The sequence below is a fragment of the Mirounga leonina genome, unplaced genomic scaffold (genome assembly GCF_011800145.1).
Source record: "Mirounga leonina isolate KUSES-001 unplaced genomic scaffold, KU_Mleo_1.0 Mir_171, whole genome shotgun sequence".
In the NCBI taxonomy this organism is placed as follows: Eukaryota; Metazoa; Chordata; class Mammalia; order Carnivora; family Phocidae; genus Mirounga; species Mirounga leonina.
The window spans coordinates 19,618,943-19,758,669 of NW_023270436.1; the positions used below are offsets into that span (position 1 = coordinate 19,618,943).

A 139,727-nucleotide genomic window follows, 5' to 3' on the forward strand; every position below is an offset into this window, starting at 1 on the left:
TGTTCAAGTGCTGGACTCCGAGACAGTGGAGCTGTTGGCCCCGTGTCTTTGCCATTGCGCAGGGGTGCACGCCGGGTGACGGCGACCCAAGCCAGGGGTGTGAGCGAGGCCGTTGGGAAGACCTACAGACCCAAAAGACCCACAACGGCGGAGCTGGCTTTCTGGTCTCCTGTGGAGGACGTGGCCAGCTGGAGGCACAAATTCTGGAAACATTCTCCTGTGAGCTGAGGTGTGCAAGAGATGCCTTTTCTGAATCATGTATTATGGGCAGTGTCCAATTTATGAAGCCACGGAGCCGCGGGGGATGTACAGCTGGTCACACGTACAGGTCCAGAGTTCCGTCGGAACAGACGGGAGGAGCGGCCGTCACAAGTGACCATGACCTGAGACGCCCTAGGCAGTTACTGGCCAGTGAGCAAAGAAAACCTGTCTCCATTTGAGTAAAATCTCTGCACCGATCTTTTTCTGTGAGCAGAATGCGGGACAGGGCAGCAGTTTCCAACACACCTGAAATCTTTCTACTCATTAAGTATCTTGTCGAAGAATCACCGAGGTGCATGATTTCTATACATACTGACTGCTCGCCGTTTACAAAGCCCACAGCCCACACGGGTACCCGGCTACCTGAGCTCATGTGCCGTGCTTGGGGGAACAGGAGATAAATAAAGGACCTTGCTGAAAACCAGAGTGAACCAGTGCGCCAGTGGTCTCTTGGGGAAGAGGGGGCACGTGGCCGGAGCTGCTGGGAGTTTGGATCGCGTCGCAGAGACGGGCGGGGCCCCACGAGCGCTGATGTACACGGTGAGTGAGGCAGAAACGTGGGTCTCAGATAACCGGTGTGGGCTGACAGGAGCAGATCCGTGGCGCATTAAGGAACTCTAAGTGGCACACGGGGCAGAGAGCGAGGACCGTGGCTGCAGGAAAGCGGGTGGGGGGGCTCGGGACTCCGTGCCAGGAGCTGGCTCCCACCCAACCTTGGGCAAGTCACGGAGCCTCTGGGAGACTCTCTGTGCCCCACTGCAGAGATGGTGACTGGTACGTACAGCAGCAGCGAGGGTCCCCTTTCTGCCATAGTGGTTCTGAGCAGGTGAGGAGGCAGAGCGGGAAGGAGGAGGCGGGTCAGCCCATCTGAGCAGTGGTGGAGGGAGGTGGCCAGGGGAGCCGGCGGCTCCTTCCACTGCCTCACTGCAGGGGAAGAAGCAGGTGCCTCAGTAGGTACGTTTTGAAATTTTCCCTTTTAAAGAGAGGTAGGTGACATGGGTGGCCTGGAGACCCAGGAGCAGCCGGGCTGCCTGGTGTTTTCCCAGCAAGCCTGCTTCCAGCCGCAGTCCTGGCTGGGCTCCCTCAGCAAGCGGCAGGGAGGAGCACCACTTGCCCAGGGCTGAGATGTTTCTCACTCTCCTGAAGTGTGCATTGCCAACTAGGCAATTGCTAAAATAATTTACACGCTACAGCTAAGGATGCTTAAGGTGAGAAAGGGGAGCCAGCGTGCCCGCCCCGCTTCAGATGAGAAGCCCTGCTTCCATTCTGACACAGCCTGCGCCACCTTCACGCCCAGATTGTACAAGGTCACGTATCAGGGCTCCCAGGCACCTGCTCACTATCCCCCTGCATTCGCCCAGATTGGGTTCTGGGTTACCCTTGTAATGTTGAATGGCCTACGGCATATAGCCAGGGACGGGAAAGGTGACCTAATCCACCAGTTCTAGACTTTGCACAATACAGTCACCTGGGGTGTTCTAAGAACTACTGATGCCCACACCCCGCCCTCCCCCAAAGCATCTCATTTCTTTGTTCAGGGGGTGGGGCCCGGATCTCCGTATTTGTTTTAACTCATTTCCTGCCCTGATTCTAATGTGTAGCTGGGGACAAGAGTCACTGCCCACTCGAGTGACAAGGCCTTTGAAACCAGCCAGCTCCAGGTTAAAGTCTGGGCTGTGTTCCCGTGTGACACCCAGGCCACCTAACCTGGGTCTCTAGTGGATGGCCGCTATTTCTAACACTCTTCCTCCAACAGTACCCTGTTGAGCCTCTTGCAAGATGCAGCATCCCCATTCTTAGTTCTTGGGTTTCTAGGATCTGACCAGCCGCAGCAGCTGGGCTGGGCTCACCATCCAGACCCGACCAATTAGAGCCTTCCCAACTCCTGGCTTTCAGGGACTGGGTCAGGGCTGGGTTCACCATCCAGACCTGACCAATCAGAGCCTTCCAAACTCCTAGCACTCAGGGATTGGGTCAGGGCTGTGGACATGATCCGTTCTTTGGCAAAGATCAGTGAGAAAGGAAAGCTACTTTTCATGTGGAATAGGTGGGGATCTAGTGTAAAGAAAATCTGAGAGTGAAACCAACAGAGGGAAATGTGGAGGTCACCAGAGTCCCGAATCTAGCTTTGCCTGGAACCAGCGCTACTTGCCAGTTCCACGAGCCAATAAACTCCCTTTTTTATTCTGAAGCCAAATTTGAGTTGCGGTTGCTATCCCTCGCCACCAAAAAGTCCTGACCCACTCTGTGAGGTTCATCTATAAAATGGGCCTAATGCCTACCTTCACAGGCGTAAAGTGAGGTTCGAATAAGATAACAGTGTGTCTCATTCTGGGTGGATAGGAAGTGCTCCATACATATGTTTTATTTATTTATTTTTTTAAAAGATTTTATTTATTTATTTGAGAGAGAGCACATGAGAGCGGGGAGGGTCAGATGGAGAAGCAGGCTCCCCACGGAGCAGGGAGCCCGATGCGGGACTCGATCCCGGGACTCCAGGATCATGACCTGAGCCGAAGGCAGTCGCTTAACCAACTGAGCCACCCAGGCGCCCCCCCATACATATGTTTTAAATGTAAATAATCAAAGCAAAGGCTCAGTACAAAATGCGGTTTGTGAGGACCATCGGGCCCTGCTGCCAGCAACCTCCCCCTAAGATTTACCTCCTTGCTAAGTCTTGCTAACCAGATGTAAACACAGGCAACAGGACAGAATAAGGCCATATATTTTCAGGCTGCTGACAGATGGCAGTGGAAATGCTCAAGCAGATTGTAGCATTAGGTGGCAGGAGGCAACACACACAGAGATGGATTTATTTTCTGCCTCCTTCCCAGACACACGTCGGTCCTACCTTCTGATCACCTACCCTTCCCCACATTTCCCCACGTCCGATGCACCAGCCACCCCGGACCCAAGGCGAGAGTGCTTTCTTCCTTGGGTACAGAGAGCTCTGTGCACTCTAGAAAATTCCTCTGCCTATATTAGTATCCCACGAGCCCTTGGGGCCCACACTGGGGTAAGCAGAGACAGTGGTGTGCATGTAACACAGAGAACGCTGGCTCAGGGCGGCAGTCGTCGTGGACAAGGCCCTGTGGCCGGCTGGAGGCCGGGCTGGAATTAGAGGCCAGGCACCAAGCACTCGATCTGGCAGGCTCTTGAACTCCGGTCACACGTACAGGCCTCACCTCCATGGCTGGCACAGGGACCTCCAGGAGGGGCCATTTGTCCTCTTGGGACACTCACCGAACACCACATTCTGGGGGCCCCCACAATATGCCACGCCTTTACATAATTGCCTTTTCCTCTCCATGTCAAAGAAGACACTGAGGTTCCAAGAAGTAAAGTCCCCGGGCCCCGTTTCCACGGCAGTGAGTCAGAGAGGTGTGAGCCGAGCCCGGGGCCCATGTGCCCCCACTGCCACAGGAGCCCCTGCGGGCTGGTCGGAGGGAAGACACACACAGTGCCTTTTCACCCGCACATGGGAGGTGGGAACTGCTTGTCTCCCCTTCCCCCTGCCCAGGGGGCCTGGGATTTTATTCCCAGGAGAAAGCTCATTTCAGGTGCGGACGTTGCAAGTAAACAGAGAGGAAATGTGCTTTTTCAGTCTCGAAGCCCTGAGAACCTTTACCTTAAGCTTCCCAGATTCAACAAACGCATTAAGAAAAGATCCAGAGAATCTTCTTCCTCTTCAGCCCAGCTGACAAGTGTCGATCGTACACCCTGTCCTCCCCAGTCTCCTCACAAGGGCCCAGGGGTGGGGGGGACAGGGACATCCCCCTCCCGTTGCCCTGCTTCTCGTCCATTCAGGAGCCAGTGACCTTTCTCATGAGAGTCCGATCCAGTCACTCCCCTGCTTCAAAGCTCCCCTTTGCCCCAGGATGAATTCCCGGCACGCCTGCAAGCACGCAGGGCTTCTCGGGGGTGGCAGGGCCCCACCTGTGAGGGCCCCACCAGGACACACACATGGCTTGCGAGGCGGGTGTGTTGGTCTCCCGTGGCGACTCTAACAAGCTGCCACAGACTTGGTGTGATGGCTCGAAACAACAGAACTGCGTTCTCTCACACTCTGGATGCCCAAGTTGAAAATCAGCTTCACTGGACCCCTACCAGTGCGTCACCAGAGTGGTACTCCGTCCCGAGGCTCCAGGGCAGAACCCATCCCTCACCTCCTTAGGCATCTAGTGGCCCTAGCTTGTGGCCCTGTCACTCGTCTCCGCCTCCACGTCACCTCCTCTCAATGTGAATCATCTGCCTCTGCCTCTCTGATAAGCAGTCTTGTGATGGCACTGGGGTGATCCAGAATATTCTCTGCATCTCCAGATTCTTAATCACACCCGCAGGACCTTTAGCTTCTGAGGTAACACAGGTGCCCGGGATGAGGAGCGCTACCTTTGGGGGCCACCACTCACACGGTGCAAAGCTCTGCGGGGTGGGGTGTTAGGAAAGCAGTATTGGTGGGGGTGTGAAGGGCATGTCAGCCGCTTCGGAAAGGACCACCGTGGGGTTAACACTCGAGAGAGATACTGGAGCAGGTGAGGGCCGCCAGGCTCCACGTGCTACTGTGTCAAGGTGACAGCCAGTGAGCCCGGATGCTTCCCTCCAGTGGGGAGGCAGTTTGATTAGGCTCAACGGCCTCCCTAGGGACCAGAGGTCTTTCCCAGCAGGAATCTGAATGCCACTATTAATCACACCATGGGGACTTGATCCTGAAGATTCACAAGTAGTCGACAACGCTGGGCAGTTGGCATGGACTCACCCAAAACGGATCCCTTCTCTTCCTCTCCACCGTGTGTTCCCTGCTCGCATGAGGCTGTTGTCCAGGGACACGGGGGCACTCTGGTGTCACCTGTAAAACCAAGGCAGGGCAGCTTCCGTCCTGCAAACGCCACCTCCCTGGGGGAGTACCACCGTGGGGGCATGGGGCCCACTCCAGCAGGAGGGCCCCCGCTCTGGAGAGCCTCAAATCTAGATGCTAATTTTGAGGGTATGGGCCTGGGACTGTCAGGAAATGATGTCCTCACGGCCACCAGAACCTCTGCAGTACTGAACAGGAAGACGGGGGGTTGAGCATTGCATTTCCAGCAGCCTCTGGGCCCCAGTCACGGTCAAGGCTGCCGCTGAGGTCGCAGAGCTGAGCGCCACTGCAGAAAGTAAGCGGGACCAGAGGAGCAAAGGGAAGGGGGTGTGCCTGTGCATGTTTGCGGACTCCAGTTTTTCTGAATTAATCCAGGTGGATGAGACTTGGGTGGCGGGGGGTGTCCTTTTCCATACACAAGGAATAGGACTTGTGAAGTCCCATCTTGGTGGAGAGCAGAAGGTTCACAGCACAAATGACTTTTTGAAGCTGTCTTCTCTGGTCTGGTGCTGGGGGACACTGGCTGAGGGCAAGTTGGAGCCAGAGGGCAATGTGCCAAAGCAGCCACAGCTGAGAGCCCAGAGCACTGGGCTGGGGTGATGGTAGGCCTGTTCAAGGCTTCGGGAACAGTGGAAATGCACACCAGGGGAGGCCATTCTCCAGGCTGACCCCCAGCTCTTGCACATGCATCCTAGGATCGAGGAATGATCATCCAGAGGGACCTGCCCAGCTTCCCCCATGCTGCTGCCCATACCCCTCCTGCACCCGAGGAGTTTCCTCAAACTGCAGGGGAAAGCTTCACAGGGGCCCATGCACCTCCTCCATGGGCCTCCCAGAGAAGCAGGCCAGGGTGGGGCCGGGAAGGCTGGGGGCTTGGGGCCATTTGGGTGGCCATCCACTTTCAGAGGAGGGCGGCCTGCATGGAAGCACCTAGGAGGCTGGGGTAAGAAGAGGGGCCAGGGCAGGGCCCAGAGGAGAGGAAGGGGGGCCCAGCTGGCCATTAACGTCAGGCTCTGGGAGCCATAGGAAGAAAGCTGAGGGAGGACTCACAGTATCTTGTTGTCCAGCCCGGCCTTCTCTAGTGGGAAAGGGGGTAGCTGGGATCTGAGCCTGCAGCTTCATCCAGCATTTGGCTAAAGGGCCCCCTGTGCCAAAGCTGTAAGGAACCTAGTTTGGTGGATGGGATACTGGCATACAAGTGTCTTAATGAGTTCTCACTATATAACAAATGACCCCCAGACAGTGGCTCAGAACCACATGCGTTTATTATGTCACACACTTTTGGAAGACTGGGAATTCGGAAGCAACTTAGCTTGACAGTCCCGGTTCAGTTTCTCATAAGGCTGCACTCATCTGAAGGCTCGACCGGGGCTGGAGCAAGAAGGCTCCCTCACATGGCTGTGGGCAGGAGACCCTGACCACAAGGGCGTCTCCATGGGCTGCCTGAATGTCGGCTTCCCCCAAAGGAGGAGAACCGAGAGAGATGGAAGCCACCACGTGTGTTGTAACCTGCTCCCAGAAGTCATACTGTCGTTTTTACCATGTTCTATTTGTTAGAAACAAATCACTAAGTATAGCCCCCACTCAAGGGAGGAGGTAGGTCCCTAATTTGTAGTGAAGAGTTTGTGGATGTATTTTGAAATGACCATTGCGTGTGGGTCTTCGCATTCTGCTGTGTTGATCTCATGCTCTCCGGTGATTAAGACTTAATTTGGGGGTAAGGTCTAAAGAGGAAGCATGTGGCTGCCTAGAACGTGGATTCTCAGAAACAAAGGCATTTTGTGTTAAGAGTGTTTTTAGGCTCAGTGGCAGCTCTGAGAAAGTAGATGGGGAGAGAGGTTTCTGAAAGCAGACCCAGTAAGATGTCTGTAGATGGCATGACATCTAGGAAAGGGCCCAGTCACAGCCAAGCGATTTTCTCGTGAAACAGATCTGGTTTGAAAGAGTCCTTGAACCCAGGCAGTTAGCTGAGCTGGGAGCGGGCAGATGAAAATGGGTTCTGGGCTCCAAATTCTGTCCCCGTTTCAACACATGACAGGTTGTAATGTCACTGAGCTCAAATCTGGGGACTTCAGAATTCTGGAGCCCCGGTGAGCAAAAGGAAAAGTTTGGCTGCTTAAAAATAACCCCACAACTGAAAAGGGCCATGTTACGTGTCAGTCAGTCGTGGGAAGGTTCCTTGACCGGGTGGCACGGAGGCTGGTACTGAATTTTTTCTTGGAGAACTTGGCAGAGCATTAGGACAGTATGCATGTACCCTAGCTTAGGGTATGACCCTCCTCCATCTGGGAAGATGACCCTCTTAGGCCAGCCAGTGGCGGGAGGGACCCCAGGGAGGAAAGGGAACTGGGCCTGGTGTGCTGGGCCAGCCACGCTGAAGGCGGATCGGTGGCCGCAGCCTGTCATCCTCGCGGACACACCGGTCTATGGCACATCCCTCTTCACCTGCCCGCACCGGCTCGGGCATGGCGAAGAGAAAGGTGCCCAACACACACACACACACACACATAAAGTATCTTAACCCTTACCTTAACTTTGTCACTAGACACGTTAGCATTACTCACAACTCAACAGCATTTTTGGCTGTTTTATTTTTAGCCCTTGGCAACTTGTTTCACAGAAAAGACATTGTCGTCAACATGAGACACTGGTTCACCGTTAGGAAATTATTAACATTGCAGTTTTCAAATGGGGTCTCAGGTACTCCCGGTAAAAGTTACGCCTCTGGTGAGTATTTCGCACCGCGGTCCACAGCACACTACCATCCCCCGGCTGCCTCTGGCACGGGCAGGGGCATACAAGCACGCTGCGCCCTTTCACACGGCCGCCGCTGGGAAGCACAGCTTTGCTTTTGCCCCGGACACTGGGGAAACTCCCCGTTGAGGACACTCACTCAAGAGGGGCCAGCTGCACAGCCCACTCGGCACCCTGGGGCTCAGAGTTACCTCAAAGCCCCAGGTTCCCTTCCACATTACCAAGATCTGCCCCCCCCGCCCCCCGCCATGGGTGTTCCAAAGAACAGGCTCCTGGTTCTGAATATAGTTCCAGAAGAATGCAAACGAGGTGGTTTTGGCATCGCTGCCTGCCTCCCTGCATCGAGCGTCCAGACCTCCCGGGAGGACCGCTCTGAGGCACCCCCACTGGAGGTGTGGGAGCACCGGTCCACCTGCGGGTGACTCCCATCCCCCTGTGGATGGACGCAAACACCCAGCTGAACGCTCGAGGCACTAGTTAAGGCCCCGAAGGGAAGGGCAGCGAGAAACGCTGGGGGCGTCAGACGCAGAGCGACAGGCCCACAACCTGGCCCTGCCCGTCTTCGGTACGACGTGGCCAGTGGAATAAAGTCCTTTACTGCACAGCTCTGGGCCTCCTGACCTGAAGAACTACCCGCTCCAACCGCAGGCTACAAAAGGAGTTCACAAACACATACCGTCACGGTTCCTGACAGGGGGACCAGGCCAAGAAAGAGAGAACACAGGGACCTCTTCTGTTGCAGAAGGCAGGGCTCCCTTTGCTGGTGGTCAAGCTGCTAGTGCCCTCCCGGGGTGGGGGGGGGTGAGCCTCGCGCCGCGGCCCGGCTCACAGCAGGTTCACGCCGTGCTTCAGCAGCTTCTGCTTGGCTTTGCCCGGGAGGCTGAAGGCGCCGTCCTGCGGGCTGGGGAAGCCGGAGCTCTGCGCGGCCGCGGCCAGCTGCTGGAAGTAGGTCTCCTGGGCAGGGCTGCAACAGGCATACACCGCAGTGGAGGCGTTCCTGGGGGGGGGGGGAGAGAGGACCATGGTGGGGGGGGAGGACGGTGGCGGGGGGGTAGATGACCGTGGGGGGGAGATGACCGTCCCGTGCCGCCTGTGCAGGCCTCTGACCACGGGACCTCGAGAGGCACGCCACGGGGGCCCCACGACTCTAACTGCCCCGGGGTACGTCTGCCGTGGCTCAGGGTTCAGCATCTGCACTTGAGGTCTGGGCCTCGGCGCCCATCACCGTCTCTCTTTCCTTTCCACTCACTGGACCCTGGGACAGTGTGCAGTGGCCCCGGCACAGAGCCCGAGGTGGGAACAGCCGCACGGCCGCATGGATGGCCGCACGTTGTGCTGACGGAACAGCAGCTACGGCAAATGCTCTCACACGGCGGCGCTGTGACCCCAGGTGACAGGCGGGGCCCTAGGTGACAGGCGGGGCTGGGCAGTGCTGCCAGGCTATCGTGGGGGACAGGCTGGACGAGTGAAGGGAGTGCGGGCAGGGAGAGCGGGCTGTGACATAAAGCGACAGGAAACCAGTCACAGAAGCAGAGGGAAGGATGCGCGTCCCATGCAAAGGAGGACCCACTAGGGAGGAAGTGACCCCAGGGCCAGGCAACCAGCTGGTTCCTTGATCCTGCCTGCCTCTATTTCTCCACTGGGCCTCAGTTTCCCCAAATCTAGTAAGAGAGGGTGGAGTCAGGGACCACCAGGGCTCCCCTCGCTGGGATCTCTGCGTCCAGGCAAGGAGGGAGGAGATTCCCATCCACCTCTAGCGTCTCCCTCTGGGAGCGCAAGGGGCCAGAAGGGCCTCTCTGGCCGAGGTGTTTTGTGCCACTCCCCAGACTAGCAGGAAGTGTCACAGGCCAGTCATCCCAGCCATGGAGAGGGGGCGCCACAGCCTGGTGGTTACAAGCATGGAGCCAGGGTCCCACACCAGGGTGCAGATCCCAGCCCTGTGGCTTCCTAGCTGCGTGCCCCGGGCTAAGTGACGCATCCTTTCTCAGTCCCAGCTCTAAGTCCCACATCTGTAAAGTGAATAGGACAACAGTGAATCCCGTCCCTGAGATTTTTTAAGAGACTAGATAAGTCAAATACATATAAATTGCTTAGCATATGGTGAGGGGTTAAGAAATGGTGGCCGCTGTTTCTATTACTATTAAAATAAGTCATGTATCCCCACACTAGAATCCTCTCCGCCCCGAGGAAGGCGGAGTACCACAGGGCCACAAGGAGGTTGATGGATCACAGGCTGACATTTCACTTATTTCCATCCCTCCCAAAACAGACCCCCACGCACCCCAGTGCAACCGGTTCCCAAAGCCGTGACTGGACACGTTCATCTAGGTTGCCAGCCTGGGGCAGCTTGGACTTAAAGCCGGAGAAGGCACATTTTCGTGGAAAGATATATTGAAGTATTGGCTGGAGATGGTCCTGGGCGGCAGAGATGCCTGAAACCCCATGAACAGGGCATTGGCATGGCATCGCCGTGATGGTTGAAGCCCCAGTGCACGTCTGTGGGAGTCCAGAGCCCACACCCCTCCCTCTCGACCGTCCTACCCCACCCCCTTGAGCTGGAAACACGTGGACAGAATGTGCACTTCAGAGTCAGAGACATGGATTCAAATCCTGCCCCTTAATCAGACTGTGATCCTGGGACAAGCCACTTACCCTGTTTGTGCCTCAGTATCCTCATCTGTACCATGAGGACAAAAAATAATGCACTTGTCCAAATCATTCCAAGGACTGAGTGGAATAACGAACACAGAGCACACCCTCCCCTCCTGACCCTCTAACTTGCCTTATTTTCTCCTACCAGTTTCATAAGAGAAGCATGTAGGGAGAAAAAGTAGGATTCAGTTGGTTAAATACTATAAAGTACAATACTAATTTATAGATCTGTACCTACAGACATAGAGATGCTTAGGATATACAATAGAGTGAAAAAAGGGACTTGTAAAACAGTACATTAGCGTGATCCTGTTTTCTAGAAGAAAAACAATTAAAATAACTAAAATACTAACAATCTCTATTTGCTAAGAAAAGAAGAAAACCCCACAACAACAAAACCTGGAGTAAGAGACACCAGACTAACCCGTGGGTATCTTTTGGGTGTGTGACGGGTGAGGGGAGGCAAACATTTTACTTCCTCGATTCGGGCCACTCTGACCGTTTCTGTGAGCACGCGACCCACGTTAGCAGGCAGCAACGGCATTCAGGCATCGCTTCTGGCAATAGACAGAAGCCCTCTGTCCCATGAGAGGAGGTGATGGTGGGTGGGCAGGGGAATGGATAAAAGGAGGCCTTAAAGAGAATCACTGGAATGTTCTTCCATTTCATTATGAATAATGCTGTGGCCCAGACCCCTGGGAAGGCAGCTCTGGGTGCAGGACTTCAGGAGTAACCCGGGGGCGGGCGGGGGGGTGGGGGGGAACGACACTCACCTGACAGTCATCTCGTACAGTGCAGGCAGCTGGGCAAAGTCCGAGTGCATGAGGCTGACGGCCCGTAGGAAGCGGCGGTCCTGGGGGGTGGCCGCCTGTGGCAGGTTTGCTTCCGGAAGAGGACACAGAAGTTGTGGGTAGCGGACTCCTCCCCCGCCCTCCCCACCCCCAGCACTATAAGCAGGGCGAGCAGGGGGCTCAGGGCCATGAGAGCCAGCACCCAGGGTGCTGGGCCCCTTCAGGTTGCCACCATGAGACAGAGAATGAGCAGCACTGGTGTCTGCCCATGAATACCAAAATCTCAAGGCAGACCTTATCACAGATATTTGAACATGTGTGTGCTTCTCTCAAAATGTTGGAGAAACAACCAAAAAAAGACAAATGAGTAAGGAAGTGTTTGCCAGTCGAATTCTAAACTCAGTGGGAGCTGGCTCCCAAGCGAGAAAGCAGCATCCTAACTGCCGTCCACAACTCTGGGCACAGCACCAACCCTGGGGGCGCCGGCCCCGAGTCCTCACCCCCACCCCTGTCTACGAGGCACCCGGGCCCCATGCGCCTCTCCTTACCGGTCAGCACGTTCTGGATGCGGTCATAATGCGTGAAGCTGTACGTCCTGCTGGGGGAGGCAGCCACGTCTTTGGGCAGCGTCTCCTTCAGGTGGACCTCCAGCCCGTTCAGGGATGCCAGACTACTGTGGTACTGGAAAGGGGCGGCACGGTTAACCTCAGCAGGCCAGTGCTTAGGAAATAACGAGCCAAAGATTACCCGAGTGGCCACCTGATGTAGCAGAAAGGACTCTAACTGGTGTTTTTACCTGCTTTCAGAGAAGTAACTCCTGCCCTTACATTCTTTTTTTTTTAAGATTTACTTATTTGAGAGAGAGAAAGGGAGCGAACGTGAGGGGTGGAGAGGCAGAGGGAGAGAGAATCTTTTTTTTTTTTTTAAAGATTTTATTTATTTATTTGAGAGAGAGAGAATGACAGAGAGCATGAGAGGGAGGAGGGTCAGAGGGAGAAGCAGACTCCCCGCCGAGCAGGGAGCCCAATGTGGGACTCGATCCCGGGACCCCAGGATCATGACCTGAGCCAAAGGCAGTCGCTTAACCAACTGAGCCACCCAGGCGCCCAGGGAGAGAGAATCTTAAGCAGGCTCCACATCCAGTGTGGAGCCCCACATGGGGCTCGATTCCACAGCCCTGAGATCATGACCTGAGCCAAAACCAAGAGTCGGACACCTAACCAGCTGAGCCACCCAGGCACCGCCCTTATGTTCTGATGCTTTCTTAAATTGTAGAAAAATCAGGGCACCTGGGTGGCTCAGTTGGTTAAGCGACTGCCTTCGGCTCAGGTCATGATCCTGGAGTCCCTGGATTGAGTCCCGCGTCAGGCTCCCTGCTCGGCAGGGAGTCTGCTTTGTCCTCTGACCCTATCCCCTCTCATGTGTTCTCTCTCTCTCAAATAAATAAATAAATAAAATCTTAATAAAAAAAAATTGTAGAAAAATCAGAAAATAGAGGCGAACAGAAAAGCTAAGGAAGAAAGCGAAGTTTGGATTTCTGTATCCACAGGCGACGTGTTACTGGAACACAGCCACTCCGTTTATTTACATGTTGTCTACGGTGATTGCACTACAGCAGTGGAGCTGGGAAACTGTACAAGGCTGAACACACGCGCCAGGTGTTCCTTTACGTGAAACATTTGCCAACCCCTGAGACACACTAGCACACACATGACCCTCACAACAGCCCCAGGAGACACGAAGCCGGGCTAACTCCTGGATCCTCCAGCTTCTAGTCAGTAGTAAAGCAAGTGGCTTGAATGTCAGTGTGTGCCATGATGTGCGGAATAACACACCTTCTCCCAAAGCACCCGTTTCACGGGGGAGGGGTGCATTTTCATGAAGTATTTTACACTCATACCCTGGCACTAACCTCAGGCCTCATCTACTGTACACGGACAGCTCCAGGTCCCACTGTAGCAATGAATAACTGATCTGATCCCTGTATTTGAAGGTCAGTAAGATGATCTTGGGTTTCAAGCAGGAAACTATCAGTGGCTCTATGCTGCCCCCTGGTGTGAGCGTACTGTTTTCTCGGACCCACTGGCAACCTCTCCTGGCTGCTCCCCTCGCCCACCCCCTTCCACCAAGCTCCCCGTCCCCACCCGCAGCAAACATAAAGAGGTGGCAGTTCATCCACTGAAAGACAAGATGGCAAATGACACGAGGGTCCCTTGATGGTGTATAATATGATCATGGAGCCCTTTCAAAGTGGTGGGGGAGCTCACTGTCCTATCTGAACTGTGGTTTACCATGCTGCAGGGGACCTGCTTTTCTTGACAGCAGGAGAGGGGAAATCAGGTCAAGTATTTTGTATGCAGTTCCAGGACAAAAAGGCAATAAAAGATCTCTCCCAATTATAAAACAGACAGCCTTCAGGCCTGATCAATAAAGCCCGCTCTCAAACCAGCAAGCTGATCAAAGTTAGTTACTCCCTACTCTTTTTAGAAAAGAGGAGTTTTTCTTTTTCATTACACTGCATCTCTTTCCTGGGGCCCGTCCCACACCAAACCCTCCTTTGCACGAAAGCCCAGGGAGGCTGCTGTGTCAGGACAGGAGTCCTGCATGACAAACCAAGGCCAATCACTCCGGGGTCAGATCAGTGGGGGAGCAGATGGGAGGCGGCAGGGAGACAAGGAACACGCCAGGATTCTGGACCCTCCACTTTGTCTTCTTCCTGGTAAAATGGGAGTTACGGTGCCTGCCCCCAGTGCTGCGCTCAGGCTTGGCTGGAATAGCAGACGTCAAGGCTTTAGCATCCACTGAATGCAGACTACATTTTAATTTACTTCCTTCCTCAGGAGCAGCCTATGCTATTTTTTTTTTTCTTTTTCTTTCTTCTGGGCAGGGCGGGGGGAGGTAAAGATAGCATATCCAACTTCATTGCATCCAAACGCTGGGCCTTCAAAATAACCTGTCTGCAGCTTGGGGCAAAGCAGAAGAGGCCCCGAGTACCAAAGCATCGTCAGGGAGACAAGAGATGGAGCACCGCAACCCCGCGGGCCCTGGGGTGCTGGCAGAAGGGGGAGGGTAAGTCCCTCACGGCTGCGGGGAAAGAGGTGCAGGAAGCAACGCAACCACCACTGGGTGCTGTGCAGACTGTGGAAAGCGGAGATAAGCCAGCAGGCCGGGAGAGGGGCAGCCTCTCGCCTGGGGCTCGGCGCAGAGGAAGCTGCCTTCCCTCCTCTGCAAGCTCCAAGGTGACTGAGCCTGAGCCCTGCATGCTAATAAGATCGCCTCAGAATAATACAGATTTAAGAACAGAAACAAGGCAAGCCCCAGGACACCATTTGCCCTGCAGCTATTTCAACCTCCTGTTCTTCCTGCTACCACTTCCCTGCCAACCAGGCGAGGCTGTTACTATAGCAACTGGAGCTCCAGCGTGGGCCTAGGCTGCGAGAAGGCCAGTTCACGCTGGCCCGAGTGCGGAAGGGGCTGGAATGCTTTAAGAGGAGCCTTCTGGAGCCCGTTAGCATTTCAGATGTCCCAAACCCGCTAGGAAGGGGCCACAGATCACCACGGTTCAGTGGAGGGAAAGCACAGCCTTCTGCGATACTCCCCACCCGGGCTGTGACTCGGGCAGAGTACAGACTCCAGGCCACACACAACCTGCAGCCGCCCAGGCTGGGAAGGGAGGCCACCGGAGCTGGTGGCGGTGGCCGCGGCACCACCCTGGCCGTGCTCCCCATCTTCACCTGTGTGATGCTGCTTGCGCTGCACCTGAAGGGCAGGGCCCGTCAGCACCCCGACGCTGCTGCCGGGGAGGCCAGAGCATCCCTGCCCTGCGCTCTGGGAAAACGGAAGAAGTGGGAAAGGGCCAGGGACCTGACTTTGTGGGACACCTCTGCCCCCAGCACTGTGCGCTGCACTGGACTCACTCACCCCCAGCCAAGCCAGGCCGTAGGCACGACCGTCATCCGCACGTGGAAAGCACGTGGGAGGGCCTACAAGGTCCTGCAGCCCTGCGCGGTGCTGCCGGAGGGGAAAGCCTGCCCTGCTCGTCCCCGCTCCCGGGAGCCAGGCCTGCACACACTCACCACCTCCTCGATGGCAGCATCGTCACCCAGCAGCGGCTCCTCGGCCAGCAGGGACAACACCAGCCCGTTAACACTGTGGGTGTAGAGGTTCATTGGCACGAGGCCCACACAGGACGCTGGGGTTGACCTTGGGGCACTTCCGTGTGCGGAGGGACCGTAGTCGTCCTGAGACTCTGCCAAGTCTGAGCTGCCAGGTGCTGAGCAGCTGTCGTGCACCCCAACACGCTGCTCCACGCCCTGGTCCCCCACGGGCAGTGTGGTTCCTCTCTGCCTCAAGTCTGAGCAAGGCCGTGACTGAGGCCTGCTTGTCCTTCTGGGGAGGTGGTCTTCCCTGGGAAAGGGGGCTAGGCTGCTGTCCTCTGGGAGGTCGTCATGCTGTTCCAGGGCTCCGTTCTGACTGAGCATCTCAGGAGTGGACGGAGAGAGGAGGCTGCTGATGGCCACGGCCACGACCACGGGCGGGGCATCAGGTGGCTCGGGTTCCCGGTCACCAGAGTCCCTGACAAATTCCTCAAAGGCAGGACCACCACCATCTGGGGCGCCCATATTCGGGAGGGCAAAATAGCCTGAGGCTGTTGCTGTTTCCTGAGCTTTTGGAATGTGGATGGCAGACAAGTCTGGCTCCTCCCCCGCCAAGGGCAGACGAAGTTCCTTCACCAGGGAGTAGCCAAGACCGGGACCCTCGTCCCTGGCAGGGCTGTGCGGTTTTGCAGGCCTGACGTTCTCCAGATCACGGCCAGCCAAGAGCCCGTTCTCCGCCTTGCCATCTGGCCACGCTACGTCAGGACATGCAGACTTGGGAGTGGCTGCCAGCATCCAGGCCGTGGGCTCCACGTGGCCAGTGGCACCGTCTGTCGGGGCAGCGGTGCTCCGAGGCTGTGGGTGCTGCTGGGCTGAGCACTCCTGGAGTCCAGCCGGCGCTGTAGCAGGGCTGGCAAACAAGGCAGACGTGAGGGAGGGGCGCCCGGCCAAATGCAGGGCAGGTGCCCTTCCCTGGAGAACACTAAAGAACCGCTTCCCTAAAAAGCAGGGCCACTGGTGACAAGTGGGTGCCCGAGGCCACAGAGCTGAAGAGGCCTTGGTGGTCAAACCACAGGAGTGAAAGGAAGGCACTGTGCGGCCCTCAGGGCTTCACACGGTGCTACCAGATCACCTGCTGGAGACAGCAGGGCCCACTGCGTGAGAGCCAGCCCCACGTGCAAGTCTGCTCTGAGTCAGGGCCTGGACTGGATACCATACGTACACTATTTCCAATTTTAACACCGAGCCCATGGAGTAGGTTATCACTGGGTCTCTTTTACAGACGAAAACCCTAAGGCTCTGGCAGGGAATGGACTTGCCCAAGGTCACACAGCTGACAGGTGACAGATCTGGGACTTGAAACCCACAGCCGTCTCACGATGCCAGGTGCCTGTTCTACATGCTCGAGTCCCAGATGCTCCTTCCACGGCAGAGCGCGGGGAATATGGCATACGGAAGGCTAGGATGTCCAGGGGCTTGTGTGCATACACCCACTTGAGGGAGTCCCTCCAGCACGGTCTACCAGGAACCCCTGTGGCTCTAGTACCTCGTTGCCTGCTCCCTTGGGAACTCGTGGAGACTGGTGGCCTCCTCTTTGGTCAGGAACACAGGCATGATCCGGACATTCGGGGGGAGCGCCGCTCCTGGAATCACAAAGCAACACGGACAGGGCTCAGCCCTGGGCTGGGGAAGATGGAGGGGCAGTCACCGCACTTTGGGGGGATGCATCCAACCCACACGCCTGCTCAGAGAGGAGCGCTCTGACATGCTCCTCAGCCCAGAACAAAAGACACGAACCCATAGCTACCGTTCCCGTGCCCAGCAAGCAAGGAGCCCTCACGGGCAGCTTTACTCCTCGCTGTGGAGAAAAGTGACTTTTGGGGGGAAGAAAATGTAGTGGCACTTAAAAAAAGACAAAAACAAAAACAGATAAAAGCTGGAAAAAAGCACTTCCAACCGACAACAGGGATCTGCCCTAACTTGGGCTTCAAAATAAAACAAAATAACCGTCTCAGGGACACCTCCACATCCTGCAGAAGGTCTTTCTGGCCGCTGCCATTTATCTTAGCCCCTCCTGACCAGGATCCCCTGGACCTAGTTTGAGCAGCCTCGTAACAATGAGGGAGGGAGCATCTGAAAACAGGGATTTAGAAGGTACATCTAAAATCATGAGCCTTACGATCAGGATTCTGATGGCTAACTTTGTCCTTAAAGCTCTCGTCTGTTCTCCTAATCTATGAACAGATGAGATAACCCATGGGACTGCTTGGCCTCTCCCATGACTTGTGTAGGGGACAGGCAGCATAGCAGACCGCGTTCTCAAGATGTAGTGAGGCACCTTGCCACTCACCCCGTTCCTGCGGGCCACCCCCTCCTGCAGGTCTTCTCTGCAAATAAACACACACAGAAGTTGGCGCCGGGGACCGCTTTCTCCTCCCGACCCAATCATGACTGCGCCGGGCCATCTGTTCGGGAAACTTAGCCAGGCCCAGAATGTTGGCCCCCACCGCACGCCAGCAGCAAAGCAGATGGAACAGAAGCTCCCCCGAGCTGCTTGCTCACCACCACGGCCGGGGTCAGGCAAGAACCTGCACCCTGCACAAGCAGCAGCTTCCCCCCCAAATGCGCATCAGGCTTCACGCTCTGAGTGCTGTTTCCCTCCCTCTGGGAAGGAAAGTGAGGATTTCTGTTAACCTTTTACGCCTCCGGAGAACACATCTGTCACCATATCCCTGCACCTGCCACAGCCCTGGTGTGGAACGTACCAGCTCAACAGGTATGTGAACGCCCCGTGACCCTTGTGATAAAGGATCTGACCTAAACCAAAGGTTATGCAAGAGGCTCTCTGGCTTATTCCGATTCACAATCGAGGTGACAATCCTAATTTTCTCCCAAATTAGGAATTTTCTCAAAAGAGCCTTCCAGACAGTTCAACCAAAGGTTCTAAAATAAGCCACCAAAACAAAAACCAAAATCTCTTCTAGCCAGCATGGCTTGCACTCCTATGAAATGATGTGGCCTTCTTTCTTTTTTAGGGACTTTTTAAAAAACTCATATTTTATATATAATTATAAGTTACATAATTTTACTCTATATAATTCCCCTCTCCCCCCCAAAAAAAATCACGTAATTCCCTCACCCACAAGCTAATACTGTTAATCTGAGGCATATTTTCCTTTAAGTTTATGCATTTAAAAAAATACTTTGAAATTGCATTATATAAAATTCTATTTTTTTGCTTAAAAATAGACGCTCTGGACAAAGTGTCCCAGCTGGGTGAGGGGGCTTTACAATACCTGGTGCCGAGATGCAGCTGGGCGAATCAGGACCTTGGCCGTGAGGGAGGGTGGGAGCTGGGTGCTAACAATCCTAGGTCACAGGAACAAAAACACCATGAGACAAAATACATCATAGGACTCTGAATTGGAAAGATTCCTAACACCCTAACTGGTGAGGATCTTGGGGGGGGGGGGGGGGGCCTGGGTGGCTCAGTTGGTTAAGTGTCTGCCTTCGGCTCAGGTCATGATCCCAGGGTCCTGGGATTGAGCCCTGTGTCAGGCTCCCTGCTCTGCTCTCCCTCTCAAATAAATAAATAAAATATTTAAAAAAAAAAAAAGATCTTGGGGACACAGCCGGTAGCAGTTTCAATTGGCAAAGCCCTTTATGGAGGGCACTCTGGCCATTCCTACCGAACTTCAAAATGTCCAAACCCTCTGATCTGCCTTGTACCAAGATGCATGCTGAAGAGTATTGATTATCGAAAAAATGGCAAAATCATTACAGAAATGGGTAAACCCCGCAAATGCCCATCGAACAGAGAGTAATTAAGGAAATCATGGCACAGCCTTAACACCAAAAAGTGTGGGGCGATTCTAAGAATGAAGTAGACCAGCATGGACTGACAGAGAAATCTCTACCGTACACGCTGAGGAGCCCTGTGATCCCATTTACGGATGCGGCAAAAATAAACAGAAGCAATGTCCGCTGATGTGCTGGAAACACAGGGAAAAGCAAAGGACGTGCCTCCACCTGCTAACAGTGAGTCTGGGCTCAGAGAAACTTGGGAACTGCGCTCTGTGTGTTTCTGTCTTGGTTCAGTTTTTTTCTTTGTTGTTTTTTGTTTTTCACAATGAGACCCTGTTCACACATAAGGTGTATGAGAATGTGCCATGAGCAAGGGAGGAAAACATCATGCTTGATGCCAGGCCACCAGTGAGCCTGGAGGCACCACGAGCAGGTTCAGAACCGTCATCGTGAGCAAAGGGGAAAGGCATGATGGTGTGCTATGCCGAGGGCCACTGGGAAGCAGTAGGTCCTTCTCTGTTGGCCCTCTCATTTCGTTCTTTCCTGGTAGAGAAAACTCAGCAAGCAACCAGCCTGGGGTCACAGGGCCGGGAAGGTGAGGCCAGGACCGGAAACCCAGCCCATCAGGCCTCCAGAACTTCTCCAGTCACACATTCATCCAGTCATCAGTAAGCTCTGGGTGCAAGCAGCGGGCCCCCAGGAGGAGAGCTGCCTTGGACCAAGCGTGGAAGGGCCCTGAGGGCACCGGGCTCGCTCTGATGCCCTCCAACTACGTGAAGAGGTGTGCTGAGATCTCAGAGGCCAGCCGGGCGACGGACCCAGCCGAGAGGCCAGCAGGAGCCCGAGCAGAAGCAGGTATGGCCGCTCTGCAAGGCTGGCGACAGCCAAGTGCCCCGGAGCCTCGGGCAGCAGGAAGGGTCCACGGCAGGCTTCCACACCCCTTTACCCACAGTGCTGGCCGCTGGCAACCTGGGGATGCCCCATGCTGAGACTTACGTGGATCTCTCCAAAAACTGCCTTTTATATTCCTAACCCTTTTGTGGACATAATTTCTAATTTCCCGGCTTTGCTGAAAGACAAGTATGTCCCCTAGGTCAAATCTAAACGACCTGATATTTGCCAAAGCAGCCTTCTTGGAACTGGCCAGAGACGGAGCTCCCCACGGGTGACCTGGAGATGGCCGGGCTGGTCAGTTCTGTGTTACAGGGAAAGGGGTCTGGCGTTACTCACAGTCCCTTATAGAGGATGCAGCCGGCTAGAATGTGAGGTGAACGCTGGCAGGCCTGCAGAATGAGGGCTGCCTTCAGCAACAACAGGGGTTCCACCTGTGCAGGGCGAGAAGCACAGCCACAAGTGAGCATGCTCGCCACCAGCCAAGCTGGGAAGGCGGGGAGGCTTTACAGAGTGGAGGGACGGGTGCTAAGCCAAAACCGGGGAAAAGGAGAAGGTACCACGTGGGAAGATCTGTGTCACGTCGTGGGTCTGCATTCCACCTCTCTATACCCAGAACTGCAGACGATGCAAAATGCCAAGTTCTTGGAACAGGGCGGCTTCTGCAGAAGCAGGAAGGTGCGGCGAATGTGGCCTATGGCCGCTCACAGGGGACAAGGGAGGTCTCCGCTCAGCAGACCCTGACTCGATACTGAGACCGGGAGGCAGCGGACGGGAGAGCCTACCCCTCAAACACAGGCTGCGGTGCCAGGTAAAACCACACGACCCCTCTGCTCCCCTCCCTCCGGAGCACAAGCCCTGCTGCCACAGAGCTAGCTGGCTTCGTGTGGCCTTATAACTCTGTCCCATAACAGGCAATGAAAACATCGTGGGCTCCCACTCAGAGAAATACTCCTCAGCTCCAGGGTCCTTGTAAGGAGTCAGGTGCCTACAAGTCCCTAAAAATACCAGAGAAGGATCTGAACCCGGTCAGGAGTCACCAGCAGTGACGAAAAGCCTCCTTCCTGTTTCCTGCTGGCAGCTAGAACCTGCGACACCATCGCCATCAGAATTCCGTGGCAACGGAGCAAGTTGTGGAGCTGACGCTCCTCTCTCACATTCTCGAGACAGTGCCCGGGCCCAGCCAGTCATTCGGCAAAGCTCTGGGGCCCACTTCAAACATTTCTCCCAACCGGAGCCAGGAAAATCCACCCCCAATTCTAGCCAGAGTCGGGCTCTGTGAAGGCAGAGTCACGACGCCACATCCCTGTTGAAGGGACCCTCTCAGCTCCTGCAGTGAGACACGCGCACGGCCCACACATCTCCTCGGGGGCTTCTTAAGGGGGCACAGCCTCGCGTCTCCCTTTGGCCCTTGACAATGAGGATGTGATGCTCACCAGGATCAAGGCCACGGAGCAACGGGCAGTCAGGCCGGCCATACAAGCAGCCGGAGGCCGATGGAACGGCTCCCAAGCACTCTCTCCCAGACAGAGAGACCTCGTTTTTAAAATGTTACCACTGGGCATTTTTGATGTTGAGAACACAAGGCAATCGTAGAATATCCTTATCAAGAGAGACGGGGACCCTCAGATGCCAGAGTTCCATGCTTCTGGGACACTAGCGAAATAACACCCCCTCTACGGTATGTACTTCGTGCCGTTTCAAGCACTGTCTCACTGTACCGTCTGCCAACAGTTGTGGGAGAGGGCACTGGGGCGGCAGCGTGTGGGTCTGGGGCGCGGGCTCTGTTCCTTTACATGAAATGGGTACGGGGGATGAGGGGTTACTTGAGTTCGGTCCAGGTTCCAGAGGGAACTGAATATCTTGTGCAGATCACTGGTGTTCTTCAGAATCTGTTCAATGAAGGTGTCCCATTCAGCGCACAGGTCTTCCTGAGAGCGGTCCTAAAACGGGAGCCACCTGAGGTCAGCGTCTGAGATCCCGCGAGACACACCCTTTGGCAAGGCTCCCTACTCCTACAAGACTCGTTCCTCACACAGGAGAGTGGCCAGAAGGCAGGGCCCGCTTTAAACCTCCTATGCACACGAGACCCCCCACCTGCCGCCCCCTGAGAACTCAGCCACCACAGACCCGGCGCACGTGCTGGGGGCGGGTGGCAACCTGCTCTTTCCAACAGTCCCAGGGAGGAGGACATGGGGACAGACATTTGCAGTGGATGTGACCTACACCACTGGGGAACAAAGGCATCTGACAGGGGCTCCAAGGCCCCTTGACCTTGTTGCTAGACATGCTGTATTTACGCCAAGTAGAACGGCCCCTAGAGTAACGCTGTGTTCTGGCAACATCAGGTTTGCTGAAAACGCCTCGCCACCATCTCCATACCTTGTAAGCCAGAGAAACAGGCCCATTGTAAAAATTAAAGACTCCAATGAGCTGATCCAGAAACTGCTTGCAGCTAATGTCAGGGAGCTCCACAGCACAGCCCAGGACCTGGAAAGAAGGAAACCAGAAGACGGACATTTTCCTTTGCTTTGAGTACAAGCGTGAAAACCCAGCACCTGGGGCTCTGCAGAGCTTGAATTCACTGACTCACCGATGGGTCTGCCCCAGGCCCACATCGTCCAGCCCAGCTGGTCTCCAAGACAACAAGTACTTTTTCTATCTCCTCATGTTGTCTCACCTGGGATGCCCTCCTTTCTCCTATTTGTCCACAGCTCTCCTGTCCCCTCGGTGCCTGCCACAGATTCCAGCACCTTCGTGGTGCCCATTCTGATCACTCTAACCAATGCTGATGTCTTTTCTGAGCCCTTACATTATCAGGACTGTTATCTGGGCACTGGATGCTTAATGCGGGTTTCACTACAAACACTGGACGGGACTCCGACCGATTCATGAATGGCATTCTCGTCTCCCCGGCTGGGTCAAGTGCTTTGGGGAGGGAACTGACCGATCATCACACCGTTCTAGAGCCCTGGAATACTGCTACATGTGCTCGGTCAGAAAGGAATCTGGCTGAATGTGTAAAGAGCCTGAAGAAAGTTTGTATTCTTTCACTCAGTGACTCCACCTGTAGGAATCTTTCCTGAGGGAATCACCAGAAACTTAAAGCAACAAAAAAACCCTGGCAGAAAACAGACGCATTCCCTCTGAATGGAGGCTCCCCCTAGGGCCAGGATCTTTGTTTTGTTCACTGATATAATCCACAGCCTGGCACACGGTCAGTGCTTACCTCTTCCCTGATTAATCTATAGATTGAATGTAACTCTAATCATCATCTGCCATCTTTCCTTCAAAAACTGACACGCTGATTCTACAAGGGAAACTTACAAAGGACCTAAAATACCCAAAGTTGTCCTGGAAAAGCATAAAGCTGGAGGACTTAGACTATCCAATTTCAAGACAGTGTGGTACTTGGATGGGATCTTCTAATAGATCGATGGAAAAGAGGAGAGCCCAGAAACAGACCCCCCCCCCACTGCAGTTGTCACTTGATCGTCAACAAAGGAACCAAAGGAATCCAAGCGGGAGAGTTTTTTCAACCATGGTGCTGGAACCACTGGATATCCATAGGGAAAAAGAGGACCTTTGACCTCTATCTCACACCACGCACAAATATTAATCCAAGATGGGTTACAGACCTAAGTTTAAAAGCTAAAACTAGGAAGCTTGCCCAGAAAGTGGGAGAATGTCTTCTCCTACAGGGTAGGGAATGATTTCCGACAGGATACAGAGGGCAATAACCACAAAGGATAAAACTGGCAAGTTAGACTTCATTAAAATGAAAACATTCTGGGGGTGCATGTGACTCTTGATCTCCAGGTCATGAGTTTGAGTCCCACGTTGGGTATAGAGATTACTTAAATAAACTTAGAAAAAAATTAAAACGTTCTGCTCATCAAAAGACATCATTAAGAAAACTGACAGGCAGGGCTCCTGGGTGGCTCAGTTGGTTAGCGTCTGCCTTCGGCTCAGGTCATGATCCCAGGGTCCTGGGATGGAGCCCCGCATCGGGCTCCCTGCTCTGCGGGAAGCCTGCTTCTCCCTCTCCCTCTCCCCCTGCTGTGTTCCCTCTCTCGCTGTGTCTCTCTCTGTCAAATAAATAAATAAAATCTTTAAAAAAAAAAAGAAAGAAAGAAAATTGACAGGCATGCCACAAACTGGGAGAAAATACTTTAAAAAAAAATTTTTTTTTTTTTAAGATTTTATTTATTTGTGAGAGAGAGAATGAGAGACAGAGAGCATGAGAGGGAGGAGGGTCAGAGGGAGAAGCAGACTCCCTGCCGAGCAGGGAGCCCGATGCGGGACTCGATCCCGGGACTCCGGGATCATGACCTGAGCCGAAGGCAGTTGCTTAACCAACTGAGCCACCCAGGCGCCCCTGGGAGAAAATACTTTTAAAATATATATCTGACAGGGGCACCTGGGTGGCTCAGATGGTTAAGCATTTGCCTTCGGCTAGGGTCATGATCTCCAGGTCCTGGGACTGAGCCCCATGTCGGGCTCCCTGCTCAGCAGGGAGTCTGCTTCTCCCTCTCCCTCTGCTTCTCCCCCTGCTTGTGCTCTCTCTGTCTCTCTCTCTCAAATGAAGAAATAAAATCTTTTAAAAAAAATTAAAATATATCTCTGACAAACAGCTGATATCCAGGATATAGAAAAAATTCACAACACTAAATAAAGAAAGAAAACCTAATTTTAAAAATGGGCAGAAAAACTTTGGATAGACACTTCTCGAAGAGAGACAGACCAGTGGCCATTAATATCCTTAGTCATTAGGGAAATGTAAATGCAAACCACAATGTGGTATCACTACATACCCAGCAGAATGGCTCGAACTGAACAGACGGACAGCATGTGTTGACAAGGACGTGGAAGAACTGGAATTCTCACACATGGTAGGAGTGCAAAATGGTAAAATCGCTTGGGGAAAAGGTCTGGCAGTTTCTTATAAAATGAACATACACCTACCCTGTAACCTCGCAAATCTATACCTTAGATATTTACCCACGAGAAATGAAAAGTGATATCTACAACAAGACACGTCTAGAAATGCTCCCAGGGGCCTTATTCTTAATTGTTCCTAACTAGACACGGTTCACGTATCTAGAAAAAGGAGAGTGAGTAAGCAGACTGCTAGATCCAGACAACGGACATTCCGACAATGCTGGTGAACAATGAAAAGGAAGGAACTGCAGATACGCACCCCACGAGGTCACACGCACGACAGAAACCTGCGGAGAGGAATACTACATGTACTATTTCACTCCTGTGACTTCTAGAACAGGCAAAACTCATCTGTGGTGGGAAAAAATCGGAATGATGGTTGCCTGGGACTCGGGAGTGAGAATTAACAGGATGTTGGGGAGCTGCCCAGAGTGATGCTAATATTCTGTATCTTGATGGGCCTCTGTCATACGGAGCATCATTTGTCCATATGCATTAAGTGGTACACTCAAGGTTTGTGTGTTTCAGCGTATGGAACTCTTACCCCCAAAGGAAAAAAAGTACAAACCACCACTGAACTCTAATTAATGTTATGCACAATGAGGTACTGGGGGCGGGGGGAGGCGTATACTAGTGTGTGCAATTTTGGCAAGTATTAAAATAAAAACTGGGTTGCCGGAAGATGAAGGGATGGAGGGACGTGATAAAGTGACTGTAATAAAAAACATATATAATAAAATGGTAACTGTAGAACCTAGGAAGTCTACATGAGTGTTTACTGTAAAATTCCTTCACTGGTTTGGGATGTGAGAAAATGGTCATCATCGTAAAACGCTGGCGGGCATACCCACAAAGCTGAATACACCACCTCACACTTAAGCATCCTTTCACCTCAGAAATCAGTTTTAAATAAACGTAGGCATGGGACAATAAGACCCTAGTGTATATGGTGCCATCAACTGTAAAGAAGTCGTTTTCATTATTTTTAAATGGTTCTTTGAAAACTAACATCTACAAATCAATGTCTTCGCATTTCTGGGTCATTGTCCTGTAAGTGTGGAGAGTACAGGGGAGAAAAAACAGAGGTTGAAAACTTGACCTGCATCACAGGGCAGAAAGAATTTCCACAGGCTGGCTGAAGTCTCTCAAAGGCAACAAGAAAGCAGCCATGTGCAACACAGGACAGGTCAGAAATACTCTGGAGAGCACTCGGTTACGGTGCCACCTGCAGAGAGGGACAGGGGAAGCGTGGACAGTCCCGCACGCAGCCCCTGGGGGTGCAGAGGGGTCCCAGGCTCCAGAGCACCTTGGCGACACAGCACTCATCACCAAGACAGATGACTCACGGCGGAGGCGACCCTGGCGGCGCGGGTTCTGTCCGGCCAACTTACCCAAAGGTACTCTCCATCCACCTTTATGGCGAACTTCAGCTTCCGCAGACGGACGAGGGTAGGAGCAGAGGCGGAGATGTCCGAGATACAGCGCACGACGCCCGCAATCTGGCTACAGAGCAACTCCTGCTGTTCGAGCAGGGTCTGTGGGGAAGCAGCAAAGTCCAGAGGGGAAGCTGAAACTGTCGAACTCATGAGGCATCCCTTGAAGCAGGGGCTGAGGCCACAGCGGACTGCAGCCGGCAGGCCAGATCCAGGCTGCTGCCTGGTTTCAGATGGCCCGGGAGCTGAGCGTGGTTTTCATAGTTAAGGGTGGTAATAGCAACAACAAAGAAGAGAGTGTGATGTCAACCTTCCGTGGCTGGCAAGGCCTCCATATTGACTCCTGGGCCCTTGTCAGGCAAAGTCTGCGGCCCGTGCGTGGGTAGCAGCGGGAGCCTTTGGTCCCTATTCAGATCCGCTGCAGAGTGGCCAGAGTGGCCTAGATTCATCCCAGCTTCCCAAGTGGGAGCATGATCACGTGAGCAAATACACAGACCTCCTAATCGGTCTTAGATTAGCTAACCTGCGGGGCAGCCAGACATCTTGTAACGCAACAGAAAAGGTACACACCCCCAGGAAGAAGTCTTGCTTAAAAGAACCGAACTGGAACTTAACTGAGGCTCTAGATCTTACAACTACTGTAAAGGAACTACAGGGGAAGGGAGATCTGAAACGACACGGCCTTGAGGAAGTGATCAGGCCAATCCAGAATGTGGGACCTTCTGACATTCTACTGCACAAATGCCCTGGCTTCTTCGGTAATTCTGTGGCGTAGTGGGGAAAGGGGCTGGGTGGGTGGGTGAGGGGCGGTACACAATAAAAGAGACTTAAAACACAAAAGAAGCAATGGAATGTGTGGACCTTGTTTGGATCGTGACTAGGAAGTGGAGGGGGGCAGGTGAGGAGGGAAGGAGGGCTGGAGGAATGGAAGGAGCAAGGTCTGATTAAGTAACCTCTAAGACAGGAAGGCAAAATTTGAATATAGATAATACCACATGATATTAAGGAATTATTGTTACTAATTAACTGGTTCATGAGGGCTTGTGATACTCTCCTTCCTGCTTTTGTATACCTTTGAATAAAAGTGTTTTAGGGGGTGCCTGGGTGGCTAAGTCGGTTGAGCATCTGACTTTTGGTTTCAGCTCAGGTCATGATTTCGGGATTGTGGCAGAGAGCCCCAAGTTGGGCTCTAAGCTCAGCGGAGAGTCTGCTTGAGATTCTCTCTCTCTCTCTGCCCTTCCCCCAACACACACGCGTACTCTCTCTCTCAAATAAATAAATCTTTAAAAAAAATAGTGTCTCAAGAAAAATTAATTTTAAAAAATTTAAAAATTTTAAAAAGTGTTTCACTTTTAATTTGAAAGTGTTAATTTAAAAAAGTGTTTTTGCTGATGAAAACCCGGGAGCAAGGGGAGGCAGACAGAAAATCAGGATGGTAGCAGAGAGCTAGAGAGGATGGAAGTGCTGAGCTGTCTGGGGCTTTCAAGACCAGAACAACAAGAAACAGTACAACTAAGGATAAGAGGGTAGAAATGTCAAATGCCTGGGTGATGCAAAGAACACTGTCCCAATGTCAATGCTATACTTTTGAAAAGCCACCACTCGGAGGACGTAGGGCCCCCCCCACCCCCGGAAGAGTAACCCGCTGGGGCGCTTACCTGAGGAGGGTAGAAGTAACAAATACCAGCTCTGGTTGGATCTCCTTCTTCCTTTACCTTTGAACCATCATAAAGGAAAAAATAATTCCACCTGGCAAGAGAACAGAACGGAGCCATGTTTCCTTTCATCCAGGGATCAAGGCATTTGAAAACACAGCTTCCTCTTTCCCAGCGTGAGAAGGGCTCATTACTCAGTATTTGAGAAGCCTTCTGGTGGCCCCAGGGGAGAAAGAACCCAGTAGCTACAAACAGATAAGAAAAACCATTTTGCAAGGGCCGTCCAGTCAAACTAAAAATATGCCTCAATCCAGCCGTCAGGCCGTCTGGCCAAAAAGACCGAAGAGTAGCTGGAGGAGAAACAGAGCACCCAGGGCCATCTCTTGAGACACGGGCCCTTAACCATACAACCACAGGGTTTGGGATGCTGTCTTTTAAGGCTCTGATAATAAAATAGTTAGGGGATGTCTTAGCTGCCCGCCTCACAGCTGCTGGGCACGATTATCTCCGGAAATATCCCTTGGATATCCCTTGGATCAGAAATTCATGTGTTCATTTAATGAACAGTAAATTAGGCCTGACGGTGTGCTCTCCCTCTGCCAGACCTGGGCCCGTGGCCATCAAAGGGAGACAGTAAACACACAGTTTCAATGCAGGATAGGGAGTCTATAATGGGAAAACGGGGCTCATGAGAGTTCACAGTGGAGCCCTGAACCCCTCTCTGCCTGGCAAAACCCTAACAGTATGTAGAATAACTCTGACACGACCCTTCATCAAACTTCTGATTTCCTCCACGCAAAGGAATCTCTCTTCTCAACTTCCATAACCCTCTGTTCTTCGCAAAGGACTCTGTCTACTCTGCAATGTAACCATAATTCACCTGTTTAAGACACACAAAGCAGACTCCCCAAAGGCTGGGCCTGGGTTTTACCTCTCTGAAAGCACACCCATCAGGCTAGAGCATAAGGAGGAGGAGCTGTGACCACTCTGTCACCCGCACTCTTCTCGCTGGATCTACGCCCTCCCCCTACACCCTCCCTGGCTCCCACCTTCTCCTTCCGGATGACAAGTGGGAACTCTGTTTCTAGTGCAGGGCAAGTCAGATCAAAAAGCCTCAAAAACGTGCCAGCCCCAATCAGAAACCCCCATGCCGGGCCCCCGTTTACCCGCTCCTTGTGTTCTCTGGGTGAAAGCACCCTCATTCAGGCACACAAAAGAAAACCGGGGTGTCATTTTGAACAACTCCATCTTTGTGCCTTCCGTGCACATAACCGGTCACCGAGTCCTGCTCCTTCTATTTAAACCATGCCTTTTGCTTTCATTCCTCAATGAATGTTTGCTGAAGCAATTGATGAGAGAGGCTTAACCCAGTTGGGGTTGACTGGAAGCTGAGTTTAGGGAGACGTTGTATAATACCCTTCAAGAAGCGGACTGGCTGGGGCACCTGGGTGGCTCAGTTGGTTAAGCAACTGCCTTCGGCTCAGGTCATGATCCTGGAGTCCCGGGATCGAGTCCCGCATCGGGCTCCCTGCTCGGCAGGGAGTCTGCTTCTCCCTCTGACCCTCCCCCGTCTCATGCTCTCTCTCTATCTCATTCTCTCTCTCAAATAAATAAATAAAATCTTTAAAAAAAAAAAAAGAAGCGGACTGGCCAAACCTCTTCCGGTGGTGCAGTTCCACTAGAAATGTGCAGCCATTTCTTGTCTCTTACCAATGAAGCCTACAGCGCCCACACCGTCACCAAAGCCGACCGTGTGACCCGGCCATGGCCATCTTTTCTGCAATCTACCAGCAATGCCCGACTTGCTCCAACAATGCAAAGTCACAACCCGGCAGCTCTGGAGAGAAATGGCTCACATGCTTGATTCGCCTGCTCGGAGAAAAAAATGTCTCCCCACCCCTCCCCCTTAATAAAATCAAGACAGCCTGGCTGGGGATTTTCAGTTAATCCAAAACATGGGTCCAGCAGCCTGGCAGGAAGTAAGCCACACAGGCCTTGCTACTCACCAGGAGGCTGACGTCGGCTCTGTTGGGGTAATGGTGGCCATTTACTTGCCTGTTGCCCTCATTCTATTTATTTGGGTTTTCTTGTCTGGGATCGCTTCTTGCACCCCAGCAGCGACTATTCCTTTGTGTCCCGGATCCAGGAAATCCAGGCGTGAAAGGTTTAAATGTTTTCAGCCACAGCTGTCACCTGCTTGGTTTTCATTCAGCATGAAAGTGCTTCCTTCCTTCCCTGCAGGCTCTTTGGTGCCCTGAATACCTCCACACGTCTTAGAACTCTGGGAGAGAGTATATAATAAAGCAAGAGAATTCTACCAGAAAAGTCAAATCCACTAAGCTGGTTCCACGAGCATCAGCATTCTGACTCTCTGCAGAACGACTTCTTCAAAAAGCTCCTGGCCAGGAAAGCCCAGTCGGGGAGATGCATGCGGAAGGTGGTGTTCAGAAGAGATTCCTAGCTTGTCTGGGTTCAAAGCCGTTCTGAAGATTCTTTTCAACTTTGTGAAGCTTCCGGTTCAAATATCAGTGCCTTGGTCTTAAAATAAACCACAAGGAATAGATTATTTCAGAAACCCATGAGAGAGCATGTGACCCAGCAGGGTTAGGCAAATGGTATACTTCACAAAGAGTCTTCTAGAAAGTTGAAAAATTGTTTCAGAAGAAAAAAGAGAGTGCAGCAGGACTTCAGAGCAAGTTCCTCTGTCTCTTTGAACAGTTATGCCTCACAGAAGATAAAATTAAGTAACTAGTGTGAAAAAGCTCTGTGTGCCAAGAACAGCTATACAAATAAGGCGGCTGTTGCAGTAATAATGGAACCCAAATTAAGGAACTGTCACCTTGACAGCTCAAAAGTAATCTGAACATGAATTCCAGAGCTGGGCAAGTTTTCAAAATAGGAGTTTAACAAGTGGCTTTCAAATTCCAAGAGAAGAGATGATTAAGTATCATGGAATTTCAGTCCGAAGGGACCCTGGCATCATTTACTCTACTTATCTCTTGCACTCTTTAAAAATTACCTGGTCTCTGGCTTACTCCCTCCAGAGACACAGGCAACTCAGAGTGTTAACTTTATCCTTGCACCACGCTAAAACTGGCCTCCCGGTACCTCCCCACACTGGTCTGGATAACCCTCCAGAAAAACGAAACAGGGTTTAATTTTTCCACAAGGAAACCCCTTGGTCCCTCCAGAACTGTATTTCTCTTGTGACTTTGTCCAAGCTTGATGTCCCAGAGACAGGGTTTCAAATGCTTGCTCACCATCTTTCATCCTCCCAGGAATACAATAGCTTTTTAAAGCTCCTTTCCTAGAGAGGATTATCTAGAGAGGACCGAACTGACTCTTTGAGGACTGTAAAATCTCTGTCTTTTCTCAGCTTTAGATTATCTTGAGGTGAGCCCTCTATGGGGCCATCCTCATGGGATTCCTGTGGAGAGGGGCGCGGAAGCTACTGGAATCAAGGACAGCAGCCTGAAACCCCCTCTCCCTCCTTCCCAGAAGACTGGGCCCTACACTGCAAGGTGCAAGCTCTTATCTCTGAAAGGTCCAAAAGAGGTCCATAATGTCCGTGGGGTAGGGCAGGTGCTGGGATGTGACCACAGAAGGCTCGGGCAGCCTGGGAAGTTGCAATAACGCCCCAAGGGAGCCAAGAAGTGGCCGGCAATAGGAAGTGGCCTCAGCGAGTCAGCGGGCCAGGAAAGGGGGAGCTAACCACTGCGATCGGGATCGGGCTAAGGGCACTGGGAGGTGTCTGGCCTCGGCTCCTGGGAATTTGTGGGCAAAGGTGTGTGTATGTGCGGGGGTCAATGCCGGCGATCGCCGCGCGGACGGGGCCGCCAAGAGGCGCTCTCGGCCACGGTCCCGCCCCTCAGTGTCCCCGCGCCGCCCACCCGCCGGAGCAGCCCGGCAGCCCAGCGCTCCGGGCTCGGACCCCACAGTGCGGGCGGCAGCGGGGCGCCAGCGGCTCCCTCCCGGTACCTACGCGCGCGGCGGAGAGGCCCCAGGATCACGCGCCGGCAGCGCCTATCGCCCCCTACAGTTCCCCGAGCGCTGGCGCGCGGTGATGACGTCAGGCGGCGCGCCGTGAGGTCAGAGGGCCATGGCGGCGGCGGCGGAACCCTGGCAGGCTGTGGCTCCGCGGAGGAGGAGGCGCTCTGCCGCGCGGCGTCCGCGAGAGAGGGAGGCACCGGCGCGGGACCCGGAGGACGAGCCCCAGGCGGGCGGCGGAGTCGTGCTTCGTCGCATCCGGGAGGCTGGGTGAGTGCGGGCTCGGCCCTGGGACCGAGCCTCAGTCTTGGCATCTGTAAAGTGGGCGGAACCGCAAACCCTTCGGGTTATTGTGCGGATTTAAGGGAGGTAAGGAGCTTATTACAGACTGGATCTTAGTAAAGGTTGTCGTTCCTTTGATTGCACTTCCAGCTGCGTGACCTTGCGCAAGGTATGTAATCTCCGTGCCTCGGTTTTCTCATCTGAGAGGTGGACCTGAAAACAGTACCTATATAGGCTTGTTTTGAGGATTTAATGAATTAGTTAATGTAACCCACTTCCAAAGTAAATGTAACCCGCGGTTCCTGGCGTGGGGTAAGCGCAGTATCAGTGTTGGGGATTAATATTATACCAGTATTGGTTATTGTTATTGCTAGCGCCGGGGAAGGAACACCAACGTGATTGACATCCTCATGATTATCATCATGAGTTAATTGAGGAGCTGCTGTGTGCCTGCCACTGACTTAAGCATTTCTACACTATCAGTTTGAGCATCTCAGTGGGCTAGGCTCCTGATCGGGCTCTGAGGCTTAGAGACCCAGATAATGTTTGGAACCAGATTTCAAACCCTTGTCTTTGCTGCCCCAAAACCTGTGCTTCCAACCTCTCCATGATTGGGGCTTATCCCAGACCCTCATGCCTCCATGCTTGACTCTGCACCTTACAGCTTAGAACAGTGCCTAACACAGAGGAATAAATGTTACCTATTTTTGTTACTATTGTCTTTATTCATTTGCAGTCCTTTAAAGGCGCAGTAACAGCGTTTCTTAGTGATTCAGATCAACAGTTGAAGGACCATCCCAACTGAGAGAAATTAGACCAATTTTATGTGCTCCTCTCCCCCAGAATTAGGGTCAAGAGACAGTGATGACTCAGAGGTTACCACTGAATTAAAGAAGTTGGCTGCAGCAGCGACTTTTTGTAGGATCTCAAAAGACACCTATGAGATGGTACATGCCCAGGGATTTGGAAAACCCCTAAGGCACTTTCCGTACACCCTGCATTGTTATTCTTCCTGAGCTTCTTCAGTATCCGCCAGGAACTCCCTGCTTCTTCCTGTACCCCTGAGTGTGATGCAGTGCGCACTGCTCTGGGTAGAAAGGAGCCCAGCACTTTACATGCTGTTCTGTGCACGCACTCACCAGTGTACAAAGCTCTCCTTTAGCCTCTGCGAGGAATATGAGGGCAGCCTCCCGTGCAGATTTTTGCAGTTCTCTGTACTTTCTGAGTCCCCTGAGTAGTGGTGTATGGCTTATCTGTTTAAATCCAGTTTTGTCTTGTTTTACAAAACTTTTTTCTTATAACTTTGAAGATTACTCTCTCAGCAAATTCCAAGTTTGCAATACAGTGTTATTAACTATAGTCACCATGTTGTACATTACATCCTGTGACTTACTTATTTTATACCTGTAAGTTTGTACCTTTTGACCTCTGTCACCCATCTCACACCCATCCCCCTGCCCGTCAATCACCAATCTGTTGGCTGTATCTTTAAGTTCAGTTTTTTGGTTTTTTAGACTCCATGTAAAAGTGATGTCGTACAGTATTTGTCTTTGACTTCTTTCACTTAGCGTCATGCCCTCAGGGTCCATCCGTGTTGTTGCAAACAAAGATTTCGTTCTTTATTATGGCTGAATAGTATTTCACTTTATATACATAACACCACATCTTCTTTATCAGTTCATCCCTCCATGACACATAGGTTGTCCTCCTATCTTAGCTATTATAAATAATGCTGCAATGAACATGGGGACTCATATATCTTTTCAAATAGGTGTTTTTGTTTTCTTTGGATAAATGGCCAGAAGAGAAATTGCTGGATTGTAGGGTCGTTCTACCTTTAATTTTTTGAGGAGCTTGCATACTGTTTTCCACAGTGGTTGCACCTACTTACATTCCCACCAACAGTGCACCGGGGTTCCCTTCCTTCCACCTCCTCGCTAATGTTTGTTATTTCTCCCCTTTTTGATACTAACCCTTCTAACCAGTGTGAGGTGATATCCCATTGTTGTTGTTGTTTTTGTTTTTTGTTGTGTTTTTTTTTTTTTTTTTTTTTTTTTGCATTTCCCTGATGAGTAATGATGTTGAGCATCTTTTCACATACCTGTTGGCTCTCTGTGTGTCTTCTCTGGGTAATGTCCATTTGGATAATCCTTCCACTTTTTGATCACATTGTTTGTTTTTTGTTGTTGTTATTGAGTTGTATGAGTTCTTTATATATATTGGATATTAACCTTTTATTAGATCTGTGATCTGCAAATCTTTTCTCCCAGGTGGTAGGTTGCCTATTTATTTTGTTGGTGATTTTCTTTGCTGGGCAGGAGCTTTTTAGTTTGATGTAGTTTTGCTTATTTATTTTTGATTTTGTTGCCTTTGCTTTTGGAGTGTGATCCAAAAAAATCCCTGCCAGGACCTATGTCAAGCAGCTTTTCCCCTAATTTTTCTGCTAAGAGTTTTATGGTTTCAGGTCTTATATTCAAGTCTTGAATCCATTTTGAGTTAATTTTTGTCTGTAGTGTAAGATAGTGGTACAGTTTCATTCTTTTGCATGTGACTGTCCAGTTTTCCCAGCACCGTTGATTAAAGAGACTGTTCTTCCCCCCTTGTATATTCTTGGCTCCTTGGTCATAAGGTACTGGACCATAGATGTGTGGGTTTCCTTCTGGGCTCTCTCTTCTGTGCTGGTGATCTGTGTCTGTTTTTATGACAGTAGGCCAGCAATCACTACAGCTTTGTGATAGAGTTTGAAACCAGGGAGCCTAATGCCTCCAGCTTTGTTCTATCTTAAAGATTGCTTTGGCTATTCGGAGTCTTTTGTGGTTCCATACAAATTTTAAAGATTCTTTGCCTTATGTCTGTGAAAAATGTCATTGGAATTTTGATAGGAATTGCGTTGAATCTGGAGATGGCTTTGGGTAGTATAGACATTTTAACACTATTAGTTCTTCTAATCCATGAGCATGGAATGTCTTTCCATTTACTTGTGTTGTCTTCAGTTTCTTTAACTTACAGTTTTCAGTATATAGGCTTTCACCTCCTTGGTTAAATTGATCTCTAAGTATTTGGGGTTTTTTGATGCAGTTGTAAATGTGATTGATTTTTAAATTTATTTTTCTGATCATTATTAGTGTATAAAAATGCAACAGATTTTTATGTATTTTTTATCCTGCAATTTTACTGAATTTGTTTAATAGTTTTTTGGTGTTGTCTTTACGGTTTTCTACATATAATATATCATCTGAAAATAGTGACCTTTACTTCTTCCTTTCCAATTTGGATGCCTTTTATTTATTTATTTTTCTTGTGTAATTGGTCTGGCTAGGATTTCAGTACTACAGTTGACCCTTGGCCAACGTGGGTTTGAACTGTCGGTCCACTTAATACATGTTCTTGTTTTTTTGTTTTGTTTTGTTTTGTTTTCAGTAACTACAGACATTGCTGTAAATGTATTGTCCTTTTGGATTTTCTTTTTTTTTTTTCTTTTCTTCTCTTCAAATTTTTATTTAAATTCTAGTCAGTTAACATACAGTGCAATATTGGTTTCAAGAGAATTCAGTGATTCATCACTTGCATACAACACCCAGTGCTCATAACACGTGCCCTCCTTAATCCCCATCACCCAGCTAGTCCCTCTCCCCCCAGCGCCCCTCTATCAAACACTCAGTTTGTTTTCTATCAAGAGTCTCTTATAGTTTGTTTCCTTTTCTGTTCTTTGTATTGCCCCTCGCATTTGTTGATCTGTTTTGTTTCTTAAATTCCACAGGACTGAAATCATATGGTATTTGTCTTTCTCTGACTGACTTATTTTGCTTAGCATAATACACTCTAGCTCCATCAGGATTTTCCTAATCACATTTTTTTTTCTCTAGCTTACTTTGTTGTAAAAATACAGTACATAATATATATAATATTCAAAATATATGTTAATTGACTCTTTGTGTTATTGGTAAGGCTTCTGGTCAACAGTAGGCTATTAGTAGTTCAGTTTTGGGGGATTCAAAAGTATACTCAGATTTTCAACTGCACAAGGGTTTGGCACCCCTGATCCCTGCATTGTTCAAGGGCGAACTATTATGTTGAATAAAAGCGGCAAGAATGGGTGTCCTTGTCTTGTTTCTGATCTTAGAGGAAAAGCTTTTGGCTTTCACCATTGAATATGATGTGGCTTGTCATGTATGGCCTTTATTATGCTGAGTTACGTTCTCTGTATACCTGCTTTGTTGAGAGCTTTTATCAAAATGGGTGTTGAATTTTGTCAAATGCTTTTTCTGCATCTGTTGAGATGGCCGTATGGTTTTTATCCTTCATTTTGTTAATGTGGCGTATTACTTTGATTGATTTGTGGATGTTGAACCACCCTTGCATCCCTGAAGTAAATCTTACTTGATCATACCTCTTACTGTATTGTTGAATTTGGGTTGCTGATATTTTGTTGAGGATTTTTATATCTATGTTCATCACAGATACTGGTCCGTAATTTTCTTTTCTTGTGGCATCTTGGCAGGTTTTAATAAAGGCAATGCTGGCCTCCTAAAATGAGGTGGGAAGCATTCCTTCCTCTTGTTTTTGTGGAAAAGTTTGAGAAGGATTGGTATTCATTTTTCTTTGAATATTTGGTAGAAATCACCAGTGAAGCCGTCTGGTCCTGGACTTCTGTTTGTTGAGAGGTTTTTGATTACTCATTTAATCTCCTTACTGGTAATTGGTCTGTTCAGAATTTCTGTCTCTTCGTGATTCAGTCTTGGAAGGTTGTATGTTTCTGGGAATTTATCCTTTTTTTTCTAGATTGTTCAACTTGTTGGGGTGTAATTGTTTGTAGTAGTCTCTTATGAGCCTTTGTATATCTATGGTATCAGTGGGAACATCTCTTTCATTTCTGATTATGAGTCCTCATTCTTTTTTTTACCTTGGGTCTAGCTGAAAATTTGTCAGCTTTGTTCTTTTCAAAGAACCAGCTCTTTTGTTGATCTTTCTATTGTCTTTTTAGTCTGTATTTCATTTATTTCTGTTCTGATATGTTACTTCCTTTCTTCTACTAACTGTGGGCTTCCTTTGTTCTTTTTCTGTTTCCTTGAGGTGTACAGTTAGGTTGCTTATTTAACGAAATGTTTCTTGTTTCTTGAGTTAGGCCTGTATCACTATAAACTTGCCTTTTAGAACCACTGGTTTTTTAAAAGGAAGTTCTAGGGGTGCCTGGGTGGCTCAGTCAGTTAAGCCTCTGCCTTCAGCTCAAGTCATGATGTTAGGATCCTGGGATTGAGCCCTGCATCAGGCTCCCTGCTCAGCGGGAAGCCTGCTTCTCCTTCTCCCTCTGCCTGCCACTCCCCCTGCTTGTGCTCAGTCTCTCTTTCTCTCTCTCAAATAAATGAACTCTTAAAAAAAAAATAAATAAAGTGAGTTCTATGTCCAGTGTGGGGCTCAAACTCAACCACAAGGTCAAGAGTCACAACGCTCCACAATCTAAGCCAGTCAGGTGCCCCATTTTTGGAACCCCTTTTGCTGCATTCCATAAATTTTGCTATGCTGTATTCCATTTTCATTTGTCTCAAAGTATTTATTGGTTTCTCTTTAGATTTGTTCATGGACCCATTGGTTGTTCAGTAGCATGTTGTTTAATCTGCATGTTTGTGAAATTCCAGTTTTCTTCAGGTAATTGATTTCTCCTTCCATACCACTGTGGTTGGAAAGATGCTCGATTTGATTTCAGTCATCATTTTGGAAAATTCTGGGCTTCTTGAATTTATTGACTTGTGGCCTAATGTATGGTCTAGCTTGGAGAGTGTTCTTTTTTTTTTTTTCTTTTTTTTTATTCTTATGTTAATCCCCATACATTACATCATTATTTTTATTTTTATTTTATTATTTTATTTTTTTAATTTTTATTTATTTGACAGAGAGAGACACAGCGGGAGAGGGAACACAAGCAGGGGGAGTGGGAGAGGGAGTAGCAGGCTTCCCGCTGAGCAGGGAGCCTGATGTGGGGCTCGATCCCAGGACCCTGAGATCGTGACCTGAGCCGAAGGCAGACGCTCAATGACTGAGCCACCCAGGCGCCCCTACATCATTAGTTTTAGATGAAGTGTTCCATGACTCATTGTTTGTGCATAACACCCGGTGCTCCATGCAGAATGTGCCCTCCTCAATACCCACCACCAGGCTAACCCATCCTCCCACCCCCCTCCCCTCTAGAACCCTCAGTTTGTTTTTCAGAGTCCATCGTCTCTCATGGTTCGTCTACCCCTTAGCTTGGAGAGTGTTCTATGTGCACTTGAGAGGAGTGTATTCTATGTGCTACTCTTGGACGGAGGCTTCTGTGTGTATCTGTTAAGTACCTCAAATTACCTTGTTGTCTGAGGCTGATGATTCCATTGATATGAGGTATGAAAGTCCCCCAAGGTATTGCTGCTGATTTCTCCTTTGAGGTGTGTTCGTATATGCTCTACATATTTAGTTGCTCCTCTCTTGGCCAGGTAAATATTTACAAATGTTGCATCCTCTGTTTGGATTGATTCCTTTATCATTATGTAATGCCCTTCTTTGGCTCTTGTTACAGTGTTTGGATTTTTTTTTTTTTTTCTCCTCCATTGGACTGAGAATCAGAAGATCATTTGTTAGCTCTGAAGCCTTGAACAAAACACACCCCTTCTCTAAGTCTGGTTTTTTTTTTTCTCTATAAAATAGAAACAAATTCTTCTCCCAGGACCATTATCGGTGACTCAAATAAGAGAATGTGTATAAAAGTGCTTTGTAAACTATAGGTAATGCCCAAATATGAAAAGTTACAATGCGCATGATTATGCAACAGCCAAATGTTCAGGATAAGATTTTTTTTAAGACATAATTATTTATTTTATTTTAGAGAGAGAGAGAGAGAGAGCGTGCACACGCATATGCTAGAGAAGGGAGGGGCAGGGGCAGAGGGGGAGAACGAATCCTCAAGCAGACTCCCTGCTGAGCGCAGAACCTGATGCGGAGCTCTATCCCAGGACCTTGGGATCATGACCTGAGCCGAAATCAAGAGTCAGCTGCTTAACTGCCTGAGCCACCCAGGCGCCCCAGAATAAGATTAAAAAAAAAAAAAAAAAAGTATCTATTGAGGGCTTACTGTTGTAGGTACTATTCTAAGTGATCTGTATCTCATTTAATTTTAAAAACTATTCTTAAATTTTTTTTAAATAAAAGCTATGCTAAAAGTAAATATTCATATTATCCTTGGAGTTGGGGAAACAAGGCACAAAAGAGGCTAATAGTAGGGATGCCTGGGTGGGTGAGTCAGTGAAGCATCTGTCTTCGGCTCAGGTCATACCCCAGGAGCCCCATGTCGGGCTCCCTGCTCAGCTGGAAGCCTGCTTCTCCCTCTCCCTCTATCCCTCCCCCTGCTTGTGCTCGCTCTCTCTTGCTCTCTCTGTCAAATAAATAAATCAAATTTTAAAAAAAGAAGTAACTTGCTCAATGTCATAGTAAATATTAGAACCAGATACAGACCTGAGTGTCTGACTCTGAAGTCTGTTCTTTCTTTTTTAAGTTTGCCAAATATATACATATCCCTCAAAATATCATAGATTAAATTACTTTAGCCTTTCTCAAAACATTGAGCATCGGAAGATGCTAGTATTCAGGGCACCTGGCTGGCTCTGTCAGTGGAGCATGCGACTCTTGATCTCAGGGTTATGAGTTTGAGCCACGTTGGGGGTACAGCTTACTTAATTAAAAAAAAAAAAAAGATGCTATAATTGGGTTTATTTTCTTTTTACTTTTGATCCCTTCACCCATTTCTCCCACCTCCAACCCCCTCACTCTGGCAATCACCTATCTGTTCTATCTATGAACTCAGTTTTTTGTTCTTGTTTTGTTTGTTTTAAGGTTCCACGTCTAAGTGAGTTATAGTATTTGTCTTTCTCAGTCTGACCTGTTTTACTTAGTTAGCATAATGCCTTCAAAGTCCATCCATGTTGGAAATGGAAAGATTTCATTCTTATTACGGCTGAGTAGTATTCCATTGTGTGTATCTACCACAATTTCTTTATCCTTTCATCCACTGATGGGCACTTAGGTTGTTTCTGTATTTTCATTATTGTAAATAATCCTGCAGTAAACAAAGGGGTGCATACACCTTTTTGAGTTAGTGTTTTCATTTTCCTCACATAAATACTCAGAAAGGGAATTGCTGGATCACATGGTCGTTCTATTTTTAATTTTTTTGAGGAACTTCTATACTGTTTTCCGTAGTGGCTGCACCAATTTACACTCCCACTAGCAGTGCACAAGGGTTTTCCTCTTCTCCACATCTTCACCAGCACTTATCATTTCTTATCTTTTTGATAAGGGCCATTCTAACAGGTGTGAAGTGGTGTCTCATTGTGCTTTTGATTTGCATTTCCCCGATGATTAATGATGTTGAGCATCTTTTCATGTTCATGTTGACCATCTGTATGTCTTCTTTAGAAAAATGTCTATTTGGGTCTGCCCATTTTTTAATTATTGTTTGTGCGGTTGTTTGTTGTTTTTTGGTTTGGTTTTGCTTTGTTTTGCTGTTTGCATGGGTTCTTTATATTTTGGATATTAACGCCTTATCAGATCTATGATTTGCAAATGTTTTCCCATACAGTAGGTTGCCTTTTTATTTTGTTGATGGTTTCCTTTGCTGTTTGGAAGCTTTTTAGCTTGATGTAGTCCCACACTTTTCTTTATTGCTTTTACTTTTGGTATCAGGTTAAAAAAATCACTACCAAGACCTACGTCAAGTCGCTTTTCCCTTATGTTTTCCGCTAAGAGTTTTATGGTTTCAGGTCTCATATTCAAGTCTTGAATCCATTTTGAGTTGATTTTTGTGTATGGTGTAAGATAGTGGTGCGGTTTCATTCTTTTGCATGTGACTGTCCAGTTTTCCCAGCACCATTGATTAAAGAGACTGTTCTTCCCCCCTTGTATATTCTTGGCTCCTTGGTCATAAGGTACTGGACCATAGATGTGTGGGTTTCCTTCTGGCCACTCTCTTCAGTTCTGGTGATCTGTGTGTCTGTTTTTATGCCAATACTAGATGGTTTTGATTACTCTAGCTTTGTAATCAGTGAGTGTGATGCCTTTAGCATTGTTCTTCTTTCTCTAGATTGCTCTGGCTATTCAGAGTCTTTTGTGGTTTCATACAAATTTTTGGATCCTTTGTTCTATTTCTGTGAAAAATGGAATTAGAATTTTGATAGAAATTGCATTGAATCTGTAGATGGTTTGGGGAAGTATGGACAACTTAACACTATTAATTCTTCTAATCCATGAGCATGGAATATCTTTCCATTTACGTGTGTTGTCTTCAGTTTCTTTCCTTAACTTCTTACAGTCTTCAGTATATAGGCTTTCACCTCCTTGGTGAAGTTTATTCCTGGGTATTTTATTCTTTTTTTGATGCAACTTCAGGTGGGATCATCTTCCTAATTTCATTTTCTGATAGTTCGTTATTAGTGTATAGAAACACAACGGATTTTTGTGTATTGATAATTGTATCCTATACCTTTACTGAATTCAATCTTTAGTTCAAGCAGTTTTTCAGTGGAGTCTTTAAGGTTTTCCTTATATGTCATCTGCAAATAGTGACAGTTTTACCTCTTTCCAGTTTAGATGCCTTTTGTTTATTTTTCTTGCGTAATTGCTCTGCCTAGGATTTCCAATACTATGTTAAATAAAAATGGCTAGGAAAGATTAGGAAAGTTCTTAACTTAGAGGATCTTAGAGGAAATAGTAACAGCTGAAACTTTTCACTATTGGATGTGATGTTATCGGTGGGCTTGTCATATGTGGCCTTTATCATGTTGAGGTATGTTCCCGCTATACCCACTCTGTTGAGAATTTGATCATGAATGGATATTAAATTTTGTCAAATGCTTTCTCTGCATCTCTCAAGATGATCGCATGATTTTATTCTTCATTTTGTTAATGTGATGTATCACTTTGATTGATGTGTACGTGTGAACCATCCTTGCATTACTGGAATAAATCCCACTTGATCATAGTATATGATCCTTTCAGCATATTGGTGAACTTGGTTTGCTAGTATTTTGTTGAACATTTTTGCATCTATGTTCATCAGGGATTTTGGCCTGTAATTTTCTTTTCTTGGGGTATCCTTGTCTGGTTTTGGTATCAGGGTAATGTTGGCCTCAGCAAATGAGTTTGGAAGCTTTCTTTTCTGTTTTTTGGAAAAGTTTAAGAAGGATTGGTATGAATTCTTCTCTGAATGGTAGAATCCACCATTAAAGGCGTCTGGTCCTGGAACTTGGTTTTTTGGGAGGTTTTAAATTGCTGATATGATGAGGGACGCCTAGGTGGCTCAGTCGTTAAGCGTCTGCCTTCGGCTCAGGTCATGATCCCAGGGTCCTGGGATCGAGTCCCACATCGGGCTCCTTGCTCAGTGAGGAGCCTGCTTCTCTCTCTCCCTCTGCTACTCCCCCTGCTTGTGCTCTCTCTCTCTCTCTGACAAATAAATAAATAAAAATCTTTAAAATAAATAAATAAATAAATTGCTGATATGATGAGCACTGGGTCTTCAGTTATGTAAGTGTTGAATCACCGAATTCTGTTCCTGAAACTAATATTACATTGTGTATGTCACTGATTAGAATTTATTTGTTTATTTATTTATAAGATCTTATTTACTTATATGAGAGAGAGGGACAGACAACACGAGCGGGAGGGGCAGAGGGAGAGGAGAGAGTCTCAAGCAGACTCCTTGCTGATCTTGGAGCCCAACACAGGGCTCAGTCCCAGGACCCTGAGATTCCAACCTGAGCCAAAACCAAGAGTCGGACACTCAACCGACTGAACCACTCAGGTGCCCCAACTAACTAGAATGTAAATAAAAACTTGAAGCATAAAAATAAATAAATAAATTGCTGATTCTTTGAGGTTGTCCACATTGTTGCTGTGTACTGTTCACAGTAGTCCCTTTGAGCTTTTGGTTTTTTGTGGTGTCCGTTGTCATATCTCCTCTGTCATTTCTGATTTTAAGTCCCCTCTTTTTTTTTCTTGGTGTGTGTAGCCAAAGGTTTGTCAATTTTGTTATTTTTTTTTTTAGATTTATTTATTTGTGAGAGAGAGAGAACGCGCACACAGGGGGAGAGGCAGAGGGAGGGAGAGAATCTCAAGCAGTCTCCACACTGAGTGCAGAACCTGATGCAGGGCTTGATCTCAAGACCAAGATCATGACCTGAGCCAAAATCAAGTCAAACACTTAATCAACTGAGCCACCCAGGCGCCCTGATCTTTTCTCTTTTTTTTTTTTGGTCCCTCTTTCATTTATTTCTGTCCTGATTGTTCTTTCCCTCCTTCTACTGACTTTGGGCTTCGTTTGTTCTTTTTCTAGGTCACAAGGTGTCACGTTAGCGTGTGTGTTTGGGACTTCTCTTGCTTCTTGAGCCAGGCCTGTATCGCCATAAACTTCCCTCTTAGGACCACTTTCGCTGCGTCTCACAAATGTTGGTATGTGTTTAAACAGCATTGAATTCTGTTTTGTCTGATTATAGCTCTTCCAGCTCTGTCTTGGTTCCCACTTGCACAGAACATCTTTTCTGTCCCATCACTTTTGGTCAGTGTTGTCCTTAGGTCCAAAGTGAGTCATTTGTGGGCGGCACATGGACGGGTATTGTGTTTTCAGCCACTGTATGTCTTTTGATCGGACATTTCACCAAGTTCGTTTTAAATCACTGTCGACTGTGTTCAGCTAGGGGTTTGCGTAGGCCAGTTGACTTGAATAAAGAAACCCAGACACTGGTTTCGTCTGTCCTTTGACTTTCACCTTGGAGTTATTTGTAATAACAAAGACTGTTTATTGAGTCCCTGCTATGTGTGAGGCTGTTGCTGCGTGTTGACCCACGTGATCCCTTCTGTAACCCTGCGTGAGAGGGACGATCCTTTTCCCCATTCTAGAGGTGAGGAAGCTAAAGCTCAGAGAGGCTCAATCTGTGCGTCTAGCAACTGTCTATGGAGCTCGGCCTCTGTGCCAGGCCATGGTGTGGGCCAGGGATACAGAAGAGACCCAGAGGGGTCCTTGGGAATCAGGACGTCCTCTAGCAACCCTTCTGCCCTCTCTGAGCACTGGCCGTACTGGGCTGGTTCTGGACATGCGCACTGTGGATCCTGCGCCTGCCACCCCAGGGCAGGTGCTGTGAGCCCTGTGTGTGAGGGCGCTCCATCCTCCCGCATCCAGCTCATGGCCAGGAGCAGGGTCCCTGAGGGGGCGGCCCGGAGAAGGTTGGGAGATGATCGTGCCTTTTTCTCTTAACAGGGAGGACCTGCTTCTGTCTGATTTCTGGAGTCTGGCACTAGGTGGGTACCAGAGGCCAGGGCTGGGTGGAGGGTGTGGGAGGAGGGCCTGAATGTGGGCGAAGAAAGGAGTCCAGTCCACATTTGGTGAGATTTTTGTTCACAGAGCTGGGTTCTAATTCTGACTTCCTGCTCACAGCCGTGTGTCTTGGCACTTACTAGCCCTGAGCCTCAGTTTCTGTATCTGTGAAAGGGAGGTGACAGCGTGCACCACATCTGTGGTGTAATTTTGAGGATTAAAAGAGGCTGTTTGGTGAAGTGCTCAGGACAGTGCTTGCCTGGGCACGGAAGGCTGTCAACATCCATTGCCATTGTCATTGTTGATATCTATTCTTGCTGTGCTCTTTGCCTCAACATTGCCACGTAGACCTGTTTCTCCCCATGCAGTTGTAACCTCTTCCTAAATAGTCTGTGGCAACATAAATGTTAATACGGGGAGGGAACGGACAGCAGTTAGAATTTTTATTGAGGGACATTTAGTTTGTTTCCTTTGTTTTTTTTAGTTCTTACACGTAACTGTTTGGTGAGCACCTTTATGCGTAAAGCTCTTACCAAATACAGGATGATTATCCTCTCGGGACATATTCCCAGAAGTGGACTTCTTCAGTGACAGGCAGTGACCAGCTTGATATCTGCTGTCAAGTTTCTCCCAAAAAGCTTCCACCAGGACTTTCAGCAGGAAGGACTGAAAGAGCCAGTTCTGCATGCAGCCTTTCCGAGCCGGGGGTCTTATTTCAAGATAGCTTTGCAGCAAGGGAAAATCGGTGTCTTACTGTGGGAACGTATGGCCCTTTGCTTTTTGTTTTGTGTACAGATTTGTTCAAATAAATTCAGTGCCAGTGTAATAAAATGAGAGATAAGAAGAACCCACTGCCGTGTGAGAAGATTTAAACGAGTGTATTTTGTTAGACTCCAAGAGCCCCAGCCTTTTTTTCTTTGAACTTTTGACATGAAATATTCCTATCCCCAGCCGTTTATAGTGTGATTTTGAGAGCTCTGTTCCTCTGTTCTTTGTTATAATCAAAAAGTAGGTACTTCAGAGCATACCCCACATTTACCAGGTACCTCCTACTAAATTAGACACAGTTCACATTACAGTTCTGGGTGGAAACTGTGCCCATAAATGAAGCCTATTTTTTTGCTGGAACATTCTCAGGGGTTGCAGGTGTGGGGTGGGGGGGGCATGCAGGGACCCGGGACAGCCTGTGGTGCTCGTGGGCCTGGCCGTACCTCCCAGGCATGTTTGGGAGTGAGGCCCGCGGCCTTCTCCCTGAGGAGCTGAAGCCTTTCCCAACTTGTCCCTTTTCTCCCTGGGTCTGTGGACTTCGGTGACGGATCCGGTTCACTGGGTCAGAGCACGCCCTCTGACTGTGTTCCGGGGGCCTGCTCTTTCAGAAACCATCAACGGCTGTCTTACAAAACATCTGGAACAACTGAAGGCCCCTGAGGGGACTCTTCCGGAAGCCCTTGGAAACCTGCATCTTGACTCCTCGCCAGATGAGGCTGCTGTGACTCCCGGCTCCATCCCAGGGGAGTCCCCAGTCCCGGGAACCTGCCGCTTGAAGTGTGTATGTTACGGCATTGGGAACTTTGCCACCTGCGTCATAGCTAGACACCAGCTCACGTTTTTGCTTCTCTTCCTGGAAAAGTGCCAGGTACGTTTTTGTATTCTTCTTGATCAGTTCCCCGTAGGTCTTGCACACGGTCTGCACACAGATCTTTGGGTTGATAGAACTCATTCTTCCCTTCCGCAGATTCCCAGAAGGCACTGCTGGGTGTTCGACCCTCTGTTTAGCCAACTAGAAATCGCGGTTCTGAATACGCTCGGTGTGACTGTTCTCAGCGAGAACGAGGTGAGTGGCTTGGGGCAGGGGAACGGGAGGGCTGTGTGCCTGCTGACCGAGGGGGACCCCAGACTGTGCCCCATGGACGCACCTGCTCTGCAGTAGCTGTCGTTCTCTCCCACTGCCCACTTGCCTTCCCGGCGCCTGTCACGGGACCCGTCAGTGCCCCACATCGTGGCCTAGGTGGTGCCCGTCACAAAAAAAAAACAACAAATGGCGTGGCCTGAAACCTGTTATATTTGCAAAATTCTGGTGAGAATCCCGTGTCCAGGATCCTCTGGTAATTTCCTAAGTTGGTACTTACTGTTGGTGTTAAAAAATAAAGGGGTGCGCAGTCTCGGTGCCTCACATGGCCTCCTTCTGGTTGGGATTTACCCTGTGCTAGGGGAGGTCAGAGAAGGGGACAGAACATCTCTCTTTGCACAGTAGCCCAGTCACACCCATAGCATCTGGCTGTGAGCTGTGGGTAGATCGTGCGCCCTGGGGTGAAATTGTGAGACCCGGAACAAGATCATCTCACCAGCAGGGGCCTGAAGCCAGTGGAGGGACACACCACTGCAAGCCGCTTTGCTTTGCTGGGGGGATTACAGAATGATCATTTGATCCCTGTCCGTGTTCGAAAATGGCCAAGTCATTATTGTGAAATCTGAAAATCAGGCCCCGCTGAGAGAAGAGAATCCTTCACCAATGTTGGCGGGGCCATGAAACCCTGCCCCTCCACTCACGTCATCTTTCCTGAGTGCCTGCTCTGTGCGGGGCAAGGACTTTGGCGGGAGGCCAAGATAGATGCAGTCCCAGTGTCCTGGGGCCCAGGTTCCCATCAGGGCGTGTGGCCTGTCAACAAGTACGTGGTGAGCGGAACAGAGAGGGGAAGGCACTCCGCGCCGTTTGAGGGGCTGGAGGAAGGTTTTCTGGGTCGGCGCTGGGATTGCAAGCCCACCAGGAGTTGGCCGGATGGACCCAGGCTGGCTCCTGCCTGTTTGTGGTGAACAGAAGGGAGGAGCGTGCAGAGCGGAGAGGCCCAGGGGAGGCAGGGCCTGCATCCCTGCCACGGGTCCCGCTGTGGAGCCACGGTCCTCAGGAGGGGCCGTTGTGTCCCCCAGGGGACATTTGGAAGGGACTGACTGTGATAGGTGTCTGCAGAAAGGGACCCAGGCGGCCCGGAGGCTGACCAAGCACAGTCCATGGGGACAGTAACCGTGGCCACCCGTCCTGCCCTTGCTGTCTCGGAACCAAGAAGCCCCTCTGCTGAAGCAGAGCTTCCTGTGTTTGTGGGGCCCACATCTGTTCAGTAAACACAAGTTCTTTCTGGACCTCACCATTTCCCGACTTTGGGGCCCACATCATCTGTGAATTTCAGGCCACGTTATAACCTAACTGTTGGCGAAGGAAGGGCTTCGTTTCCACGCGGTGTCGGCGTGCCTCCCTCACAGCTGCTGGTTTCCTGCAGAGGGGCTGCTGTAAGGGACGCAGGAGTCCGTGGAAGTCTCAAGGCGTGCGGCGTGACCCGCCACACGTGCTGAACTGCGCACAGCAAGGGTGGCTAGCGTGGGCCCCTCGCGTCAGTACACGGTGATCACTTCGTGGTGAGAGGGCTCCGCCCCGCCGGATGTGCCCCCCACGCCCACCTCCCGGGAGGAGCGGAGGGGCTCGCGCTGTGGCTCTCACCACGCGGCCGTCCCCGCAGGAAGGCAGACGGAGCGTCGGCGGCGAGCCCACCGTCTTCTACATGCCCCACTGCGGCACAGCCCTGTACAACAATCTTCTGTGGGGAAACTGGTCGGTAGACGCCCTCGCCAAGATGCTCATCATCGGGAACAGCTTCAGAGGACTCGAGGAAAGGTGAGCCTGGGCGTGCAGAGGTCCCGCCAGGCCGGGGCGGGGGCCTTCCCGACAGACCCACACGCAGGAGACGCTGGTCCATAGGAAAGCGGACAGGGTTAGACGGGGACACCAGCCCCCAGTCAAGCTGCAGAGTTAAGACCTGTTTGCCAAGAATTCCTCCCTTCCCTTAGGACGTACAAGTGTTTTCTAAAAGTGGGGGAAACCATTTGCTCTCAGCTGCACACGCCTTAGGTGTCCGCCGTCACTCCTCCCTTGGCAGAAGGGGTGGTGATGGGGCATTCACGTTTTCTACGGATTACTGAACCCACTGCACGTTCCCTTTTTAAAATGTTTGCTGTCTTTAAACTACTTTGCATTTCTGCAATGTCTTAAGTTAGATAAAACCCTCCCATACCTCCTAATCATGCTGGGCTTGTTGTTTGTTTTTTTAATTTCTAGGTTGCCGGCCAGGATTCTACAGAAAAATTATTCCTACATTGCAAAGGTATCTGTGTAAACAAAAGGGCTGGGATGGAAAAGGGTGTGAAACCAGACCATTTCCCCGTTACTGTGAATTCTGCCTTACATGTTTGGGAGGAAGCTCATGAGGGGCTCACTGAGGGCAGGGGGAAGTTACTGTAGTCCACCAGCTTTCTCGATAGCTCTGTGTTCCAGGAAGCAAGGACCTGTCCTTCATTCTCGGTATCAGTCCCACATACTCACCGCCCTTGGAGTTTCCAGTTCATCACAGAAGCTCTAAATCAACATATCCTAGTCCTTATTTTCTTTTTTTAAAAAGGGTAATCTGGGGGTGACCAATAAATGGCACCCATTAGTGTGGGGTTTACTGTGACTGTCAGGGTTGTGTATTTACACTTGAACTTTCCTGCTTAGATTTTAGAAGGACTGGAGGAGCGTCAGCTGCCTGAGACTTCGCAGTACACGGACGTATTTAACGATACCTCCATCCACTGGTTCCCCGTACAGAAGCTACAACAACTGCCCACGGATACATGGGCGTTTCGGGAAGAGCCAGACTATGAGGACTGCGAGGACCTTGAAATCATCAGGAACAAGACAAGAGCTCCTTCAGCTGCTGACGTAAACTCGCTGTGACGTGCTGGCTGCTGGCTGAGGCAGAAGCAGCTGCCACCAGAGATGACCAGGAGGGTGGCCACTGAGGGTGCTGTGGAAGGGCTCAGTATAAAGACTGATGCACCTCTCTGTAGCCGTACGTTTCATGTCCTTTCTTGGCGACCTGACCGGGAATATCTCCGGGGTGGAGAGTAACTACTCTTTCTAAGGCAGTTTAAAATACCATTTATTCATGAGCATGTCCCCTCTCTGGTGCAAGGTCCAGCCTGCCCCCTCTACTTGGCCATGTCAATCAGGCTCTGCAGGGAGGTGGGCACCCACGTCTTCTCGCCCTGGACGAACACCACTCCCCGGTCGATGTAGATGACGATGCGGCCAAAGGTGTAGAGCTGCTTCCCTTCGTGTCGCTTCCCGATGACCGGCATGAACACGATGTTGTGCTCCTCAGCCTTGGTCTCAATGAGGTCCTTAAAGTTCATGGGCACGGAGCTGGCAGCCACGCCGATGCCCCTCTGGGCCATGTTCTCAGCCTCCCGTCGCTCCTGCATGGCCTCGTACTGGAAGTCCTTCCTCCGCTCCGTGTGCGTGAGGTAGGCTATGTTCTCCCGCGCTCCGGGCTGCATGTAGGCACCTGGGAGAGCCAGAAGGGCGGGGGGTGAGGAGAGGGGTTCCAACCGCACAGAAACGCACACGGATTTGGCCAACCCCACTTGTGACTCAGCGAGGGGCAGCTGGGCCTCAGACACAAAGCACGAAGGCAGATGGCAAGTAGCTTCGGCAAGTTCAGACCACTCCTGCTTTCGTACAAAAATTAGTCTGGAGGTTTCTGGCTAATGGTAGTAACCAGAGAAATGATTCACAGGAATGACTGCAAGAGACTGATCCTTCCAGGACTGGAAACCTTGACAACACACGGCCTAGCCTAGTTCTATTTTTAGCTTCTCCAATAGAGGCCCCAGCCCTGGAAGATATTAGAATGCATTTGGGGAGCTCAGATAGATGCTGAAGGACAATACAGGGCCACAAGTGTCCAGTGCTGAGGGAAAGAGATGGGAACAGCTCTAGGAGGCGGCGTGGGGCCGGGGCAGCCGAGGGAGAGTTTCTAGAGAGTATGAAAATGGGGATGGCCCACTGAGGGGCCCGGATGAGAGAGAGCGGAGAAGTCTATCTGCCTCGTTCAACAGAATATATACTCTCTGAACTCTCTCTTCATGTAATAGGCTCAAAGGACTAAAGGTTCAGGAAACAGAAATTACAGTCCCACCTGCCATTCTCGCTGTGTGACCTTGAACTAGCTCTCGGCCTTGTGGAGCTTCTCTGTGAAGCAGGGCTGGCCTGGGTACCACAGTGGCCTTTGTGTTGCGATGCAAGCACACTGACCCAGGCAGTGACTCACCTGGTCAGAAGCTGGGGATGGGTATTATGGGGACAGTCACCTGCCTACTTCTGAGACAACAAAGACACCACTTGCAAAGCGGTCTCCAGACTGGCTCACTTCACCCCTCTAGGTTTTTAAGAACATCTAGAAGTAGGCACTATGACTGTTTCACAAGTAAATATAATAGGCCAGGCGAGGAGAGGCAACTGCTAGGGGTCAGGCTGTACCCCGGCTCTGTGTGGCGAGCTGTTCCACTCACACAGCGCACTGAGCTCCTCACAGGTGTGCCAACGAGCCTGGAAGGGGGCCCTAGAGGCAGGCTCCCCCCTAGTGTGAATCCGGCTACACTCAGACTCAGGGCCCTATGCCCCTCCAGTGCCGGCAGAGCTGGGCAGGGGGTCTGGTGGGGCAGAGTCGTGTTGGAGCGGACAGCCCACAGGCACCCGGAAACTCTTGCTTCTGTGTCATTTACGTGTTCAGAAATGCGGCGCTCAGGACCAGGACATCCAAAGAGGCAGAATCCCTACTCACCAACGTTGGAGGACACTGCCCTGTTCATGATGTCAAGTGCTTCGTTAAATTTGTCCTTGACAGATGGGTGTGCCAGCACTTGGTCTGAGAACATGGACTTCCAACCCAGGTACCACTTGGTGATCTCCTCATAATTCGGGCTGTTACTGAGCCAAGAGCATAGCACCTGCCAAAAAGAAATCGGAAACTTGCATCCACAATGGGGGCGAATGGGAGCAAAACTTCCCAAGGGGCCGTTTGTTTTGTTTTGATCATGGTCCTATAAGCTGGTCACACTCGTAGGGGTTTACAGGGGCCGAACAGAAGCATTCAGAATGTAGAATTTGGAGTCAGCTTGGCAGCTACGCACTCCTGAATGTAAACTCCCTGAACCTCGGCCTCTAAACAACAGGGCTACGACAGTTCCCCCCACCCCCACCCTAAAGGTGTGGTGTGAGGAGTGGGGGCAACGCGCAAGAGCTGCTTAGCATCTGGCACATGGCGTATGTTCACAAGTGGTGGTTGCTGGGATTACTGCTCAGTTTTGTTCTGGGTGATAGCACAACCTGACAACTGTCCAGGGATCAAGCTCCTACAGTCAGACAGACGTGGGCAGAAAATTAAGTGTAATCCTCCCTGCCTCCATCCCACCCCGCCCCCCAAAGTTAGCAAAGGAGGGTGTACCTGAAGCCACTTAGGGAAGAAGTGTTTCTCGAGCAGCCCCACCAGGCTGGACACCGAGATCATTCCTTCCCAGTCGATGACCCAGTAAAAAGCATCCATGTGCTGCTGGTGGGGGTTAATGACCAACTCCCCGAGACACATCCCTGCAAAAGCAGCCCAGGCTTTAAGGCAAAGTCACAGAAGCACAGAGCAAAATCCTCACTGGACAACACTGGCCTAAAAATCTGCTTTTATCCATCAATTTTAAGCTCTTGACATGGCAATTCTTAAAAACCTTTTCTTCTATAACCCAGAAATAACTAACATGTACTTAAAATCAAATACCACAAAAATCTCAGAACACCAGTGCCTCGCATGTTACCAGAAGCCCAAACCAGACCAATGAGGAACCAGGAGGGGCTGCAGAGTCTGAGGCCGCCGACGCCATCAGAACCCCGGGTACATTCATGTTCCACCTCTGAGCGCAAACGGCACTCCTGGGGCGAGCAATACCGCGTCTTCGGCTTTCTCGTGGAGCTCCAAGCCCGCGTTTCAAGGAGCACGGATCCTTACCGCTGGCCAGAGAAACCAGCGCACCAAAGCTGATGGACCTAATGCCCTTTCCCCATTTCCTCACCCAGCTTGGGTACTATGTTCTTGACCATGAACGCTTCCCAGGAGCCAGGGGTGAACACGTCTTTCCAGGGCTGCAGGATGAGCTTGGCGGACGAGTCGCTGGGGTGCCACTTCTGCAGGGCGCTGGACAGCTTGCTGCGGATGGGGGAGTAGAGGGGCTCCAGGCGCGCTTGCATGAGGGGCAGCCACGGGTGGACCCAGGAGTGGATAGGCACAGTGTCTGTCAGCGGGTTCCAGTTTTCCACCTGCAGAAGGCGTGGGACAAAGCAGCAGTTCCAGGTGCACCGTGTGGCCAAAGGCACGAAGGCCCAGAGGCCTCTGCACAACCAAACTAATATCCCCGGGCAACTGCACGGAATCTCCGAAGTAGCACAGATTCTGTTTGCATTAGAAAAACCAAGAAAATGAATTCCCTACTTAAATAGGGAGGCTCTGGGGGGAAGGTGCCGACAAAAGGGCTGGAGTTACCCATAGGATGGTAACCGTGTCAGCAGATTCTGTTCATTCCAGGCCTTCTGACGGTACTGAGAGTGGAGAAGGGCCCCTGGTTACTGCTGCCGGCTGTCCCCCACGACTCAGGGCCCTACCTCCTTCTGCAGCTTGGGGAAGATAAGCTGGTCCAGGATGTTATCTAAGATCCACACGGGAATAATGTGCACCCAGCTGTCCAAAAAGTCCACCATCGGGTCACAGTTCCTTGGCTGCCACTGGGTGACGATATTTCGAACGAAAGGCATCCAGACTTCCCATATCAGCCTGTGCGAGAGAGGCAGAGGGCAGGCTAACTGCACAGACAGGTTTCAAAGCAGACTGAGTATACCACCACCAGCCTTCCGGAATAAGAAAGAAAAAGGCGTGGAAACGCAAACACAGCAAACCACCGGGCCAGTCCCCACACCGGCCAGACCTGCACCTGCCTCATCCCTGCTCGCCCAGCTGCCTGCTCATCCGCAGGGCCTGGGGCCCCCTGCCAGGACCCGCCTGCCCGGGAGGGTTGCTGTGGGGTCACAAGGGTCCCCTCTCCAGGGATGGCCTGCCTTCCCGCTGCAGCTCTGTGCGCAGCTGACGACTCACCTCAAGGGCCACAGCTCAAATGGCACCTCCTGTCAGAGACCTCTGCTGCCAACTACTCCCGCCACCCCAAACGGGGGCGTGTCCTTTCTGTCCTCCATCCCTGGCCTTGTCTGTCTGCTTCTCTCCCCTCCCCCTGCCCTTTCCCCTCGCTGCAGACAGGCTCTCTGCCTTACTCCCAGGGCAAGCCCGGCGCCCAGCCTGTGCGTGACACTGACGGGTGCAGGGTGGGTGAGTGAACGGAAAGCCCCAGAGCAGGGCCGGTCCCCGGCCTCCCCAGCAGCATCTTCCTCCCGGTCCCCGCGCAGTACCTGTGAAAGGCATCTGCCGACAGGTCCTGCCCACCGTGGGATAAGAGCTGGTCGTTCTCCAGGAGGCTCTTCCACTTGGAGATGACCTCAGTGCCGTACGCGCAGTCCTGTGGAGAGACACGGCCGTGACGCAGCCGCCCTGCCCGCGCAGCCTCACCCCTGCACCCCGGGCAGGAGCGGAGGGGCTCCTCTCGCCAGCCACTCACCTTCAGCGGGTCCCACTCCCTGAAGTACTCCTTCATGAGCGGGTAGACAATGGCCACGGCGAGGTCCACGCGGTCGGACATCCTGTACTCCTCGTAGTACTTGTCTTGCAGGGTCTCGAAGACGCGGGCGCACTCGTCCAGGGTGAGGGGGTCGCTGCAGCCGGGCTGCAGGCGCCGCTCGCACTCCTCCACCATCTCCAGGACCTTGCTGAGGTTCGCGATGACCCGCTCCTCATGCTCCAGGACCTCCGACATCTTGTCCAGCTCGTGCGACAGGTTGACCACCATGTCCCGCTCGTACTGCAGCTGCCGGTCGCTCTGGATGATCTCCTGCTCCGTGAGGTCGATGAGCAGCTGCAGGTTGTGCTCCAGCTCGGGCAGCGCGAAGCCCGGCGCCTTGGCCTCTTTGCCGGGCTGGGGCGGCTGCTGGGCCTGCGGCGGCAGCCCGTCGTCGGGGACGCTGTGCTTGTGGCTGATCTGGCTGTAGCTGTAGTAGACCTTCTGCTCCCGGCCCGTCATGTCGATGACCTGGGAGCGCGTGGGGGCAGCGGGTCAGCGCGCGCCTCCGAGGGGGGTGGGGGGGACCGCCGGACGCAGCCGGCACGTGCAGACTGGTCCCTCGGAGCACAGACTACTTAGCTGAGAAGAAAACCGAGTTCTACGGCCAAGGAGCGGCTGCACTGACCGAAGCCGGCACTAAGACGGCATAAGCGGTCAGACTGTCACATTGTGGCATAAAAAATGTATATTCAGGCAAAGAAAAAAGATCTAGAAGGACGTGCATCAAGGTGTTAAAACTAGTCATCTATGGGAAAGGAAGGAAAAGAGTATTTTTGCCTCTGTGTTTCCTAATTCCCTAAATGGTACCACACACTGCTCTGTAATTATTTGTTTTTTGATTTAAAAACAAAATGAAACACAAGAAAACAGTGACTGGACAAGGACACCTTAGGAAATGAGCATTTCAAGAAAACGGAGGAAACTGGAATATACAGCGTACTGAGACACAGCCATCCATCCGCACGGGAAGTAAGCATGTCGCCCAAGGCCACGTGCGTTAGAATCAGCTGGACAAAGACAAACACGGAACTTCTCAGGCCCTGCCTGCATCTCCTAACTCCAAATCTCTGGCTAGGACCTGCGCAGCTTCATGGCTTATCGGTCCTCCCCGCCAGGAATCTGATGCACAAAACACACACACAAAACACACACACTCCCACGCCAAACTGCAACAGACAACTGTCACTGTGGTTCTCTGGCTACTCGGGGGAGTGGCAGAAAACCCAGGACTATATGCACGTAAGGGCGGTTGAAAATTTAATCAACTCTTAAAACGGGAAACACTCCATGCTGGTATGCCCTGAGGACACTCTCCTGCACTCCTAGTCACAGGCTGAGTTAGTGCACCCTTTCCCAGTATTCAAAAGCCTTAAAAAGCTTCCAATTTTCAATCTGCTGATTGTACTTCCAAGAATCTATCCTTAGAAAATGTCTGAAACAAAGACAAGGCTTCACATACACACTAGCCAGCCCCAAACCAAACCTGAAAACAGCTAAAGGTCTAGCCACACAAGTAGGACCAAATATTCTAGTACTTCATTCTCTGGAATTACACACTCACTAAAAACCATCTTCACACTGCGTTTTTTTTGTTTTGTTTTGTTTTTGTTTTGTTTTTTTTAAAAGATTTTATTTATTTATTTGAGAGAGAGAGAATGAGAGACAGAGAGCATAAGAGGGAGGAGGGTCAGAGGGAGAAGCAGACTCCCTGCCGAGCAGGGAGCCCGATGCGGGACTCGATCCCGGGGCTCCAGGATCATGACCTGAGCTGAAGGCAGTCGCTTAACCAACTGAGCCACCCAGGCGCCCCACACTGCGTTTTTAATCATGGAAATGTTAAGTTCACGGTCTGTCGCTTCGGGAAGAAGGGGCCGCTGTCTCACGCACCACGGGTGTGCCATGAGGAGCGCCCGGCCCTCGGACTGCGACAGCTCTCCCTGGACATGCAAGTGCAGGGAATGGGAGCACGCTACTGCCCAGTAAAAAAAACACAGAGAAAAACCGAGACGGAAGACCCGACATGACCCGAAGGAATGTTCAGTGATTGACCTGACTTGGGTGTGCATTACTTGGGTTTCCCAGGGTCCATCCCAGACCAGAACCAAGGGCCCCCTTACCTTGACCTGAGAAAGCTCCTTCTGCGGGGCAGCAAGCTTCTTGCTAATCCTGCCCTTGGCCTTCAACTCTTCTACTGTCTTATATGAGTATTTGGGCTTCTTCTTGCTTCCACTGGGGTCTTTCCTCCACTGGCTCAGCTCCTTCTGAAACTCCTGAAGCAGAGGGAGGTGGTCAGTGAAACAAAGGCTGCTTTTTACAGCAAGTGGGGTCACGGAGACCATTCATAGAACTTCACTAGGTGTGGTCTTAGATTTACAGCAGGTTCTGTGCTAAGCAGTGTGCCTGTGTGATACTGAAACCATCTCCTGAGATCCCCCCAACACCCAGCCCCTCTTAGAAATGAGAAGGTTCCAAAAGCAGGTACTCCAGACTGGAAAGAGAATCACCCAGACAAAGGCCACCCTTACGGAGCATCTACTATGGGCGGGCACTACGCTAGTTCTAAATTCACCTCCTGCAAAACTTAGAAAACGATACAAAGTATTTTTTCAAGTACACAAAACCTTGGTTTTGATTTAAAATGAAGGTAGATAAGCAGGGCCCTGAGTCTTAAGGCAAAGAAACCTTTTGTAATCAGGGTTTGCAAAACTTCTGTAGGAAGATCTGCAGCAGAGAAGGAAACTCGGTCTGAGGGCAGTAGGAGTCCAGCCCACAGAAGGGGGTTCTGTGCTTGTCCTTCTGTTTTCCTCACACTGGGTTAAAACTCGTACTCTTTTTTGCCTTAAAAAAAATCTGGACTTCTACTTCAGGCAGATCTGAAGATCAAGCACTGCTGGGCCCACATTTATAGCAAGAGCCGCCCGGAGCCGCCCAGAAACCACCCGATCGGCCAGCCCAGCCCTCGCCTGTTCGCCTCGGGCCCGGCGCTCGTCGCCACCTCCCACCTGGCTCACCCACTCCCGTCTGCCGCGTGCCTGCTCCCTGCGGCCCCAGGGCCCGACTCCGAGCGGTCATCGCTACACGATCAGACACCTGCTGCCCCGGCAGAAGGACAGGCTCGGTGACAAGTACAGTGACAACGTGTGTCTCTGCAGCCTCCTGCTTTCCCTCGTAAATGCAAAGGGGGAGAGAGCATCTCGGTCAGGAGAGCCTGCGCGACACCAAGCCGCTCCTCGCGGTACAGCCCGACGCCAGCACGGCGCCCGCCCGACGCACAGCTGCGCCACAGACACCGGGGGACCGACGGGACGAGTGAGCGAACGCACGAACTAACCACGGTCAGAAACGGCAGGCACCACCCGCCGGGATTCCCGGCTTCCACTTACCTCTTCGGCTTCTTCTTCGGAGTCAACCACGGGGAAGTCTTGCAGGGACTGAGTGGTCCGCTCTGAGCCATAAGCTCCCACGGCACCTTTTCCCTTTCTCTGCTTGGCTTCGATGGGGTTAATGATACCTGGCACATTTCAGCAAAAGATAAACGACTTCAGATCACAGTGATTCCTGTATCTGGACAAGCCATCAGTGGAACCACCCTTCCTTAGTCCTGACACAGAGTAACACAACCCAGGAAGGAAGGCTCTTCTCTGCCCCTGGAACACTGTTCAGGTTCCGTGGCATTTGAAATCGCTAAGCATTTCTGGGGCCACACAACAGGTTGCTGACATTAGGTTATTTATGTTCTAAATACAGATCTTCACTTCCACTTGGATTCTCTTTTCGGTATACTGGGAGAAAAGAGAACTACTCACATATAATGGGAACTCTGATGTACTAAATTCTACACTTGATTTGGAGGAAGGTTCTGATAAGGCGAGTGAATTAGTCAGACTATCGACAGCATGAAGGGAGGTGAAGCGGCAGTTCAGTGAGAGACCCCCCCCATTTCGCTTGATAGCTCCTGTCTCCCGCTTGCTCTGCGGCACGCGTAAGCCTCAGAAATAACTGTCTTCTTCTAAGGGTTTAGAGACAGGACTACAGCATTTCAGCAAAAACCGCCCACCCGCCCCTTCAGCTAGTTCTGTCGCAGTCTTGAATTAGGACAGTCCCCTCATTCTCATTCTGGGTCACCGGAATGAGGAGGCTCTTGGACCTTCCCTACACCTAACGTGTTCAACACATACCTGGGCATGACCCGAACAACTACTTAGGGGGTAGAATCTGGATTATCGACACTGCTCTGTTTCCAGCCACGTTGGTGACAGCTCACGGGAAACAGGTGAAGGAGAGAGACAGCAAGGTTCTGCAGGAAGAACCCAAGTGCTCGGTCGGGGTGGCTTCGGTATCAAGGAGCCAGGGACGTGTTAGCGGAGCTGTGCGGACGGGGCCTGGGGACGGGAGACCAGGCTGCTGAGCACCAGTGGAGGCCCCGAAGCGGGATTTGCTTAGCCAGGTCTCCAGTCTCTAGGGTTGAGAAAGCCCCACACACCGTTTCACTGCTATTCCCGAAGGACAAATAACTGAGCAGGAACAGCCGGCTCCTGTACCTCCAGGGCCCAGGAAAACTCATGGACAGGGACGCCTGCCAGGACAGAAGATGACAGGGAGCAGTGGAGGCCACGAGCACCGTCCTTGCAGCTAAGACCCATTCCTACCAGGCAAAATCGGAAATCTTAGGTAAGATTATCTTATTTGTAAATACTGGCAACAAGCTCATTTGTTAAACACTGGATAAGCCCAGAAGAAGCCTATCAGTTTGCAGCCTGTTTGAGCCTTCTTCTACAAAGCCTAAGCCTCTTTCTCCTGCAGCACAAGTGTTTTGTTGGAGTGTGAGAAAGCAGACAGCTGAGGGGCACAACTGTCTGGCGCTGGCAGAGCAGGCTGCGGAGTTCAAGTACTCTGAAAAGAGAAAAAGCAAGGCACTCCCCAGACAGCTCCTCTTTCTTCCATCTCGCCGCCCTCCCCCGACTGCAGGGCGCTGGCGCCCTACCTTGTGCATTTTTCCCGAGGCCCCTGCCAGGGACGTAGCCCATCTTCTGAAGAAGCTTCTGTCCAATGCCTTTTGTGTGTCTTTCCCAGCTGCCAAAATCCATGAAAGACTTGGTTCCTCCTGCAAAGCCTTTCTGGCTGGGTTTAAAATTGCCACCCTGAGCAGAAAAAAACCCAAAGTTCAGTTGATGGAGAAAGATAAAGAAGAAAAACCCTAAAAAAGCAAGCTTGGATGCCGGGAAAAGGGCCTGGCAATCAGAGCATCATGAAAAGCATCATACGAACCAAAAATAGACCTGTACCGTGTCTTAGGAAAGCAAAGAGACCGTACTGCCCCCTTCGCACCTCCAAGGAACCCGCCACCATGAGGAGAAACCCACACAACCGGCCTCTGTTGAGCCCCACCCCCCTCCACGACCTGTAGGAGATGCTTCAGCTGCATGACCTCCCAAGGACATTACAAAGGTCACAAGCCTAAGATGAAGACGCTACCGTCTTTAACTTCTTGGGTCCGAAATCCTTAGGAAAGTCATCCTGCTTAACAGGCTTCTCTTCATCTTCTGAATCTTCCAGCTCGGCCCCCTCTGCTGCCCCTTTCTTGAGGCCTGCACTGATGAAGTTGACTGGCGCGGAGTAGTCGCGGGCCCTGCGAGCAAACACATAGCCCCCAGGGGTCTGTAAGGAATCTTCTGCAGCATCCCTTGTGGAAACTCTTCTGGCCTGAGAACCCCTAAGACAGGACCTCCAGGGATCCATTTTAAAAGAGCAACACCTTCACTTATACCAAAAGGGCCCCAGATCTAGCTTCCTGTAATCATGGGAACATTGTTGTCTGCTGTGTTCAAGTCAACTCTATGGTTGAAGAGTTACCCTGTCAGTGCAAGGCTAATAAAAAGTGCAAAATAAGATCTTAAACAGTGCATCGATTATGTCTCAATAAAAGTGAAAGGAAAAAATGCAAAATATGATGTGGTAACGCAACTTTCTTTTACATGTTTCAAAATTAACTTACTTTAAAAAGCATGTGTTTTGGACCCTATTTCAAGTAAAAAACCAAGCAAGAAAGAAGTTCTGATAGAGAAAAATCATCAAACACAATAAAAGAAATTGTATGAATGGAAAGAACAATTATATTGGCCAAATTCTTAGAAAAACTTCAGTCCATTACCTTTATTTGTATATGAAAACAAAGTAAAATACCTAGGAAATTAACTCCGGGAGATGGAAAGTAGTGATGCTGAGCACGACTGTCCCACGAACAGCACTTACAATGTCATCAACCTTGGTTCTCTTTATACAATGACCAACCTGTCTTTAAACATCCCCACGGGCAGTAAGAGAACTCAGAGGATTGTTACCTAAAAAATGCAATGTAACTTAGGGGCTAAGAGCCCAAACTCAGGAGTCAGGCCCAGATTCTCACAGCTTGGCTGTGTGCTTTTGGCCTCAGTTTCTTAATCTGTAAAATGGGGGATGATAATAATGGTACTTTTCTCACAAGGTAAAGGATACCAAGCACGTAAAGAGTGCAGAACAAGTAAGGGGCCAACAAATGTTGGCTGTTATTATCTTATGGTTACATAATTCTTGACCTCTGATCCTTTTATCATCTTTTAGGTTTCCTTGCCAGATGAGAAGGGGTTCAGCTGATCTCCATACTCTTTCTCCCCAGGCTCCTTGGTGAAAAAGACACAGTCTCCACAGGCTGGAGCCTGTAGGCCACAGATGGGACAGGAAGACAAACCCAAACTCGCTACACGCTCTGGTCAAGTGAGCTGTGGCCAGTGCACACACGACCTCACGCTGAGGAGGAGGACTGCTGGCCTGAATCCTCATCTCCCTGCCACCACCCCTGCAGGGACCCTGTCTTGGCCTCACAGAGCTCCCTCTTCTGCTGGAGGTCCGTGCTGACTCTGCACACCAAAAGGTCTTCTCCAAACGTAACCACTGCCCACATCATCCGCCCTCTTACTACAGACCCACGGGCCTCTTCTCAAACTATGCTCCCTCTCCCTCTCTCCACTCCAGCCTACAAAACCTTCTGTGGACACCCGTTGCCTCCCCTCAAGAGCCTCTGCATACTTGTGCCTCTCCAACCACCCTTGTTACCTTCTGCTGTCATATAAGCTCAAGGGGCGCTTCTCTAGAGAAATCTTCCCTCACCATCCAGAACAGGTCAAACTCTCTCCCTCAGGTCCCAAATCAGTTACAAACTTCCACTGTGGGAATTGCCGATGAATGCCTGTCTCCATGCTCTGTGTCTGGACTCCCAGAAGGCAAGGAATGGGAGCATAAGACCTAATACATATAACTGCTTGTTAAACACCAACGGATGGTTAAATCAGCAAAAGAGGCAGCACTCCAGCCCAAGAGGAAGCTGGGCTTCCCTAGCTGATGTTGTAGGTACGGGACTCAGTAAGGCCAGGAGCTAAGTGTATTTAGTGGGGTATCTGCCCAACCGCCTCTCCATCTTCCCCACTTCCCTAAAGCAAGGCGGAAGCAGCCCCATGCCGCCCAGTACCGTTTGCCTCCAAAGCTGGGCCTCTCTTCGTCTGAGTCTCTCTCCGCCCACACTCCATAGGTGGCCTCTTCCTTGGTCTGCCAGTGGCGCTGCCGGTTAGGGTTAAATTCATTCTGGAGATCCCAGTCGGTGATCTCAAAGTTCTCCCGCTCATCGTCATCATCATCCATGTGGCCTTCCCCATCCCGGTACAAGTGGGACAGTGACATGGCCAGCCACTAAAGAAAGGAATAAAAAAGGCGCACACAGTCTGTGGTAAGTCCTGGGGGAAGCAGCAGCAGGCTTCCCTGAGTCCCTGTCCTTGCTCCCTTCGAAATTCCTCCAAATTCAAAGTCTGTTAAAATCAGTTACACTTCAATAAAGCAGACATTAAAAACATATTTTAGCGAACAAACACTGTTTAAACAGGTAGGACAAAAGACTGGTCCCAACAATATGTGATTCTTAAGCATCTATTTCTCTGTCTTAGTCAATGCCATAAAACATCACACACACTCACATGTATATAAACCACATAAAAATAACTACGTATGTTATTCTATTATTGCCTCAAAAACGGCGTGGGCATTATCCTGGATCCCAGATTTTGTTGTTGTTTGTGTTGTATCTGGACCCTTGGCAGTCCCAGGAGTGACTGTTTTTAGAACATGCTTTCTGAAATATATTACTTGGTGAGACTCTAAGATTTAAAGTTTTCCTACTAAAACATGAATCTCTTCTGAAGGCAGTAGGAATTATAAACACTACCTTAACAGACATCCACGTATTGCCATAGAGAATTCAGCTCCTGGTAGCTGGGTGATGACATTCAGCTGTCTCTTTCTTACGGTAGATTAACTATACCACTACCCTCTAAGAATGCCTGTGAGCCAGATTAAATGAGATGGTGCTTAAAAAACACCTAGCTCAGGGCGCTTGGGTGGCTCAGGTGGTTAAGCGTCTGCCTTCGACTTGGGTCATGATCTCAGGGTCCTGGGACGAAACCCCGCATGGGCTCCCTGCTCGGTGGGGAGTCTGCTTCTCCCTCTCCCTCTTCCTCCCCCCACTCATGTTCTCTTTCTCACAAATAAAATCTTGTAAAAAAAGAAAAGTAAAAACCACTTAGAATAAAAACGCTCAAGGAACAATAGCTGTTACTGTAGCCCCAAGATTAGGTTCATCGTCATTACTATTACTGGATTACGGATGGAACCTAACAAAGTACTGCTAAAATCACAGCCTGAGTTCAAATGCCAGCTCTACCAGGCACTCAGTGAGTGCTCCAGTATTACATACACACGAAGTGCCAAGCACGGTGCACTACACGACACCACTTGCAATTCGTGACGGCGACTGGGATTCTTACCTACCAGTTGCTTGCCGCAAGCAGCCTTCAGGGACAGGGGAGTTCACTACCTCTGGTCGCTTCTGTCACAAAGTCCTCCCTACTTATTCCACTCACTGGCACACCGGTAGGGTGCAGCTGGTCCCAGCCTCACCCAAGAGTGAAAAGGAGGGAGATGTTCTCAGAGGAGGTAGGGAGTCAATAATACCGCGGCCTCCTTGGACACCGTAATAACCGGAGGGTTGCTAGGAGTTACAGAGCCTTCGGCACAGAGCAGTACGAAGTACTTGCCAGACGCTTCGGGCTGATGAGCTGATGTAAGCATCAAGTCACTTCTAGGTGGTGGGTACTGTTAGCGTTCCCACGCTCCAGATAAGAAAAACGAGGCTCAGGAAAGTCGGACAACTTACCCCAGGTTCTACGCGGCAGAGCTCGAAAGCAGGGGGGCTTGAAGCCAGGCTTCGCGGAGGGGCTCGGTGGGTCCCTCTCACTCACTCCTACTGGCGGGGACCCCCACCCCACCCCGTCTCTTCCCGCACCCCCGCCCCACTCACCTCCCCCGGGTCCCGCAGACCAAATACAACTACCGGCTCCGGATGAGCAGCTCACCGCTCCGGCGGCCGGAACCCGGATGCGTCTAGGATGGCGCGCCGGAAATGACGTATCGGTAGCGGAACCGGCGCGCTGGTTACCACGGCAGCAGCGGAAGGCTAGAGCGCCTTCGGCTCTAGAGGGGCGGGGCTAAGAGGAGAGAAAGGAGGCGGGGATTTTCAGGGCTTCTAATGGCTGGAGGCGTATTTCCTGGCCGCCTCGGCTTCCCCTCCGCGCCGTCTAGGTGTGGACGACGCCGAGCCACCTTGGCCTGCGTGGACTCCTTTGCCAGCCTGAGATTCAAAATCTGTAAAATGGGGATATAGGACTAGCTCACTGGGTAGTCGTGAGGAATAGCGTGAGGCAATAGTGGGGCCGGGACCTAGCCTGAAAGCGGGAATAATGAAGGTCAAGACTGCCTCCTGTATCTTTGGGGTCCTTTAGTATAAGCACCGTCAGGGGCACAGAGCAGTTGCCTTCTGCGGGAGCTTGAGAGAGTGCAGGAATGAATGGGCAAGCTCTAGAGATCCCAGGTATTCCCTCCAGGAAATCTTTCCCTTCTCTTCTTTTCCAGCCAGTTGGCTAATACATTCATTCATTTACTGATCTAATAGAAGCGTACCCAGTGCCTACCCTGTGCTAGGCTCAAGGGATGCAATGAAGGAAAGAGGCACCAAGCCCTCCCAGGAAATCCCTGGCTGCCTCTGGACTCTGTAAGCACACAGGCTCTGGAGTTCCCATGTCCGCTCTGCCACTTACAGACGGGCCTTGGGCAAGTCACTACATCTCTGGAAGCCTCGGTTTCCTCTTTTGCAAAATGGTTGAGGATCGGTGAGATCAAATATGTAAGCCGTTTCAACTGTACCTGCCACACCGTAGGTGCTTAGGAAGGGTTAGCTGTTAATTTTTGCTTACGTTCTCTCTCACTCTCTCCTCCATATGATGAAAAGATTCAAGAGGCAATTGTTAGAATTGCCCTGGACTTCTGGTCAAAGATCTGGATCTAACTTCCTGTTGTTATTAATGAATCAAGAACCAACAGGAAGCCAATTAACTGCCATCTTCGTGAGACAGGCACTGTGACTTCATGGTCTCTGTATCCCCACTGACTTGTAGTGTCATCATGACTGACACACAGTATGTACTCAGGAAAGAAATTAGAAAGTGAGGTTTCATACAAGAGAAGGCCGGGGGGAGAGAGTCTAACAGACTAAAAGCTTCACCAGGGAGCAGAGTGAGGAAAAACAAGAAGATGAGATAAGCCATTTTGAGTCTGGGCCTGGAAATGTATATGCATCTGTTTATAGGCCAAAGCCAAAGATAGAAGTAAGCTTGGCTTCTCTGTAGCTATCTCTCTAGCTTTACAGCCGACTTGGTGAAGCTGCAGTTACTCTGATCACTCTGATCACCAGGGACTGAGGCTCGTGGGTTTGCTTCACCAAATGAACCCTGCCATGTGGCTTCTGGAGAGGGGGCCTTTGTGGATTGTGGTGGGGTCACTAAGAGTACAAGCTCTGATCACATGATCAGGGTGTGCATGCCCAACAATGGGGACAAGTGGACGTCATGTGATACGATGTGATAGGATGCCCTGAGATCATAGCATCACTCCTGTGCTGTTTCTGTCAAAGATGCATAACTGGAATGGAATCATGAGGATACGTACCTAAGACAAACCCAAATAAAGAGAAGTTCTACCAAACAACTGGCCTGTGATCTTCAAAAGTGCCCAAGTCATGAAAATCAAAGATAGACCCTGAAAGTGCTCCAGACTGAAGGAGTCTAAGGAGATGTGACAGCTAAATGCAGCACATGATTCTGAACTAGAACTTTCTGCTATAAAGGAAGTTATGGGGACAACTGGCAAAATTTAAACGTGGTCTGAGGTTTCCATGGTGGTGATGTGTCGATGTTAATCTTCTGATTCCGCTGGATGTCCTGTGGTTACACTGGAAAACGTCTTTGTTTGCTGGAAATACTACATTTGGGGGGTGATAGGACATCAAGTAGGCAACTTAGCCTCAAGTTATTAAGGGAAAAAAAGGTTCTCTCTGTACTTAGAATTTTTTTTCCAAGATTTTATTTATTAGAGAGAGAGAGAGAGCATGAGTGGGGGGAGGGGCAGAGGGAGGAAAAGCCGACTTCCTGCTGAGCACAGAGCCTGACGCAGGACTCGATTCCAAGACCCCAGGATCATAACCTGAGCCAAAGGCAGACCCTTGACCGACTGAACCACCCGGGCACCTCTAGGAAAAAAAAAAATTTTTTTAATGAAGTTACTGGAGTAAAACTTCAGGGATCCAGATCACTTTGCTCCTTCCTCGATGTGGGACGGGGGTAGGTAGCTTCACCTCACTGCACCTGTTTCCCCATCTGCAAAATGGGGATAATGACAATAGTGCTCTAAAAGGGTTGTTTTCAGGACCAAAAAAAAGAGGGGTGGCTCAGGAATGCATCTAAAGCTGCTGGCCATAGGAAGACTAATAAGAGCTTAGTAAATGGTTAGTGCTGTTTTCATTTGAAAGACCCAACCTCACACCTCTGCATGGGAGGCCTCTCCGCCTCAAAGATCAGTGGTTTCTCAGGATTTCTGGGTTCAAATGCCCGGTCTCCAGAAAAGCAAGAGAGGCAACCAGAGATGTAGATGCCTGACTTCATACCCGTACATCACGGTCTCCCACCACTGCCCAGAAAAAAACCCTTGCTTTGGGACTTGGGGACATCCAGGCCCGTGTCTAGATTCCCAATGAGGTGCTCAGACATGTAGCTGTCCCAGAAGGGTTGCCAGGCAACAAGGCTCCTTAGCAGGAGCCTGACAGCGCCATGGACACTTGTCAGATGAAGCGGTGGAGGAGGTCGGGCCACAAGGGGCAGGCACAGGCTACTCAGCAAGTGTAAGGACAGAGCCAGGCCTGAAACCTAGGTGCTCAGACGTCTGGATGGGTGCTTCCTCTGCTGCACCACGCCTGGGGCACCCACACCATTTCTGCCAACTTACCTGAGCTACTACGTAGAGAGTGAGGCCTGTCTGTCCGGGGTCGCAGAGACAAACCCTCTGCACACATCAGCAAACCTCCCGGGTAGTTTCTGTTACCCGAGTCCCCGGTCCTCATCACCCGCTTCCACAGCCCCATTTCCATACTGCCTTCGAAAGATTTGGGGGGAAAAAAAATCCTTCCTTGGTTACAACTTTAAATAGGTTGGTACCATAGAAACAATCCGCCAGTGGCATTTCAAGGCTGATATATTTAAAGTCTAGCACAAGTACCTTTTCTAGGACGGTGACATTATACAGTTGCACATGGCTTATTCTTAGTTCGAATTTTGTCACAAAAATATAGAGCGTGTCCTGAACTGGGGAGGATTGGAAATCCAGATGAGCTGAGATTAGCTAATCTGGTTTCCCTTGAAATGTTTCATACAGATGGTTGATACCTTACTTATCTTTCAAGAGTTTGTGCAGACTCTACCCTGGCACGCAAGGATCCACAGGCCTGGGTGTCATCTGTCGGGCAAGGGCCCTCACAAGCGCGCAGAGGAGGGGAGGAACCACAGCCTTCATCAGTCATTCATCGCTCATGCATTCACTGGTTCCTTCACTCATTCACAAATAACTGGAGCTCCTCGGCATTACCTACTGCAATGTAACAAGTACCTTCCAAACTTCGCGGCTTGGGACAACAGTGAGCATGATCGCGCACAGTTTCTGTGGGCAGGAATTCAAGAGTGACTCAGCTGCTGACTCACATGCTGCTCCGGACCCGGGATCTCGCTTGGGGTTGCAGTCAAGAGGTCAGCTGGGACCGCAGTTACCTGCAGGCTTGACCAAGGCTGGCTGATCCGCTTCCTAGGCGATTCGCTCACACAACTGGCAGGTGGAGCTGGCTGTCAGCAGGAGGCCTCGGGAACCTGCCACGTGAACCTTTACCTACGGCTGCTGAGTGTCCTCATGACATGTGACTGGACTCCCCGAGCGCGAGTGACTAAGAGAGCAGCAAGGCAGGGGCACCTGGGCCGCTCAGTCAGTTGAGCATCCGACTCTTGGTTTCAGCTCAGGCCATGATCTCAGGGTCCTGGGGTCGAGCCCCGTGTCAGGCTCCTTGCTGGGCGGGGAGTCAGCTTCAGATTCTCTCTCCCTCGCCCTCTGCCCCTACCCAGCTCACGCTCTCAATCAGTCTCTCTCTCAAAAAAAAAGAGGAACGAGGCTGAAGCCACAAAAGGAAGTCACACCCTCCATGTCCCTAATATCCTATCGCTGCACAGCCAGCCCTCCTGGGAGTTGCTAGATTTAGCAAGCAAAAATACAGGTTTCCCAGTTAAACTTGAATTTCACATAAACAACAGATACGTTTTTCGTATGTCCCATGAAATACTGTAAAAGACTGAAAAATTACTGTTTTATCTGAAGTTCAAATTTAACCATGAGTCCTGTATCAACCCGAAACCCTATCCCTGTTCAGTGGAAAGGGACAGCGTACAAAAGGGGTGTGAGCCCCTGGAGGTGAGGAGCACTGGGGCTGCTTGGTCGCTTGCTTTCCCAGCCTGTGACCAGTGGTAAATGGGGAGCAATGAGGAATAATGGTTCTTGCACTCACACAGTGTCCGGTCCAGTAAGACCAACTTGAATCCAGTAAGACTAACTTGGATCAGTAAGACCAACTTGAATCAAATCACCAGGTACATTAATGCAAAACCTTGACCATGAGTCAGTACTTCAAAGGGAAGTTACCGGGGCTTGGGACCGGGATGGTGTTCTCAGCAGAAGCACCATTTGTTTCTTAGATTAAGCTTTTGTATGTGACTTTGTGTGTCCTGGGAGGGGGGGCGGATATGGAAGGGTCTGCCACTGAAAGGGGATGAAACTCTTGAACACACACACACACACACACACCTATGCACAAAATGGTGAAAATGGAACCAGGCTTGTGGTCTGTAGGCTAGTTAACAGCACTGCGTTATGGTCAATTTCCTGGTTTTGATACGACACTGCAGTTGGTACAAGATGTCAGTGTTGGGGGAAGCCACGTGAAGGATCCACAGGACCCCGTGTTGTACCTTTGCAACTTCATAGGAGTCTATAATTATTTTAAAATAACGAGGCAACTCAACAGCCCGTTGAAAATACCAGCTGTTACCATGGAAAAAAGGTCAGATCAGAATAATCCACACTTGTGAACGGGCTTAAGTTGGTGGAGGGCACTTGGTCAGGGGCCAGCCCTAGTGGGTGGGTCAAGGGCTTTCACCCAAAGGAATGGGATTCTCTGTTAATAGTCCTGAAAAGTGTTCCTTGAGAAGAGAGAATGAGGATGGGGTAAAAGATGTCTTCTTGGTTCTTGACCCAGATTTGGGGCTTCAGGAGGCCTGGAGTAGCTCCATCAGTGGGAAGAACTGTTCCTGCTCCCAAGGCAGAGTCTGGGGAAACCAAAAAGCCTGGGTTTCTTGATGACCAAGCCTTTTGGGGGTCTGGAATCACCGTGCTTTAAACAGTAAAGAGATGTCTTTAGTCTGCACCCCGTTGAAGAAAGGGAACGTTTGGCTAACGTTGCATTTCCCAGAGAGAAATCGCATAATCTGATGAATTCCTATGTTATTTGATGACCCTGCGGGGGAGGCGGATAAACTGGTTTTGATGATGACCGTGCTGGGTTGTCCCAAGACGGCCACAACTGCCTCTCTCCCCCACCTGCACTTCTGCATTGTGCCCTTGCCTCTGCGCCTCCAAGAGGAGGAATTTCTCTATTCTCTTGAACATGGCGGGGGGGCCTCTAGGACTAGGACAAACTCAGTGGCGGTGCCACTGGGCCAGGCTTATCCCTTAACTGACTGGCTCTTCCAGTGCTTCCGGCCTCTGGCAACGCCTGCTCTGGGAGAAGCCAGCCCCCATGGAAAAAGTCTGGCTGTCCTGAGGCCGCCATGCTGTCAGGCTCGCCACGTGGACGAGGCCATGCGACAGAGAAGCCCAGGAAAGCCTCTTGATGCTCCAGCCACCTGGGCCCAGCACCAGATGTGGGAATGAAGAAGCCTTCGGAAGACAGGAGTCCCAGCCACCCTCTGACTGTGAGAACCACCCAGCTCCCTCCGGCTGACTTCCAGAATGGAGAGATTTAACAATACACTGTGGTAAGTCACTAAGCATGGGGCCGGCCGGTTCTACAGCAACAGACGAGTGGAACGCTGAATAAGGCTGGGTGTGCTCTGCTCCCCGCTGAGCGGTGACCATGAGCTTCCCGTGTTCAGAGCTCCATCAGCTCCCCCCACCGCAGTTCCAAGACCGGGAGAGACCAGAGCTGCCTCGCACTGCAGGCTCATTGCACACCAGGCCCCACTGCCTAGGTCAACCATCAGCCCCTCCCAATAAACCCCTGAAGTTTTACCTTTCCCATTTTACAGATGAAGAAATGAAGCCCCAAGCCACACAGCCAGTAAGTTCTTAGGCCTGACTCCAAAAATCTATGCTCCAAACCACTGGGAGTCACTGCCTCCCCAAAGCCTGCAAAGCAAGGGAGGGTGGATAAAACACTTTAACCCTTAAAGACGAGAAACTGCTCTGGGCCCAGCTGGCCCCTCAGCATCTGGGGGCCGTGCAGCATTTTGGGGCCCAGCAGGCTGGGACTGTTCACATCCTGTATGTGCCAAAGAAAACACTGGCCCTTGACCAGCTCTTGAGATGATCTCTAAGCCTTTGAGATATCCTGTCTAATAAAAGTGTCTTTGCATACCAGGGACCCTGGGCCACACCAGGCCTGATGGTCTATGCTAACAATGTGATTTATGATGGGGCCTGGGATCAGGCCGGATCACTTGACCTCTGCAGGGGCTGGAGACGGAGTACTTGAGGTCAGTCATATGAGTGCCCCATGCCTACGACTGATGCCCAATAAAAACGCCACACACCAAGGCTCAGGTAAGCTTTCCTGGTGGCAATACTTGTCACCTGTCGTGGCTGGTAGAATTAAGCGTGCCCGTAAGCCTCCACTGGGTGAGGATCCCTGGACGCTCACTCCTGATCTCCCTGTACCTGATCTCTGCACCTTTTTTCTTTGCAGATTTTAATCTGCATCTTGTCATGGTAATAAACTGTGACTGTGAGTCCAGCAGTTTGTCTGGGAGTCCCTCTAGCAAACCGCCCATCCCAAGGACAGCCTCGGGGGACCCGACACAGGAGCTCAGGGTGCCCTGCTGAGCACCTGAAATGGGAACCTTGTTCGCCTGTCATCAATCCACCTGAAAAAATCCAATATGGAGGAAAAAAAAAAAAATCTGTTCATTCTGTAAAGTCAGGCACAGACAAATGAGTCCCTGTTCACTTTATTCCAATAACTTTTTTTCCTCTGAATCTGAGTAGAACTGAGGAAGAATCAAAGAAAACCTCATATATTAAATTCTTAAATAGATTCTTTGAATTGAAAAGTAAGGGTCAATAGGAGAGGCACAGGTGTGGGCCTTGTCCCCGCAAACAAAGCCACCAAGGCAGACCTGCAAATTAAGAAAAATGGCAAATCCATTTCTTTAAAAAAAAGTTCTTGAGGGGAAAGATTAAAAAATACCTAAGTTTCAAAAGCCGGACTACTGCCACACCCTTGGCTCTCCACCCCAGGGGCGTCCAAAGCTGGAGAGTCTCCAGGTTAAGTTTTCAGTGATGAAGCTTTTGCAAACATATGCAAATACATTCCTCGTTAGCAGTCCTGTTTTGGCGATTAATAGCAAGCAATATGCTTGGATTAGAGGTCCGATTTCCACTCGAATGCCAAGTGTCTTCTCTCGGCAACAATCTGCAGAGATCTGAACAGGGAGAAAACTGTGTTAGGCCCAGAGGCAGACAGACCCTTCATATTCCTCTGTGTGATATAGGAACGGATGGTCTTCATGCATATTCACAAAAGCAGGTGAGGTGTTGTCAGCAGACCCCAGATGGCCAGAGAGAATTTAAATTTAAAACTGTTCTCACCTGCATCCCAACCTGCATCTGCCTGACCTCAAAGACAGACTCTACTTATGAAGAGAGAGTAGTGATGATTATGTCATAAATGCCAATGGATTTTTGGAGGCGAGGGAAGGATCGGCCTTTGTTTCAGGCCAACTGTTTACCAGGGACGAGCTCAAGCACCCTGTGTATGGTATCTCATTTAAACAGTACAGCGAGGGCGCCTGGGTGGCTCAGTTGGTTAAACGACTGCCTTTGGCTCAGGTCATGATCCTGGAGTCCCGGGATCCAGTCCCGCATCGGGCTCCCTGCTCGGCAGGGAGTCTGCTTCTCTCTCTGACCCTCCCCCCTCTCATGCTCTCTCTCTCTCATTCTCTCAAATAAATAAATAAAATCTTTAAAAAAAAAAAAAAACAGTACAGCGAGGAATATATCAGGCTTTTGTCAGCAGGAAGGTGCAAAATTCTACTAAAGAATCTGCAGAACGAGAACGAGGGGAAGATGTCAGGGAGAATCATGGAGACAGGAGCCCTTCCACAGGAGGTTTCTTGCCTCTGGAATGCAGCAGAACTCTGGGATCTCAGCACCACCCAAGATGGGATCCCTGATAATGACAAGGGCCTGAGGCTGGGGCAAAGTAGATTAAAAAGAAAAAAAAAAAAAGATACTAGAAAATATGCTGATTATTTAAAAATAAGATCAGGAGACTAAAAATAGAGTCCAGGCTGGAAGCTTCTTCATAGTCTAGAGCAAAACGGAGAACACCCATGTGAGTCGCTTTTGACCTCTTGTGGGGTCACCCGAGTGACAGAGGAAGTTCACATCTGGGGCCTTAACTCCAGCGCCCACATGCATAGCGAGGATGCCAGGCTTCCTGGATTCCCACGTGCCCCCCTGGGCCAGCTCACTTCATCTCCCGGCCACCCAAGCAGGCTGACCCGGCTGAGTCCCCCTTCTCCGGATGTCACAAACGGAGGCGGGGAGAGGTCCAATCTGAAGTGGGTTCCTAAACCTTTGACTTCCCAAGGTCAGAACGTGTTCCCCTACCCTCGCACAAGATACGGGTGGATAGAACTGCACTTTGAATTGTTCCTCAAAAGCAAACTCTGGAAGAAGATGCCCGGGGGGAGGAGGATGCTGCCACTTGGTGGCTATGTGATCTTGGGCAAGTCAGGGCCCCCTTTGGGTTCTAGCTTCCTTCTCTGTGTCAGCGGCCATCCCAGGGATCCTCAGCGTTAAAGGAGTAACCCAGGAGTAGCACTTGGTCCAAAACCCTGGGGTTATTCTTAGACCAGACCTGCTTGGAGCTTTTCTTAGAACATTAATTGCTTTGGGCCAACTCCATGCTGTTTATAGAAGCAGGATAAACAGACAACATTCTGTGCCAAAATATTCTAGAATCCCACCCCTTACCTCCATCACATGGGTCCCTGGGGCCCCCTTCCCAAAGTCAGACAAATCTTCTGGTTGGTTCTGCAATGATCCCTGCCCCTACCTGATCCAGAGCTAGGAGGCTAAGCTGTAATTCTATAAATAGCTCCCCCAGCTTGTCGCCATGGAAACCCCCCCTTGGGGCTGGGTCAGCCCACCTTGGTGGACACTCCCCCCCAGAGAGGCTCTGGAAGGGCAAGCTTTTCAGGAGAGTAGCTCCTGGGCTCAGAAGGCATTGGAGGGAGGTGGGGGGAGAGAAGGGAAGCCTGCAGGCCTACCTGGAAATCATGAGCTTCCTAAGTGGGAGGAGGTGCTGTTCTGGTTCACCTGGAGGAAGACAACACACAGAGGAAGGGGTCACAGCCAGGTTGGGGTGCCAGGATCCCACTGCCCTGAGATTGAGCCTCAAGCACCACTGGGGAAGGCACATACTCGCTCATGGGGTATTTACTGCACACCTACTACAGGCCAGGTGCTGGGGATGCTGTGAACATGACTGACTTGGTCCTATTCTGCAGCTTATGTGGCAGCGGGCAGAGCCTTTACAAACACATACGCAAGATAATGTCCCCTACACCTCCGGGCAATACAGTGGGCTCATATGAGTGACTTTGGAGCTACTTCAGAGAGGGTGGTCAGGAAAGGCTACTATTAGGGGTTGACATTTAAGCTGTAGCATAATGAAAAATAAACATATGCTCTTTGTCCCAAGTTCCTGGCACTGAGCTCCTAAAACCCTAGAATCTCCGAGTGATAACAAGCAGTTCTTGTATACTAACGAGATGACAGTGTCTGCCTTCAGGATGGGCACTGGTGGCTTAGAAAGACCAAGGCATGACTCTGGGGAGGGGAGAGGAGCTGGAGAGTAAGTTAATACCAGTGATTTAATCAACTGTACCTACTTCATGAACGCTCCACAGAAACCCCTAAATGACAGCTTCAGAAAGCTTCCAGATTGGTGAGCACATGGAGGTGCAGGAGGGTAGGTAGTGTGCCCAAAGAGGGCCTAGAAGTTCCACACCCCTTACCCCGTACCTTGCCCTGTGTACCTCTTCCAAGGCCATTCCTGGGTCGTACCCTTTATAATAAACCACTAATCTAGGAAGTAAAGCGCTTTCCTGAGTCCTGTGAGTTGTTCTAGCAAATTCTTAAATGTTAGTTGGCTGGGCAGAAATGTGGGTAGCCGGGGAACCCATGGTGGCTGGCATCTGAAGCGGGGGGCAGTCTTCTGGGACCAAGACCTTATCCTGTGGGGTCTGACACGAACTCTGGGCGTCACTGCGCAACCTGAAATCCAGTTGGTGTTTGGAGAATCAGGAACTGGTTGCTGGTGTTGGAAAACATCCCATAAGCTGAGATCTAAAAAATGCAAATGGGGCAAGGCACACAAAGGCCTGGCTGGAAAAGCATTCCTGGCAAAAGGAACAGCAAAGACCTGGAATGGGGCGGGGGGGAGGGGAAGGGGGTGTGTTTGGTGCCTCGCGAATGAGGATTCTTTTTCTTCATTCGCTGCAATTCTAATGTGTGAGCTGCTTTGTTCTGCTTACTATTTTTCCATCTCTTGGGTTTCAAGGTGATCATTCTAGATGGCTACAGAGTACCCCGTGGAATGCATGTGCCATCATGTATGTAACTATTGCCGTAGACTGTTTTCCAATTTTTGCGATACCCTGAAGGAAGTCAGGTGCCCCTTGGAGGACTGGGAGGAAGAGGAGGGTGGAAAGCGGGGGCCCAATGCAGTTGGCAGGGCAGCTCTCCGGAGCATGGCAGTGTTCGTGATGACAGGGCATATGCCATTCCTCCACAGTTTGCCCCTAACAGAGCAAGAAACAGTCCCAGGCCAGCCAGACATCTTGAATATGCCATACACCGCAAGAGAATGTAAATTGCTCTGACTCTTCTGTACAACAGTTTAGCCTTCTAGGTCAAGAGTCTCAAAAAGAACCGGACCCTTCTGCCCACTGATGCCTCCCCATAGCAATGTCTTCTAAGGGAAGGGTTCAAGAGTCCCCCACCCCACCCCAGATAAGAGAGGCAAGATCAAGATGAAGCGCACAGGCCATCATTCGCGACACTGCAGAAACTGGACATGATCTTAGGGCAACAATAGCTCATAATGCATTCCAGAGAATACTATGGCACCATCCCAAATGGCAACAGTGAAACCCAAAAGATGGGAAAACACGAAGAACGCAAACCCAAGCAGCTCATTCGATGGAAATGGAAGGAGTGCCAAGTGCCTATTCAGGGGGGCAAAAAAGGATACTCTGCAAAAATGAAAGGCATTCTGGGTGGTGACTAATTCCCCTCACCCCCACTTCTGTGTGTGGCTCTTGTTACATCATCTTTTCAGTTAAAACAGGCAATAAATTAATGCTGACTAATCCTGGCAATATTTTTTTCACAGCGGCAAGAGGATGGGCTGGGTCTCCGACTCCCAGAAAGGGAGCGTGGAGCCCTCCGCAAGGAACTAAGATGGGTGCACAAGCCATGGACCCCAGACAATTAGCATTCATGAATTTGATTATTAAACTGGAGATTGGCACCCCTTCTCTGGCACCCCTATCATGTCAGTGAAGGGGGCAGTTCTTCTTGACATGACGCATGGACCGCACCCCACAGACATACCCAGGATGTGTGGGAGGCACAGCCAGGGAGATGGGTGTGGGGATGCAGGGGCATTTGTATGTCTACACTCGCGGGGATACCCACACCCATGTGACCCTTATGGTTCTCGTTTTTTGGTTGCCTGATGAAAATTCCAGGCTGGGTTGTGTTTGGGGACTGCCACTTTATATAAAACTGAATTTAAGGCTAGAGACAGGGAGTTTGACAGAAAGCCCCCACCGATCCCTCCAACTGCTCTCAAGCCAGGAGACAAGGCGATGGAAGGGGCACGGGCAGAAGGGCTGCTCTTTGGCCCCAGCTGGATCAGACATTTGGAGGGCCCCTGGCCTGACCTACCCTCCCCCAACCCAATTTTCTGACGAGGAAATGATCAGCCAGATTAGAGAAGCGAAGTGTCTAAGGGCATCTGCAAGCTAGTGGGACAGTCCAATAAACAGATTTCAGAATTCCCCTTGGGGTTTCTAACCTGAAAATATCCTTTCAGATTGGCTGGTGTTTTATAGTCTCCTTTCAAGACCTAGGAAAGAGAAACAAAGCATCTCTATTATGGAAATGATCAAAAAGTAAAATTCATCCTGTTACCTCTACTTTCCCATCCACCCATTTACCACCGACCTATTCATCCATCAACCCACCCACCCATCTACCTACTCTCCCATCCACCCATCCAACCATCCATCCACCCACCCATCCACCTACCCATCCATCCACTCTCCCAACTTTCTACTCTCCCAACCATCCATCTACCCATTCATCACCTAGCCATCCATCCATTCATCCATCCATCCATACACACATCCATCCATCCATCCATCCATCCATCCAACATTTATTGAGCTCCTCTTATTTCAGGCATTATTCTAAGCTCTAGAGGTACAATATTGACCAGACAATTAAAATTCCTTTTCCCCTGGACCCTCCATTCTAGAGGGGGAGCCAGAGGATCCCCAAGTAATAAACACAGACAAGAATATATCAAACCATGGGAAGTACCATAAGGAAAATAAAACAAAGGGATGTGATCAGGAGTGACTAAAGGGCTTCTTCTGAGGTGGTCCCAAAGAACCTCTCAGAACAGGTGACCTTTGACCCGAGCCCTCAGTGACAAGGAAAATCAGCCAAGCCGAGCTCTGAAGGAAAAGCATGCCAGGCAGAGGACACAGCTGAGGCAAAGAAAATCCCAGGCTTGGGCGCCTGGGTGGCTCAGTTGGTTAAGCGACTGCCTTCGTCTCAGGTCATGATCCTGGAGTCCCGGGATTGAGTCCCGCATCGGGCTCCCTGCTCGGCAGGGAGTCTGCTTCTCCCTCTGACCCTCCCCCCTCTCATGCTCTCTCTATCTCATTCTCTCTCTCAAATAAATAAATAAAATCTTAAAAAAAAAAAGAAAATCCCAGGCTTTTCCACTATCTGTTCATATATAAACCACCATATAGACCAGCACGGTCTGACTGAACGTAATGTGAACCAACTATGTAATTTTAAGTTGTCTAGTAGTCATATCTAAAAAAAAAAAAGGACCCCCAAAAAGTGAATCAAGTGAAATAATTCCAGTTCTATCTTTCATCTAACCTGAGATATCTAAAATATTCATACTTCAACGTATAATTAACATAAAAATGATTCACGAGAAAGTTGACATGCTGTCTTTGCTACCAGGACTTCAAAATCCTGTGCGTAGTTTACACAACGCCTCTCAATTTGGGCCCGATTCCACCAGTCACATCCCGTGGCCACAGGAGGTTGGTGGCGGGCAGCTGTGACGGACAGGGCAGGTGCAGACAAGTTCATTAGCACCGGGACCTCTCTCGGCCTGAGCATCTCGCAGCGTGGGATCTGTTAGAGGAACACCCGGTGTCTACAGAGACGCACGCACGGACGCACGCACGCATGCGCAGAAGCACGCACGCACGCACGCATGCGCGGTTTTCAATGAGGGACCGTATCTTCGCGGTAATAGCAAAACTACCATAGAGACGAAACAAGGGTCGGGCAGCCCCTGGGAAGAAACCAGGGACATCTTCCCTTTGAAACCAATGGAAGATAGAGGCTCAGAAAGTTGATCTTGTGCATCAAAATGTTTAAATTTGTATACAATACACAAGGTCAGGCCTTACTCTGGGAGCTTCTGATTGGCATCCTGGGACAAAGCCAGGGGCCTCCGCCTTTTATTTATTTACTAATTATTATTATTATTATTATTTTTTTTTTTTTTGAGAGCGAGCGAGCGTGTGAGAGCAAGCAGGAGGGGCAGAGGGAGAGGGAGAGAGAGAACCTTTAAGCAGACTCCCCGCGGAGCGCAGAGCCCAACCTGGGGCTCGATCTTAAGACCCTGAGATCATGACCTGAGCCGAAATCAAGAGTTGGTCCCTAAACCCACTGAGGCACCCAGGTACCCTGGGCCTCCGCCTTTTTTTTTTTTTTAAAGATTTTATTTATTTATTTGACAGAGAGAGACACAGCGAGAGGGGGAACACAAGCAGGGGGAGCGGGAGAAAGAGAAGCAGGCTTCCCACCGAGCAGGGAGCCCGATGCGGGGCTCGATCCCAGGACCCTGGGACCATGACCTGAGCCGAAGGCAGAGGCTTAACCGACTGAGCCACCCAGGCGCCCCGGGCCTCCGCCTTTTAAAGAGACTTCAGAGCAGTTGCCGCTGGGCCCTTGGCTAAGAACACAGGGTTAAGGAGAGCCCATTGTCACTGCGGTCCTCACCCTGGCGCCTGGGGGATGGAGTTCAAGATCACTTCCAACTGCTGTTTATTCTTTTTAATCCAGTTAATTGATTTTTTTATTATATGAAGATATATGCAATATATATAAATATTATATGAAATACAGCGTATGTGCAGAGTTAAGTGTATGAAACACATTAAGTACAGTCTAAAGAATACTCTTAAAAAATAAACATAAAAAAGACTTAAAACAATTGAATAATAAAAAATAGACCACATCCAGGTTGCGAATATTCACACTATCAACACGGCCTGCGCATTTCCAGTGGATCTCTGAGTATTTCCACAAATAGATGTTTGCAAAATCCACAGATTTGCAAAATCCACAGTCAAGGGAGAGAGGAAACGCTGAGACCCGCTTTCATCACAAGGGCTGAGCCCCCAAAGCTCAGGGTTAAGAGAGCCTGCCCATGTGGGAGAGGCGTTGAAGCCTTGTTAGCACCAAATGGGAGTCTTTCTCCTTGAGTTACTGAAGAATTAAAGGGGAAGTGACAGAAGTTCTGACATTCTTCCTTGGCTCTTCAACATAGGAACTGTTTACTTTCTGAGATGCCTGGGTGGCTCAGTCGGTTAAGCATCTGCCTTCAGCTCAGGTCAGGATCTCAAGGTTTTGGGATCAATCCCCGTGTCAGACCCCTTGTTCATGCTGTCTCTCTTTCTCTCTCTCTCTCAAGTAAATAAATAAAATCTTAAAAAAAAAAAAAAGAACTGTTTACTTTCTAAAATCAGCATGTGTTTGGAAATGCTGGGCATAGCTGGAATTAAGACTCGGGTCTTAATGGTGTGAGCGCTAGCAGGGCCCGTTGTCCTCAGGCCTGGGCCCCATGCTCAAATACTTTCACTAACTCAGTGCCTCTAAGGAAGTCACAACACCACACCCAAAGGAGACCAGAAGCTGTGACAGCAACATGTAAATAAGACCATGAACTTGCTGACTGTTCCTTTATGCAGGATTAGCTGACTTTTAACACTTCAAAAACATCTCATCGAAGTCATTTTCCTTGACCGTCTCAACTAAGGAGAGCTTAAAAAGTACGTTAAACTGCCCTGAGCTCACATCTATCTGAGAAATCAACATTAAAATTTATGGGGGCAATAAAAGGACCAACAGTTTATTCATACTCAGGCTCAACAAAGACTTGACAAGCTTTAGAGACAGACAGCTAGGGACACAGTGGGAAAAGGGTGAACAGGAACAGAGAAACCGGTTGAAGTCAGTACACAAATGGACCCACTGTTAGATGCTCTAGTGTGAGAGACAGGCTACCAGTTGGTTTTGAGCTTCCTTGCGGCCCAAGTGAAAATGGAAATACAAGCAATCATAGGATTCGCCATGTCCCATCCCCAGGGCAGGCCGAGAGCGCATCTCCGCGCGTGCGCACGCACTCACCCGGTGCGTGTTGTTGATGACGATGGGGTCAGGATTGCCATAGTTGGGCGGGTTTGCATAGGGATCATAGCCGAGCCGAGCCAGCATCGGGGCGATCTGAGCCATGTCCCTCACCACATCCCCAGGGATGTGGCCAGTCCACTTGGAGAGCGCTTCCAGGTTCACAGGCTTGATGACCTGGTCTGTGGATCGCTCGATCCTGGGGAGAAAGAAGAGGCTGCGCGGGGCACAGGGAGACCCGGATGGCACCTGGGGCAGCTGGACACACTGGGGGTACCGGGCCCTGGGGCAGCTGTGCCTCCTCGACTATGAGGCTGCGGGCAAGTCGCTTGGCCTCCTCATACCTCCTCTGTACATTGGGGATAAGAGCACGCGGTGAGAAACCAGAAGACAGTATTAGGCAGTTTGCACTGAAAATTCTGCTTCCTTGACGTCATGGCTTTTTAAAAATAACGTTTTATTTTTGTGACTAAGATGGATATTTTGTTCTTGAGAAAGAATTATAAAACACAAATGCTAAGGCTAAGAGTGGCCACCACTCCCAGCAGCAGCTCCCTACAGGGACCTCGTCTTAGCATCTGGGGAGGGGGGGTCCACCCTCTCAATCCATTTTCTGTGTTTTATACAGGAGAGTGGCTAAGGGCAGACCCAGGAGCCAGGGTTCAAATGCCAGCTGGACCCACACTGGCTGTGTGGCCTTGGAAAGTTACTTCACCTCTCTGAGCCTCCTCCATTAGTCCTCATCTACAAATACGGACTTGTAGATAGAACCCACCTCACCAGGCTGTTCTGGAGAGTAAATGAGTTAATCTCAGAGAGGTATATGGCACATTGTGAGGTCTCAGGAGATGTTCACTTTCTCTCTCACTCACGCACACACGGAAAGCCTATACTTTCGTTTGCAGTTTTTAAAGCAAAAATCATACACTGTTTTGGTTTATGGCTTTGTTTTGTACCTGATGCCACATTCTTTTCTCCAGCTATGCAGCATTCCTCCACAGCTTATTTTTCCCATGCCCCTAAAGATGGCCATTTCCATTGCTTTCACCCTGGGCTACGACAATGAACAACCATCCTGTCAGATGTGCTTCTCCACGCTCCCCTATGATGGGCTCACCCAGCCATCTGAATCACAAGGACCCTACCGATCACAGGTGAAAGGCCTTGTACGATGGAGGGCAGGGAACTCCCAGGATCCAGGGTCTATTTCTAGATGCTTCCATCCCAACTAAGAGATAAATTGGGAAGAAGAACGGAAACAAGAAAGATGTGGCAAAAAGAGGCCAGGACCGGGAGGGAAGAGAGAGGGAAGTATGAAGGGTGGGGATGGGTGGGAAGAGCAATGGGTTTGGAGTCTGCAGACCAGGATGGAAATCTCAACTCGGTTCACTGTGTCAAAGACCTCAAATATATGCATGGCCTTTCCACGCTCTGGATCTCCAGGACTGTGTGAGGCAGAAAGGACACAGAGGCAGACATCCCAGGACATGGATGGGAGCAATGCTTGATAGGAGTAAAGAAAGCTGGAAATAACCCATGTGTCCACAAACAGGGGATGTTGAATAGAATGCTGTGCTCCGCGGAGTGGAATATTATGCAGCCGTCCAAAATGATGTCACGGTGGCAGGCGGGGGGTCATGGGCGAGTGGTCCCAGACACAAAGTGAAAAAAGGTTACAAGGAGGCATGTTCGGGTTCAGGAGGGCTCTGGTTTTCTCCACAGCCCCTGACAAAGAACCAGTGCATCCTAGGTCAACATCTGCATGGTAGGATAGTAGGCTGTTTTTCCTTTCACTTCCTATAGTCGTCTGATTTTTTTTGGTCATGATAATTTACAAAACCCCAGCTCCAGCATCTCGGGGGTGCCTGGGCCTGATCAGAATGGAGACAGAGAGACAGCATATTCTGATCCTGCACTGCTCACACGCTCTGGGTCTCAGGAGAAGGACAGCTCCCCAAAGGAAGAATGCAGAGAGCGAAAGACAGGAGGGAAAGAGGAGGGGTTCCAGATGTAGAGAGCTTGAGAACACAGGTTCTGGACTCCCCAACAGACCTCGGTTCAAATCCTGGCACCACACTTTGCCAGCTGTGTGGCCTTAGGTAACTTCTCTCTGAGACTCAGTTTCTTCATCTGTAAAATGGGGATAGGAGCAGTTCTTATGTCCTCAGGCTGCTGTGGGGACTAAAGGAATAATATGCGTTGGGGGTTTAACTGAGTGCTTACCACACCTCAGGCACTCACTCCATGGTAATGAGGGTGAGGATAATGTGTGTGCCAATAAAAGCCATGTCAATGCTAAGACGATAATAATAATAACAGGAATAACAGCACCTAACATGTATTTACCTATTTGATGCTCATAGGTAGCTAGAAGGTTTATAGACTACAGCCTCATGTTACAGATAAGGAAATGGGGGACAGAGAGGTTGAGACACTTGCTCAAAGTCACACAGCTAGGAAGTGGCAGGGCTGGGATGGGAACCCAGACAACCTGGTTCCAGATTGGTGTTCTTAAGTTAACCTTTACCCACAACAGCTTACTACAAAGCACATTCAAAGCCTGCTGATTCTCTCGGAAAAGGGAAGGGCCAATGGCCCCACTTTTGTAGATAACGAAGCTGAGGCTAACCGAGGCACAGTGACTTGGTCAGTGCCACAGAACTACGAGGAGGGAGGCACAATTCAAGGCTCGCTCTTAACCACTGTCTTCCCAGATCTTTTCCATGCCCACAGAGAAGGCTGAGGCTCAGAGAGGCACAGTGACTTGCCCAAGGCCACACAGTTCAGAGAGACAGAGCTACTCTTCCCACCTACTGCCTCTGAGCCAGGCCAGGGGGCTGGGCGGAGGGCGAGGGCTCCACTCACTTGGACAGGGACACGCCACCGGGCTTGCCAATGAGGTCCTCGTGGTGCAGGACGGCGTCGCTCCAGGCGATGCCCAGAAAGTCCAGGATGAGCTTGAGGGAGCGCCGGGGGTGCAGCACCAGCTGCTCGTAGTACACGGGCAGGCACTTGTCCTTGCCCACCTCCATGCACTGGGCGTACATCACCTCGATGGCCTTGTTCCACTTGGTGAGGCAGTCACGGTAGCTGCTGAGGTCGAAGCCCGCGATGGTGACCTTGCGGGTGATCATGGAGTGCACAGACGCCCGGCCGTCCCGCACCATCAGCAGGAACTTGGAGTTGGGGAACAGGCGCGACAGGTACACGGAGGACTTGAGCGTGAAGGGGTCCTTGTTGCACAGCACGCGCGCCGGCTCACCGTGCTTGGCGATCACCTCCAGGATGAACGCCTGCATGGCGGCGTCCAGCACCTCGTCCGTCACGCCCGCCTCGTCCAGCCGCAGCTTCTCGCGGCCGGACTTGGACCAGGCCTGGCGCATGGCCAGCACGCGCGGGATGATGCGCGTCTCCTCGCCGCAGCGCACCTCGGGGTGGGCGTCCAGCATGGCGCGCATGAGCGTGGTGCCGCTGCGGGGCACGCCACCCACGAAGATGAGCGGCATGGCCTTGCCGTAGCGGTACTCCACGTGGTCCGCGCCCACCATCACCAGGTCCTCCTGCTCGGGCCGCATGGCCCGCCGGGCGCTGCGTGGGCCCCCCAGCACCGCGCGGCACTCCAGCACCTGCTGCCCCACCTGGACCGCCAGCACCAGGGCCAGCGCGCAGCCGGCCGCCAGCAGCGCCCTCCGCACCGACAGGCGCATGCTGGGCCTGGGGTGGCGGGCCTGCTTCAGCGACAGGTCACCGGGGGGCCAGCGGGGCTCGCATCTGGGGAGAGAGAGGGACGCCTGTGAGCCGCCGGCCCTAACCAAACACACCCCCATCGCAGGCTTCATCTGACAGGTGGAGAGTCATAATTACTCTCAAATCGACTCTCAAAATGTTTCCACATTTAACAATGCTCTGGAATGTCCGAATTCAGCAGCATATCCGCTTGGCAAGGGCACGGTGTTTGCATGTTCTGTTCGTGGCTGTCTCTCCAGGGCCTACCACAGCGCCTGGCACCTCGCATGTGCTCGGGAAGGATTTGGGGCATGTGCCTTGGTTGAAGGAGCAGGGTGAGGCCAGAAATGCTAGGACATGAGGGCCGTAGAAAGAGGAGGAAAGGGACACCTGGGTGGCTCAGTCGGTTAAGCATCTCCCTTTGGCTCAGGTCATGATCCCAGGGTCTTGGGATCGAGTCCGGAATCGGGATCCCTGCTCGGCGGGAAACCTGCTTCTCCCTCTCCCATTGCCTGCCACTCCCCCTGCTTGTGCTCTCTGTCAAATAAGTAAATAAAATCTTAAAAAAAAGAAAGAAAGAGGAGGAAAGGGATGCCCAGCTGGGGAGCAGCAGAGCTGGTATCCAATAATTCCAGCCCAGGCCGGCCTGCTCTGAAGGACCACACTGCTAGCCAGCAGATGGTGTGGAATATCCCATCCTGTTCTGGGCTTCTTCTGGAATCACTACCCATTCACTCGGTCTTCATTTGGTAAATGGGTATTAAGTATAAAAAGGCTGGGGCGCCTGGGTGGCTCAGTCGTTAAGCGTCTGCCTTTGGCTCAGATCATGATCCCAGGGTCCTGGGATCGAACCCCACATCGGGCTTCCTGCTCTGCGGGAAGCCTGCTTCTCCCTCTCCCACTCCCCTTGCTTGTGTTCCCTCTCTAGCTGTCTCTCTCTCTGTCAAATAAATAAAATAAAATCTTTAAAAAAAAAAAAAGGTGCTGGCATCGCGCTCAGTGCTGGGGACAGGAAAGTGGGTAAGACAGCAGGGCCTTTGAACTCAAGAAGCTCGCATCCTAGTGGGGGAAGCGATAGTACACGAGCAATGGCCACAGGGTTTTAAAAACGGCTTACACAGTGAGAGGGATCAAGTAGAGGAAGGAGGAGGGAGGTCAGGGAGGGCTTCTCGGGGGAGGTGGCATTCAAGCTGAGTCCTGGATGAGAAGGAGCCAGCCATGTGAAGATGTGTGGGAGGAGTGCTCCAGGCAGAGGGAACAGCGAATGCAAAGAGCCCCAGATGGGAGAGGGTGTGGGGGTGTTCAAGAACCTCAGGAGGCAGAAGGGAGGGAGAGGGAAAAACTGGGGGGCACAGAAGCCACACAAGTTCTCAGGGGACAGGGGAGGGAGCTGGACTTACTCTCAGGGCAGCCCCCAGAGAGAGAGCCCACAGGGGTGAGAATGGAGGCAGGGAGGTCAGGGAGGAGGCTCCTGCTGGTGTCCTGGTCCTCGGGAGACTCAGGGATGCTGGGACAGTGAGGGTGACGTGGGGACAGGGGCAGAGGATGACTGAGGATATGAATTATGAGCCTGAGCCTACATTCCTCATGCCTCCCAGGGACGATGATCAGACTTCAGTGGCAATTCTTCAAGTTGGGGCTTGTTTCGGTAAGCAGGGCCCACCCAGCTCAGCCACCCCCTTTCTCTAGTCACCTCAAATGACAGGCCTGCCCTCCTCCCTAGTTTATCCTCAAGGCCCCTCCTTTGCCTTTCCCACGTCTTTGCAGAATCAAAGTGAGGTCTTGAGGTCTGTGGGCATTCAAGGAGGCAGGCAGGCCTGGGTTCAAATCCCAGCTCTTCCCCTTCCTGTGTGGCTGTGTGAGCTTGGGCACCACACTTCACCTCGCTGAGCCTCATCCATAAAATGGGTCCAAGAGGATCAACCTCAAAGGGCTGGCACGACCATTACATGACTCCCTTAAGAACTGAGGAACGCACCTGGCACGTGGGGAGCATTTGAAAGGATATTATCAGTAGTCTCTGCCATGATCATTGGCTATTTCTTTATTCCCACAATCAGCAAGTACTTCCCGCGTGCCGGGAGTTGGGCTAGGGAGCCAAGAGACACAGCCTCTACCCCCCAAGTCTGCCCACTCTATGGAGCCATACCTGGGAGGGGGTGACGGGCTCTACCTGAGTAGGTGAGGGGAGGCTTCCTGCAGGTGCTGGCCCTCGTGCCGAGTCTGCCTAGCAGATGGCTGGTTTTCAAAGAGCCAGGTGGGGAAGAGAGAGGAGGGTGTTCCTGGCAAAGGGAACAGCCAGTGCGAAGGCACAGTCAGGGGAAGAACGCAGCACGGTGGGGGAGCTAAATGCAGCCAAGGTCTGTGGGAAGGGAGTGGGAGCCGGTGTTTCTCGAAGGACATGAGGTTCAGCCAAAACCACCGAAGGACCCGGTCTGCAGCCGCACGGATCCACCCGCGAAGGTCTGGGCTGCCTGGAGCCCCTTGGGCCATAGCAAGTAGGAAATCAACATCCAACGCACAATCTCAGCCCTGGGGTCCAAACTGCTGAGAGGCCCCAGCATTTCCTGACCAAGTGGCTTTGGGAGAGTCACTTCCCCCACGTAAACCACAGCTTCCTGGCTGCAAAGAGGGGTGGGGTGCATTGACCTCAAATGCTGCTGGGAGGGTTCTAGAAGCGACTGACACAGCACAGATTAATCTCAGCCTGGGGTCCCTGGCCTCTTGAGCATCGGGAAATGGCTGGGGCCCTCTCCCCGGAAAACCACGTCTGTCCTATGCTGCCAATCATGGTGGGGGTTCCCTGGTGCCCTGAATTCAGGGTCTGGGATGGGGAAATCTGATTCCAGAGCTACTCAGGGCTAAGGCAGGCTGGACAGGACATAAAGCTACTTGGAAATCTCTCCAAAGACCCATCAACTTATTCAAGTGCTCATTAAAATCCTCCTCTTAGACTCGAGACTAGAATTCTGTTTATTATTTCAGTGCCGGTGCTCCTGGAGGACAGTCAACCACACTTTAGTTTGAATTACCCTTTCCTCCTGACACTTGGCAGGGATGGAGAGAATGGAGCTTTGGGGGAACAGAAGGCAATGGGGGGGTGCAGAGACAGGAAGAAAAGGGGCACTTTGGGAAGGCTGTTTCCAGAAAGGATAGGTACAGTGTACATGCTTGTGTGTGTATGCGTGCGCGTGCGCGTTTGTGTGTGTATGCGTGTGTGTGTGTATGCGTGTGTGTGTGTAACTCTCTAGCTTATGTTTGGGGTTGGAACTGGTTTGGATTCTAAATATCGGGGAGAAAGGCCTGGAAGAATGGATAGGCGGAATAAGGAAAATGTTATTGACACACCAAGTTTGCTTAATACTGACCATTCATTTGGCTACAACACTTAATTTTAATTTTTTTTTTTTTTTTAAGTACGCTCCACACATGGAGCCCAAGGCAGGGCTTGAACTCCCGACCCAGAGATCAAGATCTGAATTGAGATCAAGACTCAGATGCTGAACCAAATGAGCCACCCAGGCGCCCGTGGCTATAACACTTTAAAACAAGGCGCCTGCTTTTTGTGTTTTCACATTTATGAAGCACTTGCATGGCGAAAACTTTGAAAACATGTGTCATGTAGTGGGACCGTCTCTACCAACCCTGGGGTAGGGAAGCCTTGCCCTCAACAGCTCAGAGAGAAGAAGCCACTGGCTCAGGGTCGCACGGCCAGAGTGGCAGGCCTGGATCTGGCCAGGCTGAGGCCGAGCTGTTCGCTGTTCTCAGATAGGATGTGGCCACAGGCCTGTCTCTGTCATCAGAAGAAAACAGCTCAAAGCAGACGGGTCAGCCCTGAGCAGAAGACAGCAAAGAGCTGGGGGACACCTTGAGAAGAAAAGGGAGGGTGACCTGGCAGAGAGAGATAGCCGGGGACCCACAAAGCCAAAGGCAGCTTCCTGGCCATCCACAGCCAGGGACCCCAACTCCGGAGGAGCCAGAGCGCCCAGCCCGGGAACTCGGACGGGCCTTCTGCCTCCACTACCCCAGTGGACCCTGTCAAGGGAGGTGTCCCAGTGTCCTGGCAATGAGGATGGTGGGTGAGAGCCTCAGACGTGGCATCTTACAGCCCCGGGTTCAAATCCTGCCTCTGCCACTTGCCAGCTGGTGATTTGGACAAGGTACTTCACCCCTCCAAAAAGTGGGGGGATCATAATAATAACCCTCTCTCAGGGAGCTATTATGAGGTTCAGGGAAATTTTGGGTGAGGTGCTGAGCCAGCAGACCAAAACCCTAGCGCTGGGCAGACGGGACGCAGAGGGTTTGGATTCTGGCCGTGCCCTGAATCTGCTCCCAAGTCCCCTGCCTGCTGTGGGACTCGGCCTTCTCCTACCACCAGGATCATCTCTCTATGAGACGAAGAGCCGCAGAGGCCTGCCCCCTGCATCCCTGCATGCTGCTGCGACCCAGCTCTGTCTAGCATGGCATTTCTACCGGAGAGGACACCACCAGCCAGAGGAGTGTGGCTGCCCAGTAACAGAGCCGGGAGAGTAGAGCGGCTCTTTCTAGGGCAGTCTCTGGAGGAGCCCGGACTCTGGGGGCCTTTTGGAGGCACTTACCTCCCCTGGGCACTCTCATTGCTGGGTTCCAGCCCTTGTGGCCCCTCGCCAAGATGGTCTGCCAGCTGACCCCTGCAGAGGCAAAGGAGAGGATGCATTAGCGGTGGGTGCTATGGAGGGGCCGGGCCCCCTCAGAGGGGCAGAGGAGGGTGTCAGGCTCCCCAGTGGGCATCCGGCGATGATTTTGGAGGGAAGTATTCTGGGGGACGAGTTGGAGTGCAAGGGGAGACCATCTGAACCCAAGATGCCACGGCTGGGGTCTGAACTGGCCTGGTCCTACAGGGAATGAACTTGGCTCACTGCTCAGAATGTGAGCTAAGGCACTGCTGCCTTAGGAAGCCCCTGGGTCTCTGCCAGCCGGGGTTCTCCCTTTCTTTCGGCCAAGGACCTTGGACTTCAGGAAAAGTAAATATAAGGATAAGCAACAATCACCACCACTATACCACTAATCACCATCCAGGGCTGCTGGGTATGGCTGAACAGGTACACTGTCCAACTCCAAAAGGGTAGGCACCACATACCTAGCCTAGGATAAATACGGGGCCCTCGGAGTGGTACACTGTCCTATAGCTGCCAGCAAATACGACCAAATGCCTAAGTGCCTTGTTCATTTAGTCCCCCTTGGAGGAGAGTATGAGGATCCCAATTTTATTTATTTATTTTTTTTTATTTTATTTTATTTTTATTTTATTTTTTTTTAAGATTTTATTTATTTATTTGCGAGAGAGACAATGAGAGACAGAGAGCCTGAGAGGGAGGAGGGTGAGAGGGAGAAGCAGACTCCCCGCCGAGCAGGGAGCCCGATGCGGGACTCGATCCCGGGACTCCAGGATCATGACCTGAGCCGAAGGCAGTCGCTTAACCGACTGAGCCACCCAGGCGCCCCGAGGATCCCAATTTTAAAGAAGAGAAAAAGACCCCAAGACGAAAAGCAACTGACCCAGGGGACTTCCAGAACCAGGATCCCCATCCAGATCTGTGAGACTCAGGCACCCAGCTCTTTTTTCATTTTTTCCAAGATTTTAATTATTTATTTGAGAGAGAGAGAGAGAGAGCATGAGCAGGGAGAGGGGCAAAGGGAGAGGGAGAAGAAGCAGGCTCCCCGATGAGCAGGGAGCCTGACGCAGGACTCGATCCCAACACCCCGGGATCATGACCTGAGCCGAAGGCAGACACTTAACCGACTGAGCCACCCAGGAGCCCCCAGACGCCCGGCTCTTAACCATCGCGCTAAAGGAACGGGTCCATGAGTACGACGGGGTCTGGCAGGAAGCTGGGGTGGATGTGGAACCAAGGGGCTCCTGGTGTACATCCCTTCAGGGTGGGGATTTCTAGTCTGGTTCTCGCCTCCCTCCATGTTACAGATGGGATGACTGAGGCCCACGAGGGAAATCATGTCACAGACTCACATGCGGAGTCTGGAGCTCTTGGTCCCTTCCCAGGACATGGAGGTGGTTCAGAACACAGCTCTACGGTTGGACGACTCCCTGACTACATTAAATCATTGTTCCTCTGAGCCTCAGTTTTCCTGTTCCGTAAAATGGGTTGTCATTTGTTGAAAGCTCACGATGACCCTTTTATAGCGAGCACTCAGAAATCTCCGTGATTATTTTGTGCCGCGTTGGAGATCCTCCAGGTGTAAGGCCTTTACTGCATTTCTCTGTCCTCGTTCCCCCTTAGCTCACTCCTCGCCTCTCTATTTTGTGTCTACCCTCACAAAAGCAGGCTGCCGAGTTCTCAGTACACACAGATGGAGAAGGGGGGGGGTCCAAGTGTAACCACAGCAACCAGCACTCCCCCCACCCCGCCCCTGCGCCTCAGAGTACACAGGCCTTGATGCTCCTGGGACCTTGGTGGCCCACAGCGGAGGCCTGCCTCTTGGAACAAATAAAAACAATTAGGGACAGGGCACTTGAAGCGCTTCCTGCGGCCAGAGAGGACATGGCTGGGGCCCAGCTGCCCTCGGGCGGCCCTTGAAATGCCACAGCGCTGAGACAGGCCTGCCAGCCACAGGCCGGGAGGTGGGGGCTGCCACAGCCTCGAGTCCTTCAGAGCTGCTTGTCAACTGGGGGGCACAGACCACTTGTCAGGCATTTACATTTAAATTAAGTAAAATGAAAAAAACATTTTAAATTCAACTCCTTGTGTGCACCCACCATATTTCAAGTGCCTGGTAGCCGATGGGGAGCAGGGCGGGTACCCTGCTGGACAGGGCAGGTCTGGGATGGGGTCAGCAAACAGCGGCCCTCGGGCCAAATCCAACCTTCAGCCCTCGAGCTAAGAATGGCTTTTAGCTCACTCATGATCCCAAGGTCCTGGGATGGAGCCCCGCATCATCCGCATCATCCGGGCCTCCCTGTTCAGCAAGGGGTCTGCTCCCTCTCCCTCTGCCCCTCCCCTCCCTGCTTGTGTTCTCTCTCTCTCTCAAATAAATAAATAAAATCTTTAAAAAAAAAAAAAAAAGAATGGATTTTACCTTTTTTTAAGGGAAAGAAGAGGAAAGAGGGGAAGAGGAGGGGGGCCAGGGAAAAGGAGAGAAGCAGCAACAAAAACCTTACCCATTCTGCAAAACCTGGAATACTTACTATTTGGACATTTATAGGATGAATTTGTAGACCCCCGCTCTAGAACATTCCCATCACTGGCAGGAAGTTCTACTGGAGGGCGCTGATTTGGAAGACAAATGAGATGCATGGGCGTGGGGGTCACTGAGCCCCCCTTCTCTTGTAGGAGGAAAGGCGGCACTGATTAAGCACCACTATGTACTTGGCACCAGACCACATTTCATCCTCACACAGCCCCTTGTGTCAGGGTGGGGTGGGGAGGGTCCCCCTCCCCAGTTCTCCAGTTTATGGAGGACACAGGCCCTTGTGGGGGCAGGATGCGCATAATTATGCCCAAGAGCAAAACCGCCACCTCAGCTGAACCAAACAGCAAACACAAACCACAAAAAGATAAAAAGATGAGAAGGAAATACGACTGGAAAGGCCACCAGGAGTGGTGCTTGCTGATAACATGTTTCTCCTCAAGACATACTTTCAGAGTGTTGTCATCTTGCCTTTCTCTAGAATAAAATAACAGAACAACTAGTATTTATTTTTTTTGAATTCTATGCCACGCATAGTCGGGGGGGGGGGCGCAGGCTGCTTGGGCTGGCTCGGATTGTGGCTCCACCAGCCACTGGCTGTGTGACCTCAGGCAAGTCACCGAGCCTCTCTGAACCTCAGTTCCTGCATCTGTAAAATGGGGGCGACAGCAATAACTCATAGGGCATTTGCAGTGTGGTCAGTGCCAACGAGGAACTCGCCTCCTAGGGGTGCTGGGAGGTATAAATAAGTTAGAAAATGTTGGACCAGCGCCTGGCAAACAGCGAGTGCTGTTTACCCATTGCCCTTTCCCTTTCTCATTTCATGCTGGGCAGAACCTCTTAAGGTGAGGTCTTTTATCTCCATTTGATGGGTGAGGAGCTTGAAAGACAGAGAGCTGAAGTGGTTTGCAGAAGCCACATATCTAGCAGGAAGAAGCGTCAGTTTCCAAAGCTGGCTATGTCCCCAAGATGCTGTCCTGGGCGTCACGTCACGTGACTCATAGAATGGGGGCAGCAGGGGAGGCCAGGAGGGACTCTGCTCTCTCTCTCTCTGCACCAGCCCATGGGTTTCCCTGAATGACCACTGGAAGGGAGGGACAGGGGGAGGGCTGTCCAGTGTTCGAGATCCCTTTAGACCCACGTTCATTCATTCCACGAACGTTTACACCTACTGTGTGCCCGGCACTGATGGGGGCTCTGGGACACATGGAGGGCAGCAAAGGGCCCGGCCCTCATGGAGCTGACATCCTGGCGGGGAGCAAGGAAAGCTGCGTGTGGGATAATGACGCCTGTGACAAATGCTTGGAAGGAAATGCCCACAGTGGGGTGGGGGAGACGTGTCATAAGGTGTCGCAGAAGGAGGTGACATTTACAGAGACCACACCAGTCTGGGTTCAGGCTCGGGTGAACTTTCTAACTCAGAGACCACACCAGCCTGGGTTCAGGCTCGTGTGAACTTTCTAACTCAGCATGATTTCTCCAGGCTGAGAGGTTCCCGGGGCTAGGGAGGGGGGATGGAGCACAGGATGCCAGAGAAGCAGGCAGGCGACTGCACTTACAGGGTGGCCTTGGAGGGTGGCCCGGTGCCCCTGTGCGCAGACTCAGCCACCAGCCCTGCAAACTCCCTGTGGGCGCCAGCTCCCAAACATTCCATTGCCATGGCTACCAGCCGCCCTGCTGACCTCACCACCCGGACCCCAGAGCTGCGGAGACAGGAGACGAGTGTTCTCTGGGGCCAGGCCCCTGGGGATCACAGACCTCAGCCTGCCCCACTCTAGAGGGAAACCAGCAACCAGCCAGATTCCAACAGGGCAAGAGGAAGAGGTCAAAAAATAATTCTTGAGCATAAAATCTCATTCTCGGTGCTTAAAAAGGGAAGACGAGAAGGTGGGCTGGCTCCCTACATTAAAAGTATTAGTTCTTACTTATTGAGCATTTATTGATTGATTGATTGATTGATTGATTGATTGATTTTATTTATTTATTTGAGAGAGAGAATGAGAGAGAGAGAGCATGAGAGGGGGGAGGGTCAGAGGGAGAAGCAGACTCCTCGCCGAGCAGGGAGCCCAATGCGGGACTCAATCCCGGGACTCCGGGATCATGACCTGAGCCGAAGGCAGTTGCTTAACCGACTGAGCCACCCAGGTGCCCAAGCATTTATTTATTTTTTAAAGATTTTATTTATTTATCTGAGAGAGAGAGAACATGTGTGCACAAGCAGGGGTAGGGGCAGGCAGAGGGAGAGGGAGAAGCAGGCTCCTGGCTGGGCAGGGAGTCCCATGCGGGGCTCAATCCCAGGACCTTGGGTTCATGACCTGAGCCGAAGGCAGACACTTAATGGACTGAGCCACACAGGTGCCCTTACTGAGCACTTATTATATATATTGTATGCTAGGTACTAAGCTAAGGGTTCTACACAGATCACTGAATTTTTTCCTCACTACCCCGCCACCCCCATGACCTCCTTTGACCCTCCCTTATTACCACCTATTTACTGGGGCTCAGAGAGGTGGGGTCACCTGCCCAAGGCCACACAGCTGATAAGCAGGAGAACCAGGAGGAAGACCCAAATCGTCACATTTTTTTACCAAAAATGACCAAAGCAGGGCCCCCACGTGTTGTCCAGGCTCCCCCTAGGAGGCCCAGTTCAGCCCCCTGGTAGACACAAGTTGGGGATAGGGAGTGATGAGGCCCAGGGCTCACATCCCCGCTCCCCCACTCAGAGGCTGGGTGTCCCGTGTCACTCTGGTGTGGCTCTCCAAGCCTCAGCGTTCCCACCTGACAAAGGGGAATAACACCCAGACCAAAGAGAGTCTTGACAAACTACATATCTTCCACCGAGCCTGACATGGAGCAATGCAAAAACGTTAGCATTTAATATTGTGAGCACTGTCCTCACAGCAGGTGGACGAAGAACGGAAGGAACTCGCGTGGCCTGGGGAGGCGGGATCAGCAAATCTCCTCTGTAAAGGGCCAGAGAGCCAACGGTCTCGGCCACGTGGGTCACACGGTCTGTGAGGCAGCTTTTCCATTCATGAAAGTCGCTCTACACGACACACCAAGGAAGGCGTGTGGCCGTGTTCCAATTTACAAAATCGGGCAGCGAGCTAGGTCTGTCCCGCGGGCCACAGATGACCAACCCCCTGGTCCGTAGGCTGCAAACACAGCTGGGGCAGCACCCGTCCCCAGAGGGGCTTGGGCAAGCCCAGGCAATGCAGATGCAATTCGCCCCAGTGGGAGCTGGTGTATATTTTGGTTTTGGGCTCCATCCCAGAAGGACCAGTGGGAGGCCTCAGGTCGCCAGCCTTCATTGGGTGAGAGAAAAATGTACAACTTGGGAAAACAAATAGTTCATTTAAAAATAAAAAAAAGAAGCACAAGCACGCACACAGAATCATCTGGCATCTGGTTCTGTCGCCAAGTGAAGACTTAGGCAAAGAAATTCCTGTGTGCCTGGTGCTCTTCTGGGCATTTTGCCTCTAACCACCACCCTAGGGGTAAGACACTATGATTAGCCTCGTTTTACGGAGGCAGAAGGTGAGGCTCAGAGAGGCGAGGTGTCTAGTTCAAGGTCACACAGATGATAACTGACCCTGAACTGGTACCCGGATCTGTCTGATGCCAGACCCAGGCTCTTAATCGCGTCCCCGAAACCCTACCCCACCCAGGGCATAGACGGAGAAGCTGTTTGTCACGTGGCCGCTCAGGGTAGCGGCCAGCTTGGACACCTGGCCCCTGGCTCCCAGCCCTGCCCCCCTACCCCCACCCCCCGCCCCCAGCGCGGCCCCTGTTCCAGGCTTCCTGCTTGGGAACACATGGGGCCCTGCCCGGTAAACAATGCAAACAGGACACACACACGCACACACGCACCCACACGCATACAGGCCCACAGGAGACCCTGTCTCCATTCCTGGGCCAAGAAGCTCCTAGGGGTGGGGCAAGGAGCACTGGAGTAGGAGTTCTAGTTCTGCCGATTATCAGCAACGCAGCCCTTGTTGGAGTAGGAGGGTAGGGGGACATATTCCCTAACTTCTCCGTGCCTCAGTTTCCTCATCTGTGAAACGGGGATACTACCGGAGCTGTGAGGATTAAACAAATGACCTGACAGCACTCGGAACAGGCTCTATGACTGTACCACTGTGGTTTCTCCCCTCTTCTTTGGTTCTCAAACCCCCGTGCCGCAGACCCCTGGGTCCTGCGCCCAAACATTATGATTCAGAAGTTATGTGATGAGGCCCAGGGATCTGCCTTTCACCAAGTGCCGCTTCTCTCCACCCCCCCCCACCCCCCACCCCCACTGCTCGAGGAAATGCTCCTCAGGGCCCTGGATCCGGCATTCACCCAGGCCAGGCCCCCACACAGTGGTGCAGGGCAGTGTCAGGATGCAGACCCACATCTAGCTGGTCCTTCGACCCGTTTGTGCCACAGACCCCTTCAGCTGCCTGGTGACACCGACGGGCCCCTTCTGAGGAAAGTGTTGTATTTTCTTTTTTTTTGAGAGAGACAAAGAAAGCACGCACAAGCAGCCAGGGTTGGGGGCAGAGGGAGAGGCAGAGAGTGAGGGAGAGAAAGAATCTTCAGCAGGCTCCATGCCCAGTGTGGAGCCTGACACGGGGCTCAATCCCACAACCCTGAGATCACAACCTGAGCCAAAATCAAGAGTCAGCCACTTAATTGACCGAGCCACCCAGGCGCCTCAAGAGTGTTTTTAAATAGAATAAAATACAGAGGATCAAAAGGACCCCAATTATAGTGAAATCTGGCTAAGGACAGCATTACCAAAAAATGGTCTGATAAAGTAACCTACATGCTCGTTTATTAAAACAATAAATATGATCTAAGGGCAGGCCCCACGACAAATACAAGGTGCATGCAGTGATGAGAAGAGATACCTGTAGCCACTGGCAAGCAATAAAAAGATACTGTGGTTTCTATCGGTGACCAAAGCCCTGCTGCCTGGATCTGTCACCTACACGGACACCTGGAGGAAATGTTAAATCAGAGTCAATGAAATCCTCATCCAAACTCCTGGGCCCCTCGGAGGCCATCCAAAGACTGTGCCTCCAGGAGCCAGAGAGGGGTACTCCTGCCTAGGGAGGGGCCTGGGCAGAGGTCCAACACAAGAGCCGCAGGGAAAAGTTTGAGGGCATAGCCCACAGCGTGGCTTGGGTGTTTTGACTTTACATAATAAATAAAAGTAGGAGGCAATACGACTTAGGAAGAAACATGACCCCCACCCACACTGGCAACACACGCCAGCACGTGACCTTGGATATGAACTCAAGTCCGAATCGAGTGGAGGACACCAGGGACCAGGGTCAGGGCGACCTTGGCCCCAGACACCGAACACGGCCCTGCAGGGAAGCAGACAAGCTGTGTGTGTTTTAGGCACCAGCAGTGCACAGAGCCCCACGCGTGCACTCAGCCAGGCTGGGTGTGCACCTGCCTCTGGGCCTCAGCTTCCTCATCCGTAAAATGGGTCCAACAATTCTTCCAAGAATTCACAATTCTTATGAGCAAGGCTGCCATGAGGATTCACGGAGGTGGAGGCTTCACTGAGAAAGAGCAGAGGGCAGGCTTGTCTGTATCCAAACTGCAGGTCCTGCACGTTAAAGTTTAGACACCCAGTCTCTGGCCTTCGGGGCCCACCAGCCTGGAAGGCAGAGCACGGAGTAACATTCCCTGACCCAGGACTAGGGGAAGGGGCTTCTAATCCTCCACCCTCTGCCCAAGCGCCGTGCCACCAAGACATGCCTCCTCCCTCTCTGAGACTCAGTTTCCCTGCCACTGACTTCCAGGGGGTGGCTGAACTCTGAGGCTCCCTTCCCTGCTCCACATCCAGCTTCAATGGCTAGAACCTTCTTTGATGCAACACCTCAGGGGGGTGTTCCAAGGAAGATTTCACTTGGAAAAGGGGCTCAGGGTTAGCATTTTAAAAAGGACAGAAGAGGTCCGTTTCCTTATCTGTAGAATGAGAACAGGCAGCGGCCACCTCCTGGGGCTGTGGGGAGGGAGTAAAATAACACCTCCAAAGTGTTTTATCCATGCCCTGACTCAAGCTGGGCCCCCAGTGCATGTGGCCCAGGATGCTGCCACTCCCGGCTCTCAATGACAAGAGCCCTGAAGGCAACCTTGGACGAGGCTCTTAACCTCTCTGAACCTTAAGACGGAAATAGCTTTTCAGGCTCATGGGAGGGCTCCACTGCTCAGGCTGATCACAGCAGGTGGCCTGGTAGCAGGCATCCCAGAAACTCTTTAAGGACTGGAAGCCATGGGCGCTCCGGCCACCCACACACTCAAGTCTTGGGAAATCTGTCCGGTTAAGCCAGTCTGGATTTCACCCCACACGGCTCTGCAAATTCCCACGGCAAAGTGGCTCTCTGGCCCAGGAGGAGCAGGAACACTCCCCAGGGCTGCAGATCGGGCCACCGCAAGCCACCATGGCTTCTCCTAATTGGTCTTCCTTCCTTCCTTGGCCAGCACCCAGCTCACGTGTCCGCCTCAAAGAGAACACGGGTGATGAGGCGAGGGGCGGGGTGGCCCGACAGTGGTTAAGGGCATGGATGGACAGCTCAGGAGGGACCCAGTCCACATTCGGCTCTGCCAAGGTTGGGCCATGAGACCTGGGGCCAGTTCATGGCAACAGCCTCACTGTCCTCATCTGTCAAATGGGCTGAGCGGCCTGCCTTGGAGGGTTGCTGGGATGACTGCTGAGGCAAGTGATCAGGGCAGGACCTGGCAGGAGAAGGATTCCAGTAAATGCCAGCTATTAAATTATCATCATCTCTAATTAGATATTCTCATTAAACATTCCATGGTATAACCACACTAGACCTGGATGTGACCCTATAAAAATTCATTACCCTGGGGGCGCCTGAGTGGCTCAGTTGGTTGAGTGTCTGACTCTTGATTTTGGCTCGGGTCGTGGTCTCAGGGTCGTGGGATCAAGCCCCGCACTGGGCTCCGTGCTCAGCACAGAGTCTGCTTCTCCCTCTCCCTCTGCTCTTACCCCCTCTTTCTCTCTCTCTCTCAAATAAATAAATAAAATCTTAAAAAAAAAATTCATTACCCTGCAAGACATCCGAGGTAAATTAGGTGACAGAGAGACTGGCTGATCCCACGCTGGTAAGTATTTATGTTGGAAAAATACTCTAGAAAGACACACCCTAAAATGCTAACTGGAACTTCATTTATTTCTCCTTTTCTTCCCCCTGAATTTTCTAACTCTCCTACAGGGGATATGTATCAATGGTGTGATACAGAAGAAAAGAAGCGAAAAATGAAATCAGGGTGATTTCTAGGCTTGCTGCATTAATTTGGAGACCTTCAGCCCTGGATTATAGAGCCAGCCTTTCGAGAAAGCCCAGGGCAAGCCCAGAGAGCAGAGTCTGGTCAAGGTCATAGAGCAGGCTAGGCCTGGGCCCAGGTCTCCAGACACCCAGCCTCCTCTCTGTGGGCATCGTGCTGGCTCATTCTCCTAACAAGATTAGGTAGGCTGGCCTCCTGATTAAAAGTCTGGCTCTGGAGTCAGGCTGAGGATCCCGGCAGGGCCAGGAGCTACGTGACCTTGGGCAAGACACTCAACCACTGTGGGCATCAGTCTCCTCATATATAAAATGAGAATCAGACTTGCAGCAGTGCCAGATGGTTTCCATATGGATTAAATAAAATAATGCATGGAAAGCACTTTGCACTGTTCCCGAAAACAGTTGGTGCTCTGGGTCCTATTGTTATAGTTATCACTATTATTAGTATTTGGAATCTAGTTATGTCATGGAAAATCCTTTGAAGGGCATGGAATAATAACCCAGGAGGCACAGGAAGGAAATTCAGACTTGGGTACTAGGGAGCCACGGCAGGTATTTGAGCAAGAGATGTGCAAGATGACTCTGAAGCTGCCCAAGCCTGGCAGCTAGTGCCCATCTACAGGAGCCTTCTCTGCCAATGTCCTCTGTCACAGGCTCCACATCCTAGGCCATCCTGCTGGTGCTGCGGAGCAAAACCAGCACAGCTCCCGCAAGCTACACCCCCGCCACTTCCAGTTCTGCTGGCCTCCCTGGGCGCCAGTTGGGCCAGTGAACATCAAGTGATCCACAAGCTAAACCCTCACAACTCTAGAAAAAGTCCTTGTATCCTTCCTAGTTCTAAAATTTACTTAAGTATTCAAGCCACAGATATCATCTCCATATTTTTTAAAAAATAGAGAAAGCTTAAGTCTCTTTGGAGCCAAGTCTCCAACTGCTACTGATGGGTTTGGGGAGGGGCCGCCTGCCCTTCTTTCCAGGGGGTCCCAGTCGAACCGTATCTGAATGGACATCACACCGAGCCTCTCTCCCACCCTCCTGAACACCCGTCCTCCCCTCCTTCCATCCACACGCCATCATACCCCCACCATGGACCGATTGTGCCCCTGCGGGGACAATTGGCAATGTCTGGAGACAGCTTTTGTTGTCACGAGTAGGGGTCATCTCACGAGTAGAGGCGAGGGATGCTGCCAAGCGTCCTACGATGTCCAGGTCAGGCCCCCCCCCCCCCTGCCACCAAACAATCATCTGGCCCTAAATGCCAGGGTGGCCAAGGCTGAGAAGCCCCGGACCACACGCATCCTTCTGAAACTTGCGTGGTCCATGCCACGCTAGGTCATGGAGGTATTTCCATGCCAGCACATTGGTTCTGCCATCCGGAAAACACTGCTTGAGCACCTACTGTGTGTGCCCTATAGCCCAGCCAGATGCAGTCTAGCACGGGTCGCATCAGCTAATGACACAGCAAAGCCCCCGCACTCAGAGGGTGCTCAACCTCACAGAAAATGAGACCCATATGGATCATATGGATCGGACTGGATAGTCCTCCCTCCTTTAATTGCTCCAGGGCATTGCTCCCCCTCTGCAGGGATGGCCCACCATTCAGGGCCAAAGCCTCTCTGCGGGACATTTAGGTTGTTTTCATCTTTTCTGCAACCCACCCCATTATACAGGAACAGGCCTCCCTGCGCCCACATTGAGAGGCCCCCTAGGGCTCCCTGGAAGCCTGCTAGTCCCTTCTGGAGGTTCCACGTCGAATCTGCATTTTAAAAGACCGCAGGGATTCCCGTGCACCTTAAAACTTGCGCAGCACAGATCTAGGGAGCTATGTAAAAAGGGGTCAGCTGGCTGGGGGCTAGGCATCTTCAGATCTCAGCAGCAACTGCCAAAGCTCCCCCAAAAGACCCTCTGGCCAGCCGTCTGCAAGGTCCCCCTTCTGTACCAACTTCATGTGTCAGACGCTGCTTTTCAGTCAGGCTGGTGGCTCCTCCCTTTTCCAGCTATGAGGCTGAACAAGGTGTTGAGACAACCAGAACCCAGGGTTGGTGACCTGGGAGAGCCCAGCTCTGGCTCTTAGAATTTGGCCATGCCCCGGGCAGGTTCCCTGACAGCTTCCTGCCCGCCCACTCTGGCCGTTGGCACACAACTCAAAGCAGGAAGGCGGAAAGATTACAGCTCACCTAGCAAGGGAAGGAAAGTTCCCGAGGAACAGGCTCTGTGGGCTGGGCATCCGTGAGCGCCCCCCGGGGAGGCTGCCCTGTGCCCATTCATGTCCAGTCACCCGGGACGGTGGACCAGGCTGGGGGGGGGGACAGGGCAGGCCCGCCCTCGTCAAGCACTAGAGGTAATGTCGGGGTCCTGGGGTGAGGACAGGGCCCGTGCAGGGGAGGGAAAGGGCCCTAGAGCCACAGCCAAGGTGCTGGCTGGGGCCCCAGCTTTGACTGACTAGGTGCACATCTTGGCCCCAGGTTCCTCCCCGGAGAGTGGGCTCATACCACTCACTGCAGAGCAGCTGGGAGGAATGGAACGTAGGGATCAGCCAACAAACGGGAGCGCTATCGGGAGGCCTGTCTCCCATCTGGAGCGGGCGCTCTGCTGCTTCCCTCAATTACTCCCTCCTTGCAGCCAACCGCCGAAGTCAGCACTGTCCACCCCACCCAACAGATGAGGACACGGAGCCCAGCGCCCTGCCCTTGATCCAACACTGAGACGTGGTCATGGGAGTGGTGGCCTGGCACTGACAAGGTCTGCATTCCCCATCTGAATCCTGCTCCTGTTGAGCTATGTGGACTTAGGCGAGCCCCCTCACCTCTCTGAGCCTCAGCTTCCAAAGCAGTGCAGCGGGGACATAATCCAGAGATGGGAGATGAGAATCCACCCAGTGAACGGGAGGGTGCCATGCCCACCCTCCCCTAGGGCTCCACACTATCACCCCTCCAAAGATCCAACCCGGGAAGATCTATCATCCGTGGGCATCACAGATCTCGCCTATGCCCTCGGTGCGGCAGGGGTGAGGCCGTGCAGAGCTGGCAGCCCTCAGAGAGGGAGAGCCACTTGCTCAAGGTCACACAGCCTGCTAAGCAGTGGAGAGCAGGACATGGAAGCAGGAAGTGGGGTGTCAAACCTGAGCGGGGTGCGGGCTGCAGTCAGGGTGGCAGGGGAGGACCAGGTTGGGGCTGGCAGGTGTCTGGAGAGGAGACCAGCAGAAGCAGCAGGTTGATCTGCAGCGGCCAACATTACTCCTGCGGTCTTTTAGCTGTGAGGCCTCTTTGAAGGACCGGTCAGTCCTGGGATGTGCCCGCCCCCTCCCCAAAGGCTCCTCCTTCCTCTGGGCCCAGCCTGGTCACCTGCCTGTGGACTATCTGTCTGGGGCATCAGGGCATCTCTCTGTGGCCCCAGCTCAAGCCTTTCAGGCTATACAGTCTCCCCACGGCCAGGCTCATCCCATCCTCTAGAATCTTCTCTCACCACAGTGGCCAGAGGGTGTAACTAACGATGCAAACCTGACCACCGTCGCTCCCCAGCCTAAACCTTTCCACGAGCCCTCAGCCTCGGCCAGACATTCCAGCCCTTCCCCGGGGTTCATAACAGCGACGCCCAGATGACATCCAGGGTGAGCCACACGTGGAATTCAATTTTCCAGAAGCCACGTAAAAAAACAAAACGAAACAAAACAAAAGCCACATGAAAAAGAAAACGGTGAAATGAAATTTGGTTCTAGATTTCATTTCACCCAACCTATCCAAAATGTTACCGTTAATCAATATGAAAATTTAAATAAAGTCAACATAAAATATAAATATCGTTTAAAATCAATATAAAAATTAAGATTAATGAGACATTTCCCTTAGTACTAGGTCTGAAATCTGGGGTGTACATTCAACTTTTCAGTAGGCATATCTGATCTGTATTTAGAGTTCACAAAATTTACAGCTGAAAACGTACATTCGCATCCCGAAATAGTTCCACACATGCTTAAAAGTTTCCCAGGAACGGAATCAAGTGTCTGTTTTGAGATCTAAATTTAAGTTAAATTGAAATAAAAAACTCAGTTCCTCGGCCGCGCTAGCCACACTGAAAGGGCTCAGCAACCAAATTTGGCCTACAGCTCCGGGGGGGGGGGGGGGGGGGGGGGGGAGGAGGAGGACACACAGGCTGATTAAGTCCTTGACGGTGATCGGTCCCCACAAACCTCTCCCACCCCCTTTCCAGGCCTGCCCTTGAGGGTAAAACCCCCAAGCACGCGGACCACCCATCTCTGCATCTCCGTGATTCACCAGGGCCCTTCCTAGGCACCTCCCGCTTCCTGCCAGTTCCCACTCACAACCCTCCAAAATTCAGCTCCAGGTTCCCCCTCCTGCGACGGCTTCTCTGACATCCTCTGGCTGGGGTGACATTCCCAGTCCCTCTGATCAACCCCCTTACTGTAACCTTGGACGGTATTACAACTATCTGGCTCAAGGCTTCCCAACCTCAGCACTAACATTTGGGCAGCATCCCTTGGCCTCTACTCATTAGACAACAGTAGCATCCCCCCCACCACATTGCAACAAGCAAAAATATCTCCAGGCATTGCCAGTGTTCCCTGGAGGTGCAATCACCTCTGGTTGAGAACCAGGGCCTGGCACACAGAAGGCACCCAAGCGTGTGCCTGAACACAAGAGGCGTACTCAACTATGCTCAACCCCATGACGCTCGCCTCCTCCAGGAAGCCTTCCGTGATGCTCTAGCTCAGCCAACACTTCCCCGGGGCTCCTGCAGCCCCCAAGCACTCACCCCCGAAGCAACATCCTCCAAGGGTAGGAACTGGGTCTTGTTCAGTGCTGTACTTTCAATGCCTAACCTGGAGAATGGTATATAGTAAGTGCTTCATCGATATTTATAGAACTGACCTGAGAAACAGGAATGACTTAGGTTGAAAAAGCCCCTACAGGGTGAGTTTTGCCTGGTTTAGTTCAGGGGGTTCTTTCATCCCTACAAAGGTGCTAATAACAGTCACAGCTCCATTTACACAGCAAGCGTTGGGCTAAAGATAAATACTCTGCAGGGTTTAGAGAGGGAAACTGAGGCATACACAGGTGAAGGGCTTGCCCTGTCTTCAAATCAATGACTTTGAGGCTTGAAATGCCCAGTTCTTCCTCTTGCTGACTGAAAGAACTTACAAACGGAAGACATTTGCAATACATAAATAACACAAAGTATTTGTAACCAGAATATATAAAGACCTCTTTGAAATCAATAAGAATAGGCAACCCAAGAGAAAAATGGGCAAATCTGAAGAGATACACTTCATAGAAGAGATCATCTAAATGGTCAATAAGCTTATGTAAGAACACTCACTGCCATCCATCAGGAAAATAAATGCAAATTAAAAGTCTAATATAAGACCACTATACATGTGACTAGCTTTAAAGAAAAAAAAAAAAAAAGAGAACACCAGGTGTTAGCAAGGATGTGATGCAACCAAAATTTTCATGCTCAGGTGACAGGGGAACCTGGCAATTCCCTTTGGGAAAATGACATAACAAACCCAAAAGCTGAACGCGCACCTTTTCTATGACTGAGCAATTCTACTGCTAAGTACACACCCAGCAGAAATGCATCTAAACTGTGGCGCCTGGGTGGCTCAGTTGGTTAAGCATCCGACTCTTGATTTCAGCTCAGATCGTGATCTCAGGGCTGTGAGATCGAGCCCTGCATTGGGCTCAGCACTCATCCCTGCTTGCGATTCTCTATCTCCTGCCACCCCTCCTGCGGCTCTCTCTCTCAAATAAATAAATCTTAAAAAAAAAAAAAAAAAAAGAAGTGCATCTAACTGTTCACCAAAGAATACATACTGAAATGTTCCCAGCAGCACTATTTGCAAAAGCCCCCAACTAGAAACTACGGAAATGCCCATTAACAAGAGAATAAATACGTAAATACAAATAAATAAATATATATACTGAACAGCTAGGCAAAAGAACAAGCCAGAACTTCACGCAACAATCTGGATGAAGCTCACAGATTTATGCTGAGGAAAAAAAAAACAAAAACAAAACAAAAGAGAGCATCTGCGTTTTTATGTATGTAAAGTACTTTATACGTCTATAAAGTACAAAGACAGGCGAAATTAACTTCTAATAGGAGATTTAAGGATAGCGGCTACCCTTTGGGGAGGGCTGACTGGAGGGGGTACCAGGCATCTTGTTGGAGGGGGTGCAAGGCCTATGCTTTTTTTCTTTTTTTGTTTTTTTAACTTCTTTTTGTTTTTTAATTTTTTTATTCTTATATTATTCCCATACATTGCATCATTAGTTTTAGACGTAGTGTTCCATGATTCATTGTTTGTCCTATGCTTTTTTTCTTGATCTGGTGCCGTCACACCTCTTGAAAATTCATCGAGCTGTCCACTTACGATGTATGCACCTTTCTGTACGTATGATAGACTTCACTAAAAATAGTCTTAAAGAGCCACACTTTGTCCAACGCTGAGGAATGGTGGTGCTGGCCGGGCATCCTCCCACGCACGCACCTTCCCATCTGCTACTGACGAACACACGGGACTCCATTCATTCCTTTTATCGACAGCCACCAGCAGGCGCTCTCCCGGGGCCAGGCTTGGTGCCGGGCCCCAGGAACAGAAAGGTCAACAGAGCCAAGGCCTCCGGTCGTGCCACCCGCAGCCCAGTGCCTGGCACACACCCCTGCCCCAAACCCACACTCAGTAAAGGAGTAGCCAGGCTGGGTTGGCTTCTGATGAGAGGCCAAGGAGGTGATGTCTGCTTGTCTTCTTCTCTCTCCGTCCCCCCTGGGAGAATGTTTTCAGGCTTTTTCCTTCCTGACGCTGGACCAAACCTGAACACGCTGGCACAGCTAGCAAGAGATTCCTACTGGATGAACACCTCCAGCCCAAAATTCTGTCCTCAACACGGACTCTGGCAAGAACCACCTCCTTGTCACCCCCACTTGGGTGCTGAGCTGGCACCTCAAATTTAACACACCCAAAGCTAATCGCCTGGCTTTCGCCCCAAATACGTTCCACCCTTACTTGGTGGCAGTGTACTACGCTCAGCCCAAAGGCTTGAAGGCAGCCAAAAGCAAGACTCTCCTCTCGCTCTCCCACCCCAATCCAACCCAGCAGCAACTCCTGCCGACTTCACCTTCAAGACACCGCCATGCAACCAATTCGTGGCTGTGTTACCAAAGGCGCAGGTAACAAAAGAAAAAAGAAACAAATTAACTTCATGAAAATTGAAACATTTTGTGCATCAAAAGACACCATCAACACAATAAGAAGACAACCCACAGGAGGAACTATTTGCAAATCCCGTATCTCATGAGGGATTAGTAACTAGATTATATAAGGAACTTCTGAAACTTAAAAACAAAACACCAAACCACCTGATTCAAAAATGGGCAAAGGACTTTAACAGACATTTCTCCAAAGAAGATCTACAAATGGCCAACAAGCACAGGAAAGATGGCTCAATATCGGCTCAGTATCGCTGGCCATCAAGGAAATGCAAATCAAAGCTGCAAAGAGAAAGCACCTCACAGGAACAATGTGAATACCTCCCCCTCCCACCTGGTCCCCCTGCCTCCACCCCTGCAACTCTCCAACAGTACCCATGTCAAGGTTTCCTGCTATCCTTAAGGTACATTTTTTTTTTTTTTTTTTAGGAGAGGGAGAGAGAGAGAAAGGGGGTAGGGGCAAAGGGAGAGGGAGAGAGAGACTCTTAAGCAGGCTTCATGCCCAGCGTGGAACCAGAGGCAGGACTGGATCTCATGACTCTGAGATCATGACCTGAGCCAAAATTAAGAGTGGGACTCTTACCATCTCAGCCACCCAGGAGCCCCAGGATGCAATTCTCCACATGGCTTATGGGGGCCTCAGGATCAGCCCTCTGTGCTCCAGACAAATGGATAGATGCCAACCCAATAGATGCCACACACTCCTGATTTTCCTAACCACCTTCCCAGTATCTAAGACTCCAGGTATGGGCATGTGCCTAGGCCTGGACAATTACGTGTTCTGTTTCCAGGCCACAGTGTTAGTTCAGGGATGGATATATAATTCATTCTAGGTCAATGAAAGTCAGCCTGAGACTTCAGCAGGAACTTCTGGGGAGGCTAAGCAAGTAGGGTGTGGGGTTGGAGGTACAGGGATATCTCTGGTCGCCACCTGTGGAGCCTGCCTGAGAAGCCAACCCAAGACGATGGAGCCAAGAGATAGAGACATGACTCCCTGATATTAGTTGGGCTCCTGGATCCAGCCACACCTGAAGCCATCCCTACCCCTCTACTTTTTAGTTACATGAACCAATAAATGTACTTTTTTTGCTTAATTCCGTGGGAGCTGGGTTTCTGTCTTTGTCAATCAAGAGTCCTATCTACTAGGTACCTATGTACCCTCTCCCCAAATTTATCTTGGCTTGTTTGTTATTACCTCAGCTCAAGCATCACCTTTTCCAGGAAACCTTCCACCAACACGCAGATTAAACACCTCCTATGTCTCACAGTCCCCTCTGCCTACCCTTCACCATTCTCTGCAGTAATTGTTGTTTGCCCCTTCATCTCCCACACTTGACTGTGGAGAGCTCATGGGCTGAGGGGCCCTGCAGGCTTTTTGAAATTTTTCTCTTTTGTATTCCCACCCTTAACACAGAGCCTGGCACACCCCCACGCATTCATATTTTATTTTTCGAGCTCACTTTGTTGATCGGTAAGTGTCCTCAGGTATCAGGGAGTGGTGAAAGAATGGGTTTTGCAGGAAGATGGACCTGAGTTTGAATTTTCCCCTATTAGCTTTGTGACCTTAGGTAAGTCACTTAGCCTCTCTGAGCCTCATTTTCTTATCTATAAAAGGCAAACAGCAACTAAGCACACATAAAGGCCTTAATACCATATTGGAGCAGAGTAAATGCTCAATGAATGGCAGTGTCTGCCTCCATTTTTCCCTCCAGGGTAGAAATCCTGCCTCTCCCTTTTATTTCTGCTCTGTCACTGGCATGGGTATCTGTCAAACTACCTGCCAAGCATGCATTCTCTGATCTTCCGGGATCACTCCTTGTGACTGGGATGGGACTGATCCCATGCGCAGGACCAGTGATGGAGGGCTGGCCAATAAAAGGGTACAGACATTCACGGGTGGGCATTAGACCCGAGGTGGGTGAAGAGGATTCAATCCCAGGATTTGCAAGAATTACTAGAGAAATGGCTCTCTTGCAGCCAAGACTGCTAATGTTAGGAGGATGTATGCCGGGAAGTGTTACTGGGGAGAGCGTGCCTGAGAATGAAGCTACCACCGAAGAAAGCCCATCTAAGAGACATGTCCTGACACACTGGAGCACCTGGATCCAGCTATACCTGAAAGTGATCACCTCCAGACTTTCCATTTACCTGACCCAATAAATGCAGATACACAATAGGCTCTTTTGACCTCTGCATGCGTACCACTCCGTGGTCTTTTCCCAGGTCCCAGAATGGTTTTTCTTTTTTTAATGTTTTGATAAGACTAAGCAAAACCAATCTCCAGTCTTATACAAGGACTCAGGGTAATGGCTGGAGCCAGCTAACCACTTGCACATCTGCCCCAGGGGCATGGAAATGGGTTTTCTACGTGGGAAGCCAACTCCTACAAAAAGGTCACGTTGTTCCCATGTATTTTTTTGGCTTACAAAAGAGTCAGGTTGTTCCCATATATTTTGCTCAGAAAGTCTTTGGCTAACTTCCCCCTCCCCCCGCTCCCAGTTGCAGTTTATGGCTTTTTTGATTGCATCACCTTCCACTTCTTTGTTGTGGAGGTTTTGCAATGGCCGATGGCCAAATGTGGAAAGGCCTGACCAAGAACAAAGCAAGCAAGTAATAACCATTTGTGGGAGGTAATGTCCCCAGATAAGAAGGCCTACACCTTTTTTTATGGTTCATCCAAGCGGCATTCAGCTTTCATCCCCTGTCGATACTATGGGTGGACATGTGGGTCTGGACAGAGGTGGGACGGGGGGGGGGGGGTGGCTAGGAGCACAATTTGCAGGCTTGGTTCTGGGGCCATTCCTACCTGGGCACCTAGTTTACCGAAGCATTAACCTGCCCCCGTCTCCGTCTCAGACAAACACAGCCTGGGACTAGGAGAGTTTCCTACCTCACTTACTCCCGAAGCAGGCAGAAGAGCCAGGGTTTCAAAGTCCTCAAGAGCTGTTCAGAACAAGAACACTTAACGAATCAAAAGCCATGAGGAAGAAGGGGCAGCTCCTCATGCTTCACTGTCTTCCGGGGACGGGGGAACTCCAGATTCGGAGTGAGTCAACAGCCTTTTCCTACGGGAAAACACTTTGGGTTCCGAGGATGCTTGGGACCTTGCTGGAAAGTATTTCTATCTACAGACTTGCCTGGACATCACCAGGAAGAGGGTCAGGTGGGGGGACAGTCCCTGAACTTCTCTGAGCCTGTTTCCTCATCTGTGAAATGGGTGAACAACATAATCCTTATTGCTGTGAATCACCGAGCACCTTTATGCATCGGGCACCAGAAAACCTTATCTATCATCTTCTTGGCAACCCAAGAGATGGTCATGACTGTGATCTCCGTTTTACAGGTGAGGAAGCGGAGGCCCAGAGAGGGGAAGTAACTGGCCCAAGGTCTCATAGCTTGGGCACCAGCCAGCTGGCATTCTGACTCCCATGTGTCGGACTCAGAAAGCCCCACCTTCCCACAGTATCAGGGCTCTTCTCGATGCCTGCCTCACGTCACTGTGAGATTTCAGTGACACGACACGCAAAAAGATAAACGCACATGTACCTGTTTGCTCAGGAACGGGCAAGTCTTAGCTATTCAGGGATCTGGGAACTGAATGGTGGGAGGCAGATGCAGCTCCCTGGAGTCCTCATTACCCCCTTCATCTGGGCTTTCTGTCCCCAGCCCCCAGTGGAGAAGGTCCCCAAAGAGCAGAGCTGGGCGAAGTGACAGTAAGTAAGTAATCACCTTTCAATGAAGGAGCACACCCCTGGGTGTTCTCACCCTCTAGAACGTGGGCTCCCGACCACGTGTCTGGCTGTGCCCATCACTCCCTGCCACCGTCCCAGCCCCACTAGGAACCTGCCACCCACTGGCAGCCCCAAGAAGTCAGATCTGGAGAAGTCTGTGGATCGGCACAGGAAACGGACATTCAAGTAACTGGATAATGGGCAGAATGAAAGGAGATAGCCGGGTCAGGGGAATAAGTAAGTCATGTGACCAAGGAGGTCAGAGGAAGGGGCTGTGGATTCTGGCTGGTGCGGGGCAGGGAGTGGGGAGGGTCAGGCAGGAATCTGAGAAGGATGCGTAGCACGGGAACAGGTGCAGAGGATGGGCGAGGGGTCCCAGGGAAGGGAAGAGCTTGAGCAGAGAGGCCCAGAGGTGTCCAAGCGCACTGGGAATCAAGAATGGCAAAGGATTCACTGTAAGCACAACAGTGTCAAGGTCATGGTGGGGTTAAATGTGAATTGTAATAAAAATAACAATAGCAAGAGTAGTTATAATAGCAAACGTGCATGTACTGCCTGCTTACTTCATGTCCAGACACTGTTCTAGGCGCTTTAGGCGTACTAAGTCCAATTGATCCTTACAACTGATCTATCAGAACGGTGCGGATATTATTCCATTTTATGGACGAGGAAACCGAGGCACAGAGCGGTTAAAGTCCTTGCCTGAGAGCTCACAGAAGGCGTTTGGTGGAGCAGGTTTTTGCTCCTACACCGTCTGGTTTTTAGAGTATGCTTAAAACCCACTTTGTAAAGTGGGTTCCCAGACCACATTGGCAGCACCTCGGAACCCATTAGAAATGCAAATTCTTGGTCCCTTTCCAGACCTGCTGAATGAGTGGGAGGGGGGAGTGGATTCTGGGTATGGGGTGCAGCAAGCTGGCCTTCCAGGGGATCCTGCTGCTTGCTTAAAGGTGCTGCCCTACACCTGCTCAAGAGGGGAGGGAGGTAGGAGAGGAAGGTGGTAGCCAGATCGCGGGGCCTTGAGTGCCATGAGGGGGACTCCCCCCACTCCTTTGTAGCCAATAGGGAGCTAGTGAAGGCTTTTGAGGGTGGAATCCATGTCTTCTCCTTTTGGGTTTTTCCAGCTAAGTCACGGAAGACCTTGTGATATAATGGTATCCTCGTGATCCAGGGCAACATCTAACCAGAGGACTGAGCGAGGTTCCCAAGGCTAAGGCAGCCACTGCCCCTGCCTGAGAGCAAGCACAGTGAGGTCAGTGACCTCTGACCCCACCGAGCCGACCCCCTCTGCCATTCTCAGGATCCTTGTTCTTCATTCCCTCGGAGGGTAAAGTAGAGACCCCCAGGGATCTCAGGGGAGGAATTTGCCCGGACTCCCCCAGCAGCTGGGTGAGGGTGAGCCAGCCTCAAACCCCAGTGCCCCCACCTCCTAGGAGGGGGTGTTCACAGGACACCCACAGAGGGCCACCAGAGGACCTACCAGCTAAATGTTCTCCCTGTGCTGCATCCACCTTGGGGAACCCAGACCTGTTCTGTACTCCAAATCTGTTTTCATGACCTGAGCAAATCACCTCCACTCTCTGAGCCTCAGTCTCTGAGACCTCTAAGAAAGAGGCTGAACTCATTTTCTAATATTGCTGTTCTCCCCCAGATTAGCCAACATAGGTGCACTGCCGACCTACTGTGCGCGCCAGTGGGGCTGTGAACACAGCGTGGGGCCCGCCCAGGGAGCCCAGGGTCACTGAGACAGCAGGAAACGCAATGACCCACGGGGCCACGCACCTGCTGTGGGCAGGCTCAGGGGGAGTCCCCGGAGGCAGGGTAACCAACACCTCCGCCCCAGGTGACAGCCCCCTGCTGAGCCCCCAAACCAAGTTAAACCCCAAGCTGCACTCTATCCCCTCGCTGCCAACCCAGGCTTCCTGTCGCCTCCCCCACAGCCCGGGGGCCTGCCCTCCGCGCCCCCACCTCTGCCCCGCCCCCCCACCCCCCCCCCCCCCCGCACTCTGGGGCCCCAGGGGCAGGCGGACTCAGAATCCCTGCAGTGCTGTGCTGCCTTCGCTGGCCTCCAGACCTCCCTGGGCCTCCACCTCCCTGCCAGGAATCCGCACACCACCTACTTCCACGCCGCCTCGCGGAGGGTGGTGGTGGAGTCCCCCGCCTCTGTGAGGGTTCGGTTCCGAAGGTTCTGGGGGCAGGATGTCACTCACAGCCAGAGGAAGTGGGACAGAGAGTTTCTAATGAGATAAAGGAAGAGCTGGGGTGGGGGGGGGTGGAGGGGAAGTAGTGCAGGTGGGGGAGGGAGAAGGCAGACAAACAGATGGAGAGAGCCAGCCAGCCAGAGATAGAGAGAGACAGCGATGGGGGAGACCGAGTCAGGGAAACCTGAACAGAGGGAGATAGGGATGAGAAGGAGACGGGGAGAGACAAAAATAGAGACCCAGCCAGACGCAGGGAGCAGGAGCTAGATAGGGGAGCCTGGGAACAGCCTGCAACCAGAACCTCAGCTCGGTGTCCTTCCCCACCCCTCGGGTCAACGCTCCTGGGGCTTCAGGGAGGAGCCAAACCTTTTAGAGCAAGGTCACGTACCAGCCTGGCCCCCTGGGAGCGCCCCCCCCCGCCCCCTTGCGGGGCTGCCCAAATTCCCACCTGCTGAGGGCCACCTTCCCAATTACTCTCACCTGTTTCCTATTTTTGTTCAGTGAACTCAATATCGCTATAACATTTTCAAAGGAAACCAGAACCCACCGGCTTATATGAAAAACACGCCTTAATTAAAAAAAAAACTGCAAAAATAAATGCAAAGGAAGCAATCTTTAAGCCTCCTAGCTGGGGGCGGCCACCCAGGGAGCCCAGGGGGAGGGGTGGAGGGGGAGCCCAGCAGGGGCGTGCTCTGTGTTAAACAACAGGAGCCGCTAAGTTAGCATCCAGCGGTGACTCTCCTGGGAGTCCACAAAGGCTAGAGGGAGACCTGGAAAGGAAAACTCTTTCTCCAGGGGGAAACCCAGGTCCTTCAGGGTAGCAACTGGACCCTGTGTTGTGACTCGACTCCTGCTGACCTCCAATTTTAACACCCTACTCCACCCCCACCCACACATACCAACTTCCGGAAGCCATAAATTCGAGCAGACCTACCAGGCCACGGGGGTCACAGAGCTCTGAACTTTTGCACCTGCGGTTCCTTCTCCCTGGAACACCTTTCCTGCCCTCCTCTACCCAGCCAACTCCTACTGGCACAATTTGCAGCCCCCCCCCAATACCTCCAGGAAGCCTTCCCTGATTGCCTCCCATCCCAGTACCCAGTATGCCCCCCAAAAAGCACTTAGCACCCTGTATGACCCCTCTGGCCTGCCTCCTCCACAGGAATGCACAGGGTGGGACACTGCCCACATCCTCGCAGGACCCGGCCCCGTTTGTTGACTAAATGGGAGAACAGACTAAATAAAGAAGTGAAGGCCCCCTGATGCCCATGGACAGTCAAAATCAAAACAAAACCTTCCCTGAGCTGTGTGGGAAAGTTTCAGGCAGAAGCCCCAAGAGCTAAGTATCCAGCAGGCACTCAAATATTAATGGCAATCATTATTTTACTATCACCTTACAAAATACTATAACTTAAAGGGACCCAAGAGATAATTAGATCAGGGGTTGCCAGACTTTCTGTAAAGGGTCCAGCAATAAATATTTTCAATTTTGGGGCACCTGGGTGGCTCAGTCATTAGGCGTCTGCCTTCGGCTCGGGTCACGATCCCAAGGGTCCTGGGATCGAGCTCCACATCGGGCTCCCTGCTCGGCGGAAAGCCTGCTTCTCCCTCTCCCACTCCCCCTGCTTGTGTTCCTGCTCTCGCTGTCTCTCTGTAAAATAAATAAATAAAATCTTTTAAAAAAAGTATTTTCAATTTTGTTGGACCTCATGGTCTCTGGGGAACCAGTAAATTCTGTCCTTATGGTACAGAAGCAGTCACTGACAGAAGGGAAATAAATGAGTGTGGTGTATTCTAATAAAACTTCATTTACAAAAACAAGCAGTGGGCCGGACTTGGCCCCAGGGGCTATAGTTTGTCAACTTTCTAGGCAGGCACCTCAGGTCAGAGATGTGGTTGACTTTTTTTCTTGTCTGATGCCTCCACTAGAGGGTAAACTCCAGGAAAAAGGGGACCTGGTGGCTTCTTAAATCCTGCACCCCAGCATGTAGCCAAGAAACTTCCACATGTCCCTTTTCCACAAGTAGTTCCTGAGTCCTCCAGGGTAACCCAGGCCCAGTGCCAGGTGCTGGGGCCACAGCCGGGACTACAGATGTCCATGGAGGGCGTCCCTCAGCGGCTATCTGTGCAGCGATGGGATGGATGAATGACTCCCGCAGGCGGCCTCTGGAGTTGGGCAGATGTGGGCTCAAATTTCCACTGCTGTCACATCAGGCCTGTGTGACCTTGGGGAAAGTGACTTGACTGCCTCTGTGCCTCAGTTTCCAGGAAATGGAGTGGTCAGTAACAAATGCCCCCCTGATCCCTTGTGAGGACAGAGAAAGGGTATGGGATGGTGTCCCCGGAGCCGGGCAAGCAGTGTAGATACGCTGGGACACAGACACATCCTCGCCAGTATTCACAGCAGAGGGACTTCCGCTGGCCCCGAATATCTTACTGTGGGTTATGTGGAGACCTGAACCAGGTAAGGTGGGACCCTGGGGCCCAGAGACAGGGAGTGTGGAATGGGGACAAGCTCCTGATGTGTTAAAAGCCTCGAGGCTTCTAGGGACAGAATAGGTAACAGGAGGCCTCGGACAATCGTCAATGTCCCAGAAAAGCAGAGCTGAGGCGACTCTTGAAGAGCGTGGAAACCAGGGGTTAAAAATTTTTTGTTTTTAAAGCAATAAACTGCGTGTTCAAGTGACACCCACCCAGGCAGGTCCGGGGTGTCCTCAGAGCTGTTAAGACCTGTACTGGGCCAGAGGGCCCTGGGAGCCAGAAAGGTCATGCATGAGATGGTGGGGAATGGTGTGGTGGGGACTACAATGACCAGGAGGGCCCAGGGCATTTAAGGGGGATCTTCAGGCCACTCCAGTTTGGCCCAAGCTCCTGCGTTCCCAAAAGAAGTGGGAAATTGGATGATTCTCTAAAAATAATTGAATGTTGGCTCAATTTAAAATAAAACACCATGGGAGCTAAACAGAAACCGTCCCGTGGGTCAAAGGCATGGGTTGGCAGCTTGTTACAGGCCAACCTGCCCATTTCACAGGTGGGGAAACTGAGTCTCAGAGATGGAAAGCACCTTGCCCAATGTCACATAGCAATTCAGAAACCCAGCTGGGACTCAGCTACCTCCAAGCCCCTACCCAGCCCCAATTGCTCAGGAGAGTGTGGGGGAACGGGAGGGAGAGGAGGGATCAGGGTTGGGGGGTAGGAGTCTGGACTTCGCAAGCCAAGAGCCCTGCTTGTTCTGTCATCCAGGTTAGAGTGTGGACAAATAGGCAGGGAAAGGGATAAACGTCCATTAATAATACATAATAATTTGTAACAGTATATAACAATATAATACAGTAATAATAACCAACACCTTCCGAGTATTTTCTATGTGTTGGGCATTAAGTTAGGGTATCACGGGGCGCCTGGGTGGCTCAGTCGTTAAGTGTCTGCCTTCGGCTCAGGTCATGATCCCAGGGTCCTGGGATCAAGCCCCGCGTCGGGTTCCCTGCTCAGCGGGAAGCCTGCTTCTCCCTCTCCCACTCCCCCTGCTTGTGTTCCCTTTCTCTCTGTGTCTCTGTCAAATAAATAAAATCTTTAAAAAAAAAAAAAAAAGATAGGATATTGAGAGGGGGTAAGATGGTAATTAGGAGCGTAGACTCTGGATTCAAATCCTGTCTCTCCCACTTCCTAGCAGGGTGCCCTTGTGCAAATGACTTCACCTCTCCATACCTCGGCTTGTCCAATTCCTTTGGGCATTGGGAGGATCAAACGAGTTCGTGTACACAGAGCGCCTAGAACACTGCCTCGTGCCTGGTGAGCTCTGTTGATATCAGTTATAATTATGGCCTTCCGACAGATGGGAAAGCTGAGGCTCCCAAAGGGACACACTCAAGATTCCAACAGCCTTTCTGACCCTGAGCCGTCTCATTTTGCCTTGCAACAAGATAAGCACTTGGCCCCCGTCCCCTCTGGTCCAATCCAGGAGGCAGGTCCTAGCTGCACCTCTATTCTGCAGACGGGAAAACTGATGGCAGCAGGAAGGGAGGAACACAAACGTGCAGCCGCTGAGCGGAACAACCAGATTCCGATGCAGGTGTGAACCCTGGAGCGTGCACACTGCCACCAGGCCCACTTTCTGGCCACCAGCCTGCTTTCTGGCCACAGCAGCCTGGTCAAAAGTCTGGTCGATGCAAGAATGCACTTGGCAGACAGGCTGGCTGCCCTGCGCTTGCCTCCCACCATCTGAGCACACAGGATAACATGAAGCTCCTCCCTGGGACGGCAGCCCCGGCGGCTCCCCAGGGCACGTGGACACTGCCCCCAGCAGCCCTTCCCTGCAATTTCTGGGGCTCGGCCCACCCCACGGGCCATTCTCAATGAATCATTCCCATGAATCCTCCTTATGCCACAATCCAGAGTGGAAAAGACCAGAGAAGGGCCATGCGAGGGCGCAGGCATCTCAGAACCTTCTCTGGAGTGGCCCCAGACAGGGTGAGTGTGTGGCTGCAGAGCGCAGAGAAGGGGCCCTGCAGATGGCAGGAACAGGTGGCGGGGGGGCGGGGGGAGGCCAGGAGCTGCTGTTACCCAGACAAGTTTCTGCAGTGCCACAGGGCAGATCAGAGCCATCTGGGCCATACCTGGGCTTTTAAATCACTACCACCAGCCACTGCTGACCCACCTCTCTTACTACATATCGATTCACAAAGTCGTGTCGATAACACGTTTTGACAGCCTTACCAATCCCAGGGTGGCACTAGATCCAAGTTCTGACTCAGTCCACACCCATTTCCCCAGCAGGATACACTGAGGCCCAGAGACTCTTCCCTAGTCTCCTGAACCGTTTCCATTTCCCCAGGCTATCCAGGAATGCCTGGTTGTAAAAGGACAAGGAAGGGAAAATATGCATAAATGAATAAAAGCAGGAGGGGCTGGTGACAGGTGCCAGAGGCCCAGCTCAATGGCCCTCCCAAACAGCAGCTGTCCAGGTAGGACAAGGCTGCTCCATGGGAACCCAGAACGCACGGAGGGATGCCGGGTTCGGTTCCAGAACCAGCAGACGACAGGCTTAAGAACATCAGGAACTGGTGACCTTCAAGAAACTTGGTTCCTCCATGAAAATGCCCTGCTCTGACCTGGGCTCTTCCCGAGCAGCTTCATCCTCACAGCAGGCAAAGAGCGTGAGGGAAGAGGTGGGGGTCCCAGGCATGGGGGCGATGCCAAGAGGAAGGAGGGGATGTCTGTGTGTCATCCCGAGGGGCACCGACAGGGCCTCTGCAACTCAGGACTGTGGGTCTCAGGTCTGGGAGTGGGGGGCGAGGGAGGGGTGGCGTCGGTTGAAACAAGCAGTGACTCCCTGAGGCCGCTCAGATGGCCCACCCCACATGGCCACCAGGGGAGGTCACCTGCAGAATGAGCATAGGTGGCCAGGGTGGGGCCCCGGGCAGGACCAGACTCCCTTTCACCGCTGAGGGACTGGCCTCTGCAGCTGGGGTGGGAAGGTCTGGCCAGTTCCTACTTTTCCATTCTCCTATACACAGGTTCCTAACAGGCACCACCAGGTCCTGGGGTAGGCACTGCAAGCCCCTGGGCTCCTCAGTGCCCCCCGTCCCGCACAGGGCCCGGTAGACTGCCCTCACAACTACGCCCCTGTTACAGAAGCAACGCAAGCACACACATGCCTTGGCAAAGCGCTCCACGGGCTGGATTTCTGGTTTCCTGATGGTCCCAGAGATGCTTCTGGTGACCCACAGGACACTCCTTATTCTGCTAACGAGGCATTTAACTCAATGCGTATTGGAAAATAATTTATACCGAGCACATCAAAGCCAGTGATTTCAAAGACTGTAACTATTCGGAGACTATGTTTATTTAAGATGATCGGTACCCTCATCTGCTGCTGGCGAGACTGTAAAATGGGGAAGCTGCTCTGGGAACCTGGCACTTCTTCAAAAGGTTAAACACAGAATTACCATCCGATCCAGCAGTTCTACTCCCAGGGATATACCGGGGAGAACTGAAAACATATGGGCTCACACAGGCTTGTACACAAATGTTCACAGCAGCAGTATTCACAACAGCCAAAAAGCAGAAATAACACAAATGTCCACCAGCTGAGAAGTGGTTAGAGTATATCCATGCAATGGAATATTATTCAGCCATTAAAAGGTAATGAAGTACAACTAATGAAACTAATACTGTATGTTAACTATACTGAAATAAAAAAAAAATAATAATAATAATGAAATACCAGGACGCCTGGGTGGCTCAGTCAGTTAAGCGTCTGACTCTTGGTTTCAGCTCAGGTCCTGAGATCGAGTCCTGCGTCTGGCTCCATGTTCAGCAGGGAGTCGGCTTCCTCCCTCCTTCTCCCTCTGCCCCTTCCCCTACTCATTCTCTCTCTCTCTCTCTCTCTCTCTCTCAAATAAATAAATAAATAAATCTTAAAAAAACCTGTTAAAAAAAAAAGTAATGAGATACTAAAAAAAAAAGTAAGGAAGAACTGCTATATACTACCACACGGATGGACCTCAGAATCATTCTAAGTGAAAGGTACCAGTAACAAAAGGCCACATTGTGCGTGACTCCATTTACATGAAATGTCCAGTATAGGCAAATCCATAGAGACGGAAAGTAGATTAGTGGTTGCCAGGGGCTGGGGAGAGAGGGACTGAGAGGTGATTGCAGATGGGTCCAGGGTTTCTTTTTGGGTGATGAAAATGTTCTAAAATATTCACTCTGTGAATATCCTAAAAAGCCGCTGAATTGAATGCTTTAAAAGCGTGAATTATAGGATATATGAACTTGATCTTAGTAAAGCTGCTATAAAGAGATTACATGAGGCTTTAAAAAATACGGTGGGGGGCGTCTGGGTGGCTCAGTCGGTTAAGCGGCTGCCTTCGGCTCAGGTCATGATCCTGGGGTCCTGGGATAGAGCCCCACGTCAGGCTCCCTGCTCAGCAGAGAGCCTGCTTCTCCCTCTCCCTCTGCCTGCCACTCTGCCTACTTGTGCTCTCTCTCTCTGTCTGTCAAATAAATAAATAAAATCTTAAAAAAAAAATACAGTGACTTAAACAGACACACTGAGTAAATAATAGTACAACTGGGATTCAGTAGGGTAAATTGGTTCATGAATGACTCAACAAACCCAATTTTACAGTCATGGAAACTGAGGCTGGATGAGGAGGAATGACTCGCACAGACTACATCACTACTAAACCAGAGTGAGTCACCCCGAGATCTGCCCAACTCCAGAAGCCTGGCCTAACCATGAGGCCACCCAGCTGAATGAAAGGATAGGAGATGGGGTACAGGAACAGATGTCCACAGCCCAGGATGGGCGGTTGATAAGTGAGGGAAAGGGCCAGTCACCTCTGTGGGTTTCAAAACAGGAAGCACTCAACAATGCCTGCCAAAGGCTTCCAGGATGGGGTGCTGCCTGAGGCTTCTGAAGGATGAGTAGGAGTTTGACAGCTCCCCTCCCCAACAACCATACATGACATATGAAGTCAGGACGTCTGAGGGTGGGTTTCAGCTCTGCCACATCCTACCTGTGGGACCTACAAGGGCCGTGGGCACTTGACCTTTCTGAGCCTCAGTTTCCCCACCTGTAAAAGGGGAAGTGGGCAAGTGATAGGCACAGTGCCTTGTAACGACTGCACTCCATTGGATGGTCCCCACCCTGCCTCCCGAGGGGATGGGCATTTGAGTGAGAAAGTCAGACCCGACTTCTGCCCCACATAATAATAACGACTCTGCCAAGTCCGGCAACCAGGCCTGGGTGACCAAGCCCCCCTTCCCGCGCTGCCACTCCCAGTCTGTTTTGTCAAGCACCTTCCGTCCAGCTCACACTGAGAGGGGGAGGCTGCCAGGCGGCGGGGTCTTCTGGCAGAATTTCGCTCCCTCCTCCCGGCTGACCCTCAAGTTCACCAGGGCTCCCCCTACCCCATGCTCTCTGCGGCCCCCTCCTCAGCCAGCGATTTCCGCCGCCCAACGCCTCCACTCTGGACACGCCTCGCAACTGCACGGCGTTGCAAGTTAACTTCCACGCGCCCCCCGCGCGTCCCGGAGCCCGCCCGGGGGGTCCCCGCACGCCGCGGAGGGGCCGGGGACCCCGACGGCGGTGACACGCCGTCGCCCCCAACCCCCACTCCCAACACACACACGGACGCTGAGCGCCGCCGGGGCGCGGGGTCCGAGGCGAGAAGCGCGGTCAGGGGGCCGGGGCTCTACCGCACCCCGCGGACAGCGCTCGGGGCGCCCGGCGTCTGCGGATCCTCGAACCGGCCCGCGCGCGCCGCCTCCCGCCCAGCTCCCAGCCCCGGAGCCTCAGCAGCCGCGTCGGGCCCGGGAAGAAGCCGCCCGGGCTGAGGGCTCCACGGCGTCCGAGGCCGACTCGCAGACGCCTCCCTGCCGGCGGCCGCGGCCCGGGCCCCACGCGCCACCCCAGGGCCACCTACCGTGCAAAGGCGCTGCGAGGCGACCCCGCTCGCCCAGCGACTCCGGGCTGGCCAGCCGCCCCGGCCGGGGGAGGGGGAGGAGCCCGCGCGCGGGGGCGGGGCCGCGGCGCCGTGACGTCGCGCGGGGGAGGGCCCGGGCGCGCGGCCCCGCCCACGGCCGCTCCCCGCCCCTGCGGGCCACCCCCCGACTGCGCGGAGGGGCGGGACGGCCCCCGGGAGCTGACCCCGCCCCGGAAGTCCTGGTCTGAGGGCTGGCTTACCCCCCAGGACGGGCGGCTCACCCCTCTTCCTGTCGGGACAGGTCTGTTTCAGAGAAGTTCTCTCCTGTCTGTAATCAGCGAAGTGGAAATGGTCGCCGAGAAGTGGTGTAAGAGAAGAAGACTACACCCTGAACAGCGTGCTACTGTGTGTGTAACACAAGGAAAACAGAGGGAGGGGCTATCACACGGATTCATAGACATGAGGGTTCTCAAGAAGGGGGCGATTTTGCCCTGCTCCCCCAGCCCCACGCCAAGGACATTTGGCAATATCTGAAGACATTTTTTGTTGTCACAGCTGGGGTGCAGGGGCGTCCTCCTGGTGTCTAGGGGCTAGAGACCTGAGATGCTGCTAAACATCCTGCAGTAACACGGGGCAGCCCCTTCCGCACCCACCCACACCCAGCCTAAAATGTCAGTTGTGCTGAGGTTGAGAAACCCTGACAGACGTGAGTAAAATAAAACTCCAGGCTGGTAGGTCTCAAGATATTTAACCTCTCTGTGCCCCTGTTTCTTTATCTGTAAAATGAGTATATAATAGATCTATCTATGCATTATATGCATATGCATTGAAGGAAGGGGAAGGAAGGGATGCAGGCTACTTTTCATTGTGAAAAGTTTGCGTTTTTTTTAAATAAATTTCTGAAATAGTTTCAACCATAACAGCAAACACAGACACACGCTAAGTGCGAAGCATTTATCTAAACACTTCACCTATATTTACATATTTAAACTATAAATAGCCTGTGTGACAGGTCTATTATCCGCATCTCACAGATAAGAAAACCAAGGCATACAGATACTAAGTAATTTGCCTCTGGCTAGCCATGCATTCATTCATAGCTCTTCATTAATTCATTCATGGGTCCAGTAAATAGTGCCTCCCTGGTAGAAAGTGTTGGGACTGACAATATGCAATCCCATCTCCATGAATCTGGCTGTTATTGAAAAACAGTATCATATAGTGTTTGTTCTACATATATTAGAGGCTTTGTATGACTAACTGCATAGTAACTGTTGGGTGGGTTTTTTTTTTTTTTAAGATTTTATTTATTTATTGGAGAGAGAGAGAGACAGGGAGAGAGAGAGAGAGCACTAGCGAGCATGAGTGGGGGAGGGGCAGAGGAAGAGGGAGAAGCAGACTCCCTCTGAGCAGGGAGCCAGACACTTGATCAGGCTTGATCCCAGGACCTGGGATCATGACCTGAGCTGAAGGCAGATGCTTAACCAACTGAGCCACCCAGGCACCCCTCTGCTGGCTATTTTCTAATGCCCCTTTGTGGGTGGAGAAACGGAGATCAATGGAAGAGATCTGAATAGTGACCATTTGTTTAATAACAACTACCTAGCAACAGCATCTCCTGAGAGCCTTGTGTCAGGCACTGGGATTCAGCAGGTGACAGGAAGACAAGGCCCCTGCATCCAAGGGGGAAACCAGACCCTTCAACAAGCATTCACGAAAAAGTGGACACCTCTAATTGGGGAGGAGGAAACAGGGTGAATTAACCTGGACCAGGCAGGGAGGGCCAGGAGTGTTCACACTAAGGCCTGAAGTGTGGAAGGGTGTGTGAATCACAGAGACCAGCAGGTGCAAAAGTCCAGCAGGAAGCACTTTTCAGATGCAGACTTTCGAGAAGTGCAGTGGACAGGATGTGGGGAGAGGGGAAAATAGGAGGTCAGAGGGGTCTGCAGGGGCTGGGTGCTGCAGGCGACCGTGGGAAGGAGTCAGGACTTTATCTTGCAGCAAAGGTGTTCCTCTGGGGAAGGACGTGGTTAGCTTTTGCCTTCTGCAAAGATCCTCTGGCAGCTCCGTGGAGCAGGACAGGCAGGGAAGCTGCTTTGGAGGCTGTTGAAGTACTCCAGGGGAGGTGGCCAACCCAGGGCAGGGCCAGAGACATGGAGGGACTGTTCAGGTTCCATCTGGAAGACAGAATTAGCAGATCTCAGTTGTGGGGCTAAAGAAAGGGACCAGATGATCTGGTTTCTAGGTTGGACCTTCTCCTATCAGCCCTCTGACTCGGCAAACCCCTTCAAGTCTCAAGCTAGCTGTCCCCTCCTCGAGGAAGCCTACTTGCCCCCCAGGAGATCCTCATGCCATGGACACTGGCCCATGCCACCCAGGAATGTGATGTGACTTTGAAAGCCGATGAAGACTCTCATCTTGTCTGCTCCTCTAGTCTGTGAACAGCCGGGTGGGGGCCTCTTCTGTCTTCTCCCCCAGCCTGCTTCCCCAGCACTCAGGAAGCCCTCAGCCAATATTTGTCAGAAGCAGGAAGAATAAATGTGGCATAAAACACGATGATTCCAAAACTCTTTCCAGCTCTGACGTTGAAGAAGATGATGCTAATGATGATTCAGGGACTTGCTGTGCTTTAGGCTCCTTACATGTATTATATTCAAGTTGATCCTTTACTCCTCTCAACAACCTCATTACTCCCATTCTACAGATGAGGAAACGGAGGCTTCATCAGGTTATTTGTCTTGACCACAGGCAACAGCTTGTAAATGTCAGAGCTGAGATGCCGACTCAGGACAGTGGTGGGAGGAAGTGGCCTTGCAGGGACAGGAAGGAAGCTAGGATAGAGGGGCAGGTTCTCTTCTCCCACTGGAAGGATATGCACCCCTTCTGGCTGGGTGCCCAAGCTTCACAAAGCAGTCTGATATTACATAGCTGATCCAGATGCCTGGCCGTCATGACAACGAGGCTCTAAAGCGATGCTCACCTCTCTAGAAGCTCCTCGGGACATCCTGGCACAATGCCCCTTTGCCAAAACTCGGTTGCTGTGTGTCCCTCAGAATCTGGCGCTGGCCACCTGTGGGTGGTCCTTCCACCTGCACCCCCCCACTCTGGCACACACTGCTGACTTGGTATCCCTGCCCTGTTGCCCTAAAGATGGTAGTTTGCCTCCTGTTGCGGTGGACAGGAGAGGACATTCCATAACCAAGGTGCTTTGTCTCCCTAAAGGCCTGTGACTCAGAGATTCATGAGCTGGGATCTAATGTTGAAACATGATGACATCCCAGCTAGCACCATGTTTGGAAGCCAGCATTTAGGGCAAAGCTCCTGCAGAGTCAGAACCAGCTGGGAGAAGCCCCCAAGAAAGCTGGGGGCACCGTAGCCATGGTGGACCTTCTCCTATCAGCCTTCTGACTCGGCTCCGAGAGTCACCTCCAGCAAGGTGCCCATCAGCATGACCGCTGTTGAGCAACCTGAGAACGTCAAAAACTTAGAGTTTCAGTCTCGAGGTGAAACATGTGACTTATCTTCAAGCTCTGAAATTCTGTTCCTGGTGGTGAGAAGCTCACATCTCGTTGGAAGTAGGACCCACGACAGAAGCAACAGCTCTTATGTCATACTTCCTCCCTCCTGGCCTTTTTTCCATGCTCTGGTCTTGGACTTGCTTGTATTTTGTATTTATTCTGGTTTTTGATACATGTTGTGTTTATTCATAAATTTGTTAACAAAAGCTAAATAGGGGTCCCCGGGTGGCTCTGTCCGTTAAGCATCTGCCTTCAGCTCAGGTCGTGATCCTGGGGTCCTGCGATTGAGTCCCGAGCTGGGCTCCCTGCTCGGCAAGGAGTCTACTTCTCTTTCTCCCTCTGCCCCCCTCCTCCCCACTCCTTCTCCCACCCCAACCCCACTCATGCTCTCTCTCTCTCTCAAATAAATAAATAAAAATCCTCTTTTTTTAAAGCTAAATAAATGTAGGGGCGCCTGGGTGGCTCAGTCGGTTGAGCGTCTGCCTTCGGCTCGGGTCATGATCCCAGGGTCCTGGGATCGAGCCCCGCATCGGGCTCCCTGCTCAGCGGGAAGCCTGCTTCTCCCTCTCACACTCCCCCTGCTTGTGTTCCCTCTCTGGCTGTGTCTCTCTTTGTCAAATAAATAAATAAAATCTTAAAAAAAAAAAAAAGCTAAATAAATGTATGGATACAACAACAAATCAAATATAAAATAATTACTTTGTTATTTTCATCCTAGTTGTTGTTGGTTGGTCTTGCCAAGTGTCTGTCTCATGTTTTAGCACTGCTGACCTTCACCTTGTTTTCAAAAAACACCCGTGAGAAAATGAGGGCATCGACACCTTTCTTTGAGTTAGAGCAATCTGGAAAATCTAGATTATGAATGCACGTAAGTTTTACCACTCACTGAGCCAGTGGATTTCTGTTCTGTTTGCCTTTTATAGGACCCACAAGACGGATACCCTGAACAAAACAGAACAAAACACCTGCTATGTCCAAAATAGTTCTTCCGAGAAGTATGAAATACAAATTCTAAGTGATCAGAAAGCAGTTGTGTTATATTTAAATGGAGAGTGTTTCTCTTTCCCTTTCTCTTTCTCATCAAACCATGTGGCTTGTGGTCTGTGAGGCCTTAGAGTTGATTCCGTGTGGCCCGTGTGACTGGAAGGCTTGTCTCCACCGTAGTAGAATTTTAGAGCTGCACCCACGGACTTTAGGAGTTGAGGATGGGAATCTATGTAGCTTGACTTGGGAGTCAGAGAATCAGGGAAGCGTAGAGATGAATTGCAGAATCTTGGAGCACCATGGAAGTTGGGAACCATGGGATCCCAAGGTCGGACAGAATCTTGGGGCTGGTTGATCATTCGAGCTGCCTTTGTAGAGACTGGAAGAACAAGTCCCAGGGAATGGAAGCCATTTGCCCAACACTTCGCAGCTTCTAACTCTAAGGCGGGGCAAACCCTGGCATCTACAGATTCTTGCCTGGGGATCCCGTCTTCTAATGCAAGAGGCTGGCCGTATTGGAGCGTGGAGGTGGGGAGAACAAGGGCAGGAGAGAGAGGGAGGCTGAATGCCCCAGAATGCAAGACCTTCTGAGTCAGGTGGTGCCTCAACTTTGAAGCTCAGCAAAACCACAGAGTGGGGTGTCATGAGGCCCCACCTTTCTTTCCAGCTTCATCTCCTGCCACTTTTGGCAAATTCTTCCCACCCCCGCCTCCGATCCCCCGCTTCTGCCCACACAACAGCCAAGCTAGTGCTCTCGGGTCAAAAAGCTTGGCTTGGCCCCACCACAGGCTCTCTCAACCTCTGTGCCTTTCCCGTGGCACTCCAGGCCTACCAGGTACAGCTGTGCAAGTTGGGCACAGCACAAGGGTATCACAGTCACACTGCAGACATATAAATTCTGGCAGATGGCAGTCAAATGTCTTGAGGAAGAGGCATCTTTTTATTATCTGTACAAAGGTGCCATGTGGGATAGTAAGATCCCTGCTATTTGTTCTGCCTGGAATGTTACCTTTCCTCTTCTCCACCAAGTGAGCTCCTGTCCCACCCCTCGAGGGCCCCTCAAATATCCCCTCCTCCATGACAACACCTCTCCCAGCTTTCCTGTGTGGATTAAAGGTTAATAACATCAATCAATACTAAGTGTTGATACAGGAGTCAATAAGACCAGGGTATGTACCCCTTAGAGTGGGACTGATGATTCTCAGTGGAACTTGGACCCAGGATTAAATAAAATAATGCTCTTTTCAGTCTTCTTAGATTATTAGCAGGGAGAAAAATCTGGAGCAAGCATGTCTTTCTTATTTCTCTCCAACACTTGTAATCACCTATTTTGTCAAAGAGCATGCAGGTAACGGGCTTACAGAGTGGTGTGTCTGTTCAATACTTGGCCTTCTTAAAATTGTATTTACACAGTTGCTTTCCATCTATGGCATATGAATGCTGATTTTCCACTTCCCGAAGTGTTACGAAGCTTTATTTACAAATCAATGCCTCCAAGCACAAAATAGGAGGTCTATTTAAAAAAATATATTAAGTAAATAACAAAACAGGCATTAAGCTGAGAAGGCAAAAAATCGTAAGCGTGCACGAAGGAGTCGAGTTTGAAAACACAGATTTAAGAGCATAGGCTCAGCGCCACCCTGCCTGGGTTCAAATTTCGACTGGCTGTGTGACCTTGGGCAAATCACTTTCCCTCTCTGAGCCTCAATTTCCTCATCTGTTCATTAACAGATGAGGAAATTGGAGTGATTATAATACCAGTCTCCTAAAGTAGTCCGAAAGGTACGCTAAGAGAATGTGTGTAAAGAACTTTGCAGTGCTTGCTGTTTTTATTACTAGTATACATAATTATTAAGACTGAGGATGGGGCGCCTGGGTGGCTCAGTTGGTTAAGCAGCTGCCTTCTGCGGAGGTCATGATCTCAGGGTCCTGGGATCCAGCCCCATGTTGGGTTCCCCAACCCACTGGGGAGTCTGCTTGGGATTCTCTCCCTCGCCTTCTGCCCCTCCCCCGGCTCACATGTTCTTGCACTCTCTCCCTCTCTCAAATAAATAAATAAATCTTACAAAAAAAAAAAAAAAGCGTGGGGAAGTCACATGCTGGCAATGACGGGGGACCCCAAAGCTCACATCTATGTACAGATCCAGGAGACATTTTGGCTTTAGGAACTTTTATTTGCACGGGAAAGATGGGGAAACTGAGTCTGAGGGAGGGGTGGGGCAAGGGAGAAGAGCAGGGTATGGATTCACTTGGGGGGCTCGGCGGCCAGGACTGGGAAGCAGCCCTCACGGTGCCACTGCCTGTCGCGCAGACGCCGCACGGCCTGCATCTGCGGCTGGAAGGCCCCCCACTCGTTCCAGTGCCGGAAGTCGCCTGGCTCCAGGAGGTACTGGTACCCGCGGTAGCCGGGATATTGATAGCCGACCCAGCTGGGAGGGAAGCAAGAAAGACAGGGTGGAGACAGCCAGCCTCCCTGCCTGGCACCGGGACCCCGGCCCGGACCTGCCCCTCTCCACCCATCCCTGCAATCCGCTCTCCATCCATCATGGGCTTGGGTCACAGGAAGCGGGCGCAGCTCCTCTGTCCTGGCTTTGTCCCTTCCTGGGGCTTCCTACTCACCTCTCTAAAAAACCTTGGTTTCCCCTTCTAGAAAGTGGGAGTGGTCTCTAGGGCTGGTTTATTACGGGGCAGAACTGGGAAAACGTACCAGAAGCTCTTACTAAGTATACGGGGTATGCATACGCGGTAGGGAGATTAATGCGCATCCCACCAGCGATGGTGACCCGAGGCTTACCAAACAGGATGGAAGGGATGAGGATAGGTTTTGGGGACTGGTTAGCCATAAGGCAGAGAAGAAGGAGGCGCCTCCTTTCAAATAATGGTTTCCTTTGTATGTAAGTGAATTTACATGTAGTGGTTGGGGATGCGCATTCTGGTATCAGCAATGCCTGGTTCAGATCCTAGTTCTGCCGCTTACTAGCTTGGAGAATCGAGGTCGAGGGCTTAGCAGAACTCCAGCTTGCTTTCTGCGAAGTGATGCTAATGCACCTACTGCATGGGTTTGTTACAAAGATTCCCTAGCTATTCACTGAGAATGAATTAGCACAGTGCTCGGTACATCGTTATCATCAATGATTCATTTCTGACTTCTGTCATTGCTTGTGCTGGGAGGGTCTGTCCAGGCCTCTCCCACACCCCCTGCCCATCTTTCAGAGTCTGCTTTCAGTTCTAGCCCCCTCGGATAAACCTCTGACCTGCCCTCCACTCCAGCAGGCACATCCAGATCCGAGAAACCTCCCTTCCTCCTCTGACCTGCTGTGTGGACCATCTCTGACCCAGTGTTGCTGGACATCACCTCATGGGGATACGTGGGCCTCCCTGCTGGGCTGAGTGAGCCCCCTGAAGGCAGGAACTGAGTCTTATTCATTCCTGCCTCCCCCAGGGCCCTAGTGGGGTGCCTGGCTCACAGGCCAAGCTTAGTAAATTTCAGATGGCTTGCATGCAGGGATGCGGGTTTCAGGGAAGAAAGGCCAAGCAAAAAGCCTGAGCCTGATGCTGTTACAGGAACTCAGAAAGAGTCTGGGTGAGCGACAGAAGCCCTATATTTGCCTGGAGGAGACCAGGTGTGTCTGGCACGGTTTATCAGAGGCACAGGGATGGATACGGTAACCTCTTCGGGGCATCCAGTCCTCCTCTGTGTTCTCACAGAAACGAGTTCCCAGGGCTCTGTTTGGAAAGCTTCAAATCTGAAGAGTTTGGATAAAGGGCCCTTTTAGATCAAGGAGTCTGGTGTGCCCATTGTGCAGATGGCAATACTGAGGCACAGAGACGGGCACAGAGCTCACCCAGGTCTCACAGCACCTCGGTGGCTGGTCATCCCCCCTGCATTCACAGTCTCACCTCTCAGAAGTCATTCTGCTCATTTCTCCAGAGGTCTGGATGTCCCTGAATATGCTCTTTTCCTAGACACATCTAGACTCATCGACCTACATCTGCTCTGCCTCTCTCACTTATTTCTCCAATCCCAGACTGGGTCTAGCAGTGTTTATTCTCTCCAGCTTCCATCTTTTTAGAACCAATTACCAGGCTTGTTTACATGGGCATGTAATCCGTCAAAGGACGAATCCACTCTCCAGAGGAGGAAAGCTCTGTGGGTGGAATCCCAGGCACCAGCCCTGGGAGAATTTGGGAGTGGCTGTGTGGCCTTTCCTATGCACCCGATCTTATATCCTATAAGGAGGACAGCCTTTGAGTCTGTCTGGGCTTGAAGCAGAAGCCAAGGGCCTGGCTGGAGGGGTGCTTACGTTCCACTGGAGACCCTCGCACTGCCCACGCGGTCACAGAAGCCGTAGACCCAGAGACTGGGCACGTCATCCTCCTGGATCTCCATGGTGTTGCCCTTGAAGTTGGCACCTTCAAACAGGCAGATCTTGTGCTCCTGGGAGTCCTAGGGAAGGCAAGACTGGGTCAGGCCTGTGAAGTATGAATAGGGCAAAGAGAAGTAACTTCGAGGGGCCTCCTGGGTGTGGAGAGAGAGAGAGCTGAGTCTGCTCAGGCCACCATGGGACTTGCCTGGGATTGCCACTGTCCAGCCTGGAAAGGCCCTCCTCATCTGGGGAAAGGGGATAACAGACTCGATTTTACGGCGTTGTCATGAGGATTAAATGAAGCAATACATATGGCACCCTTAGCACAACGCCTGGCATATGCCAAGTGCTACCGAAACATTGATGTATTACTGTTTTCATTATGGCCAAAGAGGCAGAGTCTCAGAGAGGTCAAAATTCTTGATCGATGTCACACAGCCGGCGAAAGGCAGAAGAACCTTTCAGAGAGACGTTTCATTCCTCCCCTCCCATCTTGCACCCTTCTTCCCTCCAGTCCCTGGGCCACAGCCACACCATCTGTTTTCCGGTTTCTGGACACCCAGTTCATCCGTGCTTCAGGGGACTCTGCACTCACTTTGCAGTGAAGAAACCTTCCAGGCTTCCTGTGGCTGACTCTATTCCCATCCTCAGGGGGCTGGCTTCCCTGAGCATCCCTGGACTGCTTCCATCCCCCCACCCCCCTACCAGAGCCCCGCTCTCCTCTCCTGCTCTCCCAGCACACGGCATGGCCCCTCTGCATCATGGACTACGTGCTTTGTGCTTATAGACTGATTTCTGTGATTAGGTTTTCAGCAGCCGCCTCCTGTGAGAGCAGGGACCTTGCCTAGCCAGAGCCTGCAACGGAGCCTGGCAGAAAGAGCTCAACCGATAATGGTTTGAATGCACGACTCTAAGTGGAGGATGGTCAGGTGAGACATCCATCTTATTTCCCAGGAGCGAGAGCTGGGAAGGAGTCAGAGAACCCAGGGGCGGGAGGGAGCTGGAGCTGTCCAGGGAAGAGATAATGGTGGCCCACACCAGGACGGTGGCCGAGATGGAGAGGAGAGAGTGGACTGGGGCTCTCAGCCCCAGCTACACAGAGACTACCTGCTGGGCATGAAAAAGATATCAGTGCCTGGGACCCAGCCCTGGAGATTCGGATTTAATTGGTCTGGGGTGGGGTCCAGGCACTGGGATTTTTTTTTTCCTAATAATATATTTTATGTAAGCAAATATGTCCAACCTATTATAATTTCAATATGCAACCAATATAGCAACACTAGCCAGCTAGTTACATTCTTATTTATTTTTTACTGTATATTCAAATCCTGGTTCTCTGTGTTACACTAAGAGCACATCTCTATTCAGACGAGTCAAGGTTTAAGCATTCAACGGCCCCATATAGCTACTGCCTACAGTATTGGACAGTAAAGCTCTTGAAGCTACTGGGAATGCCCTGGCTAGTCAGTCCTCCAAACAAGCTTTGTTGACAGAGATTTCCTTTTAAGGACCCTTGACTAAGAGATAAATCTATGAATTACTTTCTTTTTTCTTTTTTTTTTTTTTTTAGAGACAGAGAGCATGCACATGCACCGAGCCGGGGAGATGGGGGGGTCGGGGGGAGGAAGTGGGGCGGGAGGGGCAGAGGGAGAGAGAGAGAGAATCTTAAGCAGATTCCACACCCAGCGTGGAGCCAGATGTGGGCTCGATTTCATGACTCTGAGATTATGACAGTTGGATGCTTAACTGACTGAGCCACCCAGGCACCCCAAGATGAATCTATGAATTCTTACAAAGGGTTCGTTATAGCCTGATAACTGAGGCCCAAATTCTGAGAATACACTGGGAATGATGTGGTTGAACAATCCATTAAGATAAGTTTGGTGATGCCAAAACAGTTGGCATCATGGACATTCATGAATGTTCTTCATGAAAATTCCTATCATGGGGGCGCCTGGGTGGCTCAGTCAGGTAAGTGTCTGCCTTTGGTTTGGGTCATGATCCTGGGGTCCTGGGATCGAGGCCCGTATCGAGCTCCCTGCTTGGTGGGGAGTCTCCCTCTCCCTCTGCTCCTCCCCTTGGCTTGTGCTCTCTCACTCTCTCTCTCTCACTTGCTCTCTCAAAATGAATAAATAAAATCTTTAAAAAAAAAAAAAAGAAAATTCCCATCATGGAGGCAAAAGTTGGTTACCACTGGAAATCAACACTGGTGAGTCTAGACATGGCTGGTTCATGAGTCATAATCAACACAATTCTGGAAAAACTGAACTTCTTGGGGATAACACCACTGATCCACTGATCTTGGCTTTGAGTCTTCTTTAAGTTATACTATTTAACTCAGTTAAATATTATAAAGGAGCTCATTCAGTCTTATCATCATGAAGTTCAAGGTGCCTTTTTACAATATCCATCTTCTCAGCTCCCACACAAGCTTGAACCTGCACGTTTGATGTGTTGGATGAGCACTGGGATTTTCAAAGCCTCTTAGGAGGGTCTAATGTGCAGTCAGGAATCAGAAACATTCCACAAACAGAAGCAAGGAAGACACTGAAGTTTCTAGCTCTGACAGCTGGGATACTGAGTCTCAAAAGCAACAGGGAAGGGAAAAAACCAGGGTTCATGTTTGTCATTTGTCCAGGGCTCCTAGCAGGGGCTGGGTGCCAGGGACATCTGAAGAATCGATAAGCACCAGGGCCCAGCGCCCTTGGTCATCACGCCTCCCTGCCTGCCATTCCTCCTTCTTTCCCCGGCTCAGCCCCCATTCCCTTGCCTGCCATCACACCTGACCCCTGCCTCCTGCCCTCCCCACTGATCCCCCAGGACCGGCTTAGGAACCACTCACCATCTTGATAGGCCGGAAGGACATGAGCCTGTCGCTGCGGTAGCTGCTCGACCACGTGTCCCAGCGTGGGTACTCGCCCTTCTCCAGGACGAACATCTCCCCCCGGAAGTTGGACTGCTCAAAGGCGACCCAGCTGGATGTAAGAGCGATGGACAGAATGACGGAGGGCCGGGAGGAGCAAAGACAAGAAGGAGAGAAACCATCAGCAGAAGCCCTCCGCATACCCTTGCAAGGCAGCCCTGAGGCCAGTGGGTTGGATCCTAGGCTATGTTATTTACTGGCTATGTGACCATGGGCAAGTGGCTCTACCTCTCTGAGGCTTGGTTGCTTCATCTAATATGCCTATTTTCGGGGCGCCTGAGTGGCTCAGTCGTTAAGCGTCTGCCTTTGGCTCGGGTTGTGATCCCAGGGTCCTGGGATGGAGCCCCACGTTGGGCTCCCTGCTCGGCGGGGGGCCTACTTCTCCCTCTCCCACTCCTCCTGCTTGTGTTCCCTCTCTCGCCGTGTCTCTCCCTCTGTCAAGTAAATAAATAAAATCTAAAAACAACAAATAATATGCCTATTTTCTTGAAGTTGGTGGAGGATTAAATGAGACAGTGTCATTATGTGAGCAAAATGTTTCCCCAGTTGTGGGATTCACATCTTTTAAGTACTACAAGAACCTGGAGTAAAATAGATATAAGAAGATATTTTATTGGGCGCCTGGGTGGCTCAGACGGTTAAGCGTCTGCCTTCGGCTCAGGTCATCATCCCAGGGTCCTGGGATCGAGCCCCACATCGGGCTCCCTGCTCCTTGGGAGCCTGCTTCTCCCTCTGCTTCTCTCGCTCTCACTCGCTCTCTCTCTCTCTGTCTCTCATGAATAAATAAATAAAATCTTTTTTTTAAAAAAAGAAGATATTTTATTTTAAACCTGATTACAGCTAGGAGAAAGTCTCTGTTGGATGCTAATGGACCTTTAACACTCGCTAGCCTCTCTTTCTGGAACAAGGCAAGAACAGCCGTCCGCCCAGAGCCTTGAGCAGGCTAAGGTATAATAGCACTGTTTTGTGTTCATTGTGTTCATTTTTTATGGGTACCTCTCACTTATAGCAAGTGATGCTGGCTTTCTCTTTGTGCAAGTGATGTAAAGGTTCTTTAAAGATATACTTACCTGTGTTCAAAAGGGTCATTTAAAATGAAATATATTAAATAAATAATAGTCCTGGAAATACAGGGGTAAGGGGAAAATTGATACAGGTGGTTGAATCATATGTTTGATAAGGACTGGCCTGGAATACAGAACACACTTGGTAGTTGCTATGGGGCAGTGGGAGGGAACTGCCTCTCAGATACTTCTGAGAATTAAATGTGGCTGCATTTGAAGCTGTTCAGTCCTCTAGGAGAACTGATTACAAGTTTGAAGTCAAATGGGGCTTTTCCTGGTTTTCCCAGTGCAGCCTGATTAAAGATGGGAAGTGAACTTGTGTTAAAGGGACCCCCGTGGTTCTGGGGTAGGTTGATGAGAAGTCTGAAGTGAAGGGACCCCTTGACCTTTGCTCTACATGGGTTCAGGAGTTCTCAGGGGACAAGAGGGACACTGACATCAGTGTCATCTCTCTGGGATCTTCCTCAACCCAGAAGGAAATGGGGGGCAGGTGGGGGATGAGCTACCACCATGGACTGAAACATGATGAGTCCCAGGAGCCTAAGGTCCTTGTCTGAGGAATGAGCCAACTCACCCTGGAGTGACAGACTTGAAGATGGAGATGTGCTCCTAGAATAGAGGCGAATCTGCCTCGGCCCTGCTTGATCTGGAGTAGATAAGAAAAGGATGGATGGATGGATGGATGGATGGATGAATGAAGTAATAGTTGAGTGGATGGGTAGATGAATGGATGGATAGGTGGGTGGATAGGTAGGTAGATAGATGGGTAAAAGAATGATGGTTGGGTGGATGGATGGATATACTGATGGACAGAGGGAAGGAGGGGGAGGGGTAAGCAGATGGATGAATAAATGGAAAATGGATGGATGGATGGATGGATGAATGGATGGATGGATGGATACAATGATGTATAGACAGATGGCTAAATGAATGGTAAGTAGATGGATGGATGGATGGATGGAGGGATGGGTGGATGGGAAGGGAGCCCTGGAAAATGGTGCCAGGTAGAAGTTAAAAGCACTGACTCTGAAAACAGACAGGCCTAAGTTCTAATCTCAGCTCATCAGTTATTTGCTGAGTGACTTCGGGCAAGAACCTCAAGCTCATTAAGCCTCAGGAGAAGAGAGGAAAGATTACATCTACCTTGTCAGGTTATGAGGATCTAAAAAGGCATGCACAGAGCAAGTCCTGCACAGAGAAAGCACAATGAATACTATCTTTGATGGTTAAAAAGAGAGGAAAGCTGCTGGAGGTCCGAGCTTACAGAAGGACAGATACTGATGTGGTCTTGCCACCCTGCCCACCTCCCCCAAAACTTCCCCTGTCATAACTCTGGGAGTCATAATACCCAGTGAGGACCTGTTATAAGAATGAGGAACTGTATGAAAATAGAGCTACCATATGATCCAGCAATTGCACTACTGGGTATTTACCCCAAAGATACAAATGCAGGAATCTGAACGGGTATGTGCACCCTGATGTTTATAGCAGCAATGTCCACAATAGCCAAACTGTGGAAAGAGCCAAGATGTCCATTGACAGATGAATGGATAAAGAAGAGGTGGTATATATACACAATGGAATATTAGGCAGCCATCAAAAGGAATGAAATTTGCCATTTGCAACGACGAGGATAGAACTGGAGGATGTTATGCTGAGCGAAATAAGTCAATCAGAGAAAGACATGTATCATATGACCTCACTGATATGAGGAATTCTTAATTTCAGGAAACAAACTGAGGGTTGCTGGGGTGGTGGGGGGTGGAAGGGATGGGGTGGCTGGGTGATAGACATTGGGGAGGGTATGTGCTATGGTGAGCACTGTGAATTGTGCAAGACTGTTGAATCACAGATCTGTACCTCTGAAACAAATAATATGTTATATGTTAAAAAAAAAAAAAGATAGCAGGAGGGGAAGAATGAAGGGGGGGAAATCGGAGGGGGAGAAGAACCATGAGAGACGATGGACTCTGAAAACCAAACTGAGGGTTTTAGAGGGGAGGGGGGCTGGGAGGATGGGTTAGCCCGGTGATGGGTATTAAAGAGGGCACGTTCTGCATGGAGCACTGGGTGTTATACTCAAACAATGAATCATGGAACACTACATCAAAAACTAATGATGTAATGTATGGTGATTAACATAACATAATAATAGTAAAAAAGAATATGCAGAATATACAAAAAAAAGAAATTTGTCAAGGTTTATTAACGAACATTAAATAGGAAAAAAAAAAGAATGAGGAACTGTAAATATTTATTGCAAAGTATTTTCTCATCTCCTGTGGCTCATTGGAGACTTATGAGCAAGGAGAGAAATAGGGCAGGAATATTAAGTTACAGATACGGAAACTGAGGCTCAGAGAGGTTAAGTCACCAGCTAAGGTCCTGGGATGGTGTCAGGTGTCAGGGTGAAGGCTCCTAAGTTTCATGCCCTGCCCCTGTCCCCACTCCAGTGTTGAAGGCACCCCTCTCCTGTCCTTCCCCGGCCCACCTCACCCTCTCCATCCTTTTTCTACCACAGTCTCTCCCACAACCCTGTGGGGCCTGACACAGACCCAGGGCACTGGACCACAGCCCCTTTTCTCTCCCCATTGGGCACAGCCCCAGAGCACACACCAAAGACCAGCTGCATCTTTGTTGGAGGAGAAATACTCTGGGTTTGAGTCACTGTCACCAAAAAAAGCCTGAAAACCCAAATTGGCCACATCCGCAGCTTCTGTTCCCAGCTGGGCTTTGGGGCTGAAGGTGGGGCTGAGGCTGTGTTGACCACACCAGGGGTGGGGGTGGGTGCAGGAGGTAGAAGTGCGCCCCTCTCCACCACCTACCCTGGAACCGGGGTGACTTGGCTGAACTCACAGGACAATGGGGAGGGTAAATGATCATCGCTGTCACTCACTACGTTGGGACACTCACACAGTGTCAGGCCCATTGCTGCCTTATCTCCTTCAGGCCTCAGCATAATCCCGTGGAGGGTAGTGGGGACCCTTACTCTCCCCATTTCAGAGGTGGGGAAACTGAGGCTCAGAGACTGTACAAGGTGAATGGGGGAGGTGGGACTCAAACTCAGGCCTGACTGACCTCAAAGCCTATCTCTGTCCCACATTGCTGGGCGTACAGGCTGAGCATATCCCTTAGGGGATTTGGGGCTGGTAAGACAAGAGGCAAAGGGGCCATGGGGGTCTTGTCCTGTGCCCTGACCTCAGCCCACAGGGGTTACTATGTTGCTATGTTACAGTCACTATGAGCAAAGGGACAATTATTCCTGCTTTGCATGAGGGTCACTAAGGCCCAGAGAAGCCCAGACAGTCAGGGGTAGGCATTGGAGTACGGTAACAAAAGCACTGTGGGTGACACCGATTGACCTAAGTTGTATCCAGACTCTGCCACTTACCACTAGGTGCTCGGCCAAGGGACTTAACCCCTCCGAGCCTCCATTTCCCCAACTGTCAAATGGGCATAAGAATAGTCCCTACCTTACATAGCGATCATCTAGGTAAAGCCCTCTGTCAGTGTCTGGTACCTCGTGGGTGCTCAACAGATGCTTATTATTTCTCGCAGGGCTGCTTGATGCCCAGGAGAGGGGATAGCTCGTGGACCCTTGGGCCCTCTGGTCTCCTCCTGTCCTCAGTGATGGGCAGGGCTCCTTCTATAGAGAGACAGCATTTCTCCCCCCCGCATCATGACTCACTGTGAGTGTGACCTGATGCTGATCAAATCACCTCTCTGGACCTCAGTTTCTTTATCTGTAAAATGGGAAGGGGAGTAAGACCCCCCCCAAGTTTGAGATGAAGACTGGAAATAATATACGTGACTCAGCTAGCATGGTGGGCAGGCATGGAGCAGGTGCCTGGTAAATGGTGGCTACCGTATTTCCTTATTATTATTATTTTACCCTGGCACTGGGAACGTCCCCCCCTGCCCCACACTCACGGTCCCAAGGTGACGATGAGGCTGCGCACTCGGTCAAAGCCACGGTCTCCCAGGTTCAAGCACTCCCCGGAGAATTCCACACAACGGCCCTGGAAGTTCTCCTGCTCGAAGACCACCAGCTGCAGGAGAGAGAATCCCCGTCCCGGGGAAAGGGGTGCAGAGTGAGTGGGGGAGGTACACCTCCCATCTGGAGAGGCTCCAGGTCAAAACTTTGTTAAATATAAATATAAATATAAATATAAATCTTTGTTTATATAAATAAAAGCAGGCCCGCACAGATCATATGAGAGTGGGCCATGAGCCAGATTCTGTGAAACAATCCTGTCCTCCCTTCCTTCCACTTCCGAACTTAGTATCTGCACCATCATTAGGGACTGATGGATCTTCCTTCCTTCCTCTGTACTGTTCCTTCTGCCTGGAATGCCCCCTCCACCCTACATTCCCATCTTGGAGTTCATGTTCCCTGTCTTGCTCTAGACTCAGATGTCACCTCCTCCAGGAAGTCTTCCCTGATGCTCTCGCCCCATGTGGGCTTGGTTGAGTGCTCCTGCACTGTGCTCAGCCCATTATTAGCACAAGTAATACAGTCACTGCTGCTTTGCTTCTGGGTCTCTCTCTATGCACCCCTTTCCCCCTTTATTCAACCTCCAAAGACCAAGAGCTCCTCCAGGGTGGGGTATGGGGTTGATCTAATTCTGCACCTCCAGCTTCAGCCTCAGTATCTGCCACAGAGCTGATGCTCAGAAAACACTCGCCAGTCCACCTGCCTCAACGTAGGGGCCTCTGCATTGAACTTGGGCTAATTCCCTGCTTCACTGAGCCTCCACTATTTTGGGTTTTCATCTGCTCGTTGTCCCAAGTTGGGGAAACCTTGCCATTCACGTCAACCGAGGCAAGTGTCTTCCTTCTCCAGGTCTCAGTTTCCCCAGCTCTACAAGGAAGAGGTTCGCATACTCTCGACCCAGCACTCCTACGCTTGTCCTCCCAAGAGGATCTCTGGTATGTGGGCCTCAGGAGACACAAATAAGGACATCCTGGCCCCAGTGGACACCAGAGCAGAGCTAGCAACCACCCGACGGCCCCGCTCTGAAATATCAGACAGCTGCCAACACGAGTGACCCCCAGCAACACACAGCAGTGAAGATGACTATTCGCAATCTCATAGTAGGTGAAAAGGAAAGAGAAAAACCCAGAATGATGGCATATGGCCTGTTTCAAGAAGTTAAAAACAGGTAAAACACCAATAAAGGAATTTCTTTTAAAGGAATATGGCGTAAACATGTACGTAGGCGGATGGCGGGCAGGGGTGACTGAGGCAGCTGCCTTGAGTAGGGGAGAAGGGTGGTGGGCTCATGGGGGTAACTTCAGAGTTAGAGGGTTTTTACCCGGTTCTGGCTTTCAGTGGGGGAGGGGCGGTGTTTGCAGGCATAGTTGTATTATTCAAAGCTAAATACAAATGAACGATTAACAAAGTAACGGAACGGAACGACAAAAGCCGGCCAGGCGTGGACCCCATGAGAGCTTGTCGTGAACCCAGCGTTGAGAAATGATCCCAGCTCTGCGCACCGGAGTTTGAAACCAGACCAACCCTAACCCCAGGGGACTGGGGAAGCACTTTCAGTCCTCACTGCTTCGAAGAATTTTCAGGAAGGTCTGAGGTCACCTACTGCTCCTAGAGTACCTCTGGGGGGGCTGGTGGTTTCTGGCTTTTCAGAAACTCTGAACCCTGGCTGGTGCAGGCTGGCTGGACTGGTAAAAGGGAGGAGAAGAGCCGGGGAGGGGAGAGGGGATGAGGGGAGAGCATGTGCAGGGGTGCGTACCTTGAAGCTGCCTGGAGGCAGGTCCCCCGCTTTGGTCGTTGGCACGGATGCTGGGGCCAGGGCGGGGCCAGGGCCAGGGGCCGGTCCTGTGGCCGGGGTCCCTTTCCCCTTCCCATCAGACCCTGGGTTCACGGCAGCCGTAGAGGAGGCCTTCACAGCCTGAGACATGGTCCCCACCTACAAACCTCTGTAAAGAAGACTTTAACCTAGGTCACTCAGGGATGGCACCCTCAAGCTGTCCCCCCAGCCTCACATCCCGCCACCAGACGTTTGCAGCCTTCTTTGAACTCATTTGCTCGCGCTCGCTCTCTCTCTCATTCTAAATTCCTTGTCTGAGGACCACACATCCCTGAAATGCCTTCCTCCGGGCCTTCTAACAGCCACACCCTCCCTTACCCACCCCTTCTCCCCAACTATCTCCTTCCTTCGTGCCCCGTATAGCTGTGCACTCCGCTGTACCGCACTTCTCTGCTGGTGTGATATCCATTAGCCCCACCAGATTAACAACAACATGACCCCTTTGGGAGTATTGGGGGTACTCCAGGTCTGTTACGCCCATGAATGAACGCTGACCCCATGCAGAGGGTGCCTTGTATCCCCGCTGAGCTCAGAGAGGGGAGGTGACCCACCCAAGTGCACCCTGCCACTCAGAGGTAGGACTCCAGTTTCAATTCAAGCAGATGGACCCAGCAACAGGGTTATTAATCGCTCTGCTGTTTCCTTATTCGGAGGAATCCACCCTTTGGTCCCCAGCACTTGGCTCAGCAGCGTCTCCCATAGGAGCTTCTCCATTGACACCTGTTCAGGGAATGAATGCATGCTGGTTCCTGACTCCATTCCGTCTGGCATTGTCCAGGACTGGGTGTGTGGGTGCAGACACAGGTCTGGGACTGGGGCATAAAGGGGAGCCAAGAGGATGGATTCAGTGTGTATGGGGGCGGGGGTTCTGAAATGGGGAACCCATTCCAGCGTGGGAACTGGCTGGAGAGGGCTCTGGTCAATGCGTCTAGTTCCTCATTGCTTTGGGGTCACAGATGCCTTTGAGTATTTGAAGAACGCCTTGTCCCGGGCCCCCTTTAATTTGGGGGACAATTTCCAGGGATTTGAGGACCCCCTGATAGCACAGATTGAAACCCTCTGGTCCAGCTGATGCCTGAACACTTTGTGTAAGAAGGAGCTCGTTGGGGCAAGCAGATCCCTCCCCCACCTCCCCTGAGGCCTGTCCTTCCTCCACTGTGCTCTGCCCACTCTGGGTAGGCCAGACATCTGGGCCACATCTGTGACTTGCTTACCCCCCCACAACCCCCACGTCACTCTGTGAATCAACATTCCCCTGAGCTAGCAGTTGGGCTCCTTCCTTCCTGGGGATGTTGATGTTCTATCTCTCTCCCTCTCTCACTCTCTCTGTTTTTCTCTGCTTACTTTGATCTTCTCTCTCTCTCTCTCTGCCTTTCTGTCTCTTCTGTTATGGC

At 51.1% G+C, this 139,727-nt stretch overlaps 6 protein-coding genes across 15 annotated transcripts in view; 2 read left to right on the top strand and 4 right to left on the bottom strand.

Moving 5' to 3' along the window:
• The window catches only part of ASPHD2 (aspartate beta-hydroxylase domain containing 2), a 12,296-nt gene extending 11,539 nt beyond the window's left edge, over positions 1-757 (top strand). For both annotated transcript variants that reach the window (XM_035017249.1, XM_035017250.1), the window contains one exon: positions 1-757. This exon is cut by the window's left edge and continues 1,169 nt beyond it. The gene's annotated coding sequence lies outside the window, so the exon portion shown is untranslated.
• A 6,352-nt stretch (positions 758-7,109) lies between these two features.
• On the bottom strand, positions 7,110-30,667 carry HPS4 (HPS4 biogenesis of lysosomal organelles complex 3 subunit 2). Its single transcript, XM_035017251.1, has 13 exons — positions 30,141-30,667; positions 28,138-28,228; positions 26,438-26,581; positions 22,488-22,595; positions 21,932-22,048; positions 20,445-20,539; positions 18,707-18,779; positions 17,761-17,797; positions 16,957-17,053; positions 15,390-16,320; positions 11,862-11,994; positions 11,296-11,404; positions 7,110-8,867 (listed from the first exon to the last, which is right to left on the bottom strand). The coding sequence occupies exons 1-13, from the start codon at positions 30,179-30,181 to the stop codon at positions 8,696-8,698; spliced, it is 2,148 nt and encodes a 715-aa protein (XP_034873142.1). The 5' UTR covers positions 30,182-30,667; the 3' UTR covers positions 7,110-8,695.
• Positions 30,668-32,228: 1,561 nt separating this feature from the next.
• SRRD (SRR1 domain containing) lies at positions 32,229-49,611 on the top strand. The gene is made up of 7 exons (XM_035017255.1): positions 32,229-32,391; positions 44,678-44,718; positions 46,111-46,370; positions 46,470-46,568; positions 48,247-48,401; positions 48,843-48,888; positions 49,278-49,611. Exons 1-7 carry the CDS (start codon positions 32,234-32,236, stop codon positions 49,497-49,499), a joined length of 981 nt encoding a protein of 326 aa, XP_034873146.1. The 5' UTR covers positions 32,229-32,233; the 3' UTR covers positions 49,500-49,611.
• An 80-nt stretch (positions 49,612-49,691) lies between these two features.
• On the bottom strand, positions 49,692-63,890 carry TFIP11 (tuftelin interacting protein 11). Of its 3 annotated transcripts, none has more exons than XM_035017252.1 (13): positions 63,696-63,890; positions 61,818-62,035; positions 59,789-59,942; positions 59,298-59,454; positions 57,697-57,824; positions 56,431-56,583; positions 54,254-54,781; positions 54,048-54,154; positions 53,253-53,421; positions 52,667-52,910; positions 52,051-52,193; positions 51,388-51,553; positions 49,692-50,109 (listed from the first exon to the last, which is right to left on the bottom strand). In XM_035017252.1, the coding sequence occupies exons 2-13, from the start codon at positions 62,024-62,026 to the stop codon at positions 49,754-49,756; spliced, it is 2,514 nt and encodes an 837-aa protein (XP_034873143.1). In that variant the 5' UTR covers positions 62,027-62,035; positions 63,696-63,890; the 3' UTR covers positions 49,692-49,753. The 3 variants fall into 3 exon arrangements, with proteins under 3 accessions (XP_034873143.1, XP_034873144.1, XP_034873145.1); XM_035017253.1 differs by lacking the exon at positions 63,696-63,890 and adding an exon at positions 63,552-63,641; XM_035017254.1 differs by lacking the exon at positions 63,696-63,890 and adding an exon at positions 63,163-63,544.
• A 7,134-nt stretch (positions 63,891-71,024) lies between these two features.
• On the bottom strand, positions 71,025-119,713 carry TPST2 (tyrosylprotein sulfotransferase 2). Of its 7 annotated transcripts, XM_035017260.1 has the most exons (8): positions 119,650-119,713; positions 88,159-88,230; positions 82,700-83,605; positions 79,835-80,051; positions 76,182-76,232; positions 74,375-74,446; positions 73,366-73,414; positions 71,025-71,514 (listed from the first exon to the last, which is right to left on the bottom strand). In XM_035017260.1, the coding sequence occupies exons 3-7, from the start codon at positions 83,539-83,541 to the stop codon at positions 73,373-73,375; spliced, it is 1,224 nt and encodes a 407-aa protein (XP_034873151.1). In that variant the 5' UTR covers positions 83,542-83,605; positions 88,159-88,230; positions 119,650-119,713; the 3' UTR covers positions 71,025-71,514; positions 73,366-73,372. The 7 variants fall into 7 exon arrangements, 5 of the variants coding, with proteins under 5 accessions (XP_034873151.1, XP_034873147.1, XP_034873148.1 ...); XR_004681437.1 differs by lacking the exon at positions 119,650-119,713 and having other exon boundaries at positions 74,329-74,446; positions 88,159-88,695; XR_004681438.1 differs by lacking the exon at positions 119,650-119,713 and having other exon boundaries at positions 74,329-74,446; positions 79,835-80,033; positions 88,159-88,685.
• A 6,591-nt stretch (positions 119,714-126,304) lies between these two features.
• The window catches only part of CRYBB1 (crystallin beta B1), a 13,581-nt gene continuing 158 nt past the window's right edge, over positions 126,305-139,727 (bottom strand). Inside the window, exons 2-6 of the mRNA XM_035017474.1 lie at positions 138,256-138,442; positions 136,436-136,554; positions 131,361-131,493; positions 128,456-128,598; positions 126,305-126,580 (exon numbers count right to left, since the gene is read on the bottom strand). Of these exons, the coding sequence (XP_034873365.1) occupies positions 126,397-126,580; positions 128,456-128,598; positions 131,361-131,493; positions 136,436-136,554; positions 138,256-138,423 (747 nt within the window). The 5' untranslated portion in view covers positions 138,424-138,442 and the 3' untranslated portion in view covers positions 126,305-126,396. The remainder of the gene's footprint in view (positions 126,581-128,455; positions 128,599-131,360; positions 131,494-136,435; positions 136,555-138,255; positions 138,443-139,727) is intronic.

Bases quoted from the DNA above. Each gene is read 5' to 3' on its own strand.
- TPST2 (XM_035017256.1), bottom strand. From the start codon at position 88,256: ATGCATCCTCTCCTTTGCCTCTGCAGGGGTCAGCTGGCAGACCATCTT. The intron at 74,447-76,181 runs GTTAGAAACCCC...TGCATTTTTTAG, and splicing joins ATCTGAAAGGATATTTTCAG to ATCTCAGCTTATGGGATGTT. The intron at 73,415-74,374 runs GTTGCGCAGTGA...GTCTTCCTCCAG, and splicing joins AAACACCAACTGGATTTCAG to GTGAACCAGAACAGCACCTC.
- HPS4 (XM_035017251.1), bottom strand. From the start codon at position 30,181: ATGGCCACCATTACCCCAACAGAGCCGACGTCAGCCTCCTG. The intron at 26,582-28,137 runs GTAAGCGCCCCA...GCTTCCCCACAG, and splicing joins GTTACTTCTACCCTCCTCAG to ACCCTGCTCGAACAGCAGGA. The intron at 20,540-21,931 runs GTAACCCCTCAT...CGCCCTGCACAG, and splicing joins GGAACCTGGACCGAACTCAA to GTGGAACCCCTGTTGTTGCT.
- SRRD (XM_035017255.1), top strand. From the start codon at position 32,234: ATGGCGGCGGCGGCGGAACCCTGGCAGGCTGTGGCTCCGCGGAGGAGG. The intron at 32,392-44,677 runs GTGAGTGCGGGC...TTCTCTTAACAG, and splicing joins CGTCGCATCCGGGAGGCTGG to GGAGGACCTGCTTCTGTCTG. The intron at 48,402-48,842 runs GTGAGCCTGGGC...TTTAATTTCTAG, and splicing joins TTCAGAGGACTCGAGGAAAG to GTTGCCGGCCAGGATTCTAC.
- TFIP11 (XM_035017252.1), bottom strand. From the start codon at position 62,026: ATGTCACTGTCCCACTTGTACCGGGATGGGGAAGGCCACATGGATGAT. The intron at 54,782-56,430 runs GTAAGGGGGCCC...ACGCGCTCCCAG, and splicing joins AGGAGCTTTCTCAGGTCAAG to GTCATCGACATGACGGGCCG. The intron at 53,422-54,047 runs GTACTGCGCGGG...TCTCTCGCACAG, and splicing joins TCGGCAGATGCCTTTCACAG to GCTGATATGGGAAGTCTGGA.